At 37.5% G+C, this 125,419-nt stretch overlaps 1 protein-coding gene across 1 annotated transcript; it reads right to left on the reverse strand.

Annotated features, from left to right (window-relative positions):
- Nucleotides 1-31,288: 31,288 nt before the first annotated feature.
- On the reverse strand, nucleotides 31,289-120,971 carry CUL3 (cullin 3). The gene is made up of 16 exons (XM_034655271.1): nucleotides 120,930-120,971; nucleotides 105,271-105,468; nucleotides 85,119-85,232; nucleotides 64,704-64,864; nucleotides 63,559-63,673; nucleotides 61,467-61,695; nucleotides 58,629-58,774; nucleotides 55,094-55,270; nucleotides 53,382-53,552; nucleotides 52,689-52,796; nucleotides 47,974-48,098; nucleotides 47,427-47,523; nucleotides 45,819-45,953; nucleotides 39,128-39,314; nucleotides 34,314-34,459; nucleotides 31,289-31,768 (listed from the first exon to the last, which is right to left on the reverse strand). The coding sequence occupies exons 1-16, from the start codon at nucleotides 120,954-120,956 to the stop codon at nucleotides 31,637-31,639; spliced, it is 2,268 nt and encodes a 755-aa protein (XP_034511162.1). The 5' UTR covers nucleotides 120,957-120,971; the 3' UTR covers nucleotides 31,289-31,636.
- Nucleotides 120,972-125,419: the final 4,448 nt, after the last annotated feature.

Here is a 125,419-nt window from a genome sequence, read left to right on the forward strand (position 1 = left end):
GTCCTCCGCCCCTCGGGCCGTGCCGCCCTGTCCCCACGCACTAGCACCGCGCCGTCCCGCCGGGCCCGGGTCCTCGTGGGGGTTCGCGATCACCTCCTGAGGCTGCCGAGCCCCCCCGCCCCGAGCAAGACCGAGAGCCAGGGCGGCGCCGAGGCGAGGCCGCCCGGGCACCCGATTCACCCAGGCCCGGATGGAGCCCGCAGCGCAGGGGCCCCATCTCGGAAGGCTTCCTGGAGGCGCGGAGCCCGAAGGGTGAAACCAGCACTCCCTCCACTTGGGGCTTAGTCTGTTCAGTAGGCCGGCTCTTCTCCTTTTTATAATGATGAATTTCTTACTAATCCCAGGTATCATCCCTTCCCCTTCTCAGGCCACTCCGTGACCCTCCTCTCCTTAGAACAACCTGTGGCTCCTGGTTGCCGCCACAATCACCCCCGAAGCCCTCGGGGCCCGCTCCGGTGCCGGCCTTGCAGGCGTCTTGTTCCCGCCTCCGCCTGCAGCAAGCGCCGGTACCGCGGGCTTCAGCGTTACCCCCGACCCCGCAAGTAGCACGGGGAGTCCTCGGCGTCCCCACCCCTCTCGCTGCAAGCCCCCTCCCCTGAACTCTCCGCCACGTCACCGCGTCCCCCTCCGCTCTGAAACACCGAAGCCACTGCCACAGGGAAGAGCTCCAATTTCGTTTTTTCCCCTTTCTCCCCCTCCTCCCGGAGCCTCCAGAGGCTGTAAGGACAACGCCGCTGGCCAGCCTCAGTGCACACGGCACGAACCCTTACAGCGCGGCAGGGACCCGCTCGAGCTGCACACTTGCTCTGGTTAAAGCTGGTCCCCTTCCTGCTTCCCTCCTTAGAGTCTGTCGCAGCACCAAGCTCCTGCTACCCTTCCTCCCCGCCCGGGTACTGGGCAGACACCAGCCTTCCCATTGTTTTCCCTTAGCAGTTGAGGCAGGCCAGCGTTTTCCAAGAGAAAAATTATTCCCAAAAAGTTATTTTATTTTTTTAAAATCATGACACGTATTTTTTTTTTAAATCCATTTTAGAAGTTTGGTTTTCAGCCCTTTCTTCCGTTTGCTGTCTTGCGGGTTTGACCCAGAGGTATCCCCTAAACCTTCGGCTGTTCTCGCCCTCATGCCAGAAAACTACTTCCCCAGAGGGGCTGTTGGATCTCAATCAGAGCCCGGTTGGTGTGGTTCCTGAGTGATCTCAAGTCCAATGTGCATTAAATTGGAGGCAGCTAACTTTAGGGTTTGCTTGTTTCATGAGGACAAGTCTTGGGTATGTTACGCGTATGAAAGGCACGGCCAGCCTCGCTGGGGTTATTCATTTTCTTAGAGTGACATCATGTGGTAAAGGGAGGACCACCCAGCTTGTCCTTCAACGTGCTGATACATTTTAAAGCAAATGCGAGAGGGGAGGATGAGAAGGGAGAACCCAAAGGCATTAATTAAGTTGAAATCATGGGATCCTAGCAGTTTCTGATTCTACTTCCCATCCAGTTCCAGAAGCCCTGGTAAGGCTCCCCGCCCCCAATCCCCAGGGCTCCCCCCAGAACTGGAGGATAGAGAGTCCTACCCAAGCTGACTTTAAAAGAGATGAACCATTTACAACATGAACGGAAAGGGAAGCCAGATCACTTACTCTTGGGTTTTCACGAATGAGCCTCAAAAAACAAATTAGATGTTCTATTACATATGGAACACTCAAAAAGTTCACAAGGTTTTACGGAGTGTCCTCTCATAATACTCCCTTTATTTAACTAAACAGCCAAAACAATGTTTACCAAAGTGCACTGTGCAGGAATTAGTAGGTGTTAGATGAATAAAAGGGTTCCAGTGGTCAAACAGATGTGGATTAAACAAATACTGGACTTTAAAAAAATTAAACACTTTACAGTGGCACTTCTTAGAGATGCTAATACACAATGCACGCCTTTAATGTCTGGGGGGGGGGGGACTTGGTTGTGGCAGCCAGCCCCCAAGGTGTCCCCAGTGGTCCTTGCTTCCTGCTATAATGGAGAAGTTAGACCTTGGGGCAAGGATCTCCTGCACTAAATCAGGACTGGCGTGCAAAACCAAGAGAACACTGCCCTGTGTGACTTCTGCGGCCAGGTCAAAAAAGCACTCAAGTTTCTATTTTGGCCTCTTAGATATATATAATTCTGAATTTGGTTTGCTAGTATTTTAATTAGGATTTTCATATCCAAATCATATGTGTAATTTGCCTATGACTTTCTTTTCTTGTACTGTCCTTATCCTGTCTTGCAATCCAGGTTATATTATTCTCATAAAATTAGTTGGCTAACTTCTCTCTGGCGCTCTCTCCCTCCCTCTCTCTCTCTTTCTGAAATAGTTTAAGATAGAATAAATGCTCCTTGAAAGTTTGGTAAGACTCCTCCAGCTTATGGAAAACCATCTGGCCTGGTGGTTTTTTTTTTTTTTTTTTTTGAAAGGGTAAAGGAGAATGCCAGGAGAATCTTTTGATTATTAACTTAATTTCTGGCATAGTTATTGGCTCATTTCTTCTTGGGTCAGTTTTTGAAATTTATATTGCTTTAGAAAAGAAATTATTTTATCAAAGTTTTAAATGTTCATGTGTTGTTTTCAAAATTTCCAGTTAAACTACAACTCTGTCCTTTCTTTTAATCCAAACAGCGCTTCTATGTGTGTGTACTTTCACTCTCTTTTGTCATTTTCTATTGTCTTTGTGAAAAAACTAGGCTTTGATTTTGGTGATATCATTTCTTTCTATTATACTTTATTACTTTCTGCTCCTGTTCTTTAAAATTCCTGCTTTCTACTCTCTTTATATTTACTGTTCTTTTGCCACTTCTTGAGGTGAGTGCTTTAGCCATTTGTTTTCAAAATTTCTTCTCCAAAACATGCATTAAACATACACCTACAAAATATGTTTCTAATACCTGTTTTTGTGGCATCCCACCAATTTTGATACATAGCAAATTTATTATCACTCTGGTTTTAAATATGCAGTTTTCATTATGACCTATTTTTAAATTAATTCACAAATTATTCAGGAGAGCTTTATAGAGTTTCCAAATGTGAGCGCAGACTACTTGTACTTCCATTTATTATTTATTTATTTTTGCCGTCTTTTACTTGTGAGCTTTCGTCTAATTTCAGTGTAGCCAGAGGTTGAATGTGTTTAGCCTTATTACCTATTGTATTATCAATTGTTGAAGATATTTTTGAAAATAATCTGTTATATCAAACTTAATTAATTTTATCTTTTATTTTTACATCCTGACACTTAAAAAAAAAAGTTACCAATCAGTATCGTGTAAGGTTGTGTTAAAATCCTCCAATATGATGATGGGTTTGTCCACTTTCCTTATGTCAGTTAATTTTTGACTCTTGGATTTCAAGGCTATTTATTATTATTATTATTTTTTGGTACATACAAGCTTGTAAGTACCATATATTCCTCTTATTACTGAGTTTTTTCCTTCTTTACCCATATGATGTTTTGCCATAAATTATATTTTGTATGAAATTAATTACTGCTGGGCACCTGGGTGGCTCAGTTGGTTAAGCATCTCTTTTGGCTCAGGTCGTGGTCCTGGGGTCCTGAGATCAAGTCCTGCATCAGGGTCCCTGCTCAGCAGGGAGTCTGCTTCTCCCTCTCCCTCTGTCCTCCAGCCCGTGCTCTCTCTCACTCACTCTCTATCTCAAATAAATAAATAAAATCTTAAAAAAAAAAAGAAATTGATTACTGCCATTCCCAGGGTTATGTTTTTGAAAGATTTAATTTTTAAGTAATCTCTATACCCAATGTGGGGCTCGAACTTACAACCCTAGGATCAAGAGTCTCATGCTTCACCGACTGAGCCAGCCACGTGCCCCAGGGTTATTTTTTTTATTGCTTGTATGGGTCAAGTTTTTCCACCTCTTTAGTTTTAGCTTATCTAGGTGGTTTTTATTCTGTGTGTATATTCTATAAGACTATGACCAGATTTTTAATTTTAATTTCTTCATGTAATCTCTTATTTTTTTTTTACAGTGAGTTTATTCCAGGTTCAAATTTTTGGATTATTGATTGATTTAAAATTACTTCTACTCTCTTGGTTTTTCATTTTCTGTTCACTGTCCTTTGTCTTTGTTTCTTTTCTTCCCCCTTTCCTGTGTTCTCTTGAACCAGGAAAACTTTCTATACTTCCCCCCTTCATGATTAGGAAACCAGTGACAATGTTTTCATTTTTGACCACTTACTTTTATTTTTTTGAACATACATATTAGATCATACAATTTTCTAAATAATCTGAAATGCTCAGTAATTTTTTTTTTCTGAAAAGCAATAGCGAAAAAGACAGCGCATTTTAACTGTTGTGGACATTTTCTCTTCAATTTATTGTTATCTAGAATTTTAGCTTTGTGTTTTTGAACCAAAATGAAACAAAATTAATTCAAAAATAAAGAATTTTTTTTACACTTAATAAACATTTGCTTACACTTTATCAATTTCCCTGCTTCCCCGTTTTTTTGTATCCCATACCTTTCCTCTAGGCTCCTTTTTCTTCCTATTGAATGAAGTATATTCTTTAATAATTATTTTAGTGCAGGTCTTTGTGTGGCTTTCACTCTGTTCATAGCCTTGCATTTCTGGTCCATGAAATAATGTATTTTGGTTTTAATCCATCTTAATGGCTTTTCTTTTTTATGGCCTGTCTTTGCTATGGGTTTGGAGCACAGGGGATGAGTTAAGAAGCTAATTTATGGAGTCATCTTGACTAGAAATCAGAGTTAATGGCTACTGAGTTCCTGGTCCTCAGAGGGAAGGATCAAAGCAGTTCAAAGCAAGCAATTATGGCAAATTCCCTGAAAAAGAGATTTTTTTATTTTCTTTTCTTTTTGTTTTTTGTTTTTTCTTATAGGCATATGCAAGTATCAAAAGGTATTTGGCTTTTCTAACTTTTCTTTCTTTTCTTTTTCTTTTTTTTTTTTTTGGTTTAACTCATACTGATACTGGAGTGATAATGCTATGTGCTGACCCCTGGTGGATTCAGCAAGTGCCTATTTATTACAATTTTTGGAGCTAGAATAGATCTTATTTCAGGAGTCACAGACTCAAACACCTTCAGAGGTCAGATATGTTACATAAATGTATCGAGTAACCCTGTATAGGACAATAGATCATGGTGTCAAGTACAGTAAAAATGGAAAATGCAGGCTCCACCAAAGGCATATAAACTCAATTAAAAATATATATATATATTGGCAACACACATACACACACACATTCACGAAAGAAACCCAGCATGAGAGCGTGACTGGGCCAATCAGTTTGCCCCAACTTTCCATATTTAAGTTAGCATGGGGTAAGCCTCTGTCTTGGTGAAAATCACATTACAACTTGGTTTGTAAATTAATAACGAATGCTCTTCCCACGATCCACTCTTACTTCCCCAAAATGCAGCAAAATACTCAACAATGCTATAATGGGCTATTTTTGTTAAATCAAGTTAGACATTTGTTGAAAGACCCAATGGGGAAGACTATTCATCTTAGGTGAATTTCATGTATCATTTCTGTGTTTTAAGTAAAAACCATGTATGCATATATTAGTTGAGACACTGTACAAAGAAGCTCGTTATTTTAAAACATTAAATGTTACACTAGTTAAAATTTTTCTATCTGCTTTTTAATGCAGTCAACTTGAAGCTTAAGAATTTAAAATCAGAAAGCAGTCTCAAGTTGCTACATTTTTAACTGGAGAGCATAATTCGAAAGAGTAAGAATCATGTAAGAGTGGCCAGAGTAGTGATGGTCTAGAACCAAATACTTTGTCCAAATACTTTGGAAAAATCCAAATTACAGTTCTATAAAGGATGTTTTGATTAATTTTAATTCTAATTGATTTAAACTTACTTAGCCAATTCTTTTCCATGTCATGTACCACGGTCTGTCATGTACCACTTCAAAACGTCGTTGGCTTCTTACGTGCCATGTTAAATCACACATTTTCAGCCTGCCAAGCCCCACCAGGATTCCCTCTGTTTTAACCACCATGTTTCTGATATTCACGGTGCCATTCAAGAAAATCTGCCTGCTGCTCTCATGAAGGGTATCATATTCTCAACCCGAGCCTTCCTCATGCTTCATGTGAGAGTAAGGCAAGGGAGTGCAGCCTCCCCAGTGCAAATCCCCAATTCAGTCTCAATGGCAGCCAAGATGGGGCTCTTGATTCTGCTCCTTGCCTCACACGCAACTCCCTTGACAGGCCGTTGCTTTCTGTTGAGAGTCTCACTCACAGCCACTGAAGCTCTTGACAAAAGTTTATGGCAGAATAAGAAATTTCACAAATAGTTTCTGCGTGTGTGTGTGTGTATACTTGTATATATTTGTGTGTGTATACTTATATACGCACATATAGACCTAAGTATGTACACATGCACATATATATACATATATACAAATACATGCGTATATTTTTGATGTCTTAAAATAAATGTCTAAGAGAAATTATTGAAAGTAAAATAAAATATGCAAATTTTATTCAGTGATTCAGAAGTATCTCCATTTAAAATAATAACACATACATGCACACGCGAATGTGTACAAATGCCAGGTGCCCGTGACGTCTACACACAAACTTCCATAGCGTTTTAAGAAGGTGGCTTCACATTTTTGTGTACAGTAGAAAACCTTGTGGCTGTTGTTGAAAGTGAAAATTCCCAGGCCCACCCTGCAGAACGTCTGACTCCGTGGTATGAGGAGAAGTCCAGAGAGCAGGGCTTTAGCGAGCATCACAGGTAATTCCGAGAAACTTAGAAACACCGCGGAAAGGAATATTTTTTCCCCAAATAAAGCAATACTTTTCCTGTTTCTGTGTTTTTTAAATGATGTGCTTATTCCATAACCAAAATTAAAAAACTATAAAATGTAAATTTCAAAACCTTTGGTCTTACCAAATTTTGGATTTTTTAAATATATTGTTTGCATTTTTAAAAATGCCACTTAAAATTCTCTTAATTTGGCTTTCATTTATAGCCTTGTCATTTACTAAAAGACCTAGCAGATGTTTTCATTTATGTAATTACCAGAAATATTTTAGTCTGCATGCTAGAATCTCTAAAAAAATATGCCAACGAAGATCACTTCTGAACGTATGAAAAAAGTTTACCATTCATTTTCCTTGGTATTTTTTTTTCAAGATTTTATTTATTTACTTGAGAGAGAGAGCACGTGCACAGGAGAGAGAGCACAACCAGGGGGAGGGGCAGAGGGAGCGGGACAAGCAGACCTCGCACTGAGCGGGGAGCTACTTTAGGCCTGATCCCAGGACCTTGAGATCCTGACTTGAACCAAAGGTGAACATCAACCAATGAGTCACCCAGGTACCTCCTTCGTATATTTCCATTGGATTTAGAATAAGTAATGAAATACAGGAATTACCTGATTCTGGAATTCTCATTGGATATACCCCATGACGCTTTGGAGATCAATATTATACGGACTTCAGGGAAGACCACTTTTTTCCCTCAATCTATGGATGTCAGAATTTTGATGCAAATTTTCTCTCCTTAGAGTATCTCCCAATCACAGAAGGCTCAGCAAGGCTGACCTTCTGTTGGAAAAATAGAGAGAGATGAGATATCATGAATCATTTGAACTCCACTCTACCACCGATTGACTATGAGTAAGACAACTATAAACATGGCGGCCTCACGCTACAGCAATGCAAAGTTGTATTAGGCGCCATAGTGCTCACAAAACATGCGTTAGCTATTGAGGAATGTCATACTGTAGGGCTGTAAGACACTTTAGAAGCCATCTAATTCTCTAAAGCCCAATGCCTTCATCCTACAGATCGGGTAAGTGAAGCCCAAACTCAGAGGAACCTCAGGATCTCGGTGAGGGTGGGATTGAATCTTATCATCACAAGCCTGGGCATAATCCTTGGGACACCAAAAGTATAAAATACATCAAGTTTGTTAGGGTGAATGATGAATGAATTAAATGACTGCTGGATTTTCTAGTTCCCACATCCAATACCAGATCCAGAATGAGACAATGTGACACCAGAATGACCTTTGGTCCTTCCCACAGGTGTGGACCCCAGGGTTTTTCAGTTGTTCCAGACAACTGCACATTGTGTCTGTTTTCCTATTATCTTTTGCAGTACTGAACAGGATCAATATTTTTAACTTTTTCCCCTATAAAAATGGACAAAAGGAATTGCTGTTTTAATTTCCTTTTTTCATTACTGTTATGGAGTAACTTTTCTCATATTTTTTGGGAAATGGCCTTTCTTCTGTGAATTTGGAATGCACTCCTTCATTGTGTTCTATCTTTCAATGCTGCTGTTAAGAAATATTATTCATTCTGATGTTTGAGCTGTGTGTGAAATGTTTCTTTCTTTCTCTGGAATCTTGTACTGTCTTTTCTTTGTTCCCAGCATTCTGAAATTTCATTTCATGATTATGTGTTTTGGATGGGCTCTACTTTGAGCAATTGGTTTAGGCCATCTCATCTGAAAACTTGTATCATTCAGTGGTAGGAACGTTTTTCTAAATTATTTGATAGTCTTCCCTTGTCTTTGTTCGTTTCTGCCTCTCATTCTGGAACTCGTCTCATTTAGATCTCCCTCCTGGACCAGCCTATGGATCATCTTTCTCCCCTGTTTTCTCCCTATTTCCTGGTAAATTTCCTCAACTGTACCTTCAATCCTCCTTCCACTGGGTCTGTCAGCTCGGTGGTGGTATTTTTAATTTCTAAGAAATCCTCTTTACTCTCTAAATGCTTAGAGCACCCTGTTCTTACTCTGTCAATGCTGCATCTTCTCTTAGCCCTCTGAAGAGTCTGATGGCTCTTCTGAAATTCTCTTTTCCCTGTGCCTTCCAAGTAGCTTTTCCCTGTTTGACTTGGTTTCTCATACTATATGCTTGGCTCTTTGGCTGCTAGATTGGAAGCTCTGAATGCCTATGTGACACTTGTCGACTGTGGTCTTCATTTTGAGAAATTCTGGCTGGATCGTTTCTTTAGGAAAACCCTTGACATCTGTATCTTTGTGTCTCTTCTCTTGGTTGGTACATTTGCCTGCCTGGAGGAGTTCAGTCTATCCTGCCTTCAGGATGTCTGTCTGGCTGCCAGCATTCTGGGGGCTCATTTGGGGAAGAAAGCTGAAAGTCTCATCCCCGTTGTGTCAACTTGCATTTACCTCCCCTGTTCTCAGCAAAATATGCCCACATTCAACTTGTTCTGGTACGTTCTCCACAGGAAAACAAACAACTGTAGTCCAGTTTGGGGGGTGGGAGAGAGCCAGGAAAAAGGCTCTGTGGAGACTGGGGAGGGCATATTGGAGTTCTAATTTCTTAAACAGACTGGGAACCAATCCTCTCTGGCTTTTAGCTTCACTTTTTCATCCACTTTTATAGGCTCTGTAGGGTAAATCAGATTGCTTCTGGATTTTCTCCTCTTCAGGTTTGGATTTCAAGGAGCGGCGAGTCAGCTGCCATTATCCATCTGTTTTGAGATCCGAACATTGGCTGTTGCTTTTTCTGCCCTCTGGTCTTGAGGAATTCTGCAAAAGTCAAAGAAAAACACCTTTACACTTATTTTTGTAGGATTTCAGGAGGGAGTGGAGGTTAAATATGTGTGTCCAATCGGGTATCTTTAACGGTGGTCCTCATATATTCTCAGAGGAACCCGAGAACCGGTTTGTTTTGCTAAAAACAGATCTGTCATTAATCCACTCACTCCCACCAAAGGTCAAACTCTTCATTTTACCCATTACTTCCACTTCAGTTTATCAATTAATTTCTAGTTTTATATTTACTCTTTCCTTTCCTTTTGAGTTGTTTTCTGGTTGTTTTTATTATGTGCTTGAATTGAATGCTTTGTCTCTTATTAAATAATAGAAGCATTGAATCTCGAGTGTTCTTCAGTGTATGACTGTGGTCAAATTCTGTAGCTGTCAATATCTAATATTCCCATTGCTATTCAATTTTAAGGAGCTTGTAATTTCAATTTTGATTTTCTTGCTGACAGGACTTACTTAGAAGAGCAGTCTTAAGTTTCCAAATGGGATTAATTTTGTTATCTTTTTATTTATTAATGTTTCATCTTGCTTCACTGAACATGAGAGAAAGAACTATAAAATTTTACTAAAATTATTTTTTATATTATGCCTCTATTAAAAAATATTTTTTGCCTTTAAACTTCATAACTCCCTTATGAAAACTCTTTAGGCTTAACTGTAAAGTTTATGTAGCATCATGGAGATAGTGTTTTTAAAAATACTTAACATGCTTTTTCTCTTCTGCCTTTCCACACGTGTAAACCCAAGGTGTTCATGGGTCACCAAGAAATGTTGGAAAATGAGAATTATTAAGATTCATTTGTGGAGAAGAAATATAATGATGAACAAAGAGTGTTCAGTTTCTGACATTTAAATGGCATTTTGCAAGAAGACAATAGGCAAATATGCTTGAAAGTCTGTTGAAAACAAAGACGTGTCTAAATTCCTTTGCTTCTATTTAATGTATCAGATGCTAGGCTGGGACCACAAAGCAGTAATTCTCCCAAAGTTCACAGAAAATAGTTTTGTCCACCAGGAGGGATTAGGGATTAGGGAAACTGGAACCAGCAAGGTGTCTGACGTTAAAGCAGAGGAAGTGAAAGAGGAGTCTGTCCGTTCTGGTCCTGGGGGAGCAGTTGGAAGAGCAAGACAGAGGCCAGGGGGGATTGGGACACAGGACGAGGGGGTCAAATGTGTGTCCGATTTTGCTCGGAGTGGAGGCTTGGTGAGGGAAATGTACTAAGATGGTGAGGGGGCCTCTCTTCCCCCGGGGACCGTGGAAGGATCCTGAGGTGCAGGGTGGATCTGCTCTAAGGAGGGAGGGCCATGTGGTTACAGGACAGGAGGGTCTAAATCTGTGGCCTTCACCCTTGTTCACACGCCAAGGGGCGGGGGATGCAGAACCAAGAAGCAGCAGGCAAGGGGCAGGCTGGGGGGTGGATTGCTGAGTTAAGCGGGGAGGGAACAGTGCCCACCGGTCCTTGGATACGGAGCCCTCAGAAAACGCTTCCTCAGAAATTTGCCAGCGTAGCTCTGCACAGCACCTGGCATTTGATACTGCAAGTGAGAATTCTGGTGGGAGCCTGATTCTCTTGCCTTTGCAGGCAAACTGTATTTTGTATCTATTTTGGAGAATGCTTATTTTATCCTTAGCAATCAAAATACATGTTTTTCAATTTGTTTCCACTTTTTCAATAATCCTGCCAAACACTTGTGAGGCATTCTGAGTCAGAATTCACAGAATTCTTAAACGTGGGGAAATTTTCTTTGGGGATTTGTTTTGTTTTTGCTTATCCTCCATCTGCTTGCTGGTTTCCTAGCACTCCTATTCACGAATATGAAGGCTCTTTGGTCTCTTCTTTCTGTCTCATTTCTTCTTTTAGAAATTCCCTTCCTTGATCTTTTTGCTTTGCACCCTGGAAGAATTCTTTACTCTTCTAAATCATTGTTTCCATTTTGGGGAATGGTCTCCCCATCAGTGCTTCTAATACGTTAAAAATTTTTGACAATTATGGCTCTTTTCTTATTTCTAAGAAGTCTTTCTTATTTTTGTAAATAGTCCTTTCTTAGGACAAGATTGACTTATTACTGCAATATCCCTGAAATCAGCAAGACGACACATGTTTAAATACTGTTAAATTGTCGTCTGCTTTCTACATTAATCCTGTCCTCTTGGGGCCATTTATCCACAATTCAGTGTGGCATCAGAGTTTCAAGTGGCTGATTCTGCTCAAGTCCTATTCTTGCTCCCTGACTCTATTTTTTTTTCTTTAAGATTATTTATTTGAGAGTGTGTGTGAGAGAGAGAGAGCATGAGCAGGGGGAGGGGCAGGGGGAAAGGGAGAAGCAGACTCCCCGCTGAACAGGGAGCTCCATCCCAGGACCCTGCAATCATGACCTGAGCTGAAGGCAGAGACACTTAACCGGCTGAGCCAGCCAGGCGCCCTTAGTTTTCACATGTGATGCCACAGCCCAGTTGTATTGTTGGAGATATGGGCTCTGTCAGTATCCATGTCAGTCTGACTACCGGAGGCCCTAGCTTAGGTACAGGGAGGATGTTGGGGTGATTTTATCTCTTGGGAGCTAAAGGGGATCCTCCTGAGCTTTGGAAGCCTGTGGGGATTATTCTCTTCCCATGATGCCACAGGGAATTTCCTGGGTACCTAAGCTTCCCCGGCAGGAGAACTGATGGCAAACATCTCCATCTCATTTGTATCATCTTGGTTGATACCTGTGGCCCCAGAGCTGTAGATGGCACCCATCTCTGGCTTTAGTGGTGAGAGAGTATTCTCTTTCCACATTAGCTGAGATTCCTGGGTGAGGAGACAGGAAAGGGACGGAGATCAAGACGACATGTGTCTAGGCTTCACCCCGGCTCACAAGTATCTGATCACTAATAACTGGGTTTGGGGGGGACAGAGGCGTACCACCTTCAGTGTCGTATGTGATCATATAACCAATTTTATGCACTCGTAGTTTAGAAAGAGGAAATCCTTGTTTCCCTTACAAGGTAATAATAATTTCCTACCCAAAGTCCATCAATACCTGCAAATTGTTCTGCATGTGAAAGACATTGGAAAGTCAAACCTCCTAGAATTTGGAGCTATAGAAATGTAACAGGATGGCATTCATGAACAAAGAAAAGATTTAAAATTGCAAGGAAAGAACTTCATCTAAATGGCCATATTTCACGGAAGCATGTGTGGGCTGTACTAAAACCTGTCAGCTCTAGCTAAAGACCTGACACCATGTGCCTTCAAGACCGACTATAGAGCTGTAATAAGCAAGACAGGCTGACACTGGGGAAAGAATAGATGAATAGACCAATGGAACAGAATAGAGAGCCTTGACGCAGACCCACACAAGCATAGTCAATTGATTTTTGACAAAGGAGCAAAGGCAATTCAATGGGGAAGAGATCAGTTTTTCAATAAACAGTGTCAGAATTGGACATCCTCATGCAAAAAAAAAAAAAAAAAGTGAGTCTCAACACAGATCTTGCACCATTCACAAAAATGAACTCAAATGGACCATGTACCTAACAATAAAACTTGAAATTATAAACCACCTGGAAGATAACACAGGGGGAAAATCTATGTGACCTCAGGTTTGGCAGTGAACTTTAGACTCAACACCCAAAGCTTGATCCATGAGAAAAAAACTGGTAAGTTGGACTTCACCAGATTTTAAACTTCTGCTCTGCAACACACTTGGTTAAAAGTATGAAAAGACAAGCCGCAAACTAGGAGAAAGTATTTGCAAAACACCTATCTAATAAAGGACTTATATCCAAAACATGCACTGAACTCTAAAAATCAAGCAATAAGAAAACAATCCACTTTTTAAGTGGGTGAAACACCATATAGACACCTCTCCAAAGAAGATATACAGGTGGCAGGTGAGCATAAGAGAAGATGCTCCTCCTTGAACGTCACTAGGAAATTGCAAATTAAAATTAACAATGAGTGTGGAGGTTCCTCAAGACGTTAAAAATAGAGCTACCCTACGACTCAGCAATTGCACTACTGGGTATTTACCCCAAAGTTATAGATGTAGTGAAAAAAGGGGCATGTGCACCCCAATGCACATGGCAGCAATGTCCACAATAGCCAAACTGGAAGGAGCCGAGAGATGCTCTTCGACAGATGAATGGATAAAGAAGATGTGGTCCATAGATACGATGGAATATTACGCAGCCATCAGAAAGGATGAATAGTTACCATTTGCATTAACATGGATGGAACTGGAGGGGATTATGTTAAGCGAAGTAAGTCAAACAGAGAAAGACAATTGTCATACAGTTTCACTCATATGTGGAATGTAGGGAACAGCACAGAAGACCTTTGGGGAAGGGAGGGAAAATTGAAGGGGAAGAAATCAGAGAGGGAGACAAACCATGAGAGACTCTTAACTACAGGCAACAAACTGAGGGTTTCAGAGGGGAGGGGTGGGGAGAGGGGGTAACAGGGTGATGGGCATTAAGGAGGGCACGTGTTGTGATGAGCACTGGGTGTTATGTGCAACTGATGAATCACTGAACTCTACATCAGAAACTAACGATAATGACTGTATGTTGGCCAACTGAACATAATAAAAAAAATAATGATGAGAAACCACCACACACCTTTTGGAATGACTAAGACCCAAATACTGAAAAAACAAATGTCTGCGAGGGTGTGGAACAGCAAGAACTCTCATTGCTGGTGGGAACGCAAAATGGTGCAGTCACTTTGGAGGACAGTTTGACAGATCCTTACAAAGCTCAACATAGTCTGAAGATATGATCCAGAAATCCTTGGTATTTACCCAAAAGAGTTGAAAACTTCTGTCTGTTCAAACCTGTATACTAATGTTTATAGCAGCTTTATCCATAGTTGGGAAAAGCTGGAAGCAACTAAGATGTCATTAAGAGGGGAATGGATAAACAAACAGAGGGCCACCGATACAATGGAATCTTATCCAGTGATAAAAATAAATCAGTTGTCAAGTCATGAAAGGACATGGAAGAAACTTAAATATGTTTTTGCTAATATTGCCAACAATATTGCTAAGTGAATAAAGTCAGCTGTAAAAGATGACCCGCTATATGAGTCCGACTGTATGACTTTTCTGGAAAACGTAAATCTATAGAGAGAGTAAAAAATCAGTGGTTCTCAGAAGTTTGAGGGAAGCAAGAGGGGTGAATAAATGGAACCCAGGGGATTTTTACGGGAGTGAAACTATTCTGTATGATAGTGGAATGGTGGATACCTAACATTAGGCATTTGTCAAAACCCAAAACCCATAGAACTTACCACACAGAGCGGACCCTAATGTAAAATGCAGACGTTAGTTAATAATAGTGCATGTATATTGGTTCATTAATGGTGACAAATGTAGCACACTAACGCACTAATGCAAGCTATTAATATTCGGGAAATGGTAGGCAGAGAAGAAGGGATATGCGGAAACTCTCTGAACTTTGTTAAATTTTTTGTAAACCTAAAACTCCTGTGAAAAGTATTGATGAAAATACAGCAAAACAAAACTGTACCTTCCTACCCATCCCCTACCCTTCAAATTTTCCCAAATGAAAAGTGATTCAAATGAAATACTGAAGGAGCAAGAAAGAACACAGAAGTCTTTCTGGATGTATTGGCTGTCTCTGCAGGAATGCCTGCACTCCCGACATGGCTAAGTATTCATGTGACTTGTCTTGCTCTTCATTCGGATGGCATGTTCTTTAAGGTAGTTCGTTAGGCATCTTGCACGTAGTGGATTCTAGTTAGCTATTCCAGATAGCTACTAGTTAAATCAACTTGATCTTACACCAGCTCTTCAAATTACTTTTGCTATCTCAAACCCAAAGATAATACATTAGCAAATACACTGCCATCAGCATGGAAAGAATTAAGACATAAAATCATCCTGTTGGCCTCACCTTCACATAAATTTTCTACCTGCAAAACACTTTTACATGGCCTTCTTCAAATGAATTTTTCAGCCTGATTAAAGGATGGCTTTTTAATAATTCAGAAATAATGTTTCATACTGTGGAGTGACAGAAGAAAAGGAGCTGGTCAATGTGACAAAAAAACAAAGGGAATGGGACGCCTGGGTGGCTTGGTTGGTTAAGTATTTGCCTTCAGCTCAGGTCATGATCCCGGAGTCCTGGGATTGAGTCCCACATCGGGCTCCATCCTCAGCGGGGAGCCTGCTTCTCCCTCTGCCTGCTGTTTCCCCTGCTTGTGTTCTCTCTCTGACAAACAAATAAATAAAATCTTTAAAAACAAAACAAAACAAAAAACAAAGGGGGTCTACAAGCTCCTCTGAGTTTTCACCAACCAACACTCGTCACACAACTGTAGAGGTCTTTAAACTCCCTGGGCTTCTATCCATAAAGAAAATAAATATTGATTATTTAATTACAACAAGATAAAGAGGAACAAGATAAAATGGTTTACTTGGTGTGGCAGGCTGAATAATGCCTCCCCACCCCAACCCAAGATGTCCACATCCTAATCCCGGGAACCTATGGACATGTTACTTTATAGGGCAAAAGGAACCTCACAGATACTATCAAGTTAAAAATCTTGAGAGGGAAGACTATCCTGGGTCATCAGGGTAGGCCCACTGTGATGACAGGGTTCCTGTAAGAGTGAAGCAGGGAGGTCAGGGTCCAAGACAAGGGGGTGTGATTGATGGAGGCAGTGGGGGAGGAGGAGAGAGTTTTGAGGGTGTTCCATGCTGGCCTTGCAAGTGGAAGGCCGTGAGCCTCTCCCAAGGAATGTAGGAATTTCAAAGAATGCCAAGGAAGGTAGGCATCCTTCAGAAGCAAGTGAGGGCAAAGAAATGGACTCTCTCCCATAGTGCCTATAAGGCCACGACCCTGCTGGTATATTGACTTTATACCAGTGACACTGACTTTGGACTCCCAGCCTCCAGAACTCTAAGATAATAAATTTAAGCCACTATTCTGTGGTAATTTATTACCACAGAAACTCATGCACCCAGGCAGAGACAATCCATCTTGTAGTAGTTTTCATTCTGGAAAAAGCTGATTTGAAATGAAGAAAACAACAAAAGGATTTGTTTGGGTCTGTGTGTGTGTGTACATGAAAATATGTCCAGTCGACTCATGGACTCCAGGAGATTGAAACTCTGCTGGGGAAGCACTAGGAGATATCCGGGAGTCTTGCATTCTACGTCGGGAAACAACTCATACCCAACTAAAAGGAGTTGATTTATAATGATTGGACTTAGATTAAAATCAAGAAAAATGCAAATATTTGTGACTCTTTGTAGATCAGATTTTTAAAGGAAAATGCCAGGGGTGCCTGGGTGGCTCAGTCGGTTGAGCATCTATCTGCCTTCAGCTCGGGTCATGATCCCAGGGTCCTGGGATTGAGTCCCACGTTGGGCTCCCTGCTCAGTGGGGAGCCTGCTTCTCTCTCTGCCGCTCACCCCACTTGTGCTTTCCCTCTGTCAAAAAAACGAATAAAATCTTTTAAAAATAAAATAAAATAAAGGAAAATGCCAATTAGTGGAAGAATGAAATGTGTGGCTGAAATGTCCAATTCCATGAGCTGGAGACCAGAAGACTATATTTGGCAGTTGTCCCTTTTACATCAGTGTAAAGTCTTGATTGATTTCTGAGTGGTGAGAATGCACATATCCAGCCTGCAGAAGATGTTTTTTAAGGGAGCTCACTCTTTTTTTTTTTTTAAGGTTTTATTTATTTATTTGAGAGAGAGAGAACACAAGCAGGCAGAGGGGCAGAGGGAGAGGGAGAAGCAGACTCCCCGCTGAGCAGGGAGCCCAATGTGGGCTTGATCCCATGACCCTGGGATCATGACCTGAGCCGAAGGCAGACGCTTAACCCATTGAGCCACCCAGGTGCCTCAGGACTTCACTCCCTTAAGAAGCACCAATTTCCTCTTCTCTTTGGAGACAAAGGAAATATACATTATCTCCAGTTCGACAGGTAGCAGCAAGGGAAAGCTTAGGTGTGGAAACTATACTGGGAGGGTTAAACCAGATGTGTAGTAGTAGCAATCAGGAACCTCATAAGATGAAGGGACACATCTGACTCAGAAAAGGAGTTGAAGGATCCAAGATGGAGCCAGGCTGGGGTGAACCCAACACACTCATTCAGTTAGGGCCCTACCTCCAGGTGACAAGGTGCTTCCAGACATCAGCAGACTTGGAACTAATTTTCTTGGCTCTGCTTTGCTTCACGTATATTGTGTGGCCACACCCTGAGAAGACCGAGGTCATTGGTGAAGGGTTTGCAGCAGAGGAGGGAGGCAGGAGAAGTTAGGCTAGAAAAGCAGGATCCATTTTCAAAGAGTAAACATATAAAGGAGAAATCCCTCTAAACATTAAGCATTTGATTTGCTGGTATTGATTTTCACAAAATAAAGTGCATGAATAATTAATAAGACACATACTATACATTTAGCTCATCAGAAAATTCCTTTTATGATAAAAATTAAAAAGATGCATATGGGTTAATCATTTTTCCAAATACAATTTAGCACACCCTTAAATGCAATGAACATGCAAATGGTAGAGTTTGAATGTCAGAATCTTTGGAGTAATAAGGTGTTTTAGGAAATGAGAATTCAAGGTGGGAAATGAGAATTCAAGGTGTGAAAGGAGAGTGACTTTGCTGAAGATTAATACAGTAAAATTATCTTACTTAATCTCCTTATGGATCATTTTTATAGTGAGTGGAGTTGCCGTTCAAAATGCCTCCTTGCTGATTGTGTTTTAATTTTGCTTCAACATAATTTTAAATATCTTCTGGGAAGAGGAATTATGCAAGAGTTCACAATGATCTAAACTAGATCTAAAACAGGAATCTTTCATTTTTTATACAACTGTCAATTGTCAAAATGCTGGTTTTTCCCTAAAAGCATTAGACCAGAGTGAAAGCGAATTTATTGCCCAGTTAGGAATGCCTGAATTCAACTGCAAAAGCAAAAGGATTATGTATGTAGAACATTACAATTTATCCGGAATACACACGACGAGTCAGACAAGATTTGCCGTTCACTTTCTGGATTTTGCCTTCCCCTGGTCTTGCCTACCCCAGTAAAGAGCACCACTGCCTACCACCTTGTCCAAGCCCTTAAAGCTTTGTCTGTGCCAGGGGTTCCAGGCTTGGCTTCCATATTCAATAAGGAAGATTCCTGGATCTCCCTCAAAAACACATCACCAATCCACTTCATCATGAGAGTTCAAAAGCCACCATCATCTTTTCAGGAGAATACTACAAAACCCTTGAAATCAGGATCTTGTCCCTCATTCACCAACTACTGTTTAAATGACCATTTAAACTTTCAAATTGTCCTTCCTCTGATTAAAATTCTCCATTGGCTTCCCACTGATTACATTTAAAACACAAGCCAATCTCTTTATCAAAGGCTGCAAGATGTTGAACTAGTCCTTTACCTATTGTGTTTTGAGAAATTAGCTTTATTGAAGCACAATTTATATGCAATGAAATTTACCTGTTTTAAGGGTACAAGTCAATGAGCTTGGACAAATACACTCATGACATAGAACAATACCATCAACCCAAAATTTCCCTCTGGTCCCTTACAGTTAATCTCCTGCCCCAATCTCCCGGCAATTTTTTTCTGGAAAGGGTTAGATAGTAAATAATTTAGGTTTTGCACCCCAAAGAGTTTCTATCACAACTACTCAAAAGCAGCCATAATACATAAATGGCAATACATGAAAGAGCATAGCTGTGTTCCAATAAAATTTTTTAAAGAATTATTTATTTGAAAGAGAGAGAGCACATGCGTGTGCATGTGGAGGAGGGGCAGAGGGAGAGGAAGAGAGAGAATCTCCCCACTCTGTGGGGAGCCTGACACAGGGCTGGGTCTCAGGACCCTGAGATCATAACCTGAACCAAAATAAGAGTCAGACGCTGAACCAATGGGCCACCCAAGCACCCGTCCAATTAAAAATTTAATTACAAAATAGGCATCAGGCCAGGTTTGGCCCACAAGTGATAGTTTCCCGACCACTGGTTTATAGTTATAAGATTTTGAAAAATTTTGTTGATTATTTCCTAAATATGTTTTTAGTCCCTGTCTCCTTAGCCCTCCTACTGGGACTTTAATCACACATATTTTAGATCGTTTAATATTGTGCTGAAAGTCATCGGTGTTTTGTTCTTGTTTTGGTTCGTTTTGCTTCCGCACTGCCGGGGTACAGGGTACAGGGTACAGGATAACGTCTACTGCTACGCCTTCAACTGAACTTTCTGCTTTAATGTCATCCAATACATTTTTCATTTCAAATGCTGTATTTTTCGTCTCTCAACGTTCCATTAGAGTCTTTTTTACATCATCTATTTCTCTCCTCTTTATGATCTTGTTTTTCTCTCCTTTCTGAATGCGTGGACTATATTTATAAGGGCTGATAGTTGCATCATCTCCACTTTATGGGTCTGCTGCTTTTATTTTTCTGCTGATTAGGGGTCATATTTCATTTACTTGCATGTCTAGTATTTTTTTTTTTAAGATTTTATTTTTAAGTAATCTCTACACCCAATGTGGGGCTTGAGTTTACAACCCTGAGATCAAGAGTCACATGCTCCACTGACTGAGCCAGCCAGGCGCCCCCTAGTAGTTGTTTCTTATCAGATGCTAGATGCTGTGAATTTTATGTATTGATTGCAGGTTTTGTTGTGTTCCTTTACATACTGGTTCACAGTTAAAGTACTTGGACTCTTGGGGTGCCTGGGTGGGTGTTGTTAAGCGTCTGCCTTCGGCTCAGGTCATGATCCTATGGTCCTGGGATTGAGCCCCGCGTCGGGCTCCCTGCTGAGCAGGAAGCCTGCTTCTCCCTCTCCCACTCCCCCTGCTGGTGTTCTCTCTCTCTCTCTCTCTCTCTCTCTCTCTCTCTCGCTGTGTCTCTCTCTGTCCAATAAACAAATATCTTTATAAAAAAAAAAGTACTTGGACTCAGTTGGATTCTTTTGAGGTTTGCTTTTGATCCTTATTGGTGTAGGTCTAGTGCAGCCTTTAGTCTACAGTTGATTTTGCTTCACTACTAAGTTGACATCCTTCTGAGGATTCTATCCAATGCCTTGTGTTTTGTAAGAATTTTCCACTTGGCTACAATACCATGTTCTTTTGATTTTCCTCCTTCCTTGGCCACTTGGCGTACACTGTCTCACCTTAGTTCCTCTTCCCAACCTCTTAACAGTGAGGTGCCCAGAGTTCAAATCCCTCAACCTCTTCTCTTTACTATCAACTCCTCTGTCAGTTTGGGCCCACTCGGGTGATGGATACCACAGAGTAATTTAAATGAAGGAAGTTTAAAATAAGGAATTCGTAAGCCATTTTGGAAGACTAATTGTGAAGATTTCAAGAGAACTGTAAGGGACAGCTTGGGCCAAGGGAGAATGCTTGAAGAAGGACAGGCTCGGAAGGGGGTTCAGCCCTTACTGAAGAAGGTGAAACTGCAGCCCACTGGAAGGAGGAGCAAGTTGTTGGCTCATTGTCACCGGGCAAGCAGGAACAACCCTCTGGGATGCAGGTGAGCTGAGGCTGATAGGCACATGTGCATTGGGCGTTGGGTGTCTGTGTTGGGAAGGCCATGAGAAAAAATCCCCAGGTGCAGATGAGCTGGGGCTAATGATGGGATAACAGGGGATCGGTAGGACAAAGGGGAATGGGTGCACAGAAGGGATTGGATGCTACTGCAGGCACTGCTGGAACCTGGAGCTGGAAAGGCCTGGCTCTGCTGGGACCTAGTGCCCTTCATGCCAGACTCAGCCCAGAGGGCTGGACTGCTGTGTGGGAGGGTGGTCATGCCTCCCAGGAAGTGTGCATGGAGGTGGGTAGGCTGAGGAGAGAACTGAGGAGCAGTGGTCTGTGCTGTGGTACAGGCCCACACTGTCTGGGGTTTGCAGCCAAATTGCCACGACTGGGTCAGGGGCTCAAGAAAGCACTGGGGCGGGGATGGGGTGGCTGAATGCTGGGGAGAACTAGACCCTGGGATACCAAGTGCTGTGAAAACCATGCAAGTGGGGCACTGGATGAAAAAAACAAAAAGTGCCCTTCCAAAACCTGGTGGGTGAATACCAGACCCAGGACACGAAACCATTCCTCTTGTGATGCCTATTAGTATTTTCTACTGACAAAGTTTAACACTGTGTCACCTGGGAAAGGAAAACCATTAAAGGACTTAGATCCACAGGCACAGATGGAAAGGTGAGCTGATAACTGACCACATCCTTGGTGAGTTCCCCCAGTCTCGCGGCTATAAATACTATCTACATACTTACAACTCTGGATTTTATATTTCCAGCCCACACCCCTGCCCTAAACCACTGATGTGTAGATTCAGCTCCTACTTGATGTCCACACTTGGTTGTCTCCTAGACACTGAAACTTAACAGGCTCTAAACCGACCACAGCTCACCCCTTCCTCAAAATGAAATGACCAACGTTGCTGTGAACCTAAACTGCTCTAAAAATGACTATTAAAAAAAAAGTAAGTCAAAAACCGAAAGAAAGAAAGAAAGAAAGAAAGAAAGAAAGAAAGAAAAAAGAAGGATGGGGGAGGGAAGGAAGGAAGGAAGGAAGTTAGGAAGGAAGGAAGGAAAGGAGGGAGGGAGGGAGGGGGAGAGGAAGGGAAAGGAAGACAAAACTACCTCACTCACCCAGCAAGACTATCTCGTCGGTCCCTTCCTCAGACCCAGAGCCTTGGTGACACCTCTTTCTCTCAGAGCCCATATCCTATTCCTCAGATTCTGTGTGTGAAATACATGCAGGATCTAATCACTTGTCCGCACAGCCGTGCCAACCACCTGGGTCCAAGCTCCCATTGTCTTCACCTTGCGACTGTTGCAATAGCCATAAAACACAGTGGCTGGAGTGATCTTTCTAAAGCCTGAGCCAGATTTGTGTCATGGCCCTGCTGATGCCCCGGCAACAGTTCTCCAATCCCGTCCTGTAAAAGCCAGTCTTTAAAGGCCTGCAAAGCCCTCCAGGTTCCTGCCTCCTTGGACCCCCAACATCTACTTCTCTCTCCCTCCTCCACCCTGACCCAGTGATGTCAGCCTCCTCCCTGTTGCTTGAACACTCTGGGCAGGCTTTGAACTGTCCTGCTTCTCTGCCTGGAGCTTTCTTCCCTGACAGTGGCATGGCCTGCTTGCTTCTTCACTTCCTTCAGGGTGTATATAGCTCAAGTATGACCTTCTGAAGAAGGTCTGCGCTGATCATCCTGTTTAGAATTAAGTGTGACCTCCCCTCCACCATGCCACTCCTCATGTCCTTAAGTTGCTTAATTTTTCCTCATAGTCCTATACATTCTGCACGTTATAGAATTTATCATAATTGGCAATTCTCCCCAGTGTACTCCTCTTTAGGGCAAAGCCTTTTGTCTGTTTTGTTCACTGTTGAGTCTCCAGTATCTGGCACATAGATGTATAGATAAATACATATGAAAATATATATTAAATACGGCTAAATATTTAAAGATACATAATAAATGGTTACACAAATGAATTCTATGAAAAAAATGTTATTCAATATAGTGTAAACATATTTCATGGCATTCATATTCTTTAAATATAGTAGGTTATGCATGATACACTATGTAACAGATGGGGAATGTTCATTCAGCAATGACATCCCAGTTCCACCTGGGGATGAATGGGATATCCCACCACTTACATTGGTAACTTCTGAAAAGACATGTATTTTACAAATTGCACATACTCTGCCTTGAGTGAATTAAAGAATGAATTAGAATTCTTTGCGGGATTTAGTCTTATCACCCTATTTTCCATGGTCCCTTTTCAATGTGTTCACTCCTTTTTAAAGAAGTTTTCTTCGTAAACCCGGAATGGCTGAAATTTGAAGAATTAGAGGCAATTTCACACTACAACATTACATGTCCTTATTCTAAAGGTTGGATTTCCCCTACACTTCAGAACCCAAACCCAAATTCCCTCCTAACACTTAGGCAAACTCTCACAAAGCCAGGCCCTCTCCTCCTCCCTGCCTCTTGTCTAAGCCTCATTCACTCCTAGATAGCAACTGTGCTCGGAAGTTCTTTTGTTTCTTCTCTAGTATAGGGGAAGTAAGGGGGCTGTCAGAGGTGGGCACCCCGAAAAAGGAGGCAACTCACAGCCAGACTGGGAGGAAAGCCAGACGATCCAAAAGGCACAGAACTTGAACTATTGCAGTTGATGCCCACGGACCCAGAGTCGTTAGAGACAGATCAGATTATGTATGCACCCACCTCTTTTCAAAAAGCTGTAGACATGTATATCAGCTGCAGAAAGCCAACATCTGAAATTATAAAAAGAATATAAATTATGTCAATCTCTGGTTGCACTAAATATCACATTTTTGTATATGTGGAGACATCTTTATATGTTTATCTGTTTCTAGTACATTTTTTTTTTTACCAAAGAGGGGAGTTCTTTACACCATTATATCTGACAATGACACACTTAACCATGGGGTATTTAACTTATAAATGCAACTTTATTTCTTAGTCAACAAATTTCCTAAAGAGTTCTTTCTATGTAGGCTTGCATGTACCTGTACATTTTTTGCCCAACATAGAATTTTATTAATATTTAATAATACACTGTTTCTTAGCAAAGGTAGTGAAATAAAACAAGTTTAACTCATTTTATTACTTTATTAAGTGGTTTCCCATTTGATAAACTATGTATCTAGTAATTTAGTACAGAAATTATCAGTCTACACATCAGCTATGTACTACTGCAAAGACCTAATGTCACTCATGGTGGATGCACAACTGTGCACGCCCACACGCACACGTGCGCCCATATCCATGTGCGCGTACACACGTGCAGATCATCTGCACAAAACTGCATTTCAACAATGTGATTGGATTGTAGCTGTGTAAGTAAACTCGCTTTTTGGTCATCTTGATTGCAAAAAATAAGTAGGAAAAATGGGCCTTTTAAGAAGGAAGGGCTGCGGGAAGTTCACAATTTAGATAAGCATTTTATCTCAAGAAGTTACACTAGCTCAGAGGAGAGGGGAGAATAGTATGAACGAGTTTAGTTTATAAATGCAAGTTTCTAGACCATAAACTCAGTTGATCAGAGCATGATGTATTTAATAAGGCTAACGCAACAGCTCGGGTTAATATGCAGGGCTCGTAACTATACAGAAGGGGGTGCGCTGTTGTTATTAGTGGGTGGGAACGAAGTTAGCATTTATTGAGAACTAAGTCACAGGCAGGTAAGAGCTGTGAGAGTGAGAGCACGCTACCTGCTGCTCCTCTGCTAAATTCAAGCTCCGAATCTTCTAAGAGAAGCTACAGAGGCTCTCTCCCCCTCAGGAGCAGTAATGCTGTTTGTCACCCAGATCTACCACCGGACTCATAGTCGAGGCCTATGGAGAAGTAAAAGTTACAAAGACAAGGGAACATTGATAGGCTGTGGATCCATACTCGGGTTGAAGCAGCAGTCATTGTGGCCAGAGACACGAGCACAAGAGCAATACTGAGGAATCCCCAAAGCACACCTTCAGGGACCAGCGTACAAGCCGGAAGGGGGCCCTCCCTCTTTTACAAACCTTGAGAATGGGGCTTGCAGCGGGGAGGAGCTGGTGGGTTTATTTCCTTCTACACTTACATTTTACTTACTCTACGCACCAATCTGATGGAGCGATGTTTGGGAGTCTCAACGTTGTTTTCAAGAATGAGAAAAACCATTAAAAACCTGTATTTTGCTAAATTACTGGTACAGGAAGAGAATATGGATGATTCTGTAAAGCTCATTACTGAGAAATAATCTAAGTCAGATTTGGTATTAGGGAATTACGAGTATCATGTTCTTAAGGGAGTCACTTCACGTCAGATTAAGTGGATGACTGTCAAACAAAAGACTAAATTTCACTGGAAACACTTGACACCATTTGGATCACACTGATAATAGCTGAGACTATGGCTTATACTTCATGATCTCACAAAGCTGGCAGCACATTTTTGTTACCCAGAACTCACTCAACTGCTTCACAACCAATGGTTCTTAGACTAGTGGCATAAACGTAACCGAACTTTGAATACTTGGTTTCTGGATTCAATTTCTCCCAGTGGGAATGCCTGATGAAAACTGGGAGGACCACAGGTTGCTCTTTGACTATGAGGGCACGATTACAGACTCATCCTCCCCATTCCCCCCTCCTCCCTTAAGAGAGTCCAGTAATGACAACTGGAGGGTTGTGATTAATACTGTTATCTGTGACCACGACTAACTGGCCCACTTTGGAATCAAAACTCTTGACTCGACCAACATGTTGCCTTAACGAGCTGAGGTGTAGTAAGTACATGGAAGGGGTTAAAGAAAAATCTCCCAACTTGCATATCAAATGAACATTCTCTTCTTAGTCAAATCGGGAATTTATATGCTTTAATACCTATAATCAAAAGCAATGGTTCCCAAATTTAGCTGAACAAAACAATCACCTCAGACCTACTAAATCAAAATCCACAAGAGCCATTAGTTTTCTTTTAAAGCTTCCCTAGAAAATCCTGGTGTGCAGTTAGGTTTTGAAACACCAGTGCATTTGCTGCCCTGCTTTTGGAACAGTTTGTTTGTTTATTTAATTTATTTAAATTCTGTAGTACAGTCATAAAACTGTAATGACCGCAACCCTTTTTTTTTGAAAATGGATTGCATTATTTTTTAATTAGCTCAAGTCAGTTCGGTGAATATGGATGCCTTATTACAAATTTGGATAATACCAATTTTGGTTAAAAAATCATTAACAATGCTTAGGAGTACTGCAAAATGGGTTTGCAGGCAAACATGAGAGAATGTGATGAACATAGTGTGTATAGGTTTTCATACTTTGAAGGTCATCCCTTCCCTTTTCCTTCTTCATTTAGATGCAAAAGTTACAGTAAGTTTTCAACAGACTATTTCATAGTTACACACACTGGCTGCCTATTGCTTCAGCTACAATGGAATGCAGATTCTGTCCTTTTCCCCACTGGATTCCATGCCCTTCTGGTAAGTGTTCTCTTTTGGCCTACAAACCCATTCCATTTAAAAAATTGGTCTAGTGGTTATTTTTTAATACAGAGGACAGCATCAAAATAGGAAATAAAAGTTAGGATTAATTCTACAGATATTGATATCAGACATCAGTTATATAAACTTATTGTAAGCACAATAATTTGAATATACCATATATACCAATACACACAGCTAGTATCACCAATTTTTCTCTTGTACACAATCTATAGGTTTCACGAAATCGAATTCTCCAAGGAATACTTTCTAATAAATCAACACAAACTTCCACCAAAATACACACAATCTACTTTCAGATTCTAATTCAATTTATAAAATTATGTCCACAGTTTACCAAATCAATCAGTTACTGGGGACACATTAACACTCATTAAAGCGTAGGTTCTGGAATCAGATTTGGGCCCAAATCCCCACACCCTATTAACTATTCATAGGCTCTTGAATGAGTTTTTATATCATTAGGTTTGAGTTTTTTCATAGGATGTTGTGAGAGTCAAGAGGGCTTTAAAATCAGCATTGAATGTCATCTGAAGAACTGAGCGGTTGGTCTACATTTCCACTTTGTACCTAGTTGAAAACCAAAGACCAAATCATTTCTACTTATGAAAGTAAAAAAATCACGCTTATACCATATTATTTGTCATACCTCCAATAATGCAGTCTACATTTTAATATTTCTGAAGCTGAATTCTTTTAAAACTTTGTTGGGACACTTGATGACCATGCAGCGCCTTCATCTGAGACTTTGAGAGCTGCCTACACCCGCCACGTGCCCGATACTGTGCTGAGGCACTGAAGCAGCACGACTGCAGAAGGAATTTTGAGACTTCGAATTTTAATTTTCCCACACTGAAAGAATTCTTACACAGTTTTGCGTTATCTGAACTGTACTTTGTTATCCAACTATTCAAATTTGACGTTACTAAAAAAATACACAAGATTATTTTGAGCTCCTCCCATAGAATTACAAGGCCACGTTTGCATGACTCATCGGAGGTTCAATTTAGGCCCTAATATGAGGATCAAACACGTAAGTGACACAATTGCGAATTTGCTATTTCTAAAATTCGTCAAGGGCTTTCCAAGACTTTCTAGCTCTTCGTTCACATTCTCCTGAGAGCTAGCTTCATGATCCATCTCTGCACTGTCCCGCTAAAGTCACTGTCTCTCTTACATCTCCTCTTACTTCTGGCTAGATAACGGATTTGGTTCAAGGAAGGCACACAATGGAGTAAACGTCTTTTAGAATTGAAGATTTGAATTTAAGTTCAATTTAAGCATCCATCCATATAACCCACTGAAATATGTAAAACTTTCACTGAGATTCCAGAATAGCAGGCATTACCTTCCATTTCCTTTCCTACCCCAAACTGATGATCAGTAAATAAGGTTAAAATATCTCAAGCTCCATATTGAGATGGTTTGTGTATTATCTTTTAGTTTGTAAGTAAGAATAATTTTGCTAGATCCTCTAACTTTCCTTCCTGTGAATGAGGTATGGAGTAAAATAATGAATTTATGAACAAAAAGTCATGGCAAACGACACCATGGAATACAGGCTCGGGAGTCAGAACACAGAGTATCAAACCCAGGTTCAACTTCTCAGCTCTGCATTTCTTAGCACTACCCTTAGACAACACCAACATAATAGACAATTCCCATCTTACAGAGCTCATATGACGACCAAGTTAAACAATGCACATAAAACACTCGGCACAGTGTCTGGCACGTGGTAATAAGGACTTAAATGTTATTAACTGCTTATCACTTCTAATTATCCCTGCTTTGGGGAACTGAAAAAATTCATAATAATTTTGCTAACCTGAAATGTTTTAATGTTCATATCAAGTACAAAAAACCTATTTACTGACTTATATGCCCCATATAGTAAAATAAATGATCTTCAGTTTTCATATCTAACAGTTTCCCTCCCCAAATGGAGACAATCTAATAGCAGTAAATGTCAGATAGCTTATATAAAATTAGGCTATAAAAATTGAGTCTTAAGTTACAGTAGATAGGCAAAAATAAAACCCTGTATACTAGTCATTCAAAATAACTACAACTGTAACAAAAATAGCATCATCTGGATTTAACATTTTTGAAATTATTTTCCAAATTGAGGAACTAAATAATATTTAGAAGCCTGAGATGATGCCAACATGCGAGTTTTCTGGGGAGGTAGGTATAATCTTAAGATAACTCACTGGTTGTCTCCCAAGCCTTTCTTGATACCTAACATACACAACTGGGGGAAATGGAACATCATAAGTGCTTTACTAGGACAAGGATTCTTACCGAGAAGGTCTATCAGCATCCTGGGGGTTTGGGAGTCATACATGTCTAGGTATACAATGCTTCACAGGTGATTCTAATGCATCCTCTAGAGAGACATGCCTCCCTTTCCCCGTCCCATTTTAAAATTCACTGACATAAAGAATCCTTGTATTCACAACCACATTTTATTTTGTGAGGCTGTGTTCCCTAATTGCAATGAATTTTCAATCTTTAAATAATAACTATATAACAATTCAAAATAAACACTGTCCTGGATTTGAAAAGGATAGCAGAGAATTACAACTTAACAAGTGAACAAAGATTACATCATTTTTGCAGTTAGAAAACTATGTATCCACCCTCAAAATTCTTCAAGTAAGTCATCAAAATTTATTCACATCAACAGGATTAAATGATTAGGATGTATTATTCTTTGAAATTAAGACATTAAAAAACTGAGAAAAACAGCATGAATGACCTCTTGCTGAAAAGAAAGCAATGTCAACATGTACCATTATGAGCTAAAATAATGCTTAAGAGCTAAAACATATAACTGTGTTAGGTGACCCAGTTTTATTTTTCAATGCAGTATCATTCTCTGGCCATTCAACTCAACTGCAGTTCAGAAATGTGTTTCAATATATTTAGAAGCATAAATATGAAACCTGTGCTCCCAAACAAGCATCTCCAAGCTCTAGATCCAGATTCGATTTGTACAACCACACTTGAGACAAAAGATAAATTTAACTTTACTGATTTTTAGTGGCTTAAAGTAGCACTTAAATTTGCATTTACTGAGATTTCATATGAAGTTTTACACCTTTCATATTTATTAACTCGACAATCTGAGTTGTTACATTTCCCAAGCTGTCATAATTATTTAATTGGGGATTGAGAGCAACGGAACAACTGTGCCACCTACACTACCAGTATCTTCCCGTAGACAACACCTCCTGTGACAGAAATCCAATTATGTAAAAACTGGAGAGTGGAACCCTCCGGCTTTCCATTCTACACCTGCCCTACTATTGCTCAAGCAGGTAAAAGTGTCCTGAGAATAACGTCATGATAGTTTTCATCTGCATCTTTACTGCATCATGTAAAAGCGGAAAATGTAGAGATTAAGAGTGTAAGGCTTGTAATTCTACAGTACAAATGGAGATGAAATTAAATGCAGTAAGAGCATATTTGCCTAGTCTGAAAGGAAAAGTATAACCCAAGAGACGCATGGGGAAAAATATTTATGTGGAGTTTTTAATCCATATTAGAATTCGGTTGTTGTAACTTGACCATAAATTTAAACAGAAGCCATCTTCTGAGACGTACATTCTAATATATATGTCAACAGTCCTGATAGTCAACCAAGAGTTGGTTATTTCGACTCATGAGTAACATTTCACTTTTCTATCCAACATAAACCTGTAGTGGTTTGCCCCAATTACATGGCAGAAACACTGTCTTATGAAAACAAAACGAAACAAAATTAAATAAAATTGAAGATAAAAATACTCTGAAGTTAAAGCAAACTATAATCCTTGGCGGATCAATCAGGTAAAAAACATTGGTGAAAGTTGGAAGCACAGGATAACCGACATGAATCTTCAGCACAAAGTACATCTTTGAAAACATGAAACGATGACTCTTTGGAGGACAATAGCTAAATACCCAAGAATCATCAGGTTTGAAAAATATTGCTTAATCACTTCCCAAAACACAGTTAGCTGCAAGAACTGAAGATCTCGTTAAAAAATATCAAGGTAATCATATTTATTGCATCTTTAGAATGCATTTCAAACAGAAAATTAACAGTGCACCCCAGCTTCACCAAAATATATATTTAAGAGAGGGGCAACCTAAGATATTTATAAACAAAGTATCGGCTGTATGTGCTTTTCAAAGGGTCTGAATTAAATACAACCAGCTGCCAACTTTGTGCTCTGACATACTTGAATCAGTGGGTGTGTGTATACTAAATCATTTATTTTTGTCTACAATAAATGAAATAAAAACACTGCCCTATACAATCCACTATTAGCAGTGAGTACAACAGCAAAAAATTATTGTACAATTTATACATACTAAAATATTTTCTCTTTCTAGAGATAACGTAGAACAAAACCTAATCGTTAGGACTTAATTTGGGAAATCTCAAAATACAATAGGGGAAAACCAAATCAGGGAGTGTATAGAGCCCAAAATAAAGGTTCCTGGTCATAAGGCTAGAAGATTAGTAAGTGCAAGTGGTAGAATAAAGCATGCTCAAATGTATGTTTGGGTCTTTGTATATTTATCAAACCTTTAAATTAAACAATAGGACTAGCTAAAGAAGTGTCTTAAGCAGAGCAAGATAACTGGGAACTGCGTCATTTCTTTTACCATTTTTGTTACCCAACTTATACAATGCGCAAAGTGCTAAGCAACACTACAAAAACACATTTACATCAACACTGAAGACCTGGGGAAATGAAATCCAACAATTTTATTTTAATGAGCTGTATTTTCTAAATTTTTGTTTTATTTTTTCCTGTTTTCATACAGTATTGAAAACAAAACGCGGCACATTCACATTTTCCCGAGGAACTGTAAAGATGATCTCTACAGGGATAAACGTTGTTAAAGCCTGAAGCTCAATCAATTGATGTTGAAAACTCTCAAAGGGAGTAAAGGCTTGATCTGAATGGTCTAGAACATGTACTGTAATTTAATAGAAGAGATGGTCGTCTTAATATTTAATGATTTAAAAGAACTTCTCAGTCCATGCGAAGAGTACAGTCCAAGAATAAATCAAATTTCTGAACGCATTTTATGCTACATATGTGTATACTTTGCGATCCTCAGGTGTTCGTGCCAAATATTCTCTCTCAATAAGTCCTTCAATACGTTTCTTAATAACAACTGGACTTGGTAAGAATCGAGCCTTCAACTGCTGAGTTACCTAAAAGAGAAAGTAAAAAAAACTAATTCTTACCAGAAAATTTTTAAATTTCCATATAAACACACAAAACTTATCTTTGAAGAGAAGTGATGTGTCACTTTAAGATTCAGATCAAACTCTAATAATCTGATTACCAAAGTCAAAAATTTAACTTTAATTAAAAAGGTTTTATTTGAAAATGTAATATATGGGTTAGAACATGCCTCCTTCACATTAGAATATGAATGCTGAAGTGGGTTAGTAGTTAAGAATTAGTTGGAATATATTAGCATGAATGAGTAACACATTATGGTTTAACCATTTTGATACCGTAAGTCTACTAACTTCTGGGTTACTCTCCCAATTCACACATCTGGGAAGCATAATGTATTTAAGAGCACATACTCTGGACCCCAGAGTACCTAGATTCAAATGCCAGCTCTCCCATTTATGAGCACTGGGCCCCTGGGAAAGTAAATGAACGTCATCAAGTTGTTGCATAAGCTAAATGAATTAATGGTGTAGTCTGGGCCTGGTTAAGTGCTACTGTTGTCATTCTTTTCTCCAGCTGCTGTCAGGATTCTGGGTACTGTGACACCGGTAAAAATAAAATGGTAACCACAGCAGCAGCCAAAGTCTGACTGTGCACTGGTTACTCTGCATGTATTAATTTATTTAATGCTCTTAATCCTGCGAAGTAGGTTGTCTCCTTTTACAAATGAGGAAAATAGCCAGACAGGAACACTGACATGCACTAAAAGCCAACAGAGCCCATTAGTTAGAGATGAGAATCTAAACCTTTCTGCCCCCAAGGTTCATGCCCTCCCCACTGATCCACCCTGCCTGCCTCTCTTGCAGAACACCCACCCATCCACAAGCCAGCTTTCCTACTCCTGTTGCACAGCTCACTTTCCAAGGCCACAATGGACTGACAATTCTCTGACATCTGAACTTCAGGACTTCTGCCTCCAGCTAAAATCTACCTCCCTTCCAGTATTATTGCTCCAGCATCAGCAAACTTGTTCTCAGCCCATGGGAGATCTCCCAACCTCTGACCCTTTCTTCTAAGCTACTTACAACTTCTTTTGACCCCACCTCCTTCTTGACGGGGTCCAGACTGCATGCAAGATCACTTTCCGCTACACTCTCAACAGTACTCTCAGCTCCCAGGCTCCCCTGGTCCTCTTCGACAAACACCCACCCCACACTTACTACATCATTCAGAATCTACTACTCGGTTCATCGCTGAGTAAAGCTGTCGTTTTTACACCTTTGGGGAAGACCAGGAGATAACAAGATGCAGCCCACAGGCCAAACACAGCCCCGTGGCCTATTCTGTAAATCCTTACTGGAACACAGCCACACTCCTTTGTTATCGGTGGCTGCTTTCACACTACAATTGAACATTAAAAAAAAGCCTGCCAATCTCTAGTATACGCTGATAACACAAATTTAGTATGTTCGAGCTGACCAAGTTCCTGAGCACTATCACCTCACATCCTGTTTCAGTCTGCAATTCCTCACACTCCCACCACATTTATTCAAACTTGTATCCACCCTTGCTTAGCACACCCCCTGCACCCTGCCCTGGGTTCTCGAGAGAGGCAGAGTCAGTAATATCTTTGTCAACACGTCTACCACCCACCTGTGTTCCCTACACAGTCCTCTCACCTTTCAACTGCCCTCAACCCCATTTTCTTTCAAGTATTCCTCTTTATCCTTAGGATATAAACATACTGAATATCTTCCCATCAGAAAAACAAAACCCAGGATACCTCAACTTAACACTCAGTCCCCTACTACTGCTCTCCGCCTCTTCCCACGAGCCAGCATCTCGAAGGACGAGGCCCTCTCTTGGTGCTTTCAGCTCCACTTCCTTCTCAAGGCACTGCCATCGATGTCACTCTACCAGAGCCATGGAAATGGCTGGGAAAACTAATGAGTTAACCTAACTGCCAACATGTCATGAGTTCTGAAATGACTGACCAGTGTATCATGTAATTCTCTTCCTCTGCCATGTGATGTAAAATACTGCTAACACAGAACACAGCAGCACGCAGCCCCTCCTTCTCCATTCAGCCTCCAAGCCAGAAACCTACGAGTCCTTGACTCCCCTCGTTTCCCATGACCAGTAAGTCCTGTCGATTCTACTTCCCACTCCTCTTCACTTAGATCTCTATCCTCTACCAATACTTCATTCAGCCTTAATCATTTCTTACCTATTTCAACGGCAACACTTATTTTTAGAAATAAAAGTAGCTTGTTTAACACAAAAATATTTAGCAGGGAAAATTTTTTATTCTTTGTGTGACAATATTCTATTATTTTTTATTATTAGTTAATAGTTCCTAAATAGTTATTATTAGTTCCTAAAGTGTGCACATATTTGGATGTACTGCTGCTTAATTATCAAGTGCCATACTTTTAATGATTAAGTATTACCTGACTCTGATTTCCTAATTTTAAAATTATATTTTAAACAACTTGAATATAGTAATTTCCTAAATTTGAACTGTTAATATTATTTTGCTTTTCCGACATTAATCTAGTTCTGAAGCGCCCTCACCTCTGCTACTAATACATTGTGCTGCATCTTCTTTCTGGATTTCATTATCCGCACAATAGCAGCTTCGATCTCATGTTTTCTGTCGTCATCCACTTTCTGCCTCGTTTCTTTCCTTTCAGGGTCAGATTCACCTTGTTTGGCAGCAACTAAAAGAAAAAGACACTTACCATGTAATTACCACGTAATGAAAAATGCAGTTTATAAACAAACAATATAATTTAGTATTATCCACATAGAAAAACCAATTTCAACCTCAGTATACACACAGACTTATTAATTCAAGTAAACATTCAAAAGGTGCCTATATCTTAACAAATATTTAAATAACTAACGATCATAGGTATAAAACTCTTGCAATTCTGGGGCGCCTGGGTGGCACAGCGGTTAAGCGCCTGCCTTCGGCTCAGGGCGTGATCCCGGCGTTACGGGATCGAGCCCCACGTCAGGCTCCTCTGCTGGGAGCCTGCTTCTTCCTCTCCCACTCCCCCTGCTTGTGTTCCCTCTCTCACTGACTGTCTCTATCTCTGTCAAATAAATAAATAAAATCTTAAAAAAAAAATCTTTGCAATTCTAACTTACTCTTTTTAAATACTAGGAATTTAATTTTATAGAGATAATAAAGCCAATTTATTTTTATAAAATACAAGGATTCCTCTCCTGGAAGAAAAATGGTAGCTGGATATATTTAGTAGAAAAATTACCAGTAAATAATTTTCATTGTGGGGTCAACTAGTACTTTATTAACATCACGCCAAGATATTTTAAGAGGAGGAAAGAGTTATTTGTTGCCAAGATGTAGTTAGCTCAATAAATAGTTAGAAAGTACCACTGAGATGTCAGTTAAAGGAACAAATAATTTATCTGTACCTGTCACAGACTACCTAAAAATTTCTTATCATATATCTTATTAATTTTTTCCATCACAATCTCATTATTATCACTAATGCATATTCTATTCCAACCTTCTGGAGAAGAGAAGTCTTTCTGTGTTATTGCCTACCGTCTTCAAGGCAATTGTTCAGGGATTAAATATAGAAGTCCCTTTCTCTTACCAACTCTGCTCTGATTGAAATAACAGAGAAAGAAAAATGGCAACTGATTTTTTATTTATTTGGTCATCAATGAGAAACAGATATGAAATTTCTGGAGGCAGAAACTGGAAAATTACAAAGAAGCACATAAGACATTGTGACTTAGGTACAGACACACCCACAAGATAGCAGACTGTACAATTTAGTAGAACATCATTCTGGTGTGCATATCCATTCAGCTATTTCTAATTAGAACCCCTTGGTTAAGAATTCTATTTTCAGTATCCTTTCCCAAGTTAATCAATATCTTAACAAAAAAGAGTAAAATTAGATTAAGATGACTTACTAAGAAAGAATAATGCCTTTCCTCAAAAAAGTCAATGTCATGAAAAAAAAAAAAAAGAGATACTGTTTTTAGAGTAAACAGAAATAAGACATAAAAATCAATTTAATGGGGAAACCATGACTGAATCCTGGATTTAAAAAGTAAGAAATGAAAGCTATTTTTTAAAAAAGATTTATTTATTTTAAAGAGAGAATGAAGAGAGTGCAGGGAGGGGGGAGGGAGAAGAGAGAATCTCAAGCAGACTCCCCACTGAGCGCAGAGCCCAATTCAGGGCTTGATCCCATGACCCCGAGATCATGACTTGAGCTGAAATCAAGAGTCAGATGCTTAACCACTGAGCCACCCAGGTTCTCCTGAAAGGCATTTTTGAGACAACTGTGGACAAATATGGGCGGTGCACAAGTATTTATTTATACAAATAAATATGTATGGAGTTATTAACTTTCTTGGGTGTGACACAGTATTATAATTATTTTAGAAAATATCTTAAAGAAATAAATGTATGCTGAAGTATTTGGGGTGGGGAGAAGTGTGATGTTTGCTGTTTCATTTATAATACTGTAGCAATTAGAGGGAGAGGGGGAGGGTGGGGTCAAAGGCACCAGAGCAAATGGGGCACAAAGCTTAATGACTCATAAATACTGGTGATGGCAATATACCTTCATCCACTATGGTGTTTCTAACTTTTTCTATGGATTTGAAAAGTTGGAGGAAGAAATAGTTTTTTAAAACAATCTATTTTGTTCTTTGGATTTGGCCACCTAAAGAGGTATATTCCAAGATATGGGAAGACTGTGGTGATACACACTGAGTTATGATTTTTTTAAAATATGAGGGCAGGAGCTCACTCCCAGAGCCTCACACCATACCCTTCAAGAAAAAGATAATAGAGGCATTTGCTCTTGCAATGGGGTACATATGTACCAACTGTATCAGGGAAAGGGCAAGGGAAACGTGACTGGTGGTGTCAGGGAGGACTGTGAACTATAGAAACTGCTGTAGATTACAATGAATCTAATTCTTTTCAAAGGCTGTGCTATTTGAGTAATGTATTTAACTTCTTTTTTTGAACTTCTTTTACTGACTATAGTAAAGGCAGAATTAAGTAAGGACAAAGTCTCTGCATCTTTGATAATGAGCCAAAAGGCAAGATGTATTTTGACAACTTAAGAAAACCTATGTGGTCAAAATAGTTTCTCACCAGAGAGAAAATTTTAACTTACATAAAATATTTTTAAGCGTCATGATAATCTAAGTAATATTCCAAAATGAAAACATTATTTCTTTACAGAATTTTATAGATTTTATAGCTGAAAAGAACTTTAAGAGATCATCTAGTTGAATTCCTTATCATATATAACTGTATTCCTATTTTAACTAGATTTAAAGTACTATACACACAAACAGTTTACATCAAAGCTTCCTGTTTTTTTAAAAAGATTTATTGGAGAGAGAGAAAGTGAGTGAGAGTGGGGAGGGGGAACGGGCGGAGGGAGAGAATATCCCAAACAGGCTCCACGCCCAGCACAAAGCCTGATTCGGGGCTCAATCTCACAACCCCGAGATCATGACCTGAGCTGAAATTGCGAGTTGGGCACGTACCCAGGCACCCCTAAAAATTCTATTTTAATTAGATCTAAAATACTAACAAAGGGGCGCCTGGGTGGCACAACAGTTAAGCATCTGCCTTCGGCTCAGGGCGTGATCCTGGCGTTATGGGATCGAGCCCCACATCAGGCTCCTCTGCTATGAGCCTGCTTCTTCCTCTCCCACTCCCCCTGCTTGTGTTCCCTCTCTTGCTGGCTGTCTCTATCTCTGTCAAATAAATAAATAAAATCTTTAAAAAAAAATTAAATTAAATACTAACAAAGACCACCACCACCCAAAATTAAAAATCCATGAAGAGAAGAGTATTTTTTTGAAAACAATAATAGTATCTGAAAATATTACTGCTGGACATGATGGAATGTGGGATTACCAAGAGTTATTTAGGGTAAAGCAGGGTGAGGTTTGGTAATTCAGATATATGTATATCACCACACATCTTCCTCTAAATCTAGGATACAAACAAGTCCTGAAATTCAAAACCTGCATCTGCCCAAAACTATAAAGTCTTATGTCTTACACTAGGGAAAACAAGATATTTTATTCCATGACTCTCTTTAGTGTAGTTTTATTTTATTGTCAATTTACATCTGTGTCCAAACATGGAGCCATTTTGGTGATGAAGATACAATGATATATGGTCTGCAACTATGGGACAAAACAGGCAATGCTTTTAAAAAGCGATACCACTCTGCTTCAAAGGGCATACAAATCCAATCAGGGTCAAAAAGGTCAGCAGAGGTGTGTATGTAACGTTTCTGAATGAATGTAATCTGGCAATCAATTACATATTTGACATAAAAATAATTTTTAAAAGACTTCATCTTTTTATTAATGTAAATATAAACACAATTTTTTAAAATCAAAAGAACCACAAACATTTTAAAAACTTATTTTATTTTTTTTTTAAGATTCTATTTATTTATTTGACAGAGAGAGACAGCCAGAGAGAGAGGGACCACAAGCAGGGGGAGTAGGAGAGGAAGAAGCAGGCTCCCGGCAGAGGAGCCCAATATGGGGCTCGATCCCAGAACCTTGGGATCACGCCCTGAGCCGAAGGCAGACGCTTAACGACTGAGCCACCCAGGCGCCCCAAAAACTTATTTTAAAATACTGTTTTACTACATAGACTACATACATAGCTGTAATGGATGAAGCCAGCCCTGGGAAGTTTATCTAACGCTAAATCTGAAATCAGGGAACAAACTATGTTAGAATTTTAAACATCAGCAAAGGTAAAAGTGCCTTTTCCCCCTTAAAAACACAGAAAACACATATTATACATTATGTTAAATATATAATAGGATGTTCATTAATTTAAAAATAAAAACACACTAAAAATTGTTACAATAGGATCATTTCTAGGTTTTTAAAGTAGAGAGATAATATGGATTTTAAGGTTTTGAAACTTAGAAGATTATCTATCAAAACATAAATAGCTGCATTTAAAAATCACACTAGATAGATAACCCCGACTTTGAGAAATCTGTAAATCAGTTTTAAAAAGAGATGCCCATTATTAGTTAACTCGGCCAATTAAAAAGTTATTTTGTAACTACCAATATATTAATAAAATTGTATTTCCTTCTTGAAAACCATATAGAAAGAAGTACCCTGTTCACACTACCAATTACTTTAAATGCTTACTCTACTTGGATTCAACTGTATTTTGACAGGAACACATATGAATAAAAACTTTATTCCTTAAGCCTATGTGTCATGCAGAACCAGAAAAGCATTACTTTTTTTAAAGACAGAAATCCAACAGATAATAATTTCTTTAGAAGAAAAAGTATCATTTTTTAAGAGGAAAGAAACATAATTCCAGATACCTGTTTGAATCTTGACTCTGTGTAGTTTGGATGTGAACTGATCATTAACTGTGAATATGTGGCCATTTTCTATTTCCTTGGATTTGGGCTCTTTTGTAAGAACCCGCTGTGTTGGTTTACCACAGGCAAGGGACTGCAGAGCTCTAACAAGTTCTCTTTCAGGGATATCCGTCTCTTGCTGAATTTCCTGAAATTCCATCAGATTGACATAATTAAACTTTTTGAAAGATTACAGTAGATTAATAAGTAAAACTGACCAAGCAGAAAGTAGTTAGAGAGAGGTAATTCCATTAAAGAGATAATTTACAACAAAGAACTCCCTTTGCAACAAAGAGTTTATGACAAAGAATTAGGACCCTTCACTAAAATCTCACTTATTTGGAGAAACTGAAGAAAAGGTGATTCAAGTTACAAAATATTGAAAAGACATGTACTTTTTTATTTCAGGAAATACAAGGCCTGATCTAAAAATGTCATCCAGCAGAGATTACTACTGAGCTGCCTTAATATTTAGGTAAAAATAAAGTGTTAACCAACAAAGGACTGCTAATTTTAGAAATACTCTACTATCTTCCCCCCAAATTGATATACACTACTTCTGCTCAGCAACTTTCTTCATAGATTGAAGGAAAGTGAGCCTGAGCTAAGGCCTTCTATCATACAAAAATTTATAATCCAAGTTGACCGTATTTACTGCCTGTATGACCAAATGAAAAAAAAATTATACACCTGATAATTGATTCTAAACACAAAAAACAGTTAAGAAATCTGTTTTGAAGTGCAAGTGATATTTTTTGCTACATATCATGGTATGAATAAAATGTAATACTGAAAAAAAAGCAGTGTGGGAAAGAAAGAATGAATGTGTAATTTTTTGGTTCATTATACACCTCTTAGGTCCATGGGGCAATAGGAGAATTGCACACGTGTATGATTTAGTTCCTACACATCTACAGGGATCTATGTTTCCACCAGATATGTTGCTCTGATATTCTGTACAGAGCTATTTCTTTCTCAAAAGCAGCTCAGGAAAAATGGGCATGAAAATGGGGACATTGATGATATAACTGATCTGCAAAGTCATTCTCTCTCTCACAAATGTGAGCAATAGCTCAGGTTGCTCTAAAGGACTGTCAGGTAAGTGAGGATTGAGAGAAATGTGAATTTAGTGATGAGGCATTCCTTTGCCTCAAATGATCTCTGTATTTCTATCTTTGTTAGTCATTTCAAATGCTATGTTAATTCCAGCAAATTAAATAGGTGCTGTTACTAGAATATTCATTATAATTTTTATGTACATGCTAAAAGTGACTTATTTACATATGCTATTGCTTAATCATATTCAAAGAACTAGAAATACTTTTTAAGGTGATATTTTATATTACAGATCATTCCCAGAGGGGACTACTGCAATTCAGTGTGCATCCTTTAAGACTTTTCCTACATATCTACATACACACACGGGAATACAAATACATATGTATGTACATGAACATGCCCATTCATACAATGGTATTAATGTTAATCGTAAATGGGACATCTCCTCTATAACGTGTAAATTTCCCATCTGGGCACATTTGCCCTTTTATATTCTTTTGCTTTTGTTGCCCTTTTGGTAGAAGTCTTCTGCCTTTCTTGTTAGAATGATTCCTAGGAAGATTATGATTCTTATTTAAAATATAACTTCCCTCATCTCATTTTCTGATTAACTCTGATTTATAGAAAAGTTGATTTTTCAACTGAACTCCCCTCAGACAATGGTCTCAGTTGGTAACACATTGTCTACAAATTTTGCAAACTCCAGATATTGTATAAAACTTTTTTTTTTCTTGGTGTGTTAGTTAGGACCTATAGAACAATACTGAGGAACAGTGATAAAGGCAGATATCCTAAAGCTTGTTCCTAACTTTAATGGGAAGGGGTCTAATATTTTACTACGAACTACTGCTTGCTTAGGTCTCTCATCAGATATGCCCTTGTAACATTAAAGGCATTTCATTCTATAGTTAGGTGGTTAAGGGTCCCCCAGATCCTGGAAATATGAAACGAAGACTGACTTCCACAAATGCTTTTTGTACATCTGTAGAAATCATTAATTGACTTTCTCCTTGAAGTCTGGCAAGATAGCAAGTGGTCACTTAATTATTATTATAATAAAATCTTAACTATATTAATAAATTTCTTCTTTGTATTCCAGGAATAAATCCTATTTGGACATATGGATCACTCTTTCAATACACCACTGAATAGGACTTGCTAGTATTTTATTCAAGATTTGTGCATTTAAACTTGAATAACCTATCGCTTTTTCTTTTTTGTATTCTTGTTCACTTTTAGTAATAAGGTTATGCCACCCTCAGATATTTCCTAAGAGCAATATGGGTATTTTGTTTCTGAGTTCAAAGTTCTCTGTAAAGCTTTCAATTTTAATTTGGTAATTATGAAATCTTAATTATGAGATCTTCTTTTTTGTTGTCTGGTCAGTCAGTACATCTGTGAGGGACTTCTGTGATTGTGAACTATTTCACCTTGTACTTCCAACCATTTTCCTTTATATGATGTGAAATTATGTCATTAATGATTGTTACAACTTCTTAATGAAGTATCAATTATCAATATTGTTTGATCATTTTCTATTTATATTCTACTGCCTGACATTAATTTTGCTATTGTCCATTATTAGTTTTTATACTTCATACTCATTCTCAGAAAAATTTAAGAACTATAATAAAGAACATTCAGAAAAATATGTATTAATTAATACCCACATCTCTTTCAAAAACCAAATGTTACAATAATCCAAACTATACTATCCACTTTATGTCTGTCCTGATTTTAGCTGTTTTAAATAATACAAACTTCTATTAATTAAAGAAATACATAAAAAGAGGAAAAAGCTTTAGCAGCCTGACTACTGTGGATGAATGTGACACTACGAATAAATGCCACCTTTTGCAGGCAGCTTCTAAGACGGTCTGTAATGATCCTGGTATGTTTTTTGGTTTTTGTTTGTTTGTTTTTAAGATTTTATTTATTTGACAGAGAGACAGCCAGTGAGAGAGGCAACACAGGCAGGGGGAGTGGGAGAGGAAGAAATAGGCTCCCAGCGGAGAAGCCTGATGTGGGGCTCGATCCCAGAACACTGGGATCACGCCCTGAGCCGAAGGCAGATGCTTAACGACTGTGCCACCTAGGTGCCCCTGATCCTGGTACGCTTTAACTCTGTGTGACCCCCTCAGCATATCAGGACTGACTTGGGTGATCAAGAAAATCAGAAAATGACAATATGTGACTTCTAAGACTAGATCATAAAGGCATTTCAGGTTCTGCCTGGGTCTCTTGGATGGCTCACTTTAGGGAGAAGAATTAGCCAACAGGACGCAAGGACAACTATGTGGTAAGGCCCATATGAAGAGAAACTAAGACCTCTTTATCAATAGGTGAAATGAACTTGTCAGCCTTATGAAAGGAAGAGTATACCAATAGCCTGGAAGTGCATTTTCCGGCCCAGACAAAAACATTAGGTGACTGACACCCCCGCTGACATCTTTACAACCTCATGAGAAACTGAGCCAAAACTACCCAACCCAGCCCCACCTAAATCTTTAACCCCACAGAAACCAGGGAAGAGAATAAATCGTTACTGGTTGTTTTAACCACTAAGTTTTAAGATGTGTTATGTAGCATTAAATAACTAATATACCATTTTACTGAACTCATAAAAGAAAGAATACTGAAGTTTAAAAATCAGCTTCCTTTTAAAAAGTATTAACTGTCTTCTCTAATTTGTGGAGGTGATTTCTGTAAAAGAGCAGGCTAATAACTTACGCAGCAGACTACAATGTAACACATGGTATGAGTACAACTTGAAGTGCCTTCTCACAATGACCCCTGTTCAAGATGCAAGCAGATAGAAGGCTTTGGGAGCCACAGGAATAGCATCCTACATATGCCATTTATGCTCAGGCATCTGCTTTGTGACTTAGCTAAAATGTGAAATATTAGAGGAATGTTCTGCTTAATTTTATCCTCTACCTAATGATGCTCATTAGCATTAGTGATCCCAAGCCATTTGGGAAAGGGAAGAGTAAGCCTGAACCAATAAAATTACTAGTAATTCTAATAACGGCTTTAGAAAATTAGTTTATATTTTTGTTTCTCTCATTATTTTCACCAGCTCTTTACAAAGCAGGACTCTGAAAACCAACATTAGCATTTATTGAGCAGTTTATTTTGCTTAAAATATATTACCCAAGGCAGCTGCAGATTAAAACATTCAAGCTGTTAGAATTTAATTCCACCTCTGTTTGAAGAGGCTTACGACTTGAGTAAGGTACTCAATACTTGCTTAATCAATATCCTTGGGACTAAATCACAAGTAACTTGTGCTTGACAATTAACATTGCTCCCTAGGCAAGACACATCTGGAAACAGGTAAGAACAAAACTTCTTGACTTAGTCACACTTGGGTTTCAAAACATTTCCTTGAAAGAAATAAAATAATAAAAATGATCTCTCTCAATTATGTCCATTATATAAATGGAAGTATGGAGGCAGGTACTAAAATAGGCCTACAATTTAATTTAATTTTGCTCTAAATTTCGAACTTTAACTTATTTCTATGTTCACCTGTATCTGAAAACTGACTTTCAATTAAGTATAAATACGGCAGTAATTTTACAGCTTTTCAAAGTATTTATTCTTTATCTTAAATTTAAACTTAAGAATCACATGATTTTTATTTCAACTCCAACATACCCGGTAAGGTAAGGGAGAAGACCAAGTAATCAAAGGACTTAAAGGAGGAAAGAAAAAAAAAAAAAAAAGAAGATGAATATACAAAAGAAATTTGACACTATCAAGGTAGTGTCAAACTAGCCTGAGGACAGATGCAGAAATCAACGAAATAGCTCAGAGTGCAGAAACAGACCCACATATATGGTCAATTGATTTTTTTCATAAAGGTGCCAACGTAATTTAAAGGGAAAAGAACAGTCTTTTTAACAAATGACGATGGAATGAACAACTGATTATCTGTGTGTGGGGGGAAATAAATCTTTATTTTTATTTTTTTAAAATAAACTCTACCCCCAACGGGGGCTCAAACTCATGACTCTGAGATCCAGTTATATGTTCTACTGACTGAGCCAGCCAGCCACTCCAAGGTGGGGAAATAATTCTTAAACATTAATCTTAACCACATAAAAAAAATTAGCCTGAAACTGATCACAGATCTAAATGTGAAAGCAAAAACTAAGAAGCTGCTTAGAAGAAAATACAGAAGAAAATCTTTGTGACCTTACGGTAGCCAGTAATTTCTTAGCTAGGATATCAAAAGCATGAACTACAAAAGGAAAGAAGTGGCAACTGGACTTTTTCAATGTTAAAAACTTCTGCTCTTCAAAAAATATCATTTAAGGGGCGCCTGGGTGGCACAGCGGTTGAGCGTCTGCCTTCGGCTCAGGGCGTGATCCCGGCGTTATGGGATCGAGCCCCACATCAGGCTCCTCTGCTGTGAGCCTGCTTCTTCCTCTCCCACTCCCCCTGCTTGTGTTCCCTCTCTCGCTGGCTGTCTCTATCTCTGTCAAATAAAAAATAAATAAAATCTTAAAAAAAAAATATATCATTTAAAGAAGATGAAAAGGCAAATGACAGACTGTGAAAATATTCACAGCACATAGGTCTGACAAAGGATTTGTATCCCAAATTTATAAAAAGCTTTTTAACAATCCAATAAAAATAGGAATAGACACTTCACCAAACAAGACATGAAAGTGGCACAGGAACACAGGGGATGCTCAACATCTTCCCAGTCAAGGAAAGGCAAATTAAATCCACAATGACATACAATTATGCACCAAGTTAAACAGTTAAAATGAAAAGACTATTAAAATTTTGCAGAGGATGTGGGGCAACTGGAACTCTCCCCTACACTGCTGGCAGGAATGTACAACTAGCACAACACTTTGGGACACAGCTTGGGTCTCCCAAAAAGTTCAACATAGCTCTCTATTCATAACACCCTAAATCTGGGAACAACCCAAAAGCCCATCAATAGGTGACTGGATAAAGAAAACATAGTAAATCCATATACTAGAGTATCACTCAGCAATAAAAAGGAATGAACTACTGAAACTATACACACACCAACATGGGTGAATTTCAAAAGTATGTGATGGGAAAGAAAATGGACAACAGCAACACATATTCTAGGATTCCATTTATCTGAAATTCTAGTAAGGCAAAACGAATCTACAGCAATATAAAGCGGATCACCGGCAGTCTTAGGAAGGGGGAGGGAAATGACTGCAAAGGGGTATAAAAATTTAGGGTGTAATATTCTGTACCTTGATTGTGATGGCACTTATACAGGTACGCAGATCTGTTAAAACTCATCAAATTATGCACTTAGATGGGACATGTTTTATCATGTAAAACTTATGCTTCGATACAGGTGATTTTTAACAAACTAAATGAAATGTGACCCAATATGTGTATGGTGTTCATACAGTTCCAAAGCCCAGTTTTATGCTGTTTTCCCTAATAGTATTCAAAGGTTACTTAATAATAACAATAATAGTAGTATTAAAATAATATTAACTTTAAAGGTTACTCAAATAAGAAAGACTCCAGTAACAGGTGAGAATCAGAAATAATACAAATGCTTAAAATTTATATAACTAACCCATACCTCAAACGTGTATTTTTCTCTATTATTAAAGAGCATTAAAATGGTCATCTGGAAAGTGGAGACCTGCAATATGTGCTTCCGTGTATTAGAGCCCGTTACTTGTGCCCCTCCAACACCAACTTCGGATCCATCTTCCTGTTTCATTTTTTAAGAAATATAAACAAGATAAAATTATCTCCTGATAACTTTAACTGTATGCTTTTCAAAAATAAGCACTGCAATATCCAACTCTCCCCTTAGCAAAACTACATAACTTATTCCTACATAAAAAGGAAATGTCACTTAAAAAAATGGGTATGTGTATGGCTATGTGTACACACACATACGCACACTAAATCTTTAAGGACTGTCTTCTCTTTCCCCATTATGAACATTTTATTGTATCTGAGCAAATAATGAATCAACAATTCCTTATAGTTATACCAAAATTATTTTAACAGTACACGATGGGATACTGGACTTTAAAGACAACACCGCCATTTTACAAGCTACCAAAAGTAGTAGTGGTTTCCTTCTTTGTGGTCTGATCACAGCAAGAGATCAAATAACACCACAGGACGGGGGGAAAAGATCTCTGCCATCCTTAAGTCTGTTCCTGCTCTACGATTTAAGTACAAAATAGAAATTTAAGTCTTTAGTAATTAACATAGAACTATTTTTATAACCCACTGATCTGTTTAATAAGACTTCAAAAGAAAACATGATTATTTAGGAAAAAACCCTCTCCTCTAAAACAACAGTAAGCAATAATTAAAAGCTGAGTGTTTAGTATCCTTAACTTTCCCACTTACACTCATATGACAGTGTCAAACATCATTCAATTAAATGAATTATAAAGAGTACTTCCCATTTCAATTAAATCTAAAAATCAGAATGTGTAGACATTGACATTAAAAAAAAAATGAGTGTTACAGTGACATATGAAACCAGTAGCACTATTATTAAAATATAGAATAAAACAGTTATTTGCTGCCTAAATAACAACTTGGGTATTCTTCCTTGGGTATGTTTTTCTAAAAGCTTATTATTTTTTTATTTGAAGGCAAATGACTGATTTGATTTATACCTAAGCAATGAAAGTAAATTGTTAGCCTAAACCTCACAATTTTCGATATAAAAAAGAAATTACATTTTTTAAATGAAGGCAGTTCACTAGTGCCTTGCTAATTTTTATAATAACCACTTTAATAATTATTTTGTCTATCTCACCAAATCTCGTGTTAATTTTCCTGGTTTTGATGTACTGGAAATAAGGATTATAAAAGACTGAGGATTTTGAAAAGGGACTCACAGCTCTGTATGCTCTCAAATCAATTTACATTTCATTATCTTATGCAATAGTCTCAAATTTAATCTTGTAAATAAAATGCACGATTGTCTTATTATATATTCCTGAAGGAAGTCTACTGATAGTCTTCATACCGTCCAATGAAGCTAACCAACTGAGAGAAGAGAAGTTAAAGCCAGTTTCCCCTTTTGAGTACTTCAGATAAGTAGAAAGGTAAAGAGAAATACATAATTTACCCAGGTCAACAAGAATCAGAAATCAATTCTATAAACTAACTTTAGATTACTTAATGTAAGTATGTTCAAGCTATCAATATTTACCTTTTTAACTGGTCCATAAAATGTGGCATTGAGATCTGCAGAACCCATATGATGCTGGAGTGTGAGCTGTCGACCACTGTGTTTGGCTAAGTAAAACCTTTAGCAAATCAAACCAGGTTTTAGAGAGTCATGTAATTTACACATTTGGAATTATAAACTACAGGATAACAACCCTTAACAAGCGTTTATGTATAAGGGAAACATTAATTTCTATTAGTATACTTTGCCCTTTGGCCTGCTGCCAAGCTGCTACTCTTCATAAGATCACTTTTCTCCATAGTAACCCAGTCATCAATTTGCTCTAAGCCAGGGGCACACATCAACAATGCAAATTACGCTCTTAACCATGGAAAACAGTCCTCTTCAAAGAGTTTATGCAACTCATTTTTACATATTAAAAAGCATAAAGAACAACTTCTCCTTTTGAACACGTGGTAAAAAAATAGCATAAATTCATCCTCAATCAGGAACACCACTAATGCTCAAGTTTATTTCAATTTTGGACAATTATTTGTACGTACAAACACAAAGTTTGATTTATGTTTACCTTCTGAATATCTCAAAAGCATGTCTTGGTGCTGGTGGGATGTTGCACTTTGGTGTGGCTGACTGAGTGGGCCAATATCCTGTCGTGAGCACCCGGACTGTGAGATCAACACCACCTAAAGATACCTGTGTAAAAGATAAAAATGATGTCCCCCTCAAATTAACTAGGATTTGTTTTCCATTCCATACAGACTGCATTAGAGTTATCCAAGTAGTTAGCTCCATGTCCAAAATCTAGCAAATAAAACTTATCTTCTTAAAGATGAGATCAGTGTTTTCCAAATTTTAACTATCTTGGCAAATATCTATAATTATTGCTTAAGATACTGATTTTAAAATAATGACCAAAGCAGAGTTCTTAGTATATGAACAAAGTCTTACTGGTGTCACTGAGAAAAGTGAAGTTTTGACCCTTATGTTTTTTTAGATAAAATGTCAATGGGCCCTATCAGTATCATTTTAGAAAGAATTCTAAATCTTTCGTCTTAAGGATATTAATCTTTCATCTTAGCTTTTAAATATTTTTACCATATTAACAACCTATTTCTAATATCCCGTTCACACTTCAACTACACTGATCAAAACTTTCAGGTTTTCACATGTAGTTCTCATTTGAACCACCTCTGCATAGGACACTGCAGATCCAGTTCCACACAGTGTGCTCTATAAATACTGGATAATGGATAACCACCTCTACAAAATATATGCTAGCATTACTGTCATAGTTAGAGATTTTCTTCTTTATACATAAATTTTAAAGAAAACTAGAAAACACATTAATGGGAATTCCTCAGGATGAAATATTATCTTTATTATTGATATTCACAGCTTGTTCTAACCATTTTTCCATGTTTATCTAACCTGGATGATTAGTGATAGATTTTTTTTTTTAAAGATTTTTTTATTTATTTATTCGACAGAGATAGAGACAGCCAGCGAGAGAGGGAACACAAGCAGGGGAGTGGGAGAGGAAGAAGCAGGCTCAGTGCGGAAGAGCCTGATGTGGGGCTCGATCCCACAACGCCGGGATCACGCCCTGAGCCGAAGGCAGACGCTCAACCGCTGTGCCACCCAGGCGCCCCAGTGATAGATTTTTTTAAAGGGAAGTTTAGCTAAACTTCGTAATTATCAAGAACTATGCCACACTCAGATTTCTTCACAAGTATCTACTAAATGACTACTCAATTTTAAAGAAGTTGAACTGGGGGGGGGGCGGCGCCTGGGTAGCTCAGTTGGTTAAGTGGCTGCCTTTGGTTCAAGGCCTTGATCCTGAAGTTCTGGGATCAAGCCCCACGTTGGGCTCCCTGCTCAGCCAGGAGTCTACTTCTCCGTCTGCCCCTGACCCTGCTTGTGCAGGGTCTCTCAAATAAACAGATAAATAAATAAATAGATAAAATCTTAAACAAATGAACGAACAAACAGAAGTTGAACCAGTACCCTTAGACGCCGCAGAGGAGAGAGGGCCACAGGAAAGACTCTTAGATGAAGAGCAGAGGTTGGCAGTGGGAGTGGTGCATTTTCAAGTGGCAGGAATGTTGTCATAACTTGATTCAATCCAACCAAGACAATAGTCTTTTCTCCTTTCTCCCATGTACCCAGGCTGCTCCCTATCTTTCCTCAAAATGTCAGTTTTTAAAGGAAGCCTTCCCTCACCACTTTGCCACTACAGATTTCCTCCATATCACCGATCGCACCGATCGCCAGCTAAGGTGCTATGTGCTTATCTTGTTTGTCATTTGTCTCCCAGATTAGAATGGAAGTTCCGTCATGGAAGGGAATTAAGTATCTTCCATTCTCTGCTGTATAACCAGTGCCCAAACAATGCTTGGTATGGAAAGCACTTAATTATTTGTTAAATGGGGAAAAAAAAAACAAAACAAAACAAAAAAACCCCCAAAAAACGAAGAAACTCAAAAGAACTATTGCTTTAGTGGTTTCTATCTCTTCCTATAGCTTTTTTAGTAATATTTTGAAGACATTCAACTTATATTCAAAGATAGTACATGACAGGGATGAGGATAGAGAGACTGAGGTATCAGAAAAGTCTGCTGGGATATAATATTACTTGCTGATATAAGTAAACAGAAATATAATAGAAAGCCTGGCTTCCCTGCCCCTGTCCTAGTTCTTTAAATAAAAACACAGGAAAAAATGGACAAGTACATAAAATTTCCTTCAGCATAATAATTAAGATTTATCTAAATAAAATACAGCACAAGTATTATTTGAATTTTAAGAAAGCACTTTCATGTTACTTCTAAAAGTAAATGGAAGAGCCTCTCTCTTGATATACTCCAACAGGCCAAGAGCAACTAATAAAGTTACAGAGAAAGATCTGCTTGAGGATTGGTGATATTTTAAAAGGGCTCAAAGATTTCAGAAGTCTCAATATTTGTTCTGATTATTTTGCCACTTTTCATCAAATCTTTCTAATACAGATTAAGGCTTAGAAAGACTTAAAGCTTAAGATCCTTAGCATAAACAATTAAAAAAAGCCAATAACTGTAGGCAAATAATGGCCTTTCACTAAGTGGAAACTGCAACCAGATTAGCACATACGTAACTCTGAGCATCTAACTTACTGCAGTTAGCAAATTATTCAACAAATATTCTACCGCAAAATGCAAGATATATTTGAATTATTAAGATAAATGAAAAAGTTACAAACTTTGTACAGAAAAGAAAGGCAAACAGGATCTGATAAAATCATCATGCTGAACAACTAGCCCCCTCCCCTTTTTAAAAATGAAGAATGGCAACAAAGTGGTCAAGAGTAAAGAATATAATTTTCCGGGACGCCTGGGTGGCACAGCGGTTAAGCGTCTGCCTTCGGCTCAGGGCGTGATCCCGGCGTTATGGGATCGAGCCCCATCAGGCTCTTCTGCTATTGAGCCTGCTTCTTCCTCTCCCACTCCGCCTGCTTGTGTTCCCTCTCTCGCTGGCTGTCTCTATCTCTGTCGAATGAACGAATGAATAAAATCTTTAAAAAAAAAAAAAAGAATATAATTTTCCTATCAAAAGACCTTCACCGATCACAGACAAGGTAATTAGACACTTAAATAGTAAAAGTGGGAACCCATACAGGAACATTTCTCTTACAGATGGTTTATTTCAACAAAATATTTACTCAGACCAGGTTATATCCCTAAAGCACTCAATATGTGTAGGATTAGTGGAAGAAAAAAATAAACAGGAAAAATAATTCTTTCGCATGAAAATATAATTATATTAATGTATCAGACAGAATCAAACACAAATCTCTAAATCTAAAAAAGAAAAAAAGTACCTAGGATAACCACATTATTCAGTTCATGCCCAACAAGATTTCTATTTGTCAGACTTGTTGTATCTTTCCTGCTCTCAGCCCTCTCCACAATAAACTTTATGAAGCAAATCATATAACTATTTACAATGGAGAGAGACCAGAAGTCCCTCTGAGTCAGAATGCCTTTATATGTGTGTGTGTGTATCCGTAACTGGTCTATGATGAGACTGGGAGCAGTATTAAGTGATGATGAGTTTCATATCTAAATATCAAAGGAATGGGGGCACTCTGGGTGCCTCAGTTGGTTAAGCATCTGACTCTTAGTTTCAGTTCAGGTCATGATCTCAGGGTCATGAGATCCAGCCCCCTGTCAGGCTCCTGGGCATGCAGCCTGCTTAAGATTCTCTCCCTTCCTCTGCCCTTTCCCACCACTCCCTGCCCTGAATGCTCTCTCTCTCTCTCAAAAAGAGTGAGATAGAGAAGAAAATCAGAGGAATGACCTCCAAAGTTTTTAAATGGCTGTTACAGGTCTTAATCATGAAGTTGTATATGGTCACTTGAGAAAGAAAACTTTTATAAAGAAAACCTGTGAATTTCTCTAAACTTAAGGTGAAGTTGAAAAACAGTAAAAAAAAAAAAAAAAAAAAAAATCTGAACTTCATTAAATCCTCACAAAAACCCCATTTGACTCCAAAGCCATGTAAGCTGCAGCTTTACTGCCTTCTGGGAGTCACAATACAAAACCTTATTTATAAACACACTAATGTCAGCGTTTTTATACTCTTGTTCATCTCCCACGGGCTCTGAGAACGTCAGACCCCTTTATGCTGATCTTCTTACAGATGAGAATACTAGAGTATACAGAGGTAGGTCAGGTTACAATTCTAAGACTGCACAATCCTGGGGGGATAAAAGTGAGAGAAGAGTACTAAACTCAGCAAGCTTGCCCAAGCCCTGTCTTCTTTCCACAATCTATAATGGTTACAACAGTGGAATCATTCTATTAAATTTTCACATTCTGTCACGCGGAGAGGATAAACTAAGTTTTAGGAGAATAAGAAAAAAATATTTTAACGTTAATAGTTTAAAAAGGGGTTTATATGGGGTAGAATAATTTTTTTTTTAAGATTTTATTTATTTATTTGATAGAGATAGAGACAGCCAGTGAGAGAGGCAACACAAGGAGGAAGAAGCAGGCTTCCAGCAGAGGAGCCCGATATGGGGCTCGATCCCATAACGCCGGGATCACGCCCTGAGCCGAAGGCAGACGCTTAACCGCTGTGCCACCCAGGCGCCCCTGGGGTAGAATAATTTTTAAAGTACACACAGACAATACAAATGTTGCCACTAATAACATTTAAAGAAATGATACCAGCAGTTCAGCTTAAGATGATGAAAGAGCCATTACAAAAGACTTCACAGATAAGTAGAACTCAATGGAGAAATCTTACCCCAGTTGCCTGTAGATGCTGCCTGAATTCATCCATAGTTGTGTTTGAGATGCTCATATCCCTAAACATTCCTTCCAGTTTTGATGTGAACTGACATCCGCATTCAGTCTGGAAGAAAAATGCAAATATACACACATAAACAATGGATTTTTCTATGAGCAAATATACAAAGAAATAAACTCTTCCATGTAACTGACATCCTTTCTAAATCTTTCCAGTAGTTGCTCTAAACCTGTGGCTACCAGACTTCAGTGTGTTTAAGAGTAACCCATGGATTTTAAAATGCAGGTTCACAGACTGTCTTGGAGATCCCAATACACCTCACTAAAGGTACGGACCAACACTCTATGTGTTTAATAGACAGCTCAGGTGATAGGAGTACACGTAGTCTATGGCCACACTTTGTGAAATCGTACTAAATGGTGACACTCCCTTTCCCGTTTCCCTTACACTAATCCTCCCCCAGACCTCCATGAATGTATCCTGCCACACCAAGAGAAATTCCAAGAAACTCTGAATGTCCCAGAACCCTAAACAAATCTAAGTGCAACCTGCTCAAAAAATCCAGCTTTATTAATTTATAGAAATAAGTATTTTAAATTAATTATATATTTTCTAATCACATGTTGTGGTGTTCAATCATGTGATAAACATTAGTTAGAAGTGCATCATTCCAGCTTATATACACCTTACCTTTAACTTAGATATCATATTTTTTTCAGAGTCATCAGAAACACTTTTATTTGTGAGAAGTCTCCTTGCCAAGTGTTGTTTATAATAACGTTCAAATACATCTTTTTCTTGCATAAACCTAAAAAGGACCATTGCCTTATCCAATATTGTTTCTACTTCTTGTTCTGTTAGCTGCAAAATCAATGAAAAGACAATTTAATAATTACAAAACTTTAGTTCTACAAAAGTAGTACCACAGTTCATCTGCAGTTGAAAAACAAGACTGGGGCGCCTAGGTGGCTCAGTGCGTTGAGCGTCTGACTCTTGATTTCAGCTCAGGTCATGATCGAGCCCTGTGTTAGGCTGTGCTGGGCACGGAGCCTGCTTGGAATTCTCATTCTCACTCTCCCTCTCTCTGCCCCTTCCCTCCCCCTACCTCTCTAAAAAACAAAAACAAGACTTGAACAAACGTAAATAGTCTGGTTAAGAGATGCTGTCAGGAGCAACCTAGTTTGAGAATGTGCCTCCTACTTCACAGAGTAGCACCATGGATCAGGGACTGGAGTTCCCTCCCTTAAAGGGCTACCAACCACTGAATGGAGGAAATGAGGGGATAATGGCTGGATTAAAGGATGACTGAGAACAAATGAAATGAAATTTTTTTTTTTTAAAGATTTTATTTATTTGAGAGCGAGCAAGTGAGAGAGAGAGCATGAGCTGGGGCAGGGGGTGAGGGGCAGAGGGAGAGCAGACTCTCCGCTGAGCCGATGCAGGGCTCGATCCCCAGGACCCTGGGATCATGACCTGAGCTGAAGGCAGATACTTAACGACTGAGCCACCCAAGTGCCCCTGAAATGAAATTTTAATCACAAAATAGAATGCTCTTCAATAGCATTTAGGGAGAAACTTAATACAGACAACAGAGGTATTTCCATATCAGCTCATTAAAAATCTACCTTGTGCAAACAGAAGAGTACTAATTGGTTATATAATCCAAAGACTATAAAGGCCCCTGTCTTTATCTCTTAAATAAGGGCAAGATGATACTGTAGATTTTATTAAGCATATATTTAAAAATATGAAGACTAAATGGATGTTGTCTTTCCTATCGTGATCTTCCTCTTGTTTGTTTCTTCGTTGTTATAGCCGGCTGGAAATTCTGTGGCTATTTGCTGCTTTTCCCTCTTGTTTCACAAATTCTAAGACAAAGTTAAAAAGACCAATCTATTTGTGATCACAATATGCTTAATTTGATTTTCTACACTGTAAGATCCCAGATATATAATAAAGGCTTTCAAACTACTTTCTGATAGCAGTTCTAATCTACTCCTTCACATTCTTGGCATCCAAGTATTATTGTTTGATATGTAACTCCCAGAACCAGATGAGAGTGAGCAACATTCCATGCTATGACAGTTGTCTTCTAGTTCCCTATTACCTCTATCTCTACAGCATATCAAATCCTCACAGACCATAAAGACTGTTGAACAATTGTGACTGTGTAGTTGTTTGGTTCTGATGTAAATTATGCATTAGGTGAAGTGTCAAAGTACTTTTGACCATTTCAGATACCTTAAATAATCCTTTTCAATCACAGCACACATTTAAAGCATAGCAAAGGAACAGGCTTAATTTCATATCTACAAAATCTCCTATTTTTGTATTTCCTAATTTTATATCCAATTTTAAATGTACAAATAAAATGTAATGTGTTCAAATGCTTTAATACTCACCCCTTTGACTCCCTTCTTCAGCTTATCATCAATAAATAATGAGAGGTATTCAGGGGACCTGGAGTTGAGGTTGAGAAAATACTCAAAGTCACCCGCGATAGTTTGTTTAAAGAGCCGGTCATTATTGAACGATTCCTGGAGGAAGCGATCAAACCTACTCTTCAGATCCAATAAGCCCTTCCAAATAGAAACAAAGAAATTCAGGATACATTATAATAATTTTTTTCTATAAACAATACACTTACAATCAGGTATGTTTATCTTAACTTCGCTGGTAATAAAGGGTGCACTCGGTGTTAAACTTATCAGTTTTGCATTATTATCATTTCCAATACTTTACCTAAGGCCATATTAAACATGTCAGCAATGAGGGAAGTAGTGTATTTTCCACTTATACATTACTCTATTGAAGATGAACTAACGAACCCCTGAACTATTTTTCTACACGCTTCTCTGTCGTGACTGAATGGGTAAAGCCCAAGAAAATCACCTTCAAAAATGCACCAAAAAGTGATTATTTATACTCAAACATGGGGCATATATACGAAAAACATGGGGCATAATCTATCCACAGCACTGCCTGAAAGCACATTTTTGAACAAAAAGTATTTAACTGAAAACAGTTATTTTTTTCGTATAATACCCCCAAGTATATGAACCCTAAAGCATAAAAAAAGCAGTGATTTTCATTCCTGAAACCATTTAAACAAGGTCTTCATCAAACAGGTTTAACAAATGAAAAGCAGCAGTTGAACTTGGTTCCCTGATATAAAAGATACATACTTTGCAAAAATTCTGAAATATTCAGGATAATTTCATGTATTCTTTTTTCATTGAGAAAATAAAGTTAAAATCGATCAGTGTGATAATTCATATCAACAAGAAAAGAGTCAAGAACCATATGATCCTCTCAATTGATGCAGAAAAAGCATTTGACAAAATACCATCCTTTCCTGATTAAAACACTTCAGAGTGTAGGGATAGAAGGTACGTTCCTCAATTTCATAAAAACCATCTACGAAAAGCCTACAGCAAATATCATTCTCAATGCGGATAAGATCAGGAACACGACAAGGATGCCCACTCTCGCCACTATTATTCAACATAGTACTAGAAGTCCTTGCAACAGCAATCAGGCAACAAAAAGGGATAAAAGGTATCCAAATCGGCAAAGAAGAGGTCAAACTGTCTCTCTTCTCAGATGACATGATACTCTATATGGAAAACCCAAAAGAATCCACCCCCAAACTACTAGAAGTTATAGAGCAATTCAGTAATGTGGCGGGATACAAAATCAATGCTCAGAAATCAGTTGCATTTCTATACACAAACAATGAGACTGAAGAAAGAGAAATTAGGGAATCCATTCCATTTACACCATTCCACTAGCACCAAAAATCATACGTTATCTCGGAATTAACCGGAGACGTAAAGGATCTGTATTCTAGAAACTACAAATCACTCTTGAAAGACACTGAAGAAGACACAAAAAGATGGAAAAATATTCATACTCATGGATCGGAAGAATTAACATAGTTAAAATGTCTATGCTACCCAGAGCAATCTGCACTTTCAATGCCATTCTGATCAAAATACCAATGACATTTTTCAAAGAACTGGAACAAACAGCCCTTAAATTTGTGTGGAACCAGAAAAGGCCNAGAGACGTAAAGGACCTATATCCTAGAAACTATAGATCACTTTTGAAAGATATTGAGGAAGACATAAAAAGATGGAAAAATATTCCATGCTCATGGATTGGAAGAATTAACATAGTTAAAATGTCCATACTACCCAGAGCAATCTACACTTTCAATGCTATCCCGATCAAAATACCGAGGACATTTTTCAAAGAACTGGAACAAATAGTCCTTAAATTTGTATGGAACCAGAAAAGGCCCCGAATCTCCAAGGAACTGTTGAAAAGGAAAAACAAAGCTGGGGGCATCACACTGCCAGATTTCAAGCTGTACTACAAAGCTGTGATCACAAAGACAGCATGGTACTGGCACAAAAACAGACACATAGACCAATGGAACAGGATAGAGACTCCAGAAATGGACCCTCGGCTCTATGGTCAACTAATCTTTGACAAAGCAGGAAAAAACATCCAGTGGAAAAAAGACAGTCTCTTCAATAAATGGTGCTGGGAAAATTGGACAGCTACATGCAAAAGAATGAAACTTGACCACTCTCTCACACCATACACAAAAATAAACTCCAAATGGATGAAAGACCTCGATGTGAGACAGGAATCCATCAAAATCCTAGAGGAGAACATAGGCAGCAACCTCTTTGACATCGGCCACAGCAACTTTCTTCATGACACATCTCCAAAGGCAAGAGAAACAAAAGAAAAAATGAACTTGTGGGACTTCATCAAGATAAAAAGCTTCTGCACAGCAAAGGAAAGTCAAAATAACTAAGAGGCAGCCCACGGAATGGGAGAAGATATTTGCAAATGACAGTACAGATAAAAGACTGGTATCCAAGATCTACAAAGAACTTCTCAAACTCAATACACAAGAAACAAATAAACAAATCATAAAATGGGCAGAAGATATGAACAGTTGCCTAATGAAGATATACAAATGGCTAACAGACACATGAAAAAGTGTTCAAAATCATTAGCCATCAGGGAAAATCAAATCAAAACCACACTGAGATACCACCTTACACCAGTTAGAATGGCAAAGATAGACAAGGCAAGAAACAACAATTGTTGGAGAGGATGTGGAGAAAGGGGATCCCTCCTACATTGTTGGTGGGAATGCAAGTTGGTACAGCCACTTTGGAAAACAGTTGGGAGGTCCCTTAAAAAGTTAAAAATTGAGCTACCCTATGATCCAGCCATTGCACTACTGGGTATTTACCCCAAAGATACAGACGTAGTGAAGAGAAGGGCCATATGCACCCCAATGTTCATAGCAGCATTGTCCACAATAGCTAAATCGTGGAAGGAGCCGAGATGCTCTTCAACAGATGACTGGATTAAGAAGCTGTGGTCCATATATACAATGGAATATTACTCAGCCATCAAAAAGAACGATTTCTCAACATTTGCTGCAACATGGATGGGACTTGGAGGAGATAATGCTAAGTGAAATAAGTCAAGCAGAGAAAGACAATTATCATAAGGTTTCACTCATTTATGGAACATAAGAAGTAGGAAGATTGGTAGGAGAAGAAAGGGATAAAGAAAGGGGGGGTAAACAGAAGGGGGAATGAACCATGAGAGACTATGGACTCTAGGAAACAAACTGAGGGCTTCAGGGTGGGGGAGAATGGGACAGGCTGGTGATGGGTATTAAAGAAGGGCACGTATTGCATGGTGCACTGGGTGTTATATGCAAGTAATGAATCATGGAACTTTACATAAAAAACTAGGGATGTAATGAATGGTGACTAACATAATAAAAAAATATTATTAAAAAAAATACAAAACACATACAGCTTAGTAAAAGTGATCTTTTTATTACCATGTGTCAAAATTATTTTATCACAAACTTAAAGAGAATCTTCTGTGTTCGCTTACCTGTATATAGTCAACAGGATTCTTTCCTTCTCCTTCCTCAGAAACAAGGGCTTTACCTTGCTCCCTCAAATAGGAACTCATACACTCACACATTGTTTTCAAGCCATTTGGCACACGACTAAATAACTTGTACATGCAAGCAAGGTCTGCAATCAGAAAGAACATACAAATCGACTACATTAAGGATTAAGGGAAAAAATGTGAATCTCTGTTTATTCTGATTTGTGAACTTAAAGAAGCTTATTTTTCCATCACTACCACTTGCTGATCATGTGAAAAATTATGAAAAAACACCCAGCAAGATAGACAAAAGGAAATAAATTAGGCTAGTTAATGGTTATTATTACAACTTATGAAATACAGCTTTCAGATAAGATGCTTTGAGAGCATCAATAAAATGTCTCAGCACCTTTTAGTTTACATGGAAGATGCCCTTACTGCATTAATAAAAAAGCCACAAAAAAATGAACACTGCAGCTCTGAGTTCCTATACAATTCTAATCTAGAACCCAGTAATACTAACACAATGTCTACCAAAGAAGAACTTCAATTATTGTGTAATTAGTAGTCAACATAATAAGAAAGAAATATAAAAACCAATTAAGTATCTTACAGGTATTTTTGGGTACGTTTATCTCAAAGTTCAAATATGACAATAAATAAAATATACTAGAATTTATTTCATTATACACCATGACAAAGTTTATATGAAACTTTTAGCATATATCCCTATTCCTTAGTATTTTCCTCAGAGCAATCCCTAATATTTCCCAGGTGATTTCCTAGGCCAATACCTGTATTCTAAAAATTGGTTTATCTCGCTAGATTATTCTTATTTAGAATGGTAATTCTGGATTCTGTCCATTTTTTCTATCATTTTTCACAAGATTAAAATGTGGAGCTAAAATCTGCTTTCCCATATGTCTGGTGTTTCTTTGAAATAAGAACTTACTGAGGCTATGTCAAAACTGTACAATGATATAAAAAAGCTTTATGATGGAGAACTTTTGAAAGTGGAGTTAGAATAGCAGTTTCTAGATAGGGGCTGGGAAATTTTTTTCTGTAAAGTGTCAGAGAGTAAATATTTTATACACTTGTGGGCCGTATGGTCTCTGCTGCAACTACTTCAGTTTTGCCACTGTAACAAGAAAGAAGCCACAGATAACACGGAAATGAATGGGCATGACTGCGTTCCCATAAAACTTTAAGGACACTGGTATCTAAAACTTTATGTAATTTTCATATGCAATGAAATATCATTCTTCTTTTGAATTTTTTCCCCCTAACCAAACTGTCGGTGGGCCACATTTGATGGGCTATAATTTACGTGCCCAGGTCTTCATTTTAACAGCTATTTAGATCCTAAAACTAAAGTTGTATACATTTAAAAAATACTTAAGAAGCAAGTTTTACAAAAAAGGGCTTCTAAAATTTGTTTCAGTGACTTTCAAAATCAAATTGTATTAAAAATAAGTTTTCAGCAATAATATATGTCCAAAGTAAACTACATACAGCAAACCTTACAGTTTCTCACATTTGGCACAAATTATAACCAAAAAAATTATTTTTTAAAAAGATTTTAATTACTTTGAGAGAGACAAAGACCACGAGCATGAGTGGCGTGAGGGGCAGAGGGAGAGAATCTCAAGCAGACACCACACTGAGCGCAGAGCCCAACGTGGGGCTTGATCCCAGAACCCTGAGATCATGACCTTAGCCGAAATCAAGAGGTGGTACTTAACCGACTAAGCCACCTAGCATCCCAAGAAGGGTCTTTTAAAAAAGGAACTTTCTCTGGTTTAATGAAACAACAAATTTATATACAACTTTCAGGAAGAAATATATAGAAATATAAGCATTTCAAAACACAAAGCAAGGACTACACTAAAGGAAGCATAGAAAACAACCACCTTTCCTACCATCTTACTGTTCTCTCCTCTTATATCCCCCTTCTCCTTTAAATTGTTCACTTAAAAATTGTTTTTCATTCCCTGCCAAGCTCTTAACTTCAACAGACAATATGTGTTTCTTTTTTAAGAAGTAAGTAGCAAAATACTGCTTAAGACACCATCTAAGAAGCAAGAAAATAGCAAGAGTACCATGTTTATTTTTTAATAGTGATTTCTAAAGTCATAGTTTTAAAGTAAAACTTCAGAACTTAAAAACAAGGACAACATGACTACTACTCTTTATTTATAATTTCTCATAGGAAATCACAAAACATTGTTTTTAGAAAAAAAGGGTAAATAGCCAATAAGAATGCTACAGTTATCTCAAAACTGTGTACTTTCACTTTTATAAAGCAATCCTCCTTTCTCTGAAGTCTGTAACTTCAGAGCTCCCAAAACCAATCTACTTAATTTATCTGAAATGTCACAAGAAAGACACTACTTTTGCATTTTCAGCCCCTTATCACAACTAACTCCCAAAGGAAAGCCTACAGAAATTTCATGACTGGAATGTCACATTTTAAAGAACCACAAAAAAAAAATCACATAGAGAGTATGTGGTGATGAAGAGTCCAACTCTCTTGTCTACAAAAAGGACAGGAATATTAGACTTCTGGGCTAAGAAAAACACAAAAAGCGAGGAGACTAAAATGAAAGATAGGAAAAAAAAGCCGTTCAATTAACAAGAAACACCAAAAATTCTCATTATAATAAAGTGTAAAGCTCTACTCTTAAATCCTATCAAAGTAACAACAGTTAATAAATTAATGACACATGCAACTTTAAGACTGACATTGATAATCTATTTTAATTATAGGAAAATTTAAAAAATTACTAAGAACCTAAGAATTAATAATGATTTAATTATATTTCAATTGCTGACACTTACCTTCTGTCTTTCCATTTTTCAACATATGTACTAGCCCAGAATTTTCCATTTCTACTATGGTTTTCATGTGCTTGGAAATGAGCTCCCTCTCGACCACCTTTACTATTGGCTCTTCGGTTGATTTGTCAAGGCAGTGCATCACCCGTTCTATTTCTTCATTAATTCTAGCTTCTACTTTCTTTATATATACTGAAGCACTGTTTTCTGCTAAAAATTTCTGGCTTTCCATCTGCAAATAAAAAGCATGTTTTTTTTTTTTAAACACAGAAGCAAAATGTGTTTCTCCTTTTAACTGGGTTTCTATAATGTTTATCATAAGACAAACTAAATTATCGTAAGCACTATTAACATTTTATAGTTTCTTATCATACATATCCACATAGTCTGAATTACATCCTTTAAAGCACTGATCACATAAGATAAATCAATACATTACCCTTAAGCAGTGTTTTTCAAACTTTGCCAATGTACTTCAAATAGCAGAAAAAGTAAGCACATGCCAGTAAGGGTCAAAAATACAGAATGAAGTATCTGACCCCAAGTCAGAGTGGAAAACTCTTTTTTGATTTGTTTTAACGTATAATTATGCCTAGAAAGATTCATCATGTTTACCATAGTTTTGCTGACACACCGCTAGTTACTAAAGTCCAACTGCCACCCCACTCCCAATCTCAAAGGAGTACGTGTGCACACACACAATGAAGTTTTGAGTTTTTAAATAACTCTTAATTTGTCTGCTAACACCAGCCTTACAGAAATTCCACTAAATTATAAATGTTAATCCAAATGATTTTAACCTATTTGATAGCAGGATTAACGAATACATCTAAGATTTACAAAACAGAAGACATGTTGATATATTAACTATGTATAAAATTTAATAACACTTCCCACTTTCTTAGTAAAAAGTAGTTTTAATCCTTGAGAATAAAGTTTCTAAGAACAGACATTAACACACCAAACAAAACTCTTGGTGAGACCATGTCTCCACTCACTGTTACAAACAGTATGCATTATGTACATATGCACATGCATGTACATATCACTGCTGCACATTTTGAAATCTTAACAATTAACCTTCTAGTATGTCTACAGTGTAATGAAGGAAATTAAAACGAATGTAAAGGTAAAAATATTGTCAAATATATCTAGCATCAGTTGCTGCTTTATTGGAAAATATAGCCTGCCTCCTACATGACAAAATTAATAGTTCATAAAGCATGGTCCAGGTTCATCAGTGCAGGCCTCAAAGGTCTTTCTGATGGGCTACAAACTAATTAAAAAAAAAAAAAGGCAGCAAGTCCATTCTTTGTTTCTTTACGTGTAAATGACACCAAAACCCGAGTTCCATCTTAATATACATCCAATGGCTCTTATGAATGACCTACTGAACTATTAAAGATTATTACAACTTTGTACACATTCATTTTTTTAAAAGTCTATTATTGGAGTAAAAACTTAGTATTCAGCTAAGTCTGTTTTAACACTACAAAGCTCCTACTATAATTGAGGTTTTTAGGACGATGCCTGGTTATCATTATCTTATTAATACTATCTTACATTTTGTAATTTCATTACAAATTAGTACTAGTTTAACTTCACTTTTAGCAATTTAGTTGGTTCTGGGTTGTTATACTGCTGCAAAATTGAATCAATTATACTTATTGACCTCTAATTTCCTCAACAGTCTTTAAAATCTATATATACACCATGAGATCAAGCATATTTCTGTACTTATTTTACTACTACCTTAATACTACCAAAAGCCTGAATAGTAAGACTTTATTAGTGATGCACTGCCTGTGAATTTATGGTAAATAATTTGTAACATGTAAATATAATAAAATACTAAGGTCATTTCTAAGTTCGTATGTTTTGTAACACATAATTTAAAAAATCATATGTGTAAGTCCAAACTCAATTTTTTTCCAATGGGTTCCTTCCCTAGAATGTGAGCATGGGGAGCAGGTAGTCTGAAGGGTATTTTTTGCACCCTTCCTTCCCAAACAGCCTCAGCAGAGGAAGGCCAAATGTTCAAATCAAACTTTGAGAATATCTTAAAAGAGCATTTATTTATATCTTCACTGATTACCTGAAAAAATTCTGCAGACATTTCCAAAAAAGGAGCCTCAAAATCTTCTTCATAGACGGATCGTCCTTCGAGACCTAAAATCATTAACATCTGGCAAGCATTTCTTATTGCGCCTCTGTCAAAAAAAGTTAAACCACTTGATAATCAAGTTATATTAAAGACTGCAAAAAATGCAACAGAAGTAGCTAGAAAGACTTTAAGAACTTTTTTTCCACAATGACCCAGCTCTATCATAAGCAACTCATTTTTAACGTAAGAATTTAGAATAATTTTAATTGGAAAGCATACCTTGACTATACAGCCATTTATCTCAAGTTGTTCTCATACTGTTAGAACTTTAAAATTTGAAAGAAAATACACTTAAAATGTCTAAATATTTCTGTGTAGTTAAAAACAATGACAATAAAAAGATGATTTATCAGAAAGCAATAAGGAGAGAAGGAGGCTATACTGCTTGACATGGATACAACACACAGCTACCCCAAGGCATTTATATATATATATATATATATATATATATATGCGCAAGCTTTGGGGCAACCCTGCCCAAGCACCAAAGCTGAAATAGAAAGAACTATAACAAGTCTTCCTCTAATAGCTGCTCTCAGTACAGACACACAGAGAGAGCAGTCTTCCATGCTTCAAAAAGCTCTAGGTGCAGTCACAAAAATGGTACTGAAACCATGTAAGGGGAGGCAATGTGACCTAACAGAAGGGGCACAAGAGTTCTTAGTCATCATACATTATGTTCAACACTTTTCTTCAAATGTGTTAAGAATGAAGGTCAGCCCAGAGCCTTTTAAAGAAAAAGACAAAGAGAACAAAAAATGTTATCACACAGAAAAACGGAATAAAATGCCAGCATAAAAAACACATGAAAACCAAAAAGGAAGACTAATGGCTGATTTGTTTTTTAAAAGTGTATTAAATAAAGCTCAGGATGGTCAGTCTCTTTTAACAATAGATGTGTGCTTTTAAGTTAAAATCTAGGTAACTCTGTTAATTGTGAAAAGGTTTCTGAAGATTTTCATAATGTCCTGGACAATAAAATTTTTATTTATTGTAATAAGATTATGATAGTATATCAGTTCTCAAGATATAACCACTAAAAAACCAAACACTGAAATATAAAAAGATGATTATACCGATCTACAACTTCTCCTTTCCGCTCTCTCGCAATCATGTCCAAAAGCGTTTGTCGTAGATGATCCCTAATACACCCATAACGTACAACTTGATCTCGAAAAATAATTAATCCCAAATTGTAGACATTCTCCACATTATTTTGTTGTACATATACACGGTCCTGTGGTGAAAACAAAATCATAGAAACATGAGCACAACTCCAGCAAACATAAAAACAATCATTGTGAGCTACAATAATATACAGGGAACAACATTCTACAAGCAGCCAATTTTTCAGGTGAGAAACACTTCAAACTAGTTTAAGCACCATGGAATTTTCTAGCACCTCCCAAACTATATAAAAGTTAGTCTTTACAGTTTACAACTGTATAATTTACAAACAACTGGCTATAGGTGGTCACCCATTTGACCTGAAGAAAAAGGTGGGGGGGGAGGAGCACCCTACCCAGGGAAAGGCAGGTGAGCAGAAAGCAGGAAAAGGTATACAGCAAGGTAGACACATCGTCCATTCTCTCCAGAGCCATACCACACCTGAATATGATTCTTACTTTCTTAAATACTATACTTAAGATCATATTCTCTGAAGTAAAATTAAGAGCCGAATGAAATACAGATCCATGGAACTTAAGCTGACTGCTTACTGGTAAATATTAAGAGGCTCTAATGCCTATATTACAGCAGCATTAAGTATCACATAATTAAAACACCTCTAGTTACTGTCATTTCAAACAGATTACTTGTAGTCAGTCATCTTATTTTCAAGTTCTTGCCAACTTGATTAGAAGTGTGTCTCACGGGGGCGCCTGGGTGGCACGGCGGCTGAGCGCCTGCCTTCGGCTCAGGGCATGATCCCGGCGTTATGGGATCGAGCCCCACATCGGGCTCCTCTGCTATGAGCCTGCTTCTTCCTCTCCCACTCCCCCTGCTTGTGTTCCCTCTCTCACTGGCTGTCTCTATCTCTGCCGAATAAATAAATAAAATCTTTAAAAAAAAAAAAAAAAGAAGTGTGTCTCACTTTACAGAGCACATATAATCCAGAATTCTTGGCTATACAAGTCCTACTTTATGCATTATCTGAAAATCCACATTTACATCAAAGTACATCGGAATAAAACTACTAAGTTTTTAATTCACAAAAGGATTAGTAACAGAATTCCTTTCTGTTCTTAACCAGGACCTATCTGGGCCTCGGTGGGTCTCTGAACTTCCAAAATTATAAAATTATTGTGTGTTTGCTGGTACAAAAGTACTCTGGAAACAAAGCCCATAGGTTTCACCAGATTCTTAAAGGCATTTGTGATCCAAAACCAGTTAAGAACCACTGCACACTGTGATCCTGGAACTTTTTTAAGGAACACTGTCATTACAAGCAACACCAAGCAAAGCTACCAGGTGAACATAAACAGAAGCTCAACTGTATCAGTGATGCAACTGAAATGGCACCGACCAACAACCGCTGACTAAATTCTCCAGGAGTAGCATTCCCTTCATGTGACGTCACTCCTGCAACCCTCCTCCATTCAGCTCCTCCAGGGCACACCCCTCATGGCTACAAGGAAAGCCGCTCTTAGCTTAGTATCTTCACTGCTCACATTTCTACATTCTGTATCATCTTGGCACGAGCTCACATTTTCAAGGTAGTGCATCAAATTCAGTAGGTTCAAAATTTTCACAGATGACTCCCTGGTAAATTTTTTTTTTTTTTTTAAACAGGTTTTCACTTTTTTTCCTTTGTATTAAACTATGTGGTGCCCACGTCTGGGGCCTGGGTCCTCTGCATGGAGACTCCGGTGTGGGTCTTTATAAGATACAGGTGAGTTTCTGGGGCGCCTGGGTGGCACGGCGGTTAAGCGTCTGCCTTTGGCTCAGGGCATGATCCCGGTGTTATGGGATCGAGCCCCACATCAGGCTCCTCTGCTATGAGCCTGCTTCTTCCTCTCCCACTCCCCCTGCTTGTGTTCCCTCTCTCGCTGGCTGTCTCTATCTCTGTCAAATAAATAAAAAAATCTTTAAAAAAAAAAAAAAAGAAAAAAGAAAAGTGTACACTTAANACTTGGTGAACACAGTCTTTCCAGAGGTCAGGGGCAAGACAGCTGTAGGTCTTGGAAATGGCATCTAAAGTGGCCTCTGGCGAAGCTGCCCAGGGTGGCAGTGCAGTCCCTGGCTGAGGGGGAGCAGTCATCGATACCAGCCATCATCAGCAGCTTCCTGAGCACAGGGGCTAAGACAATGCAGGTGCCACAGGGGGCAGGGATGAGGCACACCAGCACAGAGCCACAGCGGCCAGTCACCCTGCATGGGACAGGGTGATTTTGTTCCCTAGCAGCCTTGCCACATGGGGACATTGGAAAGCTTGGGCCAGGGTGATGGACCCTGGACAGCAGCGGCTATCTCATTGTAGCACTTAATACCCAGACCAACGTATCTACTATAATGTCTGATGGCAACAAATGCCTTGAACCTGGTCTGCTGGCCGGCACAGGTCTGCTTTTACACAGGATTACCTTCAAAACCTCATCCCTGAGGGATGCCCCCAGGAAAAAGTCAATAATCTCATATTCCTTGATGGGCAGGGAGAAAACAGATCTCCTCTCGGAACTTGATTTCCATGTCATTGACCAGGCAGCCCGGCTTGGTGATGGGGATCCACTTCTTGTCTGGGCCTTGCCTCTGAAAGCTCCACGGCCTTGGACTCAGCTCTAGCCCCCCAACCACAGGCTGCCAAAGCCTGTGAGGAAGCTGTTGCGGCCTCCCATTCCAGGACCCATCCCTGCACCCTCCAGCAGCACTGGGGTCATCCTCCATTTGGTGTTTTCTCTCTCCAGTAAATTCTTAGGCTTCGCATGTCCACCTCAAGATCTTAAATTCTGTCTCTCCCCTGACTGGGGTGGAGACAGACAGACAGGATGCAGAGGAGAGAGAGAGAGAATCTTAAGCAGGGTCCCCGTTGAGCGTGGGGCCCAATACAGCTGAATCTCATGACCCTGAGATCACTACCTGCCCAAACCAGGAGTCGATGCTCAACCAACTGAGCCACACAGGAGCCTTACTTTTCAGCATGAAACAAGATGCATTCAATAAAATCTGGTATATATCTAAAAATTTAAAAAGCACCAAGAATCTTTTTTATTATAAAAATAATTATTCCACTGCATAAATTATTTGTAAATTTGATGTTTACAGTTTTGAATACTACCATATACAGTAGGACTCTCACCCTAAGTGATCAAAACCACTAACTGGCTGCTTAACTGAATACAGGTGGTAAAAGAGAGAAACAAATGTACATACTTGCATCTTAAAAATTTTAAATTAAAACATATTACATGTTCATTGAGATATCAAGACTTTTGTCTTTGAACATGAATCCTGTGAGCGGAGTTCAGTGTTCTTTCTTATATACACACTCTCATCTAATAAAGTAACTTTTCTACTTTGTTTCATTAAGAGGGAGCATGAGAACTAGAGACATTTATGAAGCAATCTGAATGTAAAAAAGTCCTTCCAGATTTTTACAATCTCTGCTCCATTCTTTCAAATTACCCACACCGTTTTTTTTTTTTTTAAAGATTTTATTTATTTATTTGACAAGAGAGACAGCCAGCGAGAGAGGGAACACAAGCAGGGGGAGTGGGAGAGGAAGAAGCAGGCTCCTAGTGGAGAAGCCTGATGTGGGGCTCGATCCCAGAACGCTGGGATCACGCCCTGAGCTGAAGGCAGACACTTAACGACTGCGCAACCCAGGAGCCCCTAAATTACCCACACCTAATTCGAACCAAATTTAGTGATTTGCCTTTGTCAAGTCTTTCTAAAACATTCAATCTAGTTTACCAAAGAACAAATTCTATCATTTTTAACCCCATTTTATTGATTTACAGGATATTAAATTATGTGTTAATAACAAGTACAACTGGCATAAACAGGCCTGAAAATAAATACAACTGACTCAGTAAATACAAAGCTCAATTAGTAAGAGCAAAACAGAGAAGAGATAGTGAAAGCAGTGAAACAGCAGTGAGAGAATTCTGCATCAGGCTGTTTCACAGAATAGAAAATACTGGTAATTCTGGCAAGCAGTGTAAGTTCCAACTCTACTACATGCCTATGGGTGTGTGGGGGTCAGATACCTATCATACATGACATACATATGACATTAGTAAGTTTAACCTCTTTCTTAAGAAACCAAATGTTCTTAATTAAGACAGATGTCAAAAGAATTAGGTCAGATTTTATTGTTTTTGGTGAAAGGGCACTAACTATAAGAATTACAGAACAAAGGCACATATAACGTAGTCTTCAGAGTAAATTATGAATTTTATAGTGAAAATTTGTTAATGTTCTCCCTTTTTTGACTTTACTGCAGTATAATTTATATGCCATAAAATTCACTCATTTTAAGAGTATAGTTCAATAATTTATAGCACATTTCTACAATTGTCCAACCATGGCCACAATCCAGTTCTAGAACTATTTCCATCACCCCAAAAAAATCCCTTCAGCCCGTTTGTAGTCAATCTTACTTCCAGCACCCCTGCTTTCTCTTTTTACAATTTTCCTTTTCAGGTCATTTAATGTAATTGAATCATATGTAATCTTTCATGTCTGATTTTTCACTAAGCATAAAGTTGCTAAGGTTGATTACTGGTGTTAACATTTATCAGTATTTCATTCCTCTGTAGTGCCGAATAGTACTCCACCGTATGGATATGCCACAGTTAATTCATCAGCTGATGGATATTTGGGGCTGTGTCCAGTTTTTGTCTGCTATGAGTAATGTTGCTACTTGCTATGAACATTTGGGTAAAATCCTTTGGTGGACATATGCTTTTCTTTTTCTTGGGATAGATTTCTAGAAGTGGAAGTATTAGCTCATATGGAAATTGCTAAACTTTTCTAAAGTGGATGTATCAGTTACAGCCAATTTTTGAATGCAAAAGTACTAGATGTGGAGTTAAGAATTCTTCTTCATATGAGCTCTGGCTGTACCACTAACTTGGCTGTATGACTTTAAGTAAGTCATTTATCCTCTCTGGTCCCGGGCAACCCAAAGGCATGGTAAAGATAATCTCTAAAACTCTAGTATGATTTCCTATGAAGCTTAACTCTCTGATCAAAAATTAACATATATGAAGGATCAAGATATACTTCACTGTCACTTCTTCCCTTTCTATTTGTTACCAGTCTCCCTGGCCTGGGTTTCCCTCCTCCCAATCCTAAGCACAGTGACATGGGTGAATCTATAACCCTTTGGCCGGTAATGCTGTCTAGCTCAAGTCCTCTGGCAAAAACACAGGGAAAGGGTTGGTTGCAACTAATGAACTCTTTAAGTATATTCTGTATGGGGAGAAACAATGCTTTAGTAAAGGAAGCCAGGTATGATGGGAACACATGGTCAGAGTGTTTTGAGAACGGCACAGAACATTCAAGTCCATGGAAAATGACTGGAGACAAAAGAAATACAGATGTAGTATAAGACCTAAACCTTTGTCTTTAATGAGAAACTCTCAAGGTGAATATAATGAATGTAATTAAATGACATATAATATTAAGAAAACCTGTTATCCCTGAAATCTGATTATAGATAAGAGAGTGCTAATAAACGGATAAGAGAAAACCCACAAAATTTGCGGCTATTTAAACTAGTAATACTAGTTACTTGTATTAAATGTTATATATGTATAATTACCATCAAGCAAAGTAAAACATATATATACATATACTCAAGTGTTTATATGTACATATGTTAAACAGAAATGCATGCACACATTCACAATAAACTTGTGATCTGCATGATATATATTAAAATATTTGCTAAATAAACATGCTGAATCTTCTGTTTCCTGCTTAATGGCACTATCAGCAGGAATTCAGCCTGGGGGTACACAATAGCATTTTCCTAATAGATTCCAAAGGAATCTCTTTGTTAAAAAATAAGTAGCTGGGGGTGCCTGGGTGGCTCAGTTGGTGAACATGTGACTCCTGATCTTGGGGTTACAGGTTTGAGCCCCAGGTTGAGTGTACAGATTACTTAAAAAATCAAATCAAATCAAATCTAAAAAAATAAGTGGCTGAATTTATGTAATGCAATATTAACGTAGTTCTAATTATTTAAATCACTGTAGGACTTTTATTTTGTATATGTTTCTACATGAATATTTAATTTAAAAAGATCTAAAATCCCACCTCTAGCTAACCTCTAACTAGCTGAAAGAAAACAACCTCAAAGTAAGGACAAGATGAAATCATCCCAAAAGAGAGAAAAAATATTAAATAATAACCTAAAAGCAATCTTTTAATCTCAGGCTTTTTGACCAAAATATATAGTTTGTGTGAGCCCAACATTAGTCATTTATCTATTGAAGAAAGCTAAGCAGAGACAGAAAGTTGATGGAGGCTTCTATTTGCCTTTTTAAGCCAAAATACGGCATTTTAAATATAAAATGTTCTAAAAAACACGTTTGAAAGCTTAATGTCTGAGTCAAACATTAGAGTTACTAAAGGGATAGGAGTTTCATCGCTAGAGATAAACTATATATTCAATCTCTATTTACGGTTCTCTCTCAGGGGTTGCTATTCCTAGGCCAAGCAAACCTATAACGAGCAAGCCTCTTCACGAGCTAGATGAACACAGGGGTGAGGAGGAGTAACTAATGATGGGACCATCTCGTTGGCCCTGTTTTCACAAACCCGGGGAAAAGCCAGACTGCTTTTGCATCTGACTTCAACTGCAACCCAACACCCTACTTCTTACAATGCTATCCCACTTATTTCCACCGCTTGTCTGGAAAGAGTACTTCTGTAAGGCTAACTTCCCTGCCAAGAACAACCATAAAAGCTGGTAAGATATTATAAAGTACCACCTGCTTAAAAGCATCAACTGGGGGGGGGGGTCTCTAGGAACTGAGGTAGACAGAGACTGAAGTCTTTCTTCCTCTGCCACAAAAAAAGGAGACCTCAAACAACCAATCTCCACATAAATCTCCTTCAGCAAATGCCTACTGGTGACCTAGGGCTCTTCACATTACCAGTCAACAAGAGGACATCAACCTACGAGGTGCTAATTACTACTCCAACCATCTTGGGAAATATCTGCCTTTCCCCCTTAACTGATGGCTTTACCAAGATGCTAACTATTTTAACTATGAGATCAAACTCAGCATCCAAGAGTATTCTTAGAGGTATCAAGACATGTTATGCGGACATACAGAACTTACAAAAGCTAAGCCTGTGCAAAGTCAAGGAGTGACTCTGTGAGTGAGTTAAAGAGCTTCATTACTCAGAAATGGTATTACAACAATCAAAATAAAACAAAAACACGATCATGAAGTTCAAAAAATAACATTAACTCTTACTACTTATTTTACTTGCAAGAAATAGTTCAGCGAATTTTTTAACCAACAGGGTTTTTTTTGTTTATTTTTTAAAAAGAGGATAGGAGAGATGAAGAATGTAAACAGGGGTAAAAATCTTTACAAATAGTAAATATCTGTCCCACTCATAAACTAGAGATAAACCCTGAAAAGTTTAGCTCATTTAAAACAAACAAACAAAAACCAAAGCAAATAACCCTGTAACAAGCAGCTACAGTCTACATGTTTCAATCTGCTTTCCCAAGCTTAATCACTAGACAATCTTCTATCAGCAAGTAATAAATATGAGTATTTTCAAACAGGTTCACTTCCAAGCCATGAAATAAATACAAGTTGAGAAAGCTTAACACTATAAGGACAGAAATAGAAAATTTTAAAAAACCCAAAACCTGGGAAAAGTAACAAAGAGTTTCTAGTGCAGACTTATAGTTAAAAAAAAAAAAAGTCTAATTAGAGCAAAGTTTAAAGAACTGTCCCAGTATTTTCCACAATGCGAGTGCCTGACTACACTGTGGAAACGGCACCAGTAAGAGATGAAATAGTAAACTGCTCAGATTAACATTTCTGGATTTAACAATGTTATTGGGTAAAGTACATGGAAAAGCATAGAATACAGCTGGCTTGAAAATTTAGATCCATGACTAAAGCTCAAAGTCATAGTTTCCACCACTGAAAAATGGGTCCAAAATCTCTCTCTCAGGGCTGTCAAAGTTTTTAAAACAATGTAGTTGTAAGAAATTCTACTTAAAAATAACTTTCATTTATTTTAAGAATTGTATCCTAGGATATCTGACGAATCAAAACCTTGGTCGTGTTTCTCTAAAGCTGCGTAAACTGCACCAAATCCTAAAATAAAAGCGCCGTTCCCTACTCTAAAATTCAAGAACTAACGGTAGGGGAAAAAACCCACCAACACTAGAAAACAGTCCCTATTAGAACCGTAAGAGTAATCAAGTAACAGAAATCAAGATCTTGGGTCGCCTGGGTGGCTCAGTCAGTTAAGCATATCTGCTTTCGGCTCAGGTCATGATCCCAGGGTCCTGGAATCGAGCTCTGCCATCAGGCTCCCTGCTCAGCAGGGAGTCTGCTTCTCCCTCTCCTGGCCCCCTTCCAGCGCTCTTGCTCTCTCTCTCTCGCAAATAAATAAAATTAAAAAAAAAAACAAGGTCTTGGAGCAATGAGATTTTAAGACTTTAGAAAAAGGAAGACCTGTATTAAAGAAGCAATAGAATTCAGTGGTGAAGAGCTCAAACTTAAGAACCAGATAAGTTATTTCAATCCTATCTCTGTCATTTACTAGGTGTGACTTTAACACCTGTGTCTGTTTCCTCATCTTCATAGTAACACCTACCTTAAACTGCTACTCCACTTACCTCCACTTCTAATACTCTTGAAAGAATAGCTTTTACAAGGCCAACTCCTCCGGCAAAAACAACTATAAAACCTGGATGAAAATAAAAAGCTACCACACCTCCTCACACCCATCAAAATAGCTACTATCAGAAAACAAAACAAAAACAAGAAAATAACAAGTGCTGGCAAGGATATGAAGAAATTGGAACTCTTGAGCATTGCTGGTGAAAATGCAAAATGGTGTCGTTGCTATGGAAAACAGCACGGTGGTCACTCAAAAATTAAAAATGGAACTGCCATAGGATCCAGCCAATTCCACTATCTGGGTATATATTCAAAATAATTGAAAACCAGGTCTTAATGAAACATTTGTACACCCATGTTCATAGCAGCATCATTCAAAATAGCCAAAAGGTGCAAACAACCCAAGTGTTCACTAGTAGATGAATGGATAAGCAAAATGAGGTACACACATACAACAGAACATTATTCGGCCTTAAAAATGAAGGGAATTTTGACATATGCTACAACATGGATGAACCCTGAGTCACAAAAGGACAAATACTCTGTAATTCCATTTGTATGAGGTATCTAGAGTGATCAAGTTCACATAAATAGAAAAAACAATGATGGTGATCATGGGCTCAGGGGAGAGGGGAATGGCAAGTCACAATTTAATGGGTACAAAGTTTTAGTTTTACAAGATGAAAAGTTCTGGAAGTGGATGGAGGTAATGGTTGCACAACAGTATGAATATACTTATCACTGAACTGTACACTTAAAATTGGTTAGGATATTAAACTGCATGTTAAGTGCATTTTACAACAATTTAAGCAAATAAACACCAACTGTTTAAAAGCATCAAAGAGCAACAAGGGCAACCTGGACTTGTAGGGCCAAGATTCTGGAGAAAAGACAAGGAAGTACACTGAAAAGAGACCAACATTCACCCTCACTCGTTCCCTTGGGTCATGTTTTATTTGGAGGACTGGAAATGAGAGGCTAAGCAGAAAGTCACAGATAGGCTGGCTATCAAGCAGCTAGGACTTACGAAGCCAAAGTCTGAAAAGAAAGCAACGCAAAGAATCATCATAACTTCTGCAATTTTCGAGATGTTTACTGACACACCACCTAAGCATGGGCAAGACACCAAACACCAAAGACAAAGCAGCACTGAAAGACTAAAGAGCTGAACAGAGACTGTTGATAGACTTAAAGTGGTGAGGAGACAAAAGATGGAATTCAAGGCACAGTAACATGGAAAGCAAACTGGTAAACACCTCAGGCTTCTAGACCCCAGACGGCTATTGCCTGTGAGTAAAGATATGCCCCAGAAATAAAGGCAAACTCAAAACAGACCAACCTTAACACAGCCTAAAAGTCAACTTCAACTAGATCATGGTGATTTGCCCATATTGTGCTTGCCTGCCAGAAGAAAATAACATTTCCTTTGAAGGAAATACCACCCAGGGTCTCCCCAATTTTTCACATACAATGTTGACAAAATTTGCAGGTTTGTCCCCCACACCAAAACAAACACCCAGGACCAAATATCTAAAAGCCAAGGGGAAAAAAACTCCAGGAAGTCAAAGTATTCTAAGACTCCTACCTAGGAAGTGGTTTAAAATATACACATATGTAAGGTAAACTGTAAGTCAAGGATCTATGTTGCAATCTCTAAAGTAACCACTAGAATAATAACAAAAGAATATGTAAATATAAGTAACAGCTAACAGGGAAGGGGAATGGATAATATATACTCTGTTCACGTAAAAAAAGGCAAGGCAGTTGAGAAAAAAAAAATCAATAAAAAAAACAGGTGAGACAAACAGAAAATAAAATCTAATATGATGGCAAACTTAAACCCAAATGTATTAATAATTATATTAAACATAAATAAGCCATATGCTTCAATTTAAAAGCAAAGATTATCAAATAGGGTTAAAAGGCCTATTACTGTATGGTGCTTATAAATGATAAGACAAGAAGATGGAAAGGAAAGGATGGGGAGAAATTTGCCATACAAACACTAACCAAAAGAAAACTCATATAGTAATATTACACAAAGTAGACTTGAAGGCAAAAAGTATAGGAAATAAAGAAGGATATTTCATAAAAATACAAGAGTCTGAACAACAGGAAAATCAAATAGCCCTAAATTTATATTCGTTTTATGACAAAAACCTCAAAATATATCAACTAAAAGGAGAAAAAGACAAATCTGTCATCAAATCTGAAGATTTTAGCATTTTTCAGGAGCTGACAGAACAAGCAGACAAAAACATTCAGTAAAGATGTGGATGGTTTTGAATATGGTTAACAAATTTGACTAGATATGTATACAACACTTTATTCAACAACTGCAGACTGAAAAACTGTAATTAACTGAAATTTAAAGCTCCTCTTCAGAGACACCATTAAGACAGACAAAAGGCAAGCATAGAATGGAAGACAATATCTCTTAAACTATATAAAATGTATCTACAGGGGCACCTGGGTGGCTCAGTCAGTTAAGCGTCCGACTCTTGATCTCAGCTCAGGTCTTGATCTTGGATCGTGAGTTTAAGCCCCGCATTGGGCTCTACTTAAAAACAGACCAAAAAAACATGTATCTACAAAGAACTTTTACCCAGGATACATAAAAATCTCCCACAAATTAGTGAAAACCAAACAAAAATCCTAGAAAACCCACATTTTAAAAAATGGACAGAAAAGACTTTTCCACTTTTATTTACATTACGTATCAACAAAAATGCCAAAAAAAAAATTAGAAGAGGACTTTTAAATTACTATAGGGCTAAAGTACTATCAACTGGATAGAATTATTTTTGTTGATTTTCTAAATATTCCAGTAATGATGGTGTTAAGTAACTTCTGATGACAATTAGGAAACTAAAGTCTTGCCAAGTCACTCTTTAAGGAGGATTTTAGTATCAGATTCAAATAAAATAATAAGAAAAGAAACCAAAAATACTATTCTAATATGCTTCAATAGCTTACACAGTGGACCATGGAAAAAGTCACTGTTCTTCCACTTGGGGAACCAAGATTATCTGCCCTAACAGATGTCTACATCATAAAAGTGCCCAATGACAGAACTTGGAAAAAGAAATCACAGTTGTTTAGAGCAATGCTTGATACATAATACACTCATTGTATACTTGCTGAATGAATGAATTTATCCTCATAAGCACAAAGGTGAATGAATGAATGTTTGCTCAACTCTGGGGTAAATTATGAATTCTGGGGGCACCTGGATGGCCCAGTTGGTTAGGCATCCGACTCTTGGTTTAGGCTCAGGTCATGATCTCAGGGTCGTGGGATCGAGCCCCGAGCTGGGCTCTGCACTCGGTGCAGAGTCAGCTAGAGATTATCTCCCTCTCCCTCTGCTCCTCCCCCTGCGTGTGCGTGTACGCTCTTTCTCTAAAATAAATAAATAAAATCTTTAAAAAAATTATCATAAATTCTGTTTAGCAGAGTCAATATACATAATTCTTCTGCACTGAGGTGGTACAGGCAAAATGGTGAAGACCATGGGCTTTGAATTCAAAAAAGACTTGAATTAACTACTCCAGTAATATAGTAACTGTGTGATCTTGTTAGGTTAGCTCACCTCTGTAACCTCCATTTCTTCATTTGTGAAATGGAGAGTTACAATGCTCATCTGGAAGGTCAGGTATTTAAAACATTTAGCACAGGGATATAGCCATGTAATAAAGTTTCTGTTGTTACGTATTCAGAAAAGTATTTTTACTTTTTAAAAGAAATTTAAAAAGGTCTATTAATAAAAAAATAAAAATTTTTGCTTTCCCAAACTACTGCTTAAAAATAACAGCAATAAAAATATATTGTAAGGATTATGAAATATACTTAAATTTGCTTAAAACAGTGCCAGGCACACACTAAGGGTTTTGAAAGTGTTATGTATATTATAAGGAATAGTATTGGGTAGACTCCTAGCCAACCAAGGCTCTATCAACCCATTTTAAGAGTTCTTAAACTGTTATCAACTTAATACTAATCTATCCTCACCTTTTGTTTTTTCCTTCTTTACAAACAACACAAGTAACAGTTCACTTTCAGTTTTAAAATGAGTTCAGAGTCGAAAGAACTTGAAAATTTAAAATGATCTAACCAACACATCCTCAACCAGATCCCATAGACAGGCCTCTGGAAACCCATAAACCACGTGAAATTACATACAAAAGTATACGTTGTGTGATATATAGATGCATAGATATCTACTTTTAGTAGAGAGTCCATGAATTTTGACCATTCTTCCAAGAGTCTAAAAACCCCAAAAAGATAAAAACTGTGAGCTCTTATCCAATAAATCTATTTTCCTTATAAATAAGGAAATAAGAGTTTTACCTAGAGCAGTTAAGTAACTTAAGCAAATTAATGACAATGTAGGAACTAGAGCTGAGCGTCTCGATTCATCATTAAATATTTTTTCTCCAGTACTCCCGATTTCCTACAGGAAACACACACACACAGGAAATCTGTACACATAAGAAATCTGTACACATACATACAATATGGGACAGTCCCCTTTATGAACAAAAGTTTCATTTCGTTTACTACCTCAAGAAATATGTGCTCTATTTCTGACTACACCACAGGGCCTACTTCATGCTGAATAAATACTTACCTCCCTAAAGTCAACCTCATGGATTGCTACATCACCACTGCGCACACACAGAAACAGTTCATAGGGTATTGTAATCAAGGGGTTTATGGGTCTATCAATTTGTTAGAAACAGTAACTGAGATGGAAGGCAAGGAAGAAATCCTAATTATCAAGCACAACACTCTTGACCTTTAGAGTATTTATGATGATGCCCTGGTTGGTTGTCTGTTTTTTTTTTTTTTTTTTAACATAAAGGTCTAATACCTGGCTTGGGATCTAACCACAAAAAGATGCCAAGGTATTTATATCGTCAGTCACAAATGCAAAAACTACAGCACAGATGGGGAAAGCGTGTCTTTCCAGAGTCAGGAAAAATATTGAACAGGTGTGAAGCTTAATAATCTCAAAGCCACTGGATCCTATTTTCCATGATTTTGTATTTAAGATGTCATTTTAAAAGCAAAGAAGGTGCCAAAAAGACTCTTAAGCAACCTGTCTGTGCTCTTCCAAGAATAAAGCTATTTTCAAACTTCTCTAAATGTGTAATCTAGAATGCTGTAAAGAAGAAACGTTTTTTGAACTTAAAGCCTCAAAACCTACAGGAGAAAACATGGACATGAATTTCATCATCTCCATGTTCTCATCCTATCATCTGACTTCCCAAAGCACACAAATCCTTGGTAGCTTCAGCGAACAGCTTACTTATTTCTCTCAACTCTGCTTCCTGCCACCTATTACCATTGGCAACTCCAGAACACTGACAAGACTGACCAACCTGACACATTGTTTACAGGTGCCTAAGTATTCACCCCCATCTTTATCAGGATTCCCTTCACCCACATATTGATACGGGCAAACCCTGAACCTCATCACTAGAAGACACCAAATATCTCTGGCACTAGAGATCTTCTTTTTCCTCCCTTTCCTACTTTGTTACACTGAAAGGAACCGGCTCCTCACTCTCACTGGGTCTCCAGGTCTACTGATCCCTAATACCTAATACCTCCACTTCCTGGGATCTTATGACAGATGCCTACTTATTAAAGAGCACAGACCCACAATCAACCATTTCAATAACGCTACTACCTTAGAATTCTCCCCCAAGCCCAATAAGGCTAATTCTCTCTGAACATTTTGTCTAAGACTGCCAAATACACCTGGAAAAAGTACAAACTCTGCCGATCATCTCTACTATATAAACTTTGTGCCAACTCACCTAAATTATCCCCTCACAACTACAGATGATCCACTTATTTACAGAGAGCTGACCCCAGTACAGGGGATACTCCAAACTTCTTCCTTGCATTAGAGTCCTATTATTGCTGAATACATAACCACAAATTTAGTAGCTTACCACTTTTTCACAGCTCCAGAGTTCAGAAGACTAAAATCAGTTTCCCTGGACTAAAGTCAAAATGTCAGCAGGGCTGATTCCTTTTAGAGGAGCTGAGGGGGGAGCCCACTTCTCTGCCTTTTTCAGCTTCTAGTGGCTACCTGTATTCCCTAGCTGTAGCCCCTCCTCCATCTTCAAAGCCTATCACTCCAATCTCTGCATCCGTCATCACATCACCTCCATCTCCTACCGACCCTCCTTCTGTAATGACCCCGTGATTCCACTAGGCCCACTGGGATAACCTAGGACAATCTCCTCATCTCAAAATCCTTAACCTAATCACACCTGCAAAGTTCCTTCTGCCCTATAAGGTAACAATCCCTAGGTTCCAGACACAACTTATGGGCATGTCTGGGGGATCATTATTCAGCCTATCACATTCTTTAACCCCTCACATACTTCAGTCACCCTAAACCAATGGTTCTACTTTACAAAGGAGACCAAGAGCATCAAAAGTTCCTCAGCTTCTCTCCTCTTCACAAAAGGTGTTGCTACATTCTGCTTGACCTCTTTACTCATCCTTAATGACTTTCCAAGTAAATAGCTCAAAGAAGCAGTGACCCTCCCCCCTTCCTGGGTTAACTCTCACCCTGTGCCTATGAATTGACAGCCTCCAACCTTTAAGGAAAACCTCACAACAGCTCTGCTATTTGTGAAAATGACTGGAAATATGGACAAACTCAAGTAAAAACATGAAAATAAAGTCGCCGTAGTTTTATGCAGAAAATTTCTCTACTAACCTTCCAGTAACCCTATACATCACAATAGAAAATGTTTTTCTATTTCCTTTGCCATTAATTCTAATTGCTCAAAAGTAGCCTATAGAATACCACCCATAAACTTAATTTCCTTTCATATTACATCCATTTTTATAGTTTAAAAAGAAAAATTAATTGAATAGTAACATATACTTATGAATTATACTGACAATTAAAGCTATTATAGAACCAGGACAGATTTTCTTGTAAAATGCTCAAATCTTTCCCCAATCATTAATCTTTTAAACAATTAAAATTCAAAATGAAACTTTTACTAAGTAGCCCCAAACCAATCTTAGAAGTTCAACATCCAAGTTGCAAACATTAGGAAGGGGTGGAGTGGCAGAAACTAGAGGTGATATGTTCCATCTAGAGACATGTACACTCTTCTTTTTGAAACACTGCACATGCCACACAACAAAATTATGTGGAACAAAGTGTGACCAGTGTCTGCCTCCATGTAACCAATGATTCCATTTTCATTTTTAAGGGTCAGTGTGTCCCATAGTATCTACACATGGAGGCTGATGCAGGACATTTTATATACATATACCTCCTTGTTAAGAATAAAATTCAGCTGAGTAGGTGGTAGGTGGGTAGACAGTGAAGCATCTTCTCTCCTCCCGCTCTGAGCCTGAGATCTAAAATTCCAAGATACAACCTGTATTGATCGTCAGAAGATACCTGTCTAGGATCTATGACAGTACAACCAGTACGCTTCAGATATATGCCCTATCTAGCAGGTTATGTCACCTGAGAAGTCTGGAACGAGGGTAAAACTCCAAAGAAAACGTAGATGTCAACAGGCAAAAGTCTTTAGATTTTTGGCAGTTAAAAGCATTTATATTTCTTGACCAAAGTATTGGTTACACAAATACATATGTTTGTCAAAATAATTTTCTAACTTCAGTCCTGCACAATTCAATGTATAAAATTTTACCTTAATTTTAAAATTTTCCCTTAATTTTAAAAAGCACTTATTTAATTAAGCCCAGAATATTAAACATAAAAAGGCAAAATAAAGACAATGAAGACTATGAAAATGAAAAGAATTCTATCTCGTGGAACGTGAAGATATCTTATCAACAACACTTTAATTTCTCTTCAAATCTTCCATAGCATATATTTTTTAAAGATTTTATTACTTGAGAGAGAGAGAGAGCAAGAGCAGGGGGAGGCACAGAGAGACAAGCAAACTCCCTGCTGAGCACGGAGCCCTATGCGGATGGATCCTAGGATCATGAGATCACAAGCTGAGCCAAAATCAAGAGTAGGACACTTAACTGACTGAGCCACCCAGGAACTCCAACAATAGCATATATATTTTTAAAGATTATTTATTTATTTGAGAAAGAGAGTGCACGTGTGGGCCCAAGGGACCACAAGGCGGGAGGGGCAGAGGGAAAACCAGACTCCCCACTGAGCAGGGAGCCCAACGTGGGGCTCCATCCCAGGACACTGAGATCATAACATGAGCCAAAGGCAGATGAACAGCAGCATATTTTTAAAAAGCATTTTGCAAAAGTGTAATATATAATCATTAAAAAGATTCTGTGTACATTTATTTATTCAAGTTACACGAGCGCCTAGTTTGTGCAAGGAGCTGTGCTAGGTGTTGAGAACAGAGTGGTGGCAAGACACTGGCCCCGCCTCATAAAGTTCAGTCTAATGGGGAAACAAGGCCCTAAACAGTTGTTAATAATGGATTGTGATAAATGCTACAGAGAAGAGCACTGGATACAATGAGAGGAATTGCAGCATGTAGGCAGTACACAGTGGAGGTCAGGGAAAGCTCACCAGAAATTTGAGCTAAGACTTAAAGGATAAGTAGGAGCAAATCACATAAAGAGAGGAAACATTCTAGAAACATTTCCACACAGAAGACACGCGTAAAGATTTCAAGATGAACAATAAGAATTTCAGCAGGGCAGTAACTTGATCATGTGGTTTCAGATAAGAACTCTTGGAGCAATATGGAAAAGAGAAGAGCAAGGAGCACAGTGATTGTTATAAGACTAGTCACTGAGTACTCCGAGAGAGAAATGAAGGTGCTTTCTTAATGGTAGTTACGAAAATGGAAAAACTGCAGATTCTAGAAGTATATGATGTAGGGAGAAGAGGAGAAAAAACTGACGAGAGTAATTCCCAGGTTTCTGGCATGAACAAACGGAATGATATCAATTATATGGCCATTTGGAAACGCCAAGTTTGAAGGAACTCTCAGACAACGAAGGTAGCCATCAACTTGCCAAATGAATATAACAAATCTGAATCTCAAAAAAATGAGGCTGGAGATGCGATCTGGGAATCATCTACACAGAGGCACTAACTGAAGCCATGGTAGTAACTGAGGTGAACCAGGATGAGGAAGTCCAGGCTACTAAGCCCTAAGAATGCCTCTATTTAAAGGGCAGAGCAGGAGGAGAGGCTGAGAAGGAAGAGTCGGGAAGGTAGGAGGTATACGGAGGGAGTGCTAGGTCACTGAAACTGAGGACCCAGCATGTGAGAAGAAAAGAGTAGTCAACTGTGCCCAGTGCTGCAGGAAAAAAATCGAGGAGCATGAGGATTCGCAGTGATCTCTGCCTTCAGGGATGTGCAGACATGGTGATCCTCCTCAGAGCAAGACTGAACAGGGTAACTGAGGAAGAAGCTAACCTGGAACATACTCACAGTAAATGAAGATGAGAAAAGAGAGGTAGCCAACGGTCAACATTTCTGATGAGACATTTGCCTGTGAATGGCAATGAGACACCCTGGGAGGCAGCGCAGGCGTCCAACAGAAAATTCAGTGGAATTTTATTTTGAGGATGTGAGTGGCCTGAACATGTTCCATGCTGATGAGTAAGACTCAGTAAAAAAGCAGAACGTGAAAATACTTCAGGCTTTTGACAAGGTAGAAAGGGATGTGACCCTGCTTAGCACAGGAGGAAAACTGGCATTTAACATGAAGGAAAAGGAAAAACACAAAAGGGAGAAAATACAGACAAAAATGTAGATACAGTGGTAAGAAACGAACATAGGTCCCACCTGATGCTTGCTCTTTTCTCTGAGAAGTGGAAGGCAAGATCATTTAAGCGTGAGGAGGCCAGCAGGAGAGCTGGAGGTTTGAAGAGAAACTAGTAAAGAGAAAATGAGACCACAGGACAGTGTGAAGGGTCAACTGGAGGCTTGTGACAAAGGACAAACAGCAGCACTGACCTACCCTGTGTGGAGTTTCCTCCAGCAGAGGCCCAGGAAAGGTAAGCTGCTGGGTTTATCCAGGGCTGTGGTACTACCAAGACGGGTTTGATGAAAGGATGAAGGGACAAGAAACCTTAATCCTAGTGAATTTTTACCAAGCACACTACTATGATCCAGGTGCTATTAGGAGCTATACATGAATGGCACCTTCAAGCCTCGTGGCTATCCTACCCAGTTAGCGCAATATTATTTTCATTTTATAAATGAGGAAGCTGAGGAATAAACTAATTAGTTTCTTGACTATGGTCACATTAACAGTCAGGATTCAAAGTCTGACATTTCATTTGCGAACCCTCTCCCCCACCCCCAAAAAGGGAACTGAAATAAAACAGAAATTTTTAAAACAACATTATGTAAGAGTGTGGTTATAATTTTTAAATATTTCTTTTATCAACAGAGTAATGAACCATGAAATTACAAGTGGCTTTCTATCTTAGTGTTTGTTAGCATTAAAATTTAAAGACTCATCAAATCTAGAACTTAATGAGAACAGTATAAGCTAACTTATTTCACATTTATAACCCAGACACTATATGTTTTCACATGCTATCTCATTTACCTCAAAATGTCAGCACAGGATCAATCTATATCCTGAAGAGGAAAATGAGGATCAGAAAGGCTAAATACTGTAAAACTTTTTATCAACCCCTGAGAAATGAAGTAGCCTCTCCCTGACCCCCTTGCCACTAAGCCCTATAAAACCAGGGGTAATAGGCCTGACTGCATTCTCTAAGCAGAACAAAAAACTCCACAGTTGTTTGCTCTCACTGGAAATTCTTTCCAACCATTGCTTTATTCTATCAAGTGGAAGAAAACTAGGACATGCTCTCACCACTACAGCTAAAATCAAACTAAAGAAACTGAAAATAAATATTTGAAAAGCAGAGAGTGAAACCTTAGAAGAAAATCATGTCCAATTCCCAAATATGAACACTGAAGTAACAAGAAAAGTTATTAGTATTATTAATTTTGCACTGACACAGTAATTAAGCTTGATGAATCTAGCTCCATTCTATAATCACACAAAGGTAAGAAAAAACTTGATAGTTTAATCTCCTTGAAAGTTATTAAACAGCTTAGCTCATGCTAATGTTTTCCAAACTGCCTTGCTGAATAAGATATTTTCCTGGACTGACAAAAACAGAAAACAGTGATAATAGGTAAGAAATGGAATATGTATCTGAATAACATATATACAGCAAAGATTCACTATTTAGACAGCAGCTGTTAAGAGTGTAATTATTACAAGCATATTTGTATAAAATGATACCCCCATCACTGAAAATATAAGGGCATTAGATCTTAGTTAAGAGAATACTAAACTTTCATCTCTCATGCTGTCATTCAATCACTGTTACTCAAAAAGAGATGTTAAGTAAGGTTTTTCGACATGTTCCATTTTGAAGTACGAGTGCTGTATACTGAGAAAAAAATAGACCTTTCTCTTTCAGTCTTCCTTTCTAATCATTAAAAATAAGAACAATTAAAATTCTACTTCATATAAGCTAAGGCTGGTCCCTGCAAAGGAAATATTGTTTTATTTTAAAAATAAATAAATAACACCTTCCACACTGACCTATACCATCCAACTAAATGTGATAGAAAGAATAAAGACATTGTGTTTTGAAATGCCTAACTTCTTAAAGGGAAAACAAAAAAGCTCTACTTACCATATACATTAGTATGTCTCTAATCATCACCATAGCTGTTTGATGATCATTCCAAGCTTGATTTAGCGTTTGAAGAAAGTTGTTATTCAATGAATTTAGTACATCTTCTCGCACCTATTAACAGAAGAGTTCATTAAGGTTTGTTTACACACACACACAAACACACACATGCACTCTCATATGTACACATGCACATATCTGTTCAATAAAATAATGATGTGGAATCTTCAATTTTACATCAAAGAAATAGGTTATAGGCCAGTAGAAATATTTTAAGCTACAATATACCCTAAATACAGGTAACTAACAAATGTGTTGTATAGTCCAGACCCATCTCCTGATCTCCAGAATCATAAAGCAACCTCCTGGGCATTTCTCAACCCTCTAACAGCCTAACATCACAGTCAAAATAAAATCCTAAATACTTATAAAGGAACTACAGAGCCCCACAGAACTGGCCCCGAGCTATGGCTCCAACTAAATTTCCTACTACATCTCCCCTTCCCCATCTTTGTAGAACGGCTGAAAATGTCGACTTTAGAGTCAAACTACCGGGCTCAACTCCAGCTCCCTGACTAGCTGTGTCACCTTGGGTAAATTATTTCGTCTCTGGGACTAAGTTTCCTTACATGTGAAACTGTATCCATTTCATAGAACTGTTGTAAGGGCTAAATGAATACTAGTGACATACTTAGAACAGCGTCTGGCACTCAGTCAACACTTACCGAGCATAAACTATTAACTCAGTACACTCCAGCTACAGCGGAGAGCTGCACACAGCAACTGTGTTCTACCCTTTCTTCTGCACGTTCCACACAGCGGTGTTTCCTAACCACCCTATTTCAAACAACAACTTCTATCTCCACTCTTTACTTTTTCTCACAGTACTTATCACTGCCTACTGTTTTACATACTTATCCATTTACTGTTCCTCTCACTAAAATGCAAGATCCACGGCAGCAGGGATTTTGTCTTTTCCCTGTGTGCTTCCCACACCCAGAACAGCGCCTGGCATCTAGAAGACCCTTTACTTCATTCATCGTACCCTCCAACACCATGACCCACCACCACCATCGTAAGCTTTTTCAGGATATCTATCTTATCTTTGCACATCAAGTTGCCTTGAGTCTGAAATGCCTTCCTAATGCAATCCTGCTAAGACTACTCAGACTTCAAGAATTCCTTTCCATAGTCTACAAGCACACTGCCACCTTCCCCAATAAGAGGTTCCTGACTACTACTACTTCCTGCTATGCTATCTGTCCAACGGTAAGACTACTGACTAGAAAATGGAATTCAGACTCTGGTTCTAGCTTTATGATGAAGCAGCAGTTTTTCCTCTAAGTTCTTGTAACACTTTGGGACTATACCGCCAACCTCTCTAATTATTCCAACCCACCCAATCCTCCATGGTCTAGCTCAACTTGTAACTCCAGCCTAACCAGACATGTTCTAGCTCCAAACACCTGCAGGAATGATTAGACATTTTTAGGTTGGGGAGAATCTGAAGTCATGGTGCTTTGTGAGAAACAAATTATTTAAGATGTGTGTGAGATATATAGATATCTATAAACTTAAATTATAAACAGTAAATGTCATTGCATATTAGCACAACATAAACGAGTATAAACAAGTGGTTGCCAAGTGCCAAAGAAAAAAAAAAAACCCAAAAAACAAAAAACACACTATTCCCAACAAATGAGAGAACAAATTCAAATTGAGAAAACTGTATCTAATTTTTCTTATACATTAGAGGAAAATGGCCATTAAGAGATTTTATGTCTGTTCTATTAAATGTGTAGTATGAAAACCACTAGACTATACCACACATAATTTAGAATTTTATTATATATAATCTTTTGTTCATAAGACTATAAGCTCCTTGACTTCAAAATATGTCACCCATACATATGCTGACTATATCAAAAATGATAAACACTCGTGTAGGTTCATAGACAGTACTGTGTTAAACAAATACTTTTTTGTAAAGTGAATACTAAATCATTTATTCCAACTCGTTAAGTGTGGCACTTGTCAGATGCAAATTCCCATGACAGCTGACACTAAAACATCCTACAAACTGAAAATAGGCCTATTTACAAAATTCTTCACCAATCTTCATATTCTTTCAGTGAACCACTAAATTTTGAGTACCAATTAAAATAATGACAATACTAGTGAAACTGTACTATATGACCAAAAAATTTATTTATTCTGAACATCAGAATATCTAGCAATTAATTATTCTTAAGGACTTAAGTGAACTTCTGTATACCCCTTTGTTATAAAGTCAAGTTAACATGTTAACAAAGTCACCCTAATTTTGAAATGCAAAAATGTGCTTGGTATTATCTGTTAGATGAATGAAAAACTGACCACTTACATTTTTAAAAGTTACAAAAGAAGACGGGTGTCCTAAAATCACTGGTTTATATACATTTTAAAATAAAACACCTCAAGTATTTATGTAATATTTATACTTACACCTGCCTTTCAACAAAATAAAAATGTGGTCAACCAGCACAATGTGTCATAAATGATAAAACTGCTTTATCTGCATCATACCTCAAAAAATTATCCTGACAAATAAATAACAATGAATTTTACTTAGCACAAAATAGCTGCTATTAATTTTTTTATATTTAGTTTGTTCTTTACTGTTGGAAATTTAGATGTGGTCATGGATCTGCTTTGGCCAATGACCTAAGCAGAAATGATGCATCACTTTTACACAATGTAAACTTTACCATCTTAGTAATTTTTAAGTGTAAAATTCAGTGGTATTAAATACATTCACAACAATTAACCTCTATCGCGGGACATGGGAGTTCTAAGAGGTGCCCCAAAGATCTCCTGTTTGTCAGACATACTCTGTTATATTTATTTTTGAATGATTATGAACACACACACAGACACAGGACTGTAAGACATAAAATAAATGCTTTAGACACACTTGCTGCATTCTCCTAATTATTCAGATCACTCTGAACAAATAATTCTTCTCCTAATGCTGTCTCAAAAAAATGTCCTTCTACACTGATACATGAAAAGTGAACAAATATTTGTTCAAATATACATAATAAAAGGTAGGAATGATATGAAAATTCAACCTTTATGAAGATTAAAATGGGCTTTTTAAAAGATAAGTTTGCATATAAACCAAAAAACACATTAAGCAGGGGATGAAAAGATTTAACCCTTATTTACAAATTGTTAACAGAATACAGAAAATTTGCAAAAGATAGGAACTGGGGTCAGTTTGTGTGTGAATAACATTGTTAATCTCACACCCTAATAACCACGAGTGTGGGCATCAGCAAAGGCAAACAGGAAGGAACCCTGCTATAGAGGTGGTACCAGTACCAAAGGGGGCCCGTGGATCAGGTATATCCAGCATTATTATACAAGAAAAGCTACATGAAGGTTATCCAGAAGAGCTGGAATTTGAAGGGCGAGACAAAGAAAAACAAGCAACATAGCCATGAAAACTTAGAGTAGGATGGGACCAGCTGTGACGACAAAGCTAAAATGAGTAGTCAAAAACTGATGGCTTGTTCACGGCACTCAGCCTTGTAAAAAGCAAGATACAGACAGCAGTCAAGAGCGGTAGATCACAAACCTGGCAGAGAATTAGAATCACTTGAAGAGCAACAGATTTCGCTCAAGAGAATGAGATGACAAGACACAGACTGGGAGAAAATATTTGCAAAAGGAGTATCTGGTAAAGGACTGTTACCCATATATACAAGGAATTAATAAAACTCACCAAGAAAACCCAAACTAAAATATTGGCAAAAGACCTGGCCACCTCACCAAAAAAGATAACCTGACAGCAAATAAGCATACTGAAAGATGTCCAACATCTGATTGAGAAGTTACAAATTGAGGGGCGCCTGGGCGACTCAGTCCATAGAGTGTGCAACTCTTGATCTTGGAGTTTTATGTTCGAGCCCTACGATGGGTGTAGAGAGTACTTAAAATCTTTAACAAGAAAGAAAGAAAGAAAGAAATTGCAAATTAAAACAACAATGGGATACCCTTATACATTTATCAGAATGGCCAAAATCCAAAACACTGACTATACCAAATGCTGCTGAGGATACAGTGAACAAACTCTTTTGCTCACTGCTGGTGGGAATGCAAAATGATACATAGCCACTCTGGAGGACAGTTTAGTAGTTTCTTACAAAACCACATATACTCCTACCATACGATCCAGCAATTAGGCTCCTTGCTATAAATACTAAAGGAGCTGACAACTTATGTCCAAACAAAACCCCACACTCAGATTTTACAGCAGCTTTATTTGTAACTGCCAAAACTTGGAAGCAACCAAAATTTCCTTCAGTAGGTGAAATAATAAACTGTGGTACATCCAGACAACAGAATATTATTCAGCACTAAAAAGAAATGATCCATTAAGTCATGAAAAGAGATGGAGGCACCTTAAGTGCATTTTACCAAGTGAAAGAACACAATCTGTAAAGGCTACTACTGCATCATTCCAACTACATGACAATCTGGAAAAGGCAAAACTAAAGAGACAATAAAAAGATCAAAAGAAGAAAAAGATCAGGTGCTAGGAGTTAGGGTGGAGGGAGAGATGAACAGGCAGAGCACAGAGGATTTTTAGGGGAATGCAACTATTCCATATGGTACTATAATGGTAGATACATTTCATTATACATTCATTAAAATCCACAGAATATACAACATAAACTATGGACTCTGGGTGATAATGACAGGTCACTGTAACAAATGTAGCACTGTGGTACGAGATGCTGACAGTGGGGAAGGCAGTGGGGCCATGGAAAATGTCTGTACCTTCTCCTCAATTCTGCTATGAATCTAAAACTGATTTAAAAAATAAAGTCTATTAAAAAAAAAAAAAAGATTTTGGGGCTGACCCAAGACCAAGAAAAGACCATCTCTTTTTTAAAGCTACCCAGGAGATTCTCCTACAACAGCCAGGATTAGGAAACCAATGCTTTAGGAGCCACACACTAGCCATTTCTGTTCCTTCCCTCTGCAGACTTTCTTCAACACAAGTTGTGTTTTTGTATAGCTAGAATAATATTGATACAATTCTGAATCCTGATTTTTTTAAAGAACAGTTAACATTTAATATTAATCTCTGCTTTAGGAGAAAAATATCTAGTTACAGCATTTCAAAGCATGATAGTAATACAAAGAAAAAAGTTCTATTAGAATAAAATATAGGAAGAAAAAGTCATCTGAGATTTTAAGCAACTACCAACATAAAAACAAAAGCACGATTTATAAAAGGAAAATATGATAAACTGGAAGCTTCTGTTTTGCAGACACTGTTAAAACAATAAATAAACAAGCTACAGACTGGGAGACAATATCAAATGATCTGTATCCAGAATCTCTCTTTCTATACATATAGGTCTCTCTCCCTCTATAGATATAAAAACTCTTACAACTCAGTAAAGAAAGCAAACAATTAAGAAATGGGCAAAAGACGTGGACACTTCACAGAAGAGGTTATATAAAGGCAATTTTACACATGAAAAGATGTCCAACAACACTGGCCATTAAGGAAATGAAATTTTAAAAATGAGATACTACTATAAAATCCATTGTAATAGCTAAAATAAAATATACTGACAATACCAAGTGCTGGCAAAAATGCCAAGCAACCAGAACTCTTCTTATACATTGCTAGTGAGAATGCAAAATGGTACAGCCCTAGAGGAAAACAGTTTGGCATATGACCTAGCAATCCCACTCCTAGGTATTTATCCTAGAGAAATGAAAACTTATAGTCACACAAAACCTATATACAAATGTTCACAGTAGCTCTCTTCATAATCACAAAAAACTACATACAATCCAAAACTCGTTCAACAAGTAAATAGGTAAATGGATATGTAAACTGTGAACATTCATACAACAGAATGTATCATTCAGTAATAAAAAGGAACAAACTAGAACACATACAACACCTCAGCTCAATCTCAAAATAATTATGCTGAATGAAAGACATTTGTCTCAAAAGGTTACAGACTGTATTATTCCAGTTACATGACATTCTTGAGAAAACAAAACTATAGTGACAGAAGAGATCAGTGGTTGCCAGATCTTGGGGTAGGAGTAGGATGTGACTATAAAGGGAAAAGAGGGAGTGTTCTGGGGTGAAGAAATGTTCTGTACTAATTATAACAGCATTTATATGAATCTATACACATGGGTTAAAATTCATAGAACTGTATATGAAAATAAAAGGCTAATTTTGTTGATATCGACTTTTTAAAACTAGCAACAATTATGATTCCAAGTTGGGCCGTTTTATTATTATATGTCATAAACATAAGCTAGGATGCCACAATGTTTACTCTTAAAAGCAAACTGAGGGGTGCTTTGGTGGCTCAGTTGGTTAAGCATCTGCCTTCAGCTCAGATCAGGATCTTGGGGTCATGGCATAGAGCCCCAGCACAGATGGGCTCCCTGCTCAGTGGGGAGTCGGCTTCTCTAGCTCCCTCTGCCCCTCCTTCCAGTTTGTGCTCTCTTCTGCTAATAAATAAATAAAATCTTAAAAAAAAAAAAAAAAAGAAAGAAAAAAGCAACTTGAATGCCAAACACTGAAAGAATTGTTAATTTCTTCAGGAGAGTCAACTTATGAATGACTCTGGAATAATTCAAATTGGCATACTACATTCTTCATTTCTGTGAACATAGCTTTTCCTGTCCTTTTAATTACATCCTCAGCAAAGATTAAAGTGGAATTACTAAATCAAAAGAAAATGTTTATTTTTCAACGTTGTGATAAAATCTGTTCACTGATAATGTCCAAGTTGCAAGAAACACATCTTCAAATCAATCAAATTACTAGCAAAAGAAAGAGGAGGATGGAAAGGAGGATGACAAGAGAGGCCAGGAGGCATAAGCATGCCTAAGACCTACAAGCTCCCAGTCTTTGCCCTTGAGTTTTCTTATCCAAATACCTTCATGGATTGACAAGGAGGCCAAGCCTGGGCCAGGAGCTCTTGGCTGGTTGGAGAGTCAAAAGACATTAATAATTCACAGTCTCTCCCCCCACCCCCGCCACCAACACACACAATTAAATCATTAATTACAATTTTTTTTTCACCTCTAAGTTTCAATGCCTGGGCAAAATCCCAGCCAATCCTAATTAAATGTTTAGGTAACACAAAGAAATTCATTGGCTAAAACTAATTATAAAGATTTTAGCTCTAAAGTCCACTGAAACTAGAAAGGAGCCATACGATTCATGATGATATGGACTACTGAAAATTAATGACTTCCTTCTTAAAAAGTCTCAAAACTCAGGACAATATTTAATTCAAACAAAGACAAATCTCTGAAGTACAGAAAATTATATTTAGCATTATTTTGCATTGAAATACACATTGTGTATTAAAAACACAAAGTAGGTCATGAATAACATGGAGCACATGCTAATTATACAAAAAATACTTACAAAATATCACAGAAAAACTAAAACTTTAAAAAGTGTAATCTCCTGGAAATCTGTAGTATTTTAACAATCACTCAAAATTAAAACAATCAAATTAGTATTTGAAGACACCTTTCCAGGGCAGTTACTAACTAGGACTTTCAATAAGTTAGTTAACCTATCTGGCTGTAGCTCCTCTTATGCCTATTATCACTGGGGTTGACTAGAACAATGGCATTCACATCCTGCTCCACTAAGATGTCTTAGTACTACTGCAGGGCAGGCTCCATTTTCCCTGGGTAAATACGATTTATATTGTTTTTGTAGGATTTAAAAAGTGGACTTTTCCATTGTTTGAAAAAAAAATTGAGAGCCACAGGATGTATGTTAAGTACCTTTCTGGCTCTAAATTCTGAAACAAATATTGCTTATTTCATCCAACTAAACTATGTACATACATATGCAATATTTACATGATCAAAAATAGCATTTAAGTTTCCACTAACATCTGAATTTTTTCAGGGTCCCACACATGTGATGTGGGGGCTTGTCACTTTAGACGTTTCACCAGTTACGTAAACTGTTTTTCTAAGGAATGTCACTGAAGAGTTATTCTTGAAGAGCTCAAGAAACTTTCATCACATCAGAGTGATGTGACATAAACCTGTCAATAAAAGTGGCTACCTACAGAAGTCAATCTCCATGGAAGCCAAACCATGGAGCATAGAAGACATCTCTCCTTATCCGACACAAATAGTTTTTAAAAAGCTCCATAGCTCTTTCCTTTCTCCTGAGAACTCTTGATTTAAAAGCTTAAAAAGAAATAGTGTAAGATTTTGCTATTTTTATGTAACAGTCATATATAGTGAATAGGGGCAGCACAGGAGTACAGATGCTGAAAAGCTTGCCTGCCTGATGCAAATCACAGACTCAACACTTAGTAGATACATAACCACCAGTAATTTCTTTGAGTATCAAGTTTTTTCAAAAGAGGAGTAATAACAACACCTACTTCAAGGAGCTGTTGTGTGGATAGTGGATAAAATGAGTTAATATACAAATAATGCCTACAACAGGGCCCAGCCCACAGTAAATGCCATATAAGCATTTGCTACAACCACATTACTGGTATTACATATTCATAATATTATCACATAAATATTTGATCTTGCTACTCTACAGTAAGTGTTGTCTGCAGAACAGGATCGTGTTCAAGGCTGTCATCACCACCACACCATCATCATCATCATCATCATCTTGGAGCTTGTTAGAAACGCACAATCTCCAGTCCTAGGTCAGTCCTACTGCATCAGGATCTGCATTCCTAAGTGCCTTAGATTTTAAGAAACATGTGACACAAAACATATATGGTTACATACTTTATACAGTACTTCCTAAACTCTCAATTTCCACTTGATTCTTGCTTTCCTTTCTTCTAAAAAACAGAAATTTCTCCGTTAACTGTAAGGGATCCTTTTACTTTATAAGTTGAGGAGTTTGTAAAACAGCCAATATCCTATTATCTGTATATTCAATATAAGTTTGGTGACTAGATGTTGCTCTCTCTCATAATACAGAACAACCTTAAGATCTCTGTATTTCAAAGTAAACTTCTACTAAGCTTAGGAGCATGAAACTTAACTTTTGTAGATATCTTAAACTTTCCAAGAATTCACTAATGACAAGAGATTCCTGAATGATATAAAATTCACTACCCTTTTGATATTTTCTAGACAGTATTGTTTATCATCATTTTCACTAACTTTTAGAAAAAAGGCGGCAGTCTCGATCAGAATCATACCAGTATCACTGACAAAAGAGTAAGATAGGCTACTACAGGAAAGACTTGTTTCTTGACCGCTGTCAGAATATTTTTCTATAAGTAATTTTACTAACATATATATAGTTAATGTATAAGTTTAAGCATTTTACAAAGAGCACACTACTTGCAATTTCAACATAAAATTCATTCCTAGTGGCAATATTTCCCCGCTCGGTCCGTTAAGTGTCCAAAATGAAGCTCTTAATTCAAAAGAATACATAAAAATCTTTCTTCAAACTATCTGTCAATTCAGATATTTAATGATTACTTCCAACAAGCAAAGCAGGGTGCTAGCCACTACAGGGGAGAGAAAATGCATTCAACCACTTTACAATCTCTGTGGGGGAAGGGAGAAAAGAGGAGCCTAATACTAGCATTCATGTGACCTTAATACAAAGTAGAGTACAATGAATAGCACTAGAGAATGAGAGGAGGCTCAAACAGGGGCACACAGTGGGAATTAGGACAACGTATCTTTATAATTTCATACCTAAAGAATATTTGCTATATGTTTAAGCAAGTAAGAAGTCATCTAGATTTGGCATTGTTTTTTAAAAAATATATGTCCTTAGTTCAAATACTAACTTAAGAAAAAAGTTAGAAAAATCAGGATTTCTGAGTACAAAGTAGTGCCATGAAAACCAGTAGCTTTTTACCTAATGGTTGGAAAGGAAAACCGAAACAAAGTAGTATACTACAGCAGGACATGAATCTTGTATCACTTGTGAAGTACTACATTCACAATGGTTAAGACAAAAGACATACACTAAAAACCACTATAGCATTAGTACCATAATTAAACTTTGGACAAGGCCACTGACAGACTAAGTAGTAAAACACACACAAAGCATGGCAATACGGCAATTAATCTTTTTGTTCTCTCGAGTAACACGGGGAAAGAAAAACCCCATAGTTCCACAGTGCTACATGATCTAGCCCATAGCAGACAGACAAACTCATCTCAAAAAATAAGAGAGATTATAGCTCAAAATTTTCACTGTGCTTTTAAGCAGTGAAATACACTCTGCTTAAAAAAGGTTTGGATTCAGCAAATAAATTTGGTAGGTAGAAGCACATCGGAGACAAAACAGAATTTGGCAGCTGGTGAATACAAAGCATGGTTTCCACCTGACTGCTAGTATTTTCAGCAATTCATTTCAATAGACAATTACAGAGTGCCATCTATATGAAGGAACAGGAGGGAAAAAGATGAATAAAACAGGTCCTGGGTTGGTCACTCGCTTTTTTTTATTAAAAGAACATCACTAGAAAATACAACAGAAAACAAGATAGAAAGGGGTATCTGCCCTCACAGTGCTTACAGTTTACACAACAATTTAAGTGGGAATAGCTGGTATTTAACACATGGGTGAATTTACCTAAAAAAGCAACACCTTAAGCTTGGCTTCCCCCAATATTTCTCTTCCAATCCTTTCAAAGTAGAAGCTACTCAATTTCTCATGCCCATCCCAGGGTTGCCATGGTACTCTAATCATATTCAAGTCACTCTTCCAAATTGTATTTATTAAGGGTTTGTACCCCCAGCTCAGGCAGAGCCTTCCTCCTGTCATCACCCTAAGCAACTCCAATATTCAATGTTAATAGGTTCTGCTTCCTTCAACAACTTAAAGTTAGAAAAAAAAAAGAACAAGATGGCAGGAGAACAAAAGATCTGCAACAATGAAGCACTGAAGACGGCATGCCTACTAAATATTTCCCTCCACCTTCACGTTAGTCTCTTTTGGAAGACTAAAATCAATGGCTCGCACCACCCACAGGATAAAATCCAAATCCCCTATGTTTTTCAAAACCTAGTCCAACCTACTTTATCACTTTCATTCCCAAAAAATATATATGAAGCCTTTTACATTCCATGTACACTGATCTTACCTGGTTATGCTCATGCCTACCTGCCTTTTTTACTCATGTCATATTCTTTTTTAAAGATTTTATTTATTTATGTGACAAGAGAGACAGCCAGCGAGAGAGGGAACACAACAGGGCAGGGGGAGAGGAAGAAGCAGGCTCCCAGCAGAGGAGCCCGACGTGGGACTCGATCCCGGAATGCCGGGATCACACCCTGAGCCGAAGGCAGAGGCTTAACGACTGCGCTACCCAGGCGCCCCTACTCATGCCATTTTCTTAACCTATCTTTTGCCTTTGTTCACATGGTGAATCTTTAATCATCCTTTAAGGCTCATCGAAAGTCACCTCCTCTTTCTACTTTGCCCTGAATTTCTCCAGCAAAAAGTTCTCCTTCAAATCTGATTACCTCACTAAAATTGGGAGATTCTTGCTGACAGGCATAGTGTCTTAATTATTTTTTGGAAGATGAAACACAAGAGACTCAATATCTGTGGGCCTCTGAACTGAATCTTGTCTTTGCTAACAAAAATCTTATTCCTGAGTGTTTCTATCAATGTCCTTTTGCAATTCACTGCAACCATTATATTTATATTTTATACTTAAATGCCATTTAAAAAAAAAAAAACCTCTACACTCATTCACATTTGCCTAGAAAGAAAGGAAAGGCACTAAAAAAGCTCTATGATAAAAGCTAAGTCTATTAAGTAATTGGCTTACAAAATGGTCTAGAGCTTACCAAGAATACCAACTTCATTTCCACATGTAATTAGTACCCTCACAGAAATACTTTAATTTACTGGTGAATAAACATAATATTTAAAATTCTGGCTCTTCTCTTTCTCCCTTCAAAAATGGGGAGAAAAATCAATATATTCAAAAAACACTTTACATAGAGACATCATTTTCAGCAAATGAAACCCCACATACAGAAAATAAACATGGTGTTATTTCATAAGAAGACTTTTTTTTCAGTTTACCACACAAAAAAAAAAACCCCAAAAAACCTCAAACAAGAAAGCCATTCAAAAATTCAAACTATTCTTCAACTAGGAAGATCGGTAGGAGAAGAAAGGGATAAAGAAACGGGGGTAATCAGAAGGGGGAATGAAGCATGAGACTATGGACTCTGAGAAACAAACTGAGAGCTTCAGAGGGGAGGAGGGTGGGGGAATGGGATAGACTGGTGACGGGTAGTGAGGAGGGCACGTGTTGCATGGTGCACTGGGTGTTATACGCAACTAATGAATCATCGAGCTTTGCATCGGAATCCGGGGATGTACTGTATGGTGACTAACATAATAAAAATATTACAATAATAAAAAAATTAAAATTAAAATAAATAGATAAAAATTCAAACTATTCTTCAAAGCTTCAGTTTCTCTACCTGTAAAACAAAGTGCTTATTAAATTCATCAAATTACTAGGCACAGATTCAAGTGCTTTAAGTCTAAAAACAGGTTCCCCATAAGGCAAGGACCTTTGATATAACGCAAGTGCCTGGTACATAAGAGGTCCTTGATCGGCGTTTTCTAAATGAATGAAAAGTCAGCACGATCAAGCTCCCTTATTTTGCCTTCCACCCAAAGTAAGAGATTATTTGAAGAACAGGATATATGGATAGAAAGACTTTTTTTTCATTGTGTGGATGTAATTCCACTTATTCAACAGCTATTAGTGAACATTTAGTTTTCAGCCTTTTTAAGCATATAAATGCAATGTTATAGTAAATATTAGTATAAACACTTTTTATACACATATTTAAACATATCTATAGGATGAATTCTTTTTTTTTTTTTTAATCTTTCAGTTTTTATTTATATTCCAGTTAGTTAACGTATAGTATAATACTAGTTTCAGGAGTAGAATGTAGATTCATCACTTAAATATGACACCCAGTGCTCATAGAAAGACTTTAAAAACCACTGAAATAAATGTTCTTAGCAATAAGAAGCTGTTTCTAGTAGAGCTAAAAAGTCAACATCTTTTTTGTTCAAACTTTCAAAGCGCAAGAATTAGCTCATTTATATAAGGCTACCATATTATTGTTCAATTATTACTATAGAGTAATAATTTGAGAGAGAAGAGAAAATTAAGCATAAGGCAAATCTAAGAAACCTATTAAGCATCTTAAAATTGGAATAAAGTTCTTGCCACATGAAAACTAAAGAAAGTTTATCCCCGATTTTAAGAAACAATTCAAAATGGAAATCTTTTTATTCTAAATATATTATGGCACAGGAAAGGACAACAGTAAACTTTAAAACTATAATCTTCCTAAGTCTTAAAAAACCAAAATTATCAAGATACATACTTATATAATTTTAAAGCTCATTTAAGTTAACAACACCAATCCCAATCTCATTTTATAAATTAATAATCTGAAGTCCAGAGAAGTCTAATTTGTTCAAGGCTGTCAGTAGCAGAATTAGGCCTAAAGCCCAGTTCTCCCTACTTTCTACTCAGTACTTTTTCCACTGCAGCTACTTCTAAATTATTTCTTATTATTGAACATGAAGTGTTCAACAGTGGACAGAAGAAACAAAAGCCAAGTTCTCAGTGACTTTACTATGAGCTTAAAGACTTTCTGTCAAGTTTAAATCCCAATCAGGAATCCTTTCAAAAATGACTCCAAAAAAATGAACAAGACCCTTTAAGTATCTTACAATTTTATTTGTCAGTTACACCTCAATAAAGCCAAAGGGGGGGAAAGATGGCTCCTCCCTTACCTAACCCTTCCCACAAGTAACAACTGATTAGCACTATGTTTAAATTTAAAATGGTCTTTAGCCATTAAACACACACACAAACACACAGAAACAAAATGGTTATGAAAACCACAACTCTGCTAAATAGATGTGGACATTATTTTATAACTTAAGGTTAGAGCTGAATCTGGTAATTTTTCAGTTTCCACTGCAATCCTCAAATCTACCTAAAATGTTTTAATTCCTCAGGATTAAATTCCTCATTTCTCTTTTCTGTGTGACTTCATCTATATGCTCATGATCCCTAAATTCACATTTCCAGTTCAAATTTCTCAGAGAACTAGATTTGCATATCCAATTCCATTAGCATCTCAAAATTAAACTGTTCAAATGGAGCTCCTTTTTCTACCCCAAACCTATATTAAAAAAATGGAAACACCTTGTTGCCCAAGAACCAAAAACCTAGAAGTCCTCTTGGATTCTTTCCTCTTCCTCATTCCCTACAACCAATCTATTCAGAAGTAACAATCTTTTTACATTCAAAGTATCCTGAATCTGAAATCTTCTATTCCCACTGTCACTATATTGGTATAAATCACTACTATCGCTCACCTGAATTACTGGATCATTCCTTCCTACTCACCTCACTTCAACTCTTGGGCCCTCTAATTTATGCATCACACAGCAACCCGATTATTATTTTAAAAACCTACATCAGATCATGTCACTGTCTTGTTTAAAATTCTTGAATGGCTTCCTAATGTACATATAATTAAGTATGAAGCCCTTATACCATGGCCTCGATGTCTCTCTCTCCAAACCTCATCTTGGTCCCATTCTTCCCCACTGCCAATACTTAATTCCCCATTTGCAACAGGCTTTGTTTTCAATTTCTCTATTCCAGGGATTGGCAAAGGATGGCCTGCTGTCTTTTTAAAATAAAGTTGTATTGGAAAACTGCCACATTCATTCATTACATATGGTCTATTGCTCCTCTGGTGGTACAACAGGAGAGAGTTGAGGAACTGCAGACAGAATGGATGGCTCAGAAAGCTGAAAATATTGACTATCTGGTCCTGTTAAGAAAAAATGTTCTACAGCCATCCCCTTTGCCTGGAATGCTCTTATGAGCACTTTTCTCATGCGCACCTTCTCATTCTTCAAGTCCCCTCTAAGAGTCCTTTCTTGGCCTATGTAGTTGCCCGCATCGTTTTTCTCTATCACTGTATCCTGTTTTCTTCACCATGTTTTATAGCTAAACGTTTGTTTACTTGTTTAACTGTTCTATGACTGCAGGGACCAACTGCATTCCAACATATTTTTTATACCTAAGTCAGAGGCTGGCAAATAACATTCTTTTGAATGTTGACTTATGTAATAAGAAGTCTTACATGGGTACTTTTGAGGCTTTGACAAAATGATCTATAATTTAAAAATCCTTAAAACTGGAAAGAACTTTTTTCCCCCAGCATAACCATGCTTTTAAAGTTATTTAGAAACAAGTACTAAAGAAAAGATAATCCCTGTGAATTCTGAAATGTTTTCGTATTTACCAAAATGAGATTTTTTTTTTCTTATGGAGAGGCACAAGGGCCATATCACACTGAGTTTTGCTTTGTGGTCTAGAGAAATTCACTGAATTCCTTTGGGTCTCAGTTTCCTCAAAGGGAACATTCTTCTAGAGGTAGGAAGAATATATTACCAAGTTAAGAGAAAAGCATTTAGCTTTTCTATGCCTGCTTCAATTTTGTGAACTTACTTCTAAAGCCAACAATCAGCTACCTTCATCTCAGAGAAGTTCCTCCATTCATCCGCCCTGATAGTTTGTGTACTCTGCTTTACCAAAAATGTTGCTCCTATGTTTACTACTCACATCTTGCAACCAGAGTACTAGCAACCAACTCTGTGCATAAAAACTGTATTTCACTGGAATCCTTCAACATGAAAAGAAAGGTCCTGGCTGCCTATACACCACAGCACTAAAATGTTCACTTCAGTAGAAAATAACTTTGCTTTAAATAAAGTATTATTGCTTACACAGTTCAGCAAAGTGCTAAAAGCACAGTGAACAACAACAACGAAAAACCTGATGACTAGACTACACAGTAAGGCTTTCAGAACCACAAAAAGGAATACAATCTGTGAGACTGAAGACAGTTACTTTCATACCGCAGAACCCGGAACCATTCTCTCACCTTCTAGTCAGAAAGTGCAATGTACAAACAGGTAATATCAATTTTTATGCAAAATACACTTCTGCATACTTGGTAGAAAAAACTGAGACTTCCTACCTCAGAGCACATTCAGGCTACTGTATAATGGCTTTGCCTGTCAGTTAACAAATTGTTTTGGGCCGTGTCCCCTTCATACAGTAGTACTGTATTTGTATGGTTATTCAAAGTTTTCACAAGAGTAAGAATGAAATAAGATAAATAGAAAACACAAAAATGAAAGCATAGATACTAGCAGAGGTTAAAAGACTTAATTCAACCAAAATAATGAAATCAATCATTAGATATACTGGTACTGGTACATTTCCTAGTCAGAAATTGACTAGTTTAAGTGAGCATTTGTGAAAGAAACAAGCAATTAAAGAACATTTTCAGATGCTGGTGATGTATGACTAATGCCTACGTAAGAGAAAAAAAGAATTTAGTGTATGTAACTTCTTTAGCACAATTAACCTGAATACATGTTCTCTGGAACACGTTACAGGGAACTGCCTATATTCTGACGTAACAGTTAACCTGAGATATGGGACCACTTTAAGCAACTCACAAACATGCTGAAGCTCTTACAGTTACCATAGAATTGTTGTTCACATGACTTCAATTTCTACCTAACCATGTTTCAGAGTCCAAAAATCACTTAAACAATGACTTCCCACTCTGGTCTCCCCTCCTCTCCTCACTTTTTGGATAAGCCAATTCTCAACACAGCACATAACTATAGATGTTTTTTCTGCATCTGTGCCCAAGCTGCAAAACAATACTTCAAAACGAACAATAAAGGCAAATCACACATTCAGGCCAACTCCTACTGAGCTATCTTTTTCCTCACTTGCCAATTCCTTAGTATATTCCCAAGAAGAGCTACTCTAAGTCTCTTCATCTGATTTTCAGAAGATGCATGGCTTAATTATTAGATTTGTAATAGTTTTAGAACTAATGAATCTCAGGAGATATTACTGCTAGCTCCTTCATTTTAATTATAAATTAACCAAGAACTAGAATTTAAACGACTATAGCTTTACAAACACTGAGCCAATTTATTTGAAGCCTCTCCTGCACCCTCAATTTCACCGTGTTTATTGCATCTTGATCCATTTGTCATGCCTCAGGAGCAGATCTACAAAGGAGTCAAGGACTCTGCCTGAAACCACACTGCCCAAATACTGCTCCAGGTAGGCCACTTATACTACCTATGTGCATCTCGACAAATCACTAATTCTCTGTGCCTTGGTTTCTCCACTTGTAAAATAGAATAGTCATATCCAGCTCACTAGGTTGTGACCACTACCACACGTAAAAGCACTGGAACTGAACCTAGCACACAGAAATGCTAATTAAGAGTTGTGACCACTACCATCATTCACTATGGAACCTCTGGCAAATGAGAACATGCCTCTATTCCACTCTTACTTCTCTGTTCTCAATTCCGTCCTCTCTCCATATTCAAGAACTCAGTTGCTCCAATCATCTCCCCTTCAATAGCTCTAAAGCAAAACTCTCGCACTCTACGTTTCTTCTTCCTTTTGATGCCAAGTTTCTTAAATTAGTCTTCTTCATTTCCCACACCTACATACCATGGTTTGCTTTTGAAGATTCGTCCTTTGGCTCTAGGGTTTTTGTTCTCTGAAGTCCAATACTTATTCCTCACAGTACATGCTACCAAACATCCAATCTTGATCTTCAGTTTGAGTTCCTGCTCAAGCTCTAAGCCTGTGTATCTTTAAACACAGGATATTTCTACCTGAGCATTTTATGATGATCTCACACTCAATTTCCCTCACATATACAAAGACTTCTAAGGTACCCTCCAACTATAAAAATCTCCAATATTATCTAAAATAGTATCTGTCATCTCCTCTATCCATTCATTTCTAGCCTATCACTTTACTCAAATTTTTCCAGGTCCTCCCCAGCTTCTAGCAAACATCCTCCCAATTCTACATTTATATCATTTTTATCTTAATCTTAAAATATTCTGTCACATTATCATTCACTTAAAAGCCTCCAATAAACCTCTACTGTTAAGCCCAAATTCCTTAGCCTGGCGTTCAAGTTTTTCTCCAATCTGTTCCTAAACCACCTTTATATTAGAATCCACTAATCCCTATAAATTATTACATACCTCAATCAAACTCTATTTACCACCTAAGTGTACCCAATTTATTTCCATATAATCACATGACATCTGCCATCCTGGAATGCCTTCCACATTGTTCACTTAGATCCCAAATGTCTCATGGCTCAGTTCAATTTGATACTTTCCCATTTAACCTTACAGCCCAGGATAATCTCTCCCTCATTTGAATTCCTAAGCCATTTAGTGCCTATTCAATTCACGTGCCACTTAATTATATAATGCCTCATAATGTTATCTAATGTCTGCATCATCTCTCACATGGCAGTACAAACAAGGAATATCATATCTCTGTACCCACTGTATTTTTCTAGAAAGCTGTGCAAAGTAGGCACTAAAGAAACTGCTGGTTGCATGAAGAACACAATCACCTTGCTTCATGAGATACTACCTGCTCATGTAATCCCATGTAAGAGAAAGAAATTATGGAAGGAATAGTAGAAATAGAAAGTAACTATTTCGTAACCACCACAGTAATAATGATTCATGCAAGAATCATCAGTGGATGCTAGAACCATCATATGAAAGTTTCTTGGGGAACAGGATTATTTATACAGTCTCAAAATATATCTGAACAAATTACTTATGAATTACAAAGGGAAAAAAGGTACCTTCACAGTGGAGAAATCTGGCGGACACCAAGTGATCAAAGTTAACATCACCAATAATGGGATAAACTGACATCATGTGCCTCCTGATGTGATGCACTGAGGACACAACATCACTTATGTATTATTCCTGCCAAAAATGCATAACCTGAAACTAGTCATGAGGAAACAATCAGACAAACCAAAAACCGAGGGACAATCTACAAAACAACTGACCTATACTCTTCAAAAATGTCAATGTGCTGAAAGACAAGAAGCTGAGGAACTGAGTGTGTGATCCCGGATTGGATCCTGGATCAGAAAACAAACTGCTATAAAGGACATCACTGCTACACAGGACAACTGATGAATTTGAATGTGGACTATATTAGGTAACAGTATTATATTAATGTTAAACTGCCTGATTTTGAACATTAGTCTTTGGTTAAGTGAGACAATTTCCTTGTTCTTAGGAGAACCATCCCAAAGTATTTGAGGGTAAATGAATTAAAAATTTATTCTGTAATTCTTCAGCAATAATAGTAATACCAGTAATAGTAATAATAACAAGTATCAATAGAAAGATTAGCAAAAATGTGGCAAAATGTTAACAACTGGTGAATCTGCAATACAAGAAAGCATTGTACTATTTGGTACAACTTTTCCATTTTTTTCAAAATAAAATTTAAAAAACAAAACCCTAATACCACACAAAAACTGTGAGTTTTTATTTATCTGTGGTATTTTACATTTTATTTGACAATCTTAAAGCAAGACATACTTGCAGTAGAAGAGTTTGCTCTATATAAACATTTATTTCAAAAAAACAAAAACATCTTTTTAGAACCAAAGAAATAGTTTATAATTTTAATAGCCCAACACTAATATTTTTTTTTAAAAAATTCACATTTACTATAAAACTCAGTTAAAATAATGTCAATTTCAAGCGATGTGAAGTCTTAGTATTTTTTTAAACAATGTAGTTTTACTATTTTCAAATATACAGAAAAAGCAGAGAAAGATAAAATGGACTGTTTAAGCATTTTAAGGAAAAAATAATGATCTGTAATTCATACATTAATAAACAAGCATTTGTAAACTAATAAAAGTTTGTTTCCTTAATTATAATTACAGAGAATATATTTATTATAAATCACAAACTTCATCTTCCCTCAATTATCAAAAATTGTGATTTAGCTGATTATAAGTTTTGAGTGAGGTTTTATAATACAGCCATTAATTGATTACTATTTCTATAGGCTTCCGGGAGCCTTTAAAACTAATACTGCTAGTCAAAGTATAATATAATATATAAAGGATTTTCTAGATTCCATATAATTAGCAATAGTCCTTTAAAGTTGGATACCTTATTTATGAGATGTTCGGTAACAACTTCTCTTAGTCCAGTGTAGAGCTTTTCTCCATGTTTATGCAAAACCATTGTATAAGCATTTCTATAGAGCTCCTCAAAACTAAGACCACTGTTATTCTTACGCTGGATTTCTTGAATTGCATTTTTCAGAAGGTCCCAAATGCTGTTTACATATTTTTCATCCATGGTCATCTGTAATATCCAAGAGAGAAAAAGAGACAAAAAAAAAAAAACACCAATGGTTGAAAATCTTTCTGTATTTGTCCATATAGTAATTATCTTATTATATGGCTATGATTATAAATCTGCATGACTTATAAGGATGTTAACAGTCTGTTTTAACAAAAATAAAGGATACATTTAAGAATAGTTTTTAGAGCTGACAGAGCAATTTTTCAAAAAAAAATCCTTTAAGACCTCCCTCCCTTCTTATATGCATTAAAACCCTCTAATTTAAATGAAATCATAATCCCCAATGTTAATACTTGCTTTAGCCAAAAGCGTAAGGCACCCTTTTCCTTAGTTTATTTAGTAGAATACAAGCTCAGAGAGATACTGAGACAGAAAGACTTCTGTGATTTAAGAAATAATTTAGGGGGTGCCTGGGTGTCACAGTCGCTTAAGCCTCTGACTCTTGGTTTCGGCTCAGGTCGTGATCTCAGGGTAGTGAGGTCGAGCCCCGCGTCCAGCTCCACACTCAGGGCAGAATCTGCTTAGGTTTCTCTCTCCCGTTCCCTCTGCCCCTTTCCCTGTCCTCCCCGCTCTCCTCCTAAAATAAATAAATCTTAAAAAAAAAAAAAATTGAGGACATGAACACTATTTTCCTCTCCTGAAGATTTACAGAGCTCCTTAGCAAATTAAAGATTGGAGGAAGACGTACAATTAAAAACAAAACAAACAAAAAACCCCCACATCTTCTGTTTAACCTAGCATTCTTATTTTCTTCCTTTCCCAGTTTAGATTCCACAGTCCATCATTTGTAGCTACCTTGTACACACCCATGAATCACTTGCCCCACCTCCCCACCCCCACCCCCGGCCAAAATACTTGCCATTCTAAACCCCATCTACCCACCTACTCTTCACACGCACACACGTGTGTAGCTGAAAGTAAATGTATAACATACATATACCCATATTAAATACATCTCCGTTGAAATTCATAACCACTAACCACAGGGGGCCCTGGGTGCAACCCCATAATCCTACATTCTAGACTACTGACTCTACCTTCCTAGATGATTTTACACCATCTCCTCCATCCTCACTCTAGGATAATGACTTGCTTACTGTTTCATTGAGAAAACAGAAACAATCTGAAGACACACTGTACAAACCCCAAGCATATCCACCAATCTATATGATTATGTATCAATATTCTACTGTATTGCTCTTGTGCTCAAAGTACCAAGTTATACTCAAATAATAGGGACCAGAAACACAGGCATCATCAATGACTTACTAGAAATACAGAATTTCAGGCTCCACCCCTACAGAACCAAAATCTGCACTGTGATCCCAGGTGATACCTATACAGAATGAAGTTTAGTTCCATCCCAACTCACCTTTTCAAGGACCTCCCTTTATCAATCTCCATTCTCAGCATCATCACATTCTTTCCTCTCTGCTAAACAATTTCCATCTGCATTCAAAATCATCAGTTTCCCATCCTAAAAACAAATCCTCACAAACCCACCATTTCTCCAGTACCATCCAATCTCTGTCTTTTCCATTTACAGCAAAATCACAGGACTTGAGACATTTCTACATTCGTTGTCTCCAAGTCCCATTTTTCTCATTATATCTTGAATCTATTCCAATAAGGCTTTCATCTCTACCGTTTCACTGAGACTACTCAAGAAGGTCACCAGTGACTTCCATCCTGCTAAATCTAAATGGTCAGTCCTAGTTCTCATCATTCTTTACCTATCTGGCAGCAACTGAAAGAGCTGATCACTCCTACTACTTGAAACAGATTTCCTCACTTGTCTTCCAAGCACTACAATCTCCTGTTTTTCTTCCCATTCCTCTAGTTCCTGTTTGTCAGTCTGCTTACCACTTCTTTCCCCTCACAGCAACCTCCAAACCTGAACTTCTTTGTCTAGCCACAATTCAATTTTCAGGTGAAGCTGATTTCATCTATGCTCATGGCTTAAGTTCACCCCTCTCCCCTTGATACCAGAGTCCTATATTCAGCCATGTTTTCAATGTTTTCACCTGAATACCTACTAGGCATCTCAAACTTACCAAGTCCGAAACAGAAATCCAAATCTTTGCCCTTAAGTCGGCTTCCCCAGCTGTCTTCTCCAAAGGAGCAAAGGTCCACTCCGTCCTTCCAGTTGTTAAGGCCAAAAAAGCTTGTAATCCCCTTTATTCCCTCACTTTGATTCTAATCCAAAAGGAAATTCTGTTGTCTCTACCTCCAAAATGTACCCAGAATCGAACTCCTACTCACTTCTTCCACTACTACTAACCTTGCCCAAACCACTGCCATCTCTCAAATCTCCAAAAGCCCCCTAATTTGTCTGTTTCTGCTCCTGGCCCACTATCACAGAGTACTAACCAGTGACCTTCTAAAAACCTAAATGTCACTTTTCTGCTCACAACCCTCAAGTGACTTTTCATTTCTCTTGGAGTTGAAGTCAAAGTTCTACAAACTACAAAACATTATTCAATCTGATAATCTGACTTCATCTATTCTTCCTCCTTGTTCACTGTTCCAGCCACACCAGACGCTCTTTGCTATTCTTTGGACTATGTCAAACAGGTTTGTTTCAAGGTGTTTGTATTTGCTACTCTGTCTCTCAAATATTCTTCCCTCAGGTATCTACATGGCTCATTCACCTTACCAACCTCAAAACTCTGTTCAACTATCACCAGAAAATGAAGCTTTTTTCACGCTCCATTTAAAATAGCAGTCTCCTCCTACTAGTCACCCCCAAATTCCAACACCACATTCCTTATTTCTTTTTCCTTATTTCGTTTCCTGGCCTCTCTCCTCCCATCCAAATGTCAGCTCCATGAAGGCAGGGATTTTTTTCACTGAGGAATCCCTCAGCCACTGAAGTAATACATGGCATATAACAGACATTCATACTTGCTGATGGAATGATTTCCTTATAATCTATGACTAAGGAGCTGTTATTATGCCACATAAAACCCACATGTTCTGCACTCACAACCTGGGAAACATGGCAACAATTACTCATCAGCTTTACACGTATTTCTGACCTGGAATGGACAGAAATTACTGAGTGGAATCCTCTCCAAAGAGGGTAGGAAGAAACTTTTGCGGGTGATGAATATGTTTATTGCACAGATTATAGTGACAGCTTCCCAAGTGAATACTTACCTCCAAACTCATCAAGTTGCATATGTTAAATATATGTACAGCTATCTGCATGTCAATCAAACCTCGATAAAGTGGTTAATGAAAAAAAAACCATGCTCCTTCCAAGCTATGTCCAATGGGTATGAATGTGAAAGAGTGAGGAATGTAGATAGGCAAAATAGTTCTTTCAGTTACCCTAGCAGTAAAATATCAGTTCAACCCTCAATCATAGAGGATTCTTAAGCAGGTGACTCAAACAGAGCCTTCTTATTCTAATCTTTTCTGGAGTGCTTAAAAGGAATTCTGTAAAAGAAGTTCTTTTTTATTAATTAAATCTTATTCAAATCCCAGGTCTAGTAGAGACTTTTCTGAAAAGGCCTTAAGAGAATTTACCCCTAGGTCAAGACTACAATCTATTTTTATCAGATGTCCTGATACACAGGATGCCATCCATATAAAATATTTTAAATAAGATGCAGCTGTTCGTAAGTTTTCAAAAATAAAAGATACAAGTCCACATGATAATGATGGCCTCAAGTACTCCATATACCGAGGTCATAAAAAAGCAGACTAAGACATCATCCCTCAATATTAAATAATGAACATATAAAGCAGAACACTCAGAACAATTCCAGAGAAAGACCAAAGTTAATGTGGACTATAAACTCCAGAGGTAACTATACTGTGAACAGTTGAGCAAAACTTCAACAAATGATCTTTTCAGGCTCTAAAAAAAGAGTCCATGAAAGCTAGAAAATATACAAAAAGGTTCCTACCCATCATGAATTAGTAAATTTTCTATTAAAAACTAAAGAATTTAAAAAACATAAACCAAACACTTTGAATATTGCAGAAATACCCTTACATGATAATAAATCATTTCTCATATATATAAATCAAGAGTTAATTTATAATCCAAGATTCTACACAGTACTTTCCTCAGTATTCATGTTTTATAGACAAGAGCAGAGATGTAACCACAGACAACAATGTTTAGGTATAAAAATTTTCAAGTAAATGAAAAAATAAATCCAGAGACATTAAATGATTTACCCCAAATCTCAGAGCAGAGATTAGAATTTATATATCCCCAAATCTAGTCCAAACCACTGGACTCACATTACATTACATCGTGCTAATAAAGTATAGTCATATCACAGTGTGAGTCACTGATTATCTTGGTAAACATAGTGTGGTGTTTTAGTAGAAAACTCAAGTTCTGCTGTCTAAAAGGCCTGGTTTGGTGTCATGGCTTTGCTAAACTAACAGGCCATGTGACATTGGGCAAATTACTTAACTCTTCAAAATCTTTATTTCCTCACTTGTAAAGCAGGTTTAACAACAGTATCTATGTCAGGGACTATCACAAAGATTAAATAAGAATGTCAGTAGAATTTAAACCAGTCCAGGGCACAGCAGAATCCCTCACACGTCGACTAAAGAAAACAGCAGAATTCCTCACACGTCTCGGAACTGTCATCTATGGGCATCAACTGTCAGAAAGAAAAAAATAACTTTTCAAGCTTAATAGATAAACAGATATGAGCTAAAACAAAAGTACCTTAAGGGTACAAGGATGCTAAATACAAGTCAGTATAATGTAGCCTTCTTTTGGAAACACTATTCCCTACTTCCTATCTCCTATTCCTCCAGTGCCATTTAAAACATTTTAATCCCCAGAGCTCTGTCCTTGGCTCTTTTCACTGGGTCACTATGCGTTTCCATCCATTATCATGGTTACAATTACTACCCACACATCTAAAGTTCTAAAATTTACAAGACACCAGATTAGCAAGAGATTCTGGAGCCACCTAAAAGTGTACACAAAATTTTGCAAATGTGAGCATTTCTTTTTCCTGGATGATGAGTCCTGAGCTCTTATCAGATTTCCCAAGAAATCTAGCCCACATCTCAAAGAATAAATTACTGATTTATATGTTAATTGCTCCCAAATCTGCATTGCTAGCCCAGATGTTCCCCCAAAGTCTAAAACTACCATATTCAACTGCCTGCTGGACATCTCAAACCAAAGGTTCTGAAGATCAAACTTATCAGCTCCAAAAACCCTGTTAAACTCATCCTCCAAACACACACATATCTTCCTTCTGTATTCTCTAATTCACAAGCCACCTAGTTATACATGTTAGAAGCCTATGCTTTAACTTTTCTTGTTTCATCTCTCATCCCCCTTTCATTCAAACATCAAGTGCTGCTAACAGCAGGCCCAAGATATTTCTCAAATGTTCCCATTCTTTCATCCTGCATACTATTGTCCTAAAGCCGGCATCTAGATCACCATGACAGCCTTCCAACTATCATGAACTCCAATAACCTCCTAGAATCGATCTTCCTCAGAATCACCACTTAAAAAATAAACATGAGCATTGTAGCCCCGATCAAAACCTAACTCTCATTAGTAACAGGGGTGGAAGGAGGTACTTTAAAACTACTCAAATCTAGTCTATGCCTTCTTCTCTAACTTTACTACTTTCACTCACTACTACCTATCTTACATTCATTCCCCGACAACACTAAATCAATGGTTTTTCCCATCCAATGACACACCACCCCCTCATTCGCCATCCTCCTTCATCTTCTTTATCCAATTCTTTACATAATCTCTGAACACAGCTCCTATGTCGCATCTTCTAGGAATCCTTCCCTGACTTCCTCAAGCAAAGTGGACTCCTTCTCAGCACTTTCAGTAATACTCAGGTCATATCTTATCACTACACTTTATACTGATTCATAATTATCCATGCATCTTTTTCCTCCAGTAGACTAAGAGATACTCAAGGGGTAATGCACTGTTCTTTAATGTCACTTAGATAGCCATAAACAAATGTCTGGTGAATGAATATTGCTTTACCTATATTATATTAATGCAATTTTGAACCTTTAAATTAGTAAGCACAAAGATACAGAAAAATATTTTAATGTGCTTATCTACAGCAATTAGTGTAATTTTAAATAATAAAATTTTCAAAATACAATATTGTGCAAGCAACGGACTCTTACATTTCATTTATCAAGTAGTATTTTCAGATTTTCCTATTCACTTAACTGCTTAGTCATTAATTTTATTAATAAATGTTAACTAGAAGGAAAATCATAGGCAGAAAAGGCCCTTCAAGAGAGGATCCATAAACTACAATCTTTCCCTAAATTAAGCAAGTCCAAAAACAGTATGCCAAAGGAAATGGGCTTCAAGTGCAGATTCTTACATATGCATGCTTTGGTGTTGGCATCAAGTGAACACGTCAGTAAGCGGCAAAATAATTATGTTACTCATGAACTTTAATTTCTCACTCATCCTTGGTACAGAATATATTATTAACTATCAATGAAAGTTAAAAGGACTAAATGTTAAACTCTAATGTCATCAATATGTTAACCATAAAAACATCAGTCTGTATTTCACTCAGAGCCATAAAATTTAAAGGCCTTAAGACTGTGTACTTTTTAAAAAAGAGTAATAACGTACTTTTAAAGTAATAGGATAAATTATTCAAGCAGGATTTTAAACTCATTGATGAAACCGATTTCCTTAGGTTCCATTAATTGCAAATACACTCAGGAAGGAATTTTGGTAATAATGCTGTAGCAAAACAATAACAATAAAACACACACACATACACACACACACACATTTAATGTCTGCTAATTATTAGACATATATAGTATTCTGCTCCAACAAGTTCAAGTTATAAAGTGATCAGCAGGGAAGGTAAACTCATGTAGCAAGAAAAGAAACAAAAGCTCTTTTTAAAGGAAAGGTATAATTAAGCATTCTTAAATGCTTATGGTTTAATGAGACTTTTAAAAACCAAATCAAGACTTTAATTTTTAAAAGTGACCTCCACCCCCTTGCCTCTTCCTAATCCAGGATTACAATTTCCACATTAGTAAGTATCAATAACAAAAATAACCCTCAGTCTTTATTTTCTTTCAAAACATTTTTGATTATTCATCTACACTATTTCAAATGATCTAAAAACAACCTTTAAAGTCCCTGAATTTGGGGGCACCTGGGTGGCTCAGTCGGTTAAGTGTCTGCCTTCAGCTCAGGTCATATCCCAGGGTCCTGGGATCAAGTTCCGCATGGGGCTCCTTGCTTAGCAGGGAGCCTGCTTCTCCCTCTGTCTGCCGCTCCCCCTGCCTGTCCTCGCGCTCTCTGACAAATAAATAAAATCTTTAAAAAATGCCTGAATTTGAAAGGATATCAATCTATTATATACTTACACATCTTGAAGGTTCTGTAATAATCAAGAGTTGGAGAGAACTACAGCATGAGCCAATTAAAACTAAAATGAAGAGAACTGTATTCTTTACATCCACTATATACAAAGCACAAGAAGTCCTTAGTCCCCTGTGAATAATTTTCGACAAGAAATTTAGAACAGGGTGGGTGGGGGAAAAGGGTGAGAATTTGAAATTCCAGGCAATTCAGAATGACACAGCTAGAAAAAAATAAACAAGGAAAAATGCTTGATCTTAATTTTGAGCTTCAGCCTCAAAAAAAAGTTGCTCTGGTACAAATATCTGAGGAATGGCAGTATTCTAGTCAGATACAACTCAGCCATAAATTATGTAAGGAACTCCCTCCCAGATTTTAAGCACCTTGGAATAACATAAAGTCTCTCTTCCTTTATTTTATTGCACCCTTTATAATACATGGCACAATGCCTATGTGACTTTCAAAAAATATGACTTGAATGTGGTCCAGTTACAGTTAATAATGATGATGAATCTTATTCGATGACCAACAGCTACACGATGACTTATAACATCTGCAAGCATCCCATTTATCCATCAGTTAATCTTTAAGCAACCTCAACCATCAAAAATATAACCAAAGACCCAAGTGTTAAGGAAAACAGTACAATGGGATACATTCAGACTTTGCCCAAGTTATTTAACTTTCCAGAATTTACTTTCCTCAGATGCTTGTGGCAGAAGAAATAGGAGATGACTATGTAGCAGTTAACAAGGTCTGAAAGCATTTGGCACACAGCGCTTGTTCAATACGTTTGTTTCTTTCTTTACTACACAAAACTGACATAAAGCCTTACTTAATGACTTAACTTGAATGTAAAGCTGAGACTGATGTTTGTTTAAATGGTTTTTCTGTGGTTACAATGGACATCAGATGGGTGCAGAACTGTGCTGCCAAAAGTAATAAAACTGATGTCAAGGGAGCAGAGAGAAAGATTATCAATTAGAAAAGTATAGAAGCCTGGGATGATTCTGTGGAATCACAAACTAAGTCTCACCTACATTCATCTGGACTCTAATATCATTATGGAACAGTAAATTTATAATGAGAAAGCTAAATCATCAATAGAAGGTTCAATTACAATCTGCATTTCAGTCCTCAACGTGAGTAGGCTGTTCAAAAATCAATTGGAAAATTTTCTAATACCAAAGATCAAACTTCCAGATTAGCCTATCAAAGCCCATGTTAAGTCACAACTGACTTGAGTACAGACAACGTGATTCAAATATATCTCCATGAATGACTTGCTTATATGAAAAAAGGTGTGTGTAACATTTCATGGTCTGATGATAATCACAGTAAGATGCAATTTTAAATATTCTCACTGAAGCAAGAAGTCTGTCACTGTCCTACTATTGGTGCTGTTTTCACTAATGAAAAAAAAAAAAAGAGGGCACCTACTGGGCACCCTGAAACACATTTTATCCATAGAATACAATATTCATCTTGACTGGAAATCTTCACACATAATAATTAGAGGCCTCCCCTATTAAGAAAATTACTTATACTTTATATCTAAGTGCACATTTGAATTCCATGTTTCTATCCTACAATCTAAAATTATTAATTTTAATCAAAAGTGACAATATTTTCTTCTCTTTAGCTTAGGTAACTTTTTTTTTTTGAAATGGGTAAACCCTGTTTTTCTAAAACTATGATAATGTGTAAAAAGCTCTACAAATTGTAAATTAATTTACACTGGAATCAGCTACAGACAATCCAAAGGAAGAGGAAAAAGACATGTGAAAAAGTATAAATTACCAGTTAGCTTTGTCTTTGAATCTAACTGTAACCAAATGTGATATGATAGCAAAAGCCCATTGTATGAAATTATTACAAAAGGTGGTATCAAATCTGTTCAAAATTTCTCTAAAACCACCAATTCACACAAAAAAAGAGTATACAAAAACACAGCTAATTTCCCACTGCTTCGTACTACTATTTAACCATCATCACTGAAATAAACAATTATTTTAAAGAAAATTCTAAATCCAAGATAGGTAGGTGACTTTTCCAACAGCACACAAAATGTTTTATGCCACAAGAGAAATCACCAGCATTCCATTCCTAGACTTATGTACAAATACACCTATTTAAATGAAATTTTTAGAGCTGGAATGAGCCAAAGATAATCACAAATTAAAACCTCATTTTACAAATAAAGAAACTGAGGCTAAGTGGCTTCACCAGGATCATAAAGCTAATTAGAGCAATGAAGAAATCCAAGCATCCTAAACTAGGTGTCTTTCTGCTAACCCCAGGTCAACTCAAATCACCTAGGTGCTCAATATTAAGATGTCTTTTTATAACTGAATAGGTTAATGTTAACAATGAATTATTATGGCGATATGCATGTTTCAGTTCGGTCTAGAGAAAAGAGCCTTTAACTTAAATCAGGCTTCTAGTCATGGTTCTTTCATAAATTCAAGTCCTGAAAGTATCCCCTGGGTGAACTATCCTTGCTAGTCCTCCCTTTTGTCATCTATTAAAGTAAGATCCAAACGGCTGGCGTCTCTCAAAATCCCTATTAGCTTTTTAAAAATTAAAATATGGGGGCGCCTGGGTGGCACAGCGGTTAAGCGTCTGCCTTCGGCTCAGGGCGTGATGCCGGCGTTCTGGGATCGAGCCCCACATCAGGCTCCTCCGCTTTGAGCCTGCTTCTTCCTCTCCCACTCCCCCTGCTTGTGTTCCCTCTCTCGCTGGCTGTCTCTATTTCTGTCAAATAAATAAATAAAATCTTTTAAAAAAAATTAAAATATGAATACAAACAGGAGCAAATAAATTACTTGTTTATTTGGCTAAGGAGAGCATTCATCAAAAAACCCCCGCCAAAACCACTTCTTTCATGTCTCACTTGCATACACCATGTGTGAAAAAGTGAATTATTTTAAAGTATCTGATCCTTGTACTTCAAAATTCATTTTACTGTTTAACCTACTTCTTAATATGTTCTCAAAGACAAAAACTGAAGATTATATTAAAGTACTTTAACATGTTATCTTCAAAGAAACACTTTTTAAAAACATATACTTAAATAAGATAAATTTCTATTAATTGAAAAAGTTAAAGAAGTGTGCTATCAGCCTTATAAAGAGGAAAGTGTTAACTCACAAGTATGCCAACTAATGTCTTTCTCACAGGTTATGACTTTGCTTTAGTCAAGTCAATGCACACTAGGATACTTTAAGCAATTTATAAACTCAAATTTTACTGAAAATATACTTCCACTGATTTGAAGTTTTTAATAACTTTTATTCTCTTATGAGAAGTGCATTTACCTTGAATCTAGCGAGGCTTACACTTGCAAAAGCTCCTTCCAAGGGCCGAAAACTAATTTTGAATTCTTTTTATAAAGAGTACTGCACTGTATAAGCTTTAGGGCCCCTGGATCTGCCCCTAACTAATAATCTGCATGGCAATCTTAGAATTAATTTTCCAATATAGTCCTATTAAGAAAGTAAATGTTTCAGAATCTAGCAAACGCTTAACAGAATACAACTAGGCAGTGCGGTGTAGTGGGAAGAACATGAATTTTTTAATAGACACATGTGGGATCCAAATCCCAGCTCTGCTCTTTCTTAGGTGGACATGTAATATTACACATACCTTTCCAGGTCTCTCTGAGCCTTAGATTTAAAACAGTAACAACATCTAAAGGTTGTAAGGATTTGAGATAATTATAGTTCAAAGCACCTAAAACACAACCTAACATAAGGCAGACATTCAACAAGTTGTTGTTACTAATGTTATAAAGCAGTTTCTCATACTATCTACAAGTTGGAAAAGAAAAAGGAAAAAGAATTTATCATGATTACTTTCAAGAGGATAGGGCAAATAGATGAGTAAGGTCGTCCAGTTAAGAGTTGCTTCAGATAAGAATGACTTGCAATCATTATGTTAATGAAGTCCTCTTAGCATTGAGGCCTTGCTTTTATAGAAAAATATCTCTTAAGAAGCTTGTATTTTCTTATTTTTTATAAGAAGCTTGTATTTTCTTAAAGTAGGTAAAAATATTCCTTTGAAGTCTTTATTCATTTGCTTAGCAGTAATCTTTCTCATTTAAAGAGTAAATTTGGGTCCATTCCTTTCTTAGTGATCACAAGTACTAAATGAATGAAAGTCAAATTAAGAAATTTTACTTAACTACATTTTCAACTTCAAACTGACTTAAAAAAAATGAAGTAATGCTTTCTAGTAACAAAAGCTCTGAATTAGGGGTTAAGGCAACTAAAGAATCAGTTCTCGATTTACTATTAATTGTCTCAACTTGGGCAAGTAGGACTCTCGACTTCTTAAGGCTGGATTTTAAAGCAGTGGTTAACAACTTTTCCAAAATGAAATCTTTTATACAAATGGCAACTTTCAAACAACTTTAAGTAACAAGAGATTTCTGAAGATACACCTAATTCCACTCCTCTTATGCCTCCAGGGTCCTGGAGACTCTCAACAAGTTTGAAAATAATTGTCCCACATGAAACAAAATACACTTCAAGCTGAAAATTCTGACTTTTTGATTAGAAAATTCGTTCAAATGTCTCAGCGATGCCAGTGTTTATTAGAATGCTAAGTGAAATAAGTCAAGCAGAGAAAGACAATTATCATATGGTTTCTCTCATCTATGGAACATAAGAACTAAGAAGATCATTAGGAGAAGAAAGGGATAAAGAAAGGGGGGGTAATCAGAAGGGGGAATGAAGCATGAGACTATGGACTCTGAGAAACAAACTGAGGGCTTCAGAGGGGAGGGGGGTGGGGGAATGGGAAAGGCTGGTGATGGGTAGTAAGGAGGGCACGTATTGCATGGTGCACTGGGTGTTATACGCAACTAATGAACCATCGAACTTTACATCAAAAACCAGGGGTGTACTGTATGGTGACTAACATAATAAAAAAAAAATATTAAAAAAAGAAAGAAAGAAAGCACTTTCTGACGTTCCTTTTAATCTTCACAACTTGTGAGGAAGATTGCTACACTTCCCATCTTAAAGGTAAGAAAACAAATTAAGAGTGTATTAGTTCATTCATCCAACATTGTTGGATACTATTGTGCTGCACTGACAAAGATCAATACAAAAAGACTTGATGCCTCCTCTAAAAAAATCAGGTTCTAATAAAGGAGATACAGACTATTCTTTGAAGACTTTTGGAATGAAGAAAAATAGTATGGTAGTTACCATGACAGGGGAGACAGGAAAAGAATATCTTCCTTCTCTGGGACCTGAGGGAAGGCACTGAGAATGAGTAAAGATACAGGTTAAAGGCTACAATTGAAAAGGAAGAAAGCTGAAGGAACTTACACAAGATAACATTAGTTTTTCTCAGTGAAGCAATAGTTAAGTTTCTGGAAGAAGGGAGATAAGAGAATTCTCAATAAAGAGCTTAAGGACAGTGATTAAAGTTTGGAATAGCTCACACAGGGAGAGAGGAGGGAGCTTACTGGGGGGGGAGAGAGAGAGAGAGAGAGAGAGAGAGAGACACACACACACACACACACACACGCACACACACACACACACGAACATAAAACTGCCCAGAGGCCCTGGGAGTCCAGCTTAGATACCACTATCTTTCAATTTTCCCCAGGAGTGCACAACAGCCTAAAAAATACAAGCAGTTAAGGCAGGTGGGTGGAATGAACCAAGACACTTTGTGCTATCTCTGTCTGGCCTTGCTCTAGGGAGGTAGTAAGAAAAAAGAGACAACTAGTAACAGGCATCATGGTCTGGGAGAATGAAAGGGGTCTTCTTGAGGTCTAGGAGCACATTAATGTGAGAAGGAAACAATCAACAAGTAGGACAGAATAATTAAATGATAACAACTGGCATTTATTTACAATGCCTACTTTGTGCCAGACACTATTCTAAGAGCTTTACATGTATTAACTTTACTCTTACGAAGTAGGTGCTATTGTTTTCTCCTTACAAAAGAGGAAAGAGGTTAAGTGATTTGCTCATTATTACATCTAAAAAATGAAGAAGCTAGGATCCAATGCAATACTGGAGTTGAAGATTTCTAAAGCAATGGAATGACAAACTCTAAGACAGAATGAAGACCACTATAGTAAGAAGAGGCCAGGTCTATTTGATTATCCTTGTATATCTAGTGCCTGACTTCCAGGAGAAACACATAATAAATGTATTTTAAATTGAATGACTATGCCACACGTAGTGGATAAAACTAAGATCTGAGCTGGAAAGAATGTGAGGAAAGTATTAAAGTCTTCAATGCTCGAAGGAACATGTTCCTGTAAGAAGTTAGGAGACAATCAGAGGGCATGCATAAAAGAACAGTTCGCAAGGGCCAGAGCCACAAAAAGAGGATGCTGCATGTGGTAATAAATAGTATCTGGGCCCAATGGTTCAAGGATTACAAGGAAAACAGACATTTCGATTTAAGAAAATAAGCCAGTATTCTCAGGGCAAAGCCAGGTTTCAGATGAAAAAGGCGGCAAAGAATTCTGAGAACAGGTTAAAGATACAGGAGAGTCAATCTGCAACGGAAGTAGATCACAGCAGACAGCCGAACAGGCTGGGAAGAAGGAATCATGGTAGAGGGAGTAAAACATAGAGTACAGCTAGTTAACAAAGACTGTGCCACAGGTTTAGTCTTCTGAAGATCAAGCCAAGGTTACTGCCAATGCAGCATACTATTTTTACTTTCAACTCATTGTTTCAGGGGACTAGGCTAACTTCAAATCATTAGCAACCCACTATATCTTAACACTTCACTTATAGTGGCAAAAACAGTTGAAACATTTCAGAGTAGTACTTGCATCAACTTACCCAATTAATCAATTACTACAGTTTGGCTTAAAGGACTAGTTTCTCATTTAATCATTCACTAACCACCCACACTGTGTCTAACACTATGCTAAGTGTTTTGTGGTTCAAAAGGGTGGCTGGTATAAGCTTTGGGCAGGGACCACAATCTAGTTCACGAGTGAAACAAAAAAAGGGTATGGAAGAGAAAGGAAGGAAACAAAGAGAAGCAAAATATATTTTTAGGTAAACATTTAATGTACATATTAGAAAGCACACACCAAATGAATGTTTATGCTTTCAATAAAGTTACCTAAGAAGTGACAGACTTACTCCAATGATTATGTAAGAATGATTATTGGAACTTTTTTTTGACTGTACCCCGAAAAGCCAGTAGCATTCTTTTCAAGTGCCCCAGTGGTACCAAACCTATATCCTTTGAGACTCACTTCTCAGTGTGGTTCAAATTGGCCCTGCAGGCTTTTCGAAATGAGAAACAGTACCAAAAAATGGCAGCAACACTAAAATAAGCATACAGTATTACAATACAGCTACCTGCAAAAATAACTCAATTTTAACATTTAAATTGTGGCATAATCACAGCAAAATAGTGGTATTAACCACAGCTTTGTGCTAGGTAGTGTTGTAATGCTTTATTTTCTTTATCTCACAACACCCTGTAACATAGGTCCTACTGGTAATTTCATTTCAGAGGAGGAAACTGAAGCTAGAAAGGGTTAAGTAACTTGTTAAAGTTGATACAGCTAGAAAAAGGTGGAAATGACATTCAAAATCTGGCAGTACAAAGCCCACCACACTCGATTACACTCTCAGTCTATTTTTTAGTCATACTCCTAACACAGAAGTTGAATATTCTAAAGGAAAATTCCCTTAAAGACTATCCATAGTTTTATTCTTAATAAGTAGTCAAAGAAATGCAAACTAAACCACTGAAGTACTATTTTTTCACCTATGAAATTAAAGATATAAAATGTTGGCTAAGACACTGCTACGCAGTAGAAAGACAATGATACAACCCTGACAGCTATAATTAATTCTGAAGAACGTTCACTTTAGAGCCAGATTAGGATCCTAGTTCTGCCACTTACAAGCACAGTGACCTGAAGCAAATTTCTTAGATTCTCAAGGCCTCCTCTGTAAAACAGATGATAGTAGTAGTACTCTACAGAGCTGTGGAAATGAAATTAATTTACACACGCAAAGCACAGAGAATAGTGTGTGCAGCCCATGATAAGCACTCACGGAGTGTTAGCTATTATTATTCCTACCTGTCTGGAGGTCAATTGGCAATACATATCAATTTTGTTTGGCTTAGTAACTCCATATCATGGATAGGCTCAAATATTTATGTGCCTAAATAATCACAGTTGCATTATCTATAACAGAGGAAATACGAATTAACTTGGCAGTAGGGAAATGATTAAGCAAACTGAGGTACCACAGAGTACTAGTTTTTACAAATCATATTAATATATTTAACATGAGAATACTATTTTTTAAAAAGCAGTTTTTAAAATGACATAGTACCTCAATTTTACTGGGTGCTCACAAGTGTATGAAAGATTAAAATACATCAAAATGTAAATATTGCTTATTTCCAAGCAGCAGGGTTAGAGATGATTTTTATTTCCTTATTTATAAATTTAGATACTTAAGTTTTCTACCATGAATATGCATTATTTTTATAACTAGAAAATCTATTAAAATGAATTCATTGCTTTGATAGATTATGACTGAATAGTTTTCACAATACAATGATACACTAATTGCAATTCCTATTATACCTCAGTGATTTGTGCTTACTAGTAACACCTTTACCTTTTTGCTGCATTTACAAAGCATAAATGAGATCTACTTCCAAAGTTGCATTATTTGAAACTACAGATTGTCCGGTAACTTTCACAAAAATTTAACAAAATTGCTAACGAACATCAGATGATCTTCAATGAAAATAAGAGCAAAGATTATCTGTTGTTGGGAGCAATTTAGAATACAAAGGGAAGGCATACTGTTTTTTTTAGTCTTCATTATATAATCTTCATGAACTAGAAAAATACTGTTATTAGCTATATCTAATGAATGAATGATTACAAACAAATGAAGCTTTCTCTATCTTGTCTCAATGAACTGACCTTATTTAAAAGGCCAAATTCTACATTATATTTTATACTCTAAAATAGTTTCAAATTCAAAACTGGTAGTAATTTTCTAGGCTCCTCTGAACTGCTATCTAGGAAGATAATGCAAAATATAAATACTTTATAGGTAACTACTTTACACTTTTAACTTCTAAAGCGAGAGAGGTACTAACAGTTACAACATAGCTGGCTGTCCTGAAACTATTAAACAGAAAGAATCAGTCTAAGTGTAAGCAACACTTTAAGGAATCTGTTATACCTTACTCCACAATTTCTCTGTGTTAGAGAATGAAAAATAAATATAGTTAATTCCCCATCCTGTGTAATATGCAAGACTATTATTCAGCTTTCCTGTATACAGTTCAGGTAGTCCTAGGCAACAATTACTTTCTCTAAGGAAGAGAAATCTATTATGAAGATCAAAGCTGTTCCCCCAAATCTAGCAAATTTTACTATAGCTAGGAAAAAGAAAAACATTAACTGTCCCCAATTGTCATTAAACTCTTGTGTTCTTAAGTACATCACAAATGATTTTAAACCCATCTCTTTCTAATGTCATTCACTCTGTGGTTTCCATCTAACAATAACCTCCACATCACTCACTGTCCACGCCGCACAGGTGGAGCTCCGTGAAGCTCATCTAGGATTATGGAGTGGACATCAGAACCAAAGATTCTTCATCATAATTTAGCATGCTTCTATAACGGAAACCCTTTCCAGATCCCACTCTAAAGACAATTACTTTCACAATATGACTCCTAAACTCTGAAGGCTAAGTCAAGAAAGGAATATGAGAACAGAGATGAGTATTTTCAAACATATCCCCTCCAATCCAATCAAGTTTTTCAAGCCCATGTGGAAAGTACAGATGGTGAGGAATGGCTTTTCAAAGATAAGGACAAAAGGTTCACCTGACAGCAACTAATCCTACATAAAGGAACAAAAGCTCAGGAGTGAGACATTCGGCAACAGCAAGGAAAGCAGAGCAGGAACTTCTTGGGGCAGCACTCTGATCCACATCCATATAGCTTCCAGGAGTTTTGCAACTACATCCTCCTTCCTTAAAAAAGTTTTGTGGCCCTTGCTGTTAATTTTGGGTACCAAAGGAAAAAAAAAAAGATGTGAAATGACATATATTTTGTGCAGTGCAGGAAAGCTTACAAACTGGGATAAACTCTAACTCCATCAACAATTTTTAAGTCCAGAGAGTCCCTATTGTTTTCCAGCTTAAAAAGAACTAATTTCTCTTAAAATTTTATGAAAAGTTCTACTTAAAATGCAAATTGTGCATAAAACTGTTGTATGGCCTAACTTTTACTCTTGTGAACAATGATAAAGGCACACTTAGGATATGTACTCAAAACGCTAAAAAAAACCTGATTTTACTGATGGGACTATATCTGGAATAGGCTAACATCTGTAGAATACCCTGTAAGTTCACTTACCACTCTATTTTGCAATAAAAACAAACAATCTCAAAACATACTTTTACACATCAATTTCATAAAACAGAACTTGAGAATTTGGTTAAACTACAATTTTCTTAAACTACAGTACTTACAGAGTATGTCCAAAGATTAATGCAAAATACTATAGCTGTAAATATTATACGTATGTACACACAAATACTATTTTTTCTTTAGGGAATACTACACATTTACTATTAGAAGACTGCTAACCTGGAAGAAAAGAGAAACTCTGAAGGTCTATAAGTACTCAAGACATTTACCAAAGGGTAAGTCAGGGAAATAGCATACCACTGAGGCATATATCTATTCTTAATGAGGGCTCAAAGAACTAGGACTTAAAAATTTATATATTAAAAAATGTAATGGTTCTTTTCAGTGGAAACTACTTGTGAAGATTACTACTTACAAAATAATGAAAAACTGCTTTTAAAAATTAGAGGATATTAAACACTAATTATTTACAAACTTCATTGAAAGATTTTGAAAATCTTAGATGGCAACAAGTTATGGACAGAAAAGATCCAAATTAGCTCACAATCATAAACACTACATTTAAAAAAAATCAGTTTCAGCACTATGTGCTAATCTATCATATTATTATACTCTTTCACTAAAGAAATAATGAAATTCTCTCCTGCCTCTTCCAGTAATACACAACATCCAGAAAGAAGGGATCTTGATTCTTCAAGCTGTACTTATTCCAAGCCCCTGGAACAGCGCCTGGCACACAGTACCCAGTATTTACTGAATGAATGAGGGAATGAAGACCAGGTAGAAACAGGTAAACCTAAAGAGATGAAAAAGCTGATTGCACTTAAAGGTACAACTGGTTAATCACAATATCAACAAAAGTGAGTTAATGTCAAATGTGAGCTATCCCACATTTTAGTAATAAATCTGAATTAGAAGAACTCAGACTTAAAAGAATAGCAAATTTTTCCTAGAAAACTTGTATAAAACTATTTAAAATTCTAAATTCTGGTAAAAATGTTCACAACTGATTCAGTAGCAAAGCTAACATTCAAAAATTCATAAACCCAGCTCACTTCATTTTAAGGGAAAACGTGCTTATCGATTTCATTAGTTCTCTTCTGTATTAATAAGTCTTCCCTCACTGTAAATTACACTTTAGAAAAAGAATGTTTAAAAAAGTGAATTCAAACCCCATCTTTATCCCTTCGTAAGATATATGTTTATGATTCTAAGACATTCAAGACCTTTCTCTAGTTTTACTGTTTTAAAACCTTCTGTTCAATTGCTAGTTTGTCTATCTTGACGTATACCTGTTACTGTAGCGACGTGAGCAAGTATGTCCAGTTTCTGTTACAACAGTACATTTTAATTGCTTGCCATTGGCTATCTGAATCAGGTATGACATCCAAAGTTATACTCTATACACCAAATACTGCAAGCATATGACTCAACGTAATGCTAAAAAAGAAAGTTTCTAAACAGAACACGTTTGCTGTCACTAAAACCTATAGAGTAGAGCAACTCGGGGTAGTGACTACTCATTCTTTTGGGCTTCCACGGCTAAGAAATGGAGAAACAATTGTCCAACTTGCTTTCTCTTGCTTCCCCTTGACCCTTACGAGCGGCGAGGCAATTCCTGCACAAGAGAGTTTGTAAAGTGCTTTGGAAGCCTGTGGATGAAAGAGGCTATAAATACAGCCGATGTTGTTAGTACGTTACTACTGAGCATTACATGGAACCACTGTCACTGCGTCGGGGGTAGGTTGGTGGCAAACCCTTCCTGAGGACTCGGAGAGAGAGGGAGAGGACAGTCCTCTTCATCATCCTAAAGGTCTGGCTGGCCATCTTTTAGGCTCGGTTATTTTTTAAACCGCAGCGAGACCACACGTGAAAAGTTATACACACGCCCAATACACGGAGGACTTCCACAGTCCTCGTCCCTGCAGGTCTGGTGGTCGCGGGAAACGAGCAGGGAGAGGAGTACTAGGGGCTGGGCCTACACCCCAGGAACGTGCGAAGGTGCTGGGACCGGCCAAGGGGCCCCGGCCGCAGCCGATGCCCGCTGGTTGGCCGGAGGAGCAGCTCCCGGGCCGGTGCGCGGCGCCGGGCTTGGGTGCTGGGCGCGGGGAACTGCCCGGGAGGGCGGGCGCCGGGGCCCCGCGCCGCCCCGTTGCCGGG

Source organism: Ailuropoda melanoleuca, chromosome 2 (genome assembly GCF_002007445.2).
Source record: "Ailuropoda melanoleuca isolate Jingjing chromosome 2, ASM200744v2, whole genome shotgun sequence".
Taxonomy (NCBI): Eukaryota; Metazoa; Chordata; class Mammalia; order Carnivora; family Ursidae; genus Ailuropoda; species Ailuropoda melanoleuca.

What these genes read in the sequence shown, in the direction of transcription:
- CUL3 (XM_034655271.1), bottom strand. Translation starts at nt 120,956, where the DNA reads ATGTATTGCCAATTGACCTCCAGACAG. An exon ending in TGTCTGCAGAATTTTTTCAG is followed by an intron (nt 61,696 to 63,558) that starts GTAATCAGTGAA and finishes TTTTATTTGCAG; the next exon opens with ATGGAAAGCCAGAAATTTTT. An exon ending in TTTATGGACCAGTTAAAAAG is followed by an intron (nt 45,954 to 47,426) that starts GTAAATATTGAT and finishes AAAATGAAACAG; the next exon opens with GAAGATGGATCCGAAGTTGG.